The 144,179-nt window shown below is 43.7% G+C and overlaps 1 protein-coding gene and 2 pseudogenes across 1 annotated transcript; 2 read left to right on the top strand and 1 right to left on the bottom strand.

The window, feature by feature from the left end:
* Positions 1-8,875: 8,875 nt before the first annotated feature.
* Positions 8,876-84,099, bottom strand: LOC126484746 (probable cytochrome P450 6a14). Its single transcript, XM_050108340.1, has 7 exons — positions 83,883-84,099; positions 59,980-60,218; positions 43,509-43,771; positions 37,893-38,062; positions 30,223-30,441; positions 24,698-24,967; positions 8,876-9,060 (listed from the first exon to the last, which is right to left on the bottom strand). The coding sequence occupies exons 1-7, from the start codon at positions 84,097-84,099 to the stop codon at positions 8,876-8,878; spliced, it is 1,563 nt and encodes a 520-aa protein (XP_049964297.1).
* LOC126485831 (5S ribosomal RNA) lies at positions 34,900-35,017 on the top strand (annotated as a pseudogene).
* LOC126485378 (5S ribosomal RNA) lies at positions 54,433-54,550 on the top strand (annotated as a pseudogene).
* Positions 84,100-144,179: the final 60,080 nt, after the last annotated feature.

Raw genomic sequence — 144,179 nt, forward strand, 5'->3', positions numbered from 1 at the left:
ATCGGCTGGTTGGCGCATGACATTCTGTGTGGTCACGAGAGTTATCTGGCACTGGCTGAGAGTTCTCGCCCTGTAGGCTGTGTTGTCAGATACCAAACAGGACTCTTGATTGGTTCAAATGTCAAATGGCTCTGAGCACTATGGGACTTAACATCTGAGCTCATCAGTCCCCTAGAGCTTAGAACTACTTAAACCTAACCAACCTAAGGACATCACAAACATCCGTGCCCGAGGCAGGATTCGAACCTGCGACCGTAGCAGTCGCCCGGTTCCGAAATGAGCGCCTAGAACTTCTAGACCACCGCGGCCGTCTCAACGATCGCAGATCGGCTGGTTGGGACATGACATTCTGTGTGGTCACGAGAGTTATCAGGCACAGGCTGAGAGTTCTCGCCCTGTAGGCTGTGTTGTCAGATACCAAACAGGACTCCTGATTGGTTCAAATGTTTAAATGGCTCTGAGCACTATGGGACTTAACATCTGCGGTCATCAGTCCCCTAGAACGCAGAACTACTTAAACCTAACCAACCTAAGGACATCACAAACATCCATGCCCGAGGCAGGATTCGAACCTGCGACTGTAGCAGTCGAGCGGTTCTCGATTGAGCGCCTAGGACAGCTAGACCACCGCGGCCACCTCAACGATCGCAGATCGGCTGGTTGGCACATGACATTCTGTGTGGTCACGAGAGTTATCTGGCACTGGCTGAGAGTTCTCGCCCCGTCGGCTGTGTTGTCAGATACCAAACAGGACTCCTGATTAGTTCAAACGTTTAAATGGCTCTGAGCACTATGGGCTTAACATCTGAGCTCATCAGTCGCCTAGAACTTAGAACTACTCAAACCTAACCAACCTAAGGACATCACAAACATCCATGCCCGATGCAGGATTTGAACCTGCGACCGTAGCAGTCGCCCGGTTCTGAACTGAGCGCCTAGAACCGCTAGGCCACCGCGGCCGCCTCAACGATCGCAGATCGGCTGGTTGGCACATGACATTCTGTGTGGTCACGAGAGTTATCTGGCACAGGCTGAGAGTTCTCGCCCTGTCGGCTGTGTTGTCAGATACCAAACAGGACTCCTGATTGGTTCAAATGTTCAAATGGCTCTGAGCACTATGGGACTTAACATCTGAGGTCATCAGTCCCCTAAAACTTAGAACTACTTAAACCTAACTAATCTAAGGACATCACAAACATCCATGCCCGAGGCAGGATTCGAACCTGCGACCGTAGCAGTCGCCCGGTTCCGAACTGAGCGCCTAGAACCGCTAGACCACCACGGCTGCCTCAACGATCGCAGATCGGCTGGTTGGCGCATGACATTCTGTGTGGTCACGAGAGTTATGTGGCACTGACTGAGAGTTCTCGCCCTGTAGGCTGTGTTGTCAGATACCAAACATGACTCCTGATTGGTTCAAATGTTCAAATGGATCTAAGCACTATGGGACTTAACATCTAAGGTCATCAGTCCCCTAGAACTTAGAACTACTTAAACCTAACTAATCTAAGGACATCACAAACATCCATGCCCGAGGCAGGATTGGAACCTGCGAACGTAGGAGTCGCGCGGTTCTGGAGTGAGCGCCTAGCACCGCTAGACCACCGCGGCCGCCTCAACGATCGCAGATCGGCTGGTTGGCGCATGACATTCTGTGTGGTCACGAGAGTTATCTGGCACTGGCTGAGAGTTCTCGCCCTGTACGCTGTGTTGTCAGATACCAAACAGGACTCCTGATTGGTTCAAATGTTCAAATGGATCTGAGCACTATGGGACTTAACATCTGCGGTCATCAGTCCCCTAAAACTTAGAACTACTTAAACCTAACTAATCTAAGGACATCACAAACATCCATGCCCGAGGCAGGATTCGAACCTGCGACCGTAGCAGTCGCCCGGTTCCGAACTGAGCGCCTAGAACCGCTAGACCACCACGGCTGCCTCAACGATCGCAGATCGGCTGGTTGGCGCATGACATTCTGTGTGGTCACGAGAGTTATGTGGCACTGACTGAGAGTTCTCGCCCTGTAGGCTGTGTTGTCAGATACCAAACATGACTCCTGATTGGTTCAAATGTTCAAATGGATCTAAGCACTATGGGACTTAACATCTAAGGTCATCAGTCCCCTAGAACTTAGAACTACTTAAACCTAACTAATCTAAGGACATCACAAACATCCATGCCCGAGGCAGGATTGGAACCTGCGAACGTAGGAGTCGCGCGGTTCTGGAGTGAGCGCCTAGCACCGCTAGACCACCGCGGCCGCCTCAACGATCGCAGATCGGCTGGTTGGCGCATGACATTCTGTGTGGTCACGAGAGTTATCTGGCACTGGCTGAGAGTTCTCGCCCTGTACGCTGTGTTGTCAGATACCAAACAGGACTCCTGATTGGTTCAAATGTTCAAATGGATCTGAGCACTATGGGACTTAACATCTGCGGTCATCAGTCCCCTAGAACCCAGAACTACTTAAACCTAACTAACCTAAGGACATCACAAACATCCATACCTGAGGCAGGTTTCGAGCCTGCAACCGTAGCAGTCACGCGGTTCCGAACTGAGCGCCTAGAACCGCTAGACCACCGCAGCCGGCTGAACGATCGCAGATCGGCTGGTTGGCACATGACATTCTGTGTGGTCACGAGAGTTATCTGGCACTGGCTGAGAGTTGTCGCCCTGTACGCTGTGTTGTCAGATACCAAACAGGAGTCCTGATTGGTTCAAATGTTCAAATGGATCTGAGCACTATGGGACTTAACACCTGCGGTCATCTGTCCCCTAGAACCCAGAACTACTTAAACCTTACTAACCTAAGGACATCACAAACATCCATGCCCGAGGCAGGATTCGAACCTGCGACCATAGCAGTCGCGCGGTTCCGGACTGAGCGCCTAGAACCGCTAGACCACCGCGGCCGCCTCAACGATCGCAGATCGGCTGGTTGGCACATGACACTCTGTGTGGTCACGAGAGTTATCTGGCACAGGCTGAGAGTTCTCGCCCTGTCGGCTGTGTTGTCAGATACCAAACAGGACTCCTGATTGGTTCAAATGTTTAAATGGCTCTGAGCACTATGGGACTTAGCATCTGAGCTCATCAGTCCCCTAAAACTTAGAACTACTTAAACCTAACTAATCTAAGGACATCACAAACATCCATGCCCGAGGCAGGATTCGAACCTGCGACCGTAGCAGTCGCGCGGTTCTGGACTGAGCGCCTAGAACCGCTAGACCACCGCGGCCGCCTCAACGATCGCAGATCGGCTGGTTGGCGCATGACATTCTGTGTGGTCACGAGAGTTATCTGGCACTGGCTGAGAGTTCTCGCCCTGTAGGCTGTGTTGTCAGATACCAAACAGGACTCCTGATTGGTTCAAATGTTCAAATGGATCTGAGCACTATGGGACTTAACATCTGCGGTCATCAGTCCCCTAGAACCCAGAACTACTTAAACCTAACTAACCTAAGGACATCACAAACATCCATACCTGAGGCAGGATTCGAGCCTGCAACCGTAGCAGTCACGCGGTTCCGGACTGAGCGCCTAGAACCGCTAGACCACCGCAGCCGGCTGAACGATCGCAGATCGGCTGGTTGGCACATGACATTCTGTGTGGTCACGAGAGTTATCTGACACTGGCTGAGAGTTGTCGCCCTGTACGCTGTGTTGTCAGATACCAAACAGGAGTCGTGATTGGTTCAAATGTTCAAATGGATCTGAGCACTATGGGACTTAACACCTGCGGTCATCTGTCCCCTAGAACCCAGAACTACTTAAACCTTACTAACCTAAGGACATCACAAACATCCATGCCCGAGGCAGGATTCGAACCTGCGACCATAGCAGGCGCGCGGTTCCGGACTGAGCGCCTAGAACCGCTAGACCACCGCGGCCGCCTCAACGATCGCAGATCGGCTGGTTGGCACATGACATTCTGTGTGGTCACGAGAGTTATCTGGCACAGGCTGAGAGTTCTCGCCCTGTCGGCTGTGTTGTCAGATACCAAACAGGACTCCTGATTGGTTCAAATGTTTAAATGGCTCTGAGCACTATGGGACTTAGCATCTGAGGTCATCAGTCCCCTAGAACTTAGAACTACTTAAACCTATCTAATCTAAGGACATCACAAACATCCATGCCCGAGGCAGGATTCGAACCTGTGACCGTAGCAGTCACGCGGTTCCGGACTGAGCGCCTAGAACCGCTAGACCACCGCGGCCGCCTGAACGATCGCAGATCGGCTGGTTGGCACATGACATTCTGTGTGGTCACGAGAGTTATCTGGCACAGGCTGAGAGTTCTCGCCCTGTAGGCTGTGTTGTCAGATACCAAACAGGACTCCTGATTGGTTCAAATGTTTAAATGGATCTGAGCACTATGGGACTTAACATCTGCGGTCATCAGTCCCCTAGAACCCAGAACTACTTAAACCTAACTAACCTAAGGACATCACAAACATCCATACCTGAGGCAGGATTCGAGTCTGCAACCGTAGCAGTCACGCGGTTCCAGACTGAGCGCCTAGAACCGCTAGACCACCGCAGCCGGCTGAATGATCGCAGATCGGCTGGTTGGCACATGACATTCTGTGTGGTCACGAGAGTTATCTGGGACAGGCTGAGAGTTCTCGCCCTGTAGGCTGTGTTGTCAGATACCAAACAGGATTCCTGATTGGTTCAAATGTTCAAATGGCTCTGAGCACTATGGGACTTAACATCTGAGGTCATCAGTCCCCTAGAACTTAGAACTACTTAAACCTAACTATCCTAAGTACATCACAAGCAGCCATTCCCGAGGCAGGATTCGAACCTGCGACCGTAGCAGTCGTGCGGTTCCGGACGGAAGCGCCTAGAACTGCTCTGTCACCGCGGCCGGCTTGGACTCCTGATGGTCACCACACAAAACATTCAAGGAACCTTACGGGGCCTGGTAACGGAAATAGCACTCTGGATCTATCATGAAAAACATGCACATCACCCAGCTAGCACAAGACAGAACCTGCATGGAAGCTGTCACGTGAACCAGCAAGTAAGCATACAGCGAATTTTACTCCATGTGAGACAGGGACGAGCTGCAGGTCACTACCTGCAGTTCCTTGAATCGGCGATCCTGCTATCCCAGTTGGGCACACACATGCAGATTTCATGTTCACAATGTCCGTCAGTTTTCTTGTGGTTTTCATGCGGCAACAAGTTTTGGCAGCTACAAGTGAAGTGAAATGGTGGACCAACGACGACATCGAGAAACGTACACCACTGGGTCGTAAAATACCTTGTTCGTAAAAATTCATACATGAACATACACAAACAAGAATATAAATAATAGGGCGTGTAAAGACATGGTTAAAACATTTCTAGATGGTATTCCAACTGTAAAAATCTAAGCTACAAAATTTGAAATAAAGCTTCAGAAAAGAAATTCTTTAATGGTGTGGCCATATTGTCTGTGGTAGTTTGGTAATTACTGATGGTATTTCAAATCTGTCTTCGCAAGTACAGCTCATGAAACAACAGCGAGTACACGGACTACCACGAAAACAAGCAAGCTGACAATGTTTCCTGATGCGAGCGAAAATCGAATATAAAATATCTTAAGTGAAATTAACGTGTTTTGTAACGAAGTGTTTTTAAATCTAGCAAGCAAACCAGATAGTAAATTTGTTTCATTACAGACCACTGATGATGTTTTATTTCGATAAAACTAAACGCATTTGGTGACAAAAGATCACACTTTCCTGTAGCTGCAAATCCGTTCAATAAATTCAGAAAAAGAGCTCAGACAGGTGTAGGCCTCTTGAGAGAAACATAAAAGGGAGTGGGGATGAGTTATGTAAACCAACACTGTGGTGAGCGCCAATAAAAAGTTTCTTATACTATGTTCATAATTTTATTACTTATAATAGCGTTATGTCCATTATTTTAAAGTTTTTACGAATTACTGTGCTTTACAGAGTATCGAGAATGCTCTCTTATTAGCATATCGAACTTTCACGATTATCAGAGGCACTCCCACGATTCTGAGTCATATACCTTAGAACTACTTAAACCTAACTAATCTAAGGACATCACAAACAGGAGTCCTGATTGGTTCAAATGTTCAAATGGATCTGAGCACTATGGGACTTAACATCTGCGGTCATGAGTCCCCTAGAACCCAGAACTACTTAAACCTATATCTGGGATTTTGTCTTCGAGAAGTACAATCGTACAATTCACTGGCCACTGCTACGATTTTGTTCCTACCACATAGCCCAAAATAATTTTTTCTCGACAATATAAAGGAGTTTCAAAATTCTAAGATGTACTGTAATCAAATAATGTCTTAAAGGTGCTGTACTGTACAACGTTCATTCGGAGAGACCCAGTGGCAGCTCCTGAAGTCCGCTGCTGTGGCCTCAGACCTCTCGACTACGCGCGGCAGTCCTTGGACTAGGATAAATCACGAAGATCCTCAGACTTACGCCACACACGAAGGGATCTGGCCTCTGGGCAGATCTGAGAGACTGGTTCCGACTGTTGGGGGACTGCACGCTGGTGGCAAACAAAGGGTCTGAGATCGGTGGACCTGATCCGTCAAAAATACCCGCGGAACTGGCCCGCGGTGCTGCCCCATCGCAGAAATCTGCTCACGTGTGGCCAACTATTGTCGGAGAGGAGTGGGGGAACCTAGAGAGGTGTCAAGTGAACTAGTCTGGGGCGAAAAGCCTTAGAAATGCTGCCTAATGTGTTGTTTTAATTTAGTCGGATTACACTAACATTTTTTATGGTCAAACTCTAAGAAGGATACATTTAAGTACGACGAAGTTCATTAAATACAGGATGATTCTAAAGTCACTATACGTTTCAGTGATATAGTAATTCACTATACATTTCAGTGATATAATAAGTCACTGCACATTTCAGTGATACAGTAACGGAATATTTGTTTCTTGTAGGTTCTACAACAGAACGCTAACCAAAGAAGAGCGAATCGCTGTTGTTTCTGCTCGTCTTCGTGGAATGACGTATGAAGAGGTGCGGGCAGACTTTGGCCGTCGATTCCAGAAAACAGGCCCCACCAGGCTTGCTATCAAGACCCTAGTCAATAAATTCCAGTGTACTGGTAGTGTTTCAGATGAAGAACGGCCAGGGAGGCCGACCATAACGCCAGATACCGTGCAAAGTGTGCAGGATGCGATCACACGTAGCCCTTCTGCATCTACCAGGAGACTTAGTACGGAGCTTGGTATTCCTCAAACCACTGTATGGAGAGTTCTTCGTTACAAGCTGCACAGACGTGCGTACCATATCTAGGCCGTACATAAGCTTGAAGCGGAGGACTAGGCAGCCAGACAAGCTACGTGTCATGACCTGCTACAAGCTGTGGAAAAATAATAATTTGATGCAGAATGTCTTGTTCAGTAATGAAGCTACATTTCATACCTGTGGACATGTGAACATACACAACTGCAGGATCTGGGCAGACGAACAACCAAATGTGCAGCAGGAGTGGCAATGGGACACAGCAAAAGTGAATGTGTGGTTAGGGATAACGGGGTCAACAGTGTACGGGCCCTTCTTCTTTGGAGAACAAACCGTGACTGGAACCACATACCTAGATATGTTGGAACAGTTTTTGGAGCCCCAGTTGATATTGATGGGATTATGGATACTGTTGTTTTTCAACAGGGTGGTGCACCACCCGCTCTTGCCCTCGTTGTTTGAGATTATTTGAATCAAGCATTTCCCAGCAGATGAATTGGTCCAGCCTCTCCGTGGCTGTGGGCAGCCCACTCTCCTGACTTGACACCCTTAGACGTTTTTGCATGGGGGTTTATTAAGTCTAAGGTATACCAGGTGAACACTTAACACAGCGGATTCGAGCCCCAGCTGCTGAGATTACACCAGGAATGCTTGGGCAGGTTTTTCGGTCTACAGTGGAGCGCCGGGGGGGGGGGGGGGGGGGGGGGGGTTGTGTGCCTAGACATGCAAGGTGGTCACATTGAAATATACTGAAATTATGTCCTACTGTAACATAAGTTGCAATGCCATTACGTTCTACCGCTTGCGCCTTGTCCTGCGGTTACGCAGGGTCGGCCATGGTTAACCGGATTTGGCATGTTAATGTTAAGGGGTGACCGTATGTCCTCCCTGCCGCCACCCTGTACCCCCCAGGATGGAATTAGTGTAGCCCAGCTGTCTGCATCGAGTGTAAATCGTGAAATAGTGTGAATGTGTTTCAAATGTCTGTGAGTCGTGTAACTGAGGCTGGACATGGGGACCAGCCCGGTATTCACCTACGAGGATGTGGAAAACCGCCTAAAGACCACATCGAGGCTGGCCGGCACACCGGCCGTCGTCGTTAATCCGCTGGGCGGATTCGATCCGGGGCCGGTGCTCCTACCCAAGTCCTACCAGGCTATCCTGGCGGGTTTGCAATGCCGTTACATATGGGTTAATAAAACTGTTTAAGTACAAAATGTATAGTGACTTTAGAATCACTCTGTACGTTGTAATACATAAATGATTGAGAAGGGGACCTTAAAGAGTGTACTTGTAAGATTTGAGGATTAGTCGGACGTTAGTTTCCTTCGGCAGCACGACGCAATTCTCAAAAAAGCTGAAAAAATGCCTTTGAAGGTTAGATTTCCGAGTACAGCCTTTCTTTAGGTTTTGATCTCGTATAAAATCAAACACTTAGGGTACTTTGAAATGAAAATTTTTATTTGTTATGTCGTGTAAGGCTAGTGTAAATATTACGCTACTTCATTAAACACAAAATTAATGTATAAAAATATAATTCACATAAAAAGATTACGTTATATATAAATAAATATATAGGTTTCAGTTGGAAATGTAGATCGAAAGTTTGTAAGTCCGCTGACAGATTCGCGGCCTCACTGCACTGTTCGTGGAGGTTTGCGCTTGGAGATGCACAGGCGGATCCCGTTCTGCGCGGACAGCACGGGTGTATATGGGTCCAAGACCAGCGGGATGTCCGTTTCGCTGCTCACGTCCACCGTGTAGTTAGACAGCAGGTGCACCAGGCCCAGCTTCGCCTGGAGCAGCCCCAGTCGCATGCCTGAAACATATTTCGTCGTGTTGTTGGCAAGTGGTAAACGCAAAGAAACGGTTGCAAATGACAAGAATTCTCCGTTGGGGACTGTTAAATGGGTAAATCTATACCATTTCAAGTCTCTAGACATTACAACTACAACACATCCCCCCCCCCCCCCCCCCGGTAGCTTCGTGGTCAGCGCGATAGTGTGTCAGTCCTATGAGCCCGGGTTCGATTCCCGGCTGGGTCGGAGATTTTCTCTGCCCTGGGTTTGGGTGTTGTGTTGTCCTAATCATCATCATTTCATCCCCATCGACGCGCAAGTCGCCGAAGTGGCGTCACATCGAAAGACTTGCACCCGGCGAACGGTCTACCCGACGGGAGGCCCTCGTCACACGACAACTCCAACTCCAGAAAAGATCGGAAGTATGAACTTTTACTTATTGTGCATTTACAGTATGTTGTTGTTGTGGTCTTCAGTCCTGAGACTGGTTTGATGCAGCTCTCCATGCTACTCTATCCTGTGCAAGCTTTTTCATCTCCCAGTACCTATTGCAACCTACATCCTTCTGAATCTGCTTAGTGTATTCATCTCTTGGTCTCCCTCTACGATTTTTACCCTCCACGCTGCCCTCCAACACTAAATTGGTGATCCCTTGATGCCTCAGAACATGTCCTACCAACCGATCCCTTCTTCTGGTCAAGTTGTGCCACAAACTTCTCTTCTCCCCAATCCTATTCAATACTTCCTCATTAGTTATGTGATCTACCCATCTAATCTTCAGCATTCTTCTGTAGCACCACATTTCGAAAGCTTCTATTCTCTTCTTGTCCAAACTATTTATCGTCCATGTTTCACTTCCATACATGGCTACACTCCATACAAATACTTTCAGAAATGACTTCCTGACACTTAAATCAATACTGGATGTTAACAAATTTCTCTTCTTCAGAAACGCCTTCCTTGCCACTGCCAGCCTACACTTTACATCCTCTCTACTTCGACCATCATCAGTTATTTTGCTCCCCAAATAGCAAAACTCCTTTACTACTTTAAGTGCCTCATTTCCTAATCTAATTCCCTCAGCATCACCCGACTTAATTAGACTACATTCCATTATCCTTGTTTTGCTTTTGTTGATGTTCATCTTATATCCTCCTTTCAAGACACTGTCCATTCCATTCAACTGCTCTTCCAAGTCCTTTGCTGTCTCTGACAGAATTACAATGTCATCGGCGAACCTCAAAGTTTTTATTTCTTCTCCATGAATTTTAATACCTACCCCGAATTTTTCTTTTGTTTCCTTTACTGCTTGCTCAATATACAGATTGAACAACATCGGGGAGAGGCTACAACCCTGTCTTACTCCCTTCCCAACCACTGCTTCCCTTTCATGTCCCTCGACTCTTATAACTGCCATCTGGTTTCTGTACAAATTGTAAATAGCCTTTCGCTCCCTGTATTTTACCCCTGCCACCTTCAGAATTTGAAAGAGAGTATTCTAGTCAACATTGTCAAAAGCTTTCTCTAAGTCTACAAATGCTAGAAACGTAGGTTTGCCTTTCCTTAATCTTTCTTCTAAGATAAGTCGTAAGGTCAGTATTGCCTCACGTGTTCCAGTGTTTCTACGGAATCCAAACTGATCTTCCCCGAGGTTGGCTTCTACTAGTTTTTCCATTCGTCTGTAAAGAATTCGTGTTAGTATTTTGCAGCTGTGGCTTATTAAACTGATTGTTCGGTAATTTTCACATCTGTCAACACCTGCTTTCTTTGGGATTGGAATTATTATATTCTTCTTGAAGTCTGAGGGTATTTCGCCTGTTTCATACATCTTGCTCACCAGATGGTAGAGTTTTGTCAGGACTGGCTCTCCCACGGCTGTCAGTAGTTCCAATGGAATATTGTCTACTCCGGGGGCCTTGTTTCGACTCAGGTCTTTCAGTGCTCTGTCAAACTCTTCACGCAGTATCGTATCTCCCATTTCATCTTCATCTACATCCTCTTCCATTTCCATAATATTGTCCTCAAGTACATCGCCCTTGTATAGACCCTCTATATACTCCTTCCACCTTTCTGCTTTCCCTTCTTTGCTTAGAACTGGGTTTCCATCTGAGCTCTTGATATTCATACAAGTCGTTCTCTTATCTCCAAAGGTCTCTTTCATTTTCCTGTAGGCGGTATCTATCTTACCCCTAGTGAGATAGGCCTCTACATCCTTACATTTGTCCTCCCTCTAGCCATCCCTGTTTAGCCATTTTGCACTTCCTGTCGATCTCGTTTTTGAGACGTTTGTATTCCTTTTTGCCTGTTTCACTTACCGCATTTTTATATTTTCTCCTTTCATCAATTAAATTCAATATTTCTTCTGTTACCCAAGGATTTCTACTAGCCCTCGTCTTTTTACCTACTTGATCCTCTGCTGCCTTCACTACTTCATCCCTCAAAGCTACCCATTCTTCTTCTACTGTATTTATTTCCCCTATTCCTGTCAATTGCTTCCTTATGCTCTCCTTGAATCTCTGTACAACCTCTGGTTCTTTCAGTTTATCCAGGTCCCATCTCCTTAAATTCCCACCTTTTTGCAGTTTCTTCAGTTTTAATCTACAGGTCATAACCAATAGATTGTGGTCAGAGTCCACATCTGCCCCTGGAAATGTCTTACAATTTAAAACCTGGTTCCTAAATCTCTGTCTTACCATTATATAATCTATCTGATACCTTTTAGTATCTCCAGGGTTCTTCCATGTATACAACCTTCTTTCATGATTCTTAAACCAAGTGTTAGTTATGATTATGTTGTGCTCTGTGCAAAATTCTACCAGGCGGCTTCCTCTTTCATTTCTGTCCCCCAATCCATATTCACCTACTATGTTTCCTTCTCTCCCTTTTCCTACACTCGAATTCCAGTCACCCATGACTATTAAATTTTCGTCTCCCTTCACAATCTGAATAATTTCTTTTATTTCATCATACATTTCTTCAATTTCTTCGTCATCTGCAGAGCTAGTTGGCATATAAACTTGTACTACTGTAGTAGGTGTGGGCTTCGTATCTATCTTGGCCACAATAATGCGTTCACTATGCTGTTTGTAGTAGCTTACCCGCATTCCTATTTTCCTATTCATTATTAAACCTACTCCTGCATTACCCCTATTTGATTTTGTGTTTATAACCCTGTAGTCACCTGACCAGAAGTCTTGTTCCTCCTGCCACCTCTCGTGGTCGTGCGGTAGCGTTCTCGCTTCCCACGCCCGGGTTCCCGGGTTCGATTCCCGGCGGGGTCAGGGATTTTCTCTGCCTCGTGATGGCTGGGTGTTGTGTGCTGTCCTTAGGTTAGTTAGGTTTAAGTAGTTCTAAGTTCTAGGGGACTTATGACCACAGCAGTTGAGTCCCATAGTGCTCAGAGCCATTTGAACCATTTGAACCTCCTGCCACCGAACTTCACATAATGGAAGAAATACACGATGAAATTTATGATTTGGTGGTATGCGTGGTGCACGAAGCATCGATTGGAATTGAGCTTGAATGACTGATACAGAAATCTCGTTCTGTGCTGCTTCACTTCTATGTTAAGAGTTGATCCGAGGTAGTGGTTGGCGAGTGGTGGGGCGACATTCTGTCGGTAATAGTGTTTAGTGTATCTGGGATTGTAAAACAGGAAGGCATCTGGCCCAGACGGTATCCCCTTAAGATTTTCTTAGGTTGTTCGCAGATGATACTGTAATTTACCGTCTAGTAAGGTCATCCGAAGACCAGTATCAGTTGCAAAGCGATTTAGAAAAGATTTCCGTATGGTGTGGCAGGTGGCAGTTGACGCTAAATAACGAAAAGTGAGAGGTGGTCCACATGAGTTCCAAAAGAAATCCGTTGGAATTCGATTACTCGATAAATAGTACAATTCTCAAGGCTGTCAATTCAACTAAGTACCTGGGTGTAAAAATTACGAACAACTTCAGTTGGAAAGACCACATAGAAAATATTGTGGGGAAGGCGAGCCAAAGGTTGCGTTTCTTTGGCAGGTCACTTAGAAGATGCAACAAGTCCACTAAATAGACAGCTTACACTACACTCGTTCGTCCTCTGTTAGAATATTGCTGCGCGTTGTGGGATCCTTACCAGGTGGGATTGACGGAGGACATCGAAAAGGTGCAAAAAAGGGCAGCTCGTTTTGTATTATCACGTAATAGGGGAGAGAGTGTGGCAGATATGATACGCGAGATCTATTTACGAAATTTCAGTCACCAACTTTCTCTTCCGAATGCGAAAATATTTTGTTGAGCCCAGCCTTCATACGTAGGAATGATCATCAAAATAAAATTAGAGAAATCAGAGCTCGAACAGAAAGGTTTAGGTGTTCGATTTTCCCGCGTGCTGTTCGGGAGTGGAATGGTAGGGAGATAGTACGATTGTGGTTCGATGAACCCTCTGCCAAGCACTTCAATGTGAATTGCGGAGTAATCATGTAGATGTAGATGTAGACTATGCTACGAATATAGCACCATTCTTATCCATCATCTATCAGAGATCGTTGGAACAGCGGGAAGCTCCACGGGACTGGAAGAAGGCCCGGGTCATAGCAATCTATAAAAAGGGTAGAAAATCGGATGCGCACAATTACCGGCCAATTTCAATGACATCGATTTGTTGTCGAATCGTGGAACATATTTTGTGTTCAAACATATTGACCTTTCTAGACTCTGAGAAGCTCATCTGCAGAAACCAGCACGGTTTTAGGAAACAGCGGTCATGCGAGACACAGCTGGCCCTCTTTGTGCATGATATACAACAGGCTCTAGATACCGGCTACCAGGTTGATGCCATATTTCTCGACTTTCGAAAGGCGTTCGACTCAGTTCCGCACTGTCGCATGCTACATAAAGTGCGCGCTTACGGTCTATCCGATGACATATGCGGTTGGATGGAAAGTTTTTTAACAGGCAGGGAGCAGTATGTCGTCCTGAACGGGGTGGCTTCAAAAGAATCAAGCGTAACTTCAGTTGTGCCCTAGGGCAGCGTAATAGGTCCACTGCTTTTTACGATTTACATAAACGATCTGGTTGATGGTATTGACAGCGGCCTTAGACTGTTTGCCGATGGTGTTGTAGTCTACAGGAAAGTAGTATCACACGAAAGTTGTGAACAAATCAATGAGCATTTGCAGAAAATAAATGCGTGGTGTAATGACTGGCAGTTATCTTTCAATATTGGTAAGTGTAACCTACTGCGTATAACAAGGCGAAAATCCCCATTACTGTACGAGTACAAAATAAATGCCCAGGCCGGCCGAAGTGGCCGAGCGGTTCTAGGCGCTACAGTCTGGAGCCGCGCGATCGCTGCGGTAGCAGGTTAGAATCCTGCCTCGGTCATGGGTGTGTGTGATGTCCTTAGGTTGGTTAGGTTTAAGTAGTTCTAAGTTCTAGGGGACTGATGACCTCAGAAGTTAAGTCCCATAGTGCTCAGAGCCATTTGACCCATTAAGTGCCCAGTTTTTGGAAGCGGTAACATCCGTCAAGTATCTGGATGTGACTATTCGAAATGATCTCAAATGGAATGATATATTACACAAGTAACGGGTAAGGCGAACTCTAGATTGCGGTTTAGTGGTAGAATCCTGAAGCGATGCAGTCCTTCAACAAAGGAAATAGCTTACAATACGTTAGTTCGTCCAGTCTTGAAGTATTGTTCGTCTGTATGGAACCCTTACTAGTTGGGTCTGATTCAAGAGATTGAGAAGGTTCAAAGTTGAGCGGCAAGATTCGCGACTGGTACATTTAGCCATCGCGAGAGCGTAACAAATCTCATACTTTGAAATGGGACAGACTTGTAGATAGACGGCGCACTAAACAGAAGGGGCTGCTCACTACATTCCGAAATCCGGTCTTCACCGAGGATGTAGAGCATATATTTTTACCACCAACCTTAAATTTGCGCAATGGTCACCATTCAAAGATAAGGGAAATAAGAGCTCGTACTGAGGTGTTCAGACAGTCGTTTTCCCTCGCGCTATCCGCGAGTGGAACGGAAAGGGGGGGGGGGGAATACGACTTTGGCGCGAATTGTGTCCTCCGCCGCACATCACTTGGTGGCCAGTGGAGTATATATGTAGATGTAGATGTAATCCAATACAGGTGTTTTAAATTGGTGAGATATCTGGAGAACACGCTTGCCAGGAAAACAGTCTGTTTTTTAGGCTTGTCACGACAACTGGCGATCTTCTGTCATCTTGTTGTAATTTGTCGCAGGGACGTCGAAGGTAGGGAAAAGTTGTTGGCCTTAACGTGTCAGAGTTGTAACGGTTGCTGTCTAGCTTACAGGGTACGTGATCGTGTTGTGTATCTAGTGGCACCCCACAACATCATGCTAGGATTGAACCCGTAAGATGATGACGAATGCAATGCGGCAACGTACATGCCTACACGCATGTATATGACCACTGTAATGCGGCATGCTGTAACGGGACTCGTCCGAAAAGACGACGGGTTCCCATTTCCGCGGCCAGTACCGTCGTAGTGTGCGTCATCGTCGATACGCCACTCTCTCTACTGCCCCAATTGAGACCGCGACAACTATCGCCGTCATGGCAGTTCATAACTCCCCAGACGTCGCAGTATCCCTGTGGATACCTGTCTTTTGGGAAATAGCTGCACCGCACTACTGATGGCGTTCAGTATGGCCCTTCTGAACCATTCGAGTCCATACTCGTATGACTGTTGTGAGATCCCTACCTACTCAAACAGAAGGATTGCAGAACGGTAAACCACTGTCTCGATAGTCAGGACCTTGTCGAATTTTGACACATCTCCTTCCTAAATAAGGCACAACACGATCTTCCCACAGACAGACAACATTAAGATGGGATATCTGCATGAGAAACTCTATACATTACTTATGTGTAGACTGAAGACAGTGTTACACCTGCTAACGACAGGTGTTCAGTAAGTAAAACAACATTTTTTCTCGGCAAATTTCGGTTCAAAAAATTCGGTTTCTTTGTGGGACATCATGGAATATTCCTGTTCAGCCCCTATACTTTCATGATGTTCCATAGGTGGCGACGCTGTATGTAGCCTTGAAAATGGCGTCTGTAACGGAGGTGCGTTCCAAGTAGAGAGCTGTCATTGAGTTTCTTTTGGCGCAAAATAAGAGCATCACAGACAGTCATAGGCGCACCCTGAGTCGTTGGACGAGGTGTCTGTCATCATCACAACAAGGTCTTACAAACCTGTACGATCTCCCACGTGTCTGCCGGCCGCACACAACTTTGACTCCTGCAATGTTGGACCGTGCAGACACTCATTGGAGGTCGGATCAATCAAACACCTTCCTGTACAACTGGACGCCTCTGTTGGTAGTGCTGATACTCTCATCCACCGTTTGGGGCACTCAAAGAAGTGTGCCCGCTGCGCTCCTTGCTGCCGAACACAAGACCACGAAGAGCAACGAAGGACCATCTGTGCGGAACTTCTTACGCGTTTAGACTCTGCTGGTGGAAATATTTTGTCACAGACAATGAGACGTGGGTTTTGTTGATGTCCCCCTTCATGGCCCAACAATCATGTCTGGAGTGTATTGCGCTACCTTCAGGAAATTGAAGAAACGATTAGGATGTGTTCGTCGCCACAAACATGCAAACTCGGGAGAAGCTCGCAAAACTACACTGGACTGTTCTTATCCATCCTTACTACAGCCCGGATCTCGAACCTTCCGACTTCCATCTGTTTGTACGTGGGAGGATATCACTGATGCAGCAACAAGACTTTGGCTCCGACATCAACTAGTAGAGTGGCATCACGAGGGCATACTGACCCTCTCAGTAAGGTGGCGTATGGCCGTAGCATTGAACAGATAGTATGTTGAAAAATAGGGTTTTTTAGACGAGTGGGAAATAATATGATGTTTTGTACTTCGTATGGTTTTGCAGAGATACTAATCATTTGCGTATCCAAGTATGTAGTACACTTTATGCCAGTTTGACATTTGTTTCCTGTCACTCTCGGGATGTAGCAATCTTTATGATCAGAAGTGTACAGTGTTGTCTCAGCAAGTTCCTAGGAAGAGACGAAGTGAAGCCTGGTGCCAGCACATATCCCCTGGCGTAAGCAGTTGCTCTTTGCTACCAGGAACCAAAACGTACACCACATGAAGGTGTGTGCTGGTATGCAGTAGGGGGCGCAGAGGAAGCATTAGGGTTGCACTGTAGCCTGGGGTCCCCAGCTAGCTGGTGCAGAGTCCCTGTATTAACGCAAAATAACCATAAATCGGGGTTACGACTTCGAAATCATCGGTTTTGGATCATGGCGCCCAGGTGTCGCCGGAGGCTGGCTCTGATGCTTAGCGCTGAGGCACCTGTGCTACATCCACCCGTACAAGACGATGGGGAAGGACTGTTCCTTGTCTGTTTTGGAACTGGTTGGCCTTGAGCCGATAGAGGCTAGGGCCCAGTGCGCTCTTAGGTTGGTTGGGTGCTCAGGTTCTTTCCTACACCCAGGACATGTTCCCTCTAGGGAGTTCATCTGAATCGGACACATGTGAATAGGCTTGATTAATAGTGCATCCCTGTCATTTAACCCCACACTGACCAAAAACCTGGAGTACCTAGGGATCAACAGTAAGATGGTCTGGCCAATACGCGCTCTGCATCCATACAAATTGTACCACTGCTTCGGTGACATTGGCCTACCGGTTGTTTGAAAATGTTAATCAGCGGCTAAAAGCTCCAGTCTGAAAGATTCGTATGACTTTATGTATAAAATAAAGGGCGTTATGTTAAGGATATTGCACTTAAACAATGTCACTTAGCCTTACTCTATCTTACTCAGCAGAGATGTTAGGGGTTTAAGACATGACACTGATAGACAAGTCAGTGATCCTAAGCTATAGTTCTCCATTTCTTCTCCTGTTATCAGCCAAATGCTGAATATATTGGACACCAGAAATCGAACCCGTTACTTCCGAGTTTCCCTCCACGACAGTACTATACATTGTCGACTATGTCTATGAGGCAGTATAGGTTTTCGTGGTTGTTCGTACCATGAATCAGTTGTATTGCGTAAGGTGACGCAGTTGTGAAATCACCATCCATTATTCTTGATTGAGATTTTCTGTGGTTTTCGTAAAAAGAAATTAGGTGAACGATGTCGTGACCGATTTTCCTTCACATACACGTCCTAATTGACATTCGATGTATAATGAGCACCATGTCGACGGGACTTTGACTGTAAGCTTTCCTTCCTTCTCCTCCTCCTCAGATTTATATATCTACTGCAGTTTCAAACGTAGTCCGCCAGTGATATCTTCGATAAAAAAACTCTCACACCTTGCTAGCTCGTTTCATTATTTACGAACACGAATTCAACAGAATGAGTCCAGGAAGTTTCTGACCAACTAGTATCAGCTACTCTGACAAAGCAGGGTATAAATTTTCGACTTGCTACTTCTCCTGCTGAGAAGCTACTCATTACAATAAGGTAAGTTGGTACAAGGGTTTGAGTGACGTTAAAAATGCCACTATGAAAAGTTTATTTTTCGGTAATACCACCTAGTATGGTATTTTATTCAACGTGGTACACACGCAAATAGTGGTTACAAATCAATAAAGCTAGGAGAGTATATCTACGAGGGGCGTTTGGAAAGTCTGTGCAAAAATAAAAACTACTTGCGTGTTTGGGATAAACCTTTCTTATTTTTCGACTTAGTCTCCTTTTACACTTATATACTTCGGCCAACACTGTTCTAATTTGTTGATCCCTTCCGAATTATAGGAACTGTCCAAGACCGCAAAATAGCTAGTAGTTGCTGCAATGACCTCCTCGTTTGAAAAACATTTTTGTCCCGCCAGCCATTTCTTCAAATTGGGTGGAACAAATGGTAGTCCGAGGGAGCCAAGTCTGGAGAATCTGGGGGATGTAAAACGAGTTGGAATCCTATTTTCATTAATTTTGTGACCAGAACTGCTGAGGTGTGTGCTGGTCCATTGTCGCCATGGAAAAGGACTTTTTTGCGGTCCAATCGCCGGCGTTTTTCTTGCAGCTCGGTTTTCAAACGGTCCAATAACGATTAATAATATGCACCTGTAATAATTTTATCCTTTTCCAGATAGTCGATGAGGATTACCCTTTGCGAATCCCAAAAGACAGTCGCCATAACCTTTCCGGCCTAAGGAATGGTCTTCACCTTTTTTGGTGCAGATTCTCCCTTGGCAACTCATTGTTTAGGTTGTTGTTTGGTCACAGGAGTATAATGATGTATCAATGTTTCATCCACAGTGACGAAACCTCAGGAGTATAGTGATGTATCCATGTTTCATCCACAGTGACGAAACGACGCTTAAAGTCCTGCAGATTCTTTCTGAACAGCTGCAAACCATCCTTGCAACACTTCACACGAGTCAGTTATTGGTCAAAACCGTGAGCAAACGCACAACCCATCTTGGGGATAGCTTTCTCATGTCCAAATGTTTACACAAAATATTATGTACCCGTTCATTCGAGATGCCCACAGCGCTAGCAATCTCACGCGCCGTAACTCTTCTGTCATCCATCACCATACCATGGATTTTATCAATGATTTCTGGAGTCGTAACCTCCACAGGGCGTCCAGAACGTTCAGCATCACTTGTGCCCATATGGCCACTCCGAAAATTTTGAAACCACTAATAAACTGTTCTAATCGAAGGTGCAGAGTCACCGTAATGTTTATCAAGCTTCTCTTTAGTCTCCTGAGGCGTTTTTCCTTTCATAACGTAATGTTTAATCACCACACGAAATTTTTTTTCGTACATATTTTGACAATCGCTCGACCTCCTTGATTCACACGAATGCCAAACACAAAGAACTAGACCAATATGGCTGAAACTTGGTGTGCATTCTTTCCAAAGATGCTACTAACTAACATGACCTCGATAGGCGTCGGTGGTGCCATCTCTCGGACTTTGCACGGACTTTTCAAACGCCCCTCGTATATCTGTCCAGTTTCGCAAAGTGGTGTATGATCAGTTTGAGGGGTATTCAGAAGAAATGTTGGTGTAGGCTGTTGAACTCTGCGTGGGGATGGACAACGTGTTTGAAGAAATGGAAGAAGGCCATGATGATAAGGGAAACACCGACGTGCTCTGCTGGAGTTGGTCCTCATCATCAGCTGATGAGTCCCGGCATCTATTCGTTTTAGCAAGTTTTTTTCGTATCCAGCTTCGGGTTGCATCGGCAGTATGAAAACAAAGCCAAACAAAATGCGGCAGCTCCACGCTCTGCTTAGCAGGTCATAGCAGGTGGCAATAGCATCTTGTGTGGCACCTACCTGCCAATATTGTCGCGATCAACCTCCATAAATCTCAAATATTTTATCGAGAATGAAGAAAGGTATGGCTCTCCTTCCCCCGTTAAAAGCAGTGTCGATATGTTAGTTACATTTCGTACACAGCAATGTATGCCATAAAATGCATCAAACGTAAGCTGGTCAGCGACTACATTTTTCACCGTAAACTTTTCAAAATACATGCGATGTTTTACTTTACTTCGAAGTATCACAAGCAACTATGGGCAACAGCGAAAGGAAAATCAGTTCATTTGCAAGCTGTGATGTCAGATTATAAGATGCGAAAAAATAATTTTTTTATTTTATTTTATATTTTTTTACTGAATAGTTTCCTCAAAATCAAATGAGAAAGACTGCGTAGCAGAGAACATACCTGAATCCCACGACAATGGTTTTTAACTTTTTACTCGAAAAGTAAAGGTTTTACTGAGAAAGTAGCTGCAGAGATGGATACAACTTTGCTTCAGCTACATAAAACTATATAATTTCTGAGAGATACTTGAAATTTCTCCTCCCATATCTCGTACGATACAAGTTGCGTGGAGCAACCAGCGTCCGGTGTTGTGTCTGGCGATACGACATACATAGACGTCAGTGTTGCATTGCTAATGTGCCTGTGTGGTGAACCAGTTAAGCCGCTTCCACTATGTTCCTATGTGCTCCGCTGATATGGGTAGCTCCTGCATGGTAGCGTGAGTGACACAGCGTGTCGAATCACATATCGTATGACCTTAGTGTGAACCCCGTCTTGTAGTAAAAAGTACGGATGTCTCAATGTACACAGTAAATCTACAGATGTGGTATTTCCCGCCCAGATAGAGGGGGGCATGACGCTTGGAGCATTCCATTTCCGACGCCTGGTGGACCATTGCGTCAAGGCTGTAGCTTGAGTACGTCTCAGATTTCAGTTGGAGACGAATGTCACTGCGTATCATGTAGTGACTGCGTAGGTCCTATGAGTCCATTCCGAGTATTGCTCCATTTACGCGCTCTTTTACAACTAACATAAATGTAAACGTACACACTGTCTGCAGATACAAAATATTCATTTCTCCCCTTGTAGTAATTCTAAATGTACTAGTTCATATTTCCTTATCAAACTCGGAGGTGTACTTGCGAGAAAAAGTAATGCAGAAAACTAGCCTGCAAACCACTTATAGTGTAAATTTGAACCACCAACTTTCTCCTCCGAATCCGGAAACCCGAAGGGCATTCAGTAAGTAATGGAACACTTTTTTTTTCTCGGCCAGTTTCGCTTGAAAAAATGCGGTATTTGCTGTAGTTTCATGAAGTTTCGATAGGTGGCAGCACTATATTTAGCCTTCAAAATGGCGTCTGTAACGTAGGTGCACTCCAAGCAGATAGCTGTGATTGAGTTACTTTTGGCGAAAAACCAGAGCATCGCAGATATACATAGGCACTTGGAGAATGGCCACGGAGACCTGGCAGTGAACAAAAGCACGGTGAGTTGTTGGGCGAGCCGTCTGTCATCATCGCTAAGAGGGCGTGCAAACCCTTCCGATCTCCCGCGTGCCGGCCGGTTGCACTCAGCCATAACTCCTGCAATGTTGGAAGGTGCAGACACTATTTCGAGGTGACCGACAGTTCACAATCAGACACCTCGCTGCACAACTGTACATCTCTGTTGAGGGTGCTGATACACTCGTCCACCAGTTGGTATAGTCAAATATGTGTGCCCGCTGGCATCGACTATACAGACCGGATCTCGCACCTTCCGATTTCCATCTTCGCCCTGCCAGTAAGGTGGCGTAAGGTCGTCGCATTGAACGGAAATTATTTTGAAACGCAATGTTTTGAAGCCCAAAGGTGGGGAATAGTATGGTATATTGGACTCCTAGATAAAATCACCCTGCTTTCAGAAAAAATAGTATTGCATTACTTATTGAACGCCCTCGTATTCTGTTGACCCCCACTTACAAAGGGTGAACTGATCAAGGCAATAAAATAAGAAAAACCAGAAATCACTCTAAAGATTTAGGTGTTTATTTTTCCTGTGGACTATTCGAGGCTGGAATGGTCGAGAAATAGTCTGAATATTGGTCTATGAACCCTCTGGCAAGCACTTAGGAGTGAAACACAGAGTGATAATGTAGGTGAATATTGATGAGCCAAAACATTACAACCACATGCTCAACAGGTTGTTTTCCCGTCTTTGCAATGAAATACATCACTGATTCTGTGTATCGTGGATCCGACAATTTGTGGATAGGTTTGTGGAGATGTGTGGTATCAGATGTCGTCTACACACAGTCATGTAATTCGCGTCAATAACGTCGCTGATATGCGTACACCGTGATTGCCCGATAGCGACCCAGATGGGTTTCATAGGAAGCGCAGGAGAATGTCTCCCCCGGCATAATACCGCTGTCACCAGCCTACGCATGTGATGCATGCCATCTTCTGAACCGCCGTTCACCTCAGTGAAGGCCTTTGTGGAGACGACTATCCACCTAGTGTAATAAAAATGTGATTCACCCAAAGAGTCAACACGTTTCCATTGATCGACGGTCGAATCCCGATTGTCCTGTAATCACTGCAGTCATAATCGACGATGTCGTTGGATCAACATGTGAACACTTAGGAGTGCTCTGCTGCAGAGCTCCAAGTTCAATAATGTACGATGAATGGTGTGACCCGAAACACTTGTGCATGCACCACTCATTCGGCAGAGATGCCATAGACTACCATCTACACCACTTTACAGACAGACAAGCCTCCGAACCCCATGTCCTGTGAAGGACTGGGGATGTCCAACGATTCAGAGCCTAGTGGTAGTTTCACTGTCCTTCTTACCTCTTTCTGTAGATGCCCACGACAGTAGCACATGAACATTTGACCAGCTTCGCCATTTTCCCAATACTCGTTCACAGGTTCTGCGTAAAAATAATTTTTCTTTTGTCAAAGCCGCTTATCTCAATGGATTTCCCCATTTGCAGCTCACACACTATGTGATCAAAAGTATCCGGACACCCACAAAAACATACGTTTTTCATATAATGTGCATTGTGTTACCACCTACTGCCAGGTACTCCATATCAGCGACCTCAATAGTCATTAGACATCGTGAGAGAGCAGAATGGGGCGATCCGCGGAACTCACGGACTTTGAACTTCTTCAGGTGGTTGGGTGTCACTTGCGTCATACGTTTGTAGGCGAGATTTTCACACTCCTAAACATCCCTAGGTCCACTGTTTCCGATGTGAAAGTGAAGTGGAAACGTGAAGGGACATGTACAGCACTAAAGCGTACCGGCCAACCTCGTCTGTTGATTGACAGAGACTGCTGGCAGCAGAAGACATTGGTAATGTGTAATAGGCAGACATCTATCCAGACAATCACACAGGAATTCCAAACTGCATCAGGATCCACTGCGAGTACTATGACAGTTGGGTGAGAGATGAGTAAACTTGGATTTCATGGCCGAGCGGCTGCTCATAATCCACACATGAAGCCGCTAAATGCCAAACTACGCCTCGCTTGGTGTAAGGAGCGTAAACATTCGACGATTTACATCGAAAAACATTGTGTGTAGCGACGAATAACGGTACACAATGTGGCGATCCAATGTCAGGGTGTGGGTATGGCGAATGTCTGGTGAACATCATCTGTCAGCGCGTGTAGCGCCAACAGTAAAATTCGGAGGCGGTGGTGTTATGGTGTGGTCCTGTTTTTCATGGAGGGAGCTTGCACCCCTTGTTGCTTTTCATGGCACTATCACAGCACAGGCCTACATTGATGTTTTAAGCACTTTCTTGCTTCCCACTGTTGAAGAGCAACTCGGGGATCGCGATTGCACCTTTCAACACGATCGAGCACCTGTTCATAATGCACGGCCTGTGGCGGAGTGGTTACACGACAATAACATCCCTGTAATGGACTGGCCTGCACAGAGTCCTGACCTGAATCCTATAGAACACCTTTGGGATGTTTTGGAACGCCGACTTCGTGCCAGGCCTCACCGACCGACATAGATACCTCTCCTTAGTGCAGCAGTCCGCGAAGAATGGGCTGCCATACCCCAAGAAACCTTCCAACACCTGATTGAACGTATGCCTGCGAGAGTGGAAGCTGTCATCAAGGCTAAGGGTGGGCCAACACCATATGGAATTCCAGCATTTCCGATGGAGGGTGACACGAACTTGTAAGTCATTTGGATCACATAGTGTATCTTCGATAGGGTGATCCCCTGTCCGTGTCTGCTCCGCTTGCATACTTTGTCACCACTTCAGTGCCCGTAACGCCACCTGGCGGCAGCCAAGGTCGCTGTGAGCAGTGGTCATAATGTTTTGGTTTTCCAGTGTACATATGTTGTAGGGTTGAACTCACCTATGCAGAAACGTGGTCCCTCGCCGAACGGCAGGTAGACGAAGGGATGTCGTGAAGCTTTGGCCTCGTCTGAGAAGCGTTCGGGATCGAACCGCTCGGGGTTGGGATAGTGGACAGGGTCGTGGTGTATGCTGTGCACAGGGATGACGACGATGATGCCGCGGTCTAGGATCACAGCGGTGTCGCCGCTGCCGTCTGCGCTGGGCAGCCGGTACGGCCGCAGGGTCTCCCGGTTGATAGTAGCCAGTGGTGGGTACTTCCTCAGCGTCTCTGCAACATTGCGATGCTCCGTTAGTTGTTGGGAGTAACTGTCTTCAGACAGGACTGGATGTAGATGAACTGATGAGAAGTAAGCGGATGTAAAGATCCTGGGTAAAATCTTAAGTTGGTGCACAAGTTCGTAGCGTTTTTGTTTTGCATGTTGGTATTCTGAATTTATCTATTAGTAGTCTTTTTTATTTGTAGTTCACTGCTGCTGTTTGAGTTTACGTATTGTCATTTTGTCATCTGGAGATAGTGGGTGCAGCTGTGGAAAATCGAGTGCCGACTGGAGAAATCGGAACAATCACGACTAATTATTCCGCTTGAGTTCAATAGAGGGATGAGAGCAGCGGAGGCAGCCAGAAACATTTGCGCCGTCTGTGGGGATAATACTATTGGACAGAGCACGGAAAATTTTTTCGTTTTAAGGAGGATCGTTTGACATTAGTGACTCTCAACGCCCAGAAATTCCTTCAGGGTTTGATAAAGATCGTGTAAATGCATGAATCCACACTTACCCACATCAATGTACTCGAGAACTCGTACACGTGAGGTGATCGCTCCACCATCGGGCGACAATTGCATGAAATGGGGAAGATTTAAAAATCGGGTGTATGAGTCCGCACGCTCTAAGGCAAGAGCACAAAAATCAGCAGGTGGTCATACACTACTGGCCATTAAAGTTGCTACACCAAGGAGAAATGCACATGATAAACGGGTATTCATTGGACAAATATATTATACTAGAACTGACATGTGATTACATTTTCACGCCATTTGGCTGAATAGATCTTGAGAAATCAGTACCCAGAACAACAACCTCTGGCCGTAATAACGGCCTTGATATGCCTGGGCATTGAGTCAAACAGAGCCTGGATGGCGCGTACAGGTACAGCTGCCCATGCAGATTCAACACGATACCACAGCTCATCAACAGTTGTGACTGGTGTATTGTGACGAGCCAGTTGCTCGGCCACAATTGACCAGACGTTTTCAATTGGTGAGAGATCTGGAGAATGTGCTGGCCAGGGCAGCAGTCGAACATTTTCTGTATCCAGAAAGGCCCGTACAGGACCTGCAACATGCCGTCGTACATTATCCTGCTGAAATGTAGGGTTTCGCAGGGATCGAATGAAGGGTAGAGCCATGGGTCGTAACACATCTGAAATTTAACGTCCACTGTTCAAAGTGCCGTGAATGCGAACAAGAGGTGACCGAGACGTATAACCGATGGCCCCCATACCATCACTCCAGATGACGAATACACTCTTCCAATGTGCGTTCACCGCCGATGTAGCAAAACACGGATGCGACAATCATGATGCTGTAAACAGAACCTGGATTCATCCGAAAAAATGACGTTTTGCCATTCGTGCACCCAGGTTCGTCGTTGAGTACACCATCGCAGGCGCTCCTGTCTGTGATGCAGCGTCAAGGGTAACCGCAGCCATGGTCTCCGAGCTGATAGTCCATGCTGCAAACATCGTCGAACTGTTCGTGCAGATGGTTGTTGTCTTGCAAACGTCCCCATCTATTGACGCAGGGATCGAGACGTGGCTGCACGATCCGTTACAGCCATGCGGATAAGATGCTTGTCATCTCGACTGCTGGTGATACGAGGCCATTGGGATCCAGCACTGCGTTCCGTGTTACCCTCCTGAACCCACCGATTCCATATTCTGCTAGCAGTCATTGGATCTCGACCAACGCGTGCAGCAATGTCGCGATACGATAAACCGCAATCGCGATAGGCTACCATCCGACTTTTATCAAAGTCGGAAACGTGATGGTACGCATTTCTCCTCCTTACACGAGGCATCACAACAACGTTTCACCAGGCAACGCCGGTCAACTGCTGTTTACGTATGAGAAATCGGTTGGAAACTTCCTCATTTAAGCACGTTGTAGGTGTCGCCACCGGCGTCAACCTTGTGTGAATGCTCTGAAAAGCTAATCATTTGCATATCACAGCATCTTGTTCCTGTCGGTTAAATTTCGCGTCTGTAGCACGTGATCTTCGTGGTGTAGCAATTTTAATGACCAGTAGTGTATGTTTATCTCTGCTTGATCATCAATTGGCTCGTGAACAGCCCCGACCATTCCTTCCTGTACCATTACTGGCGACGAGAAATGGTGTTTTTATGCTAACATAAGGGAAAGGAAAACATGGTTGAGCCCAAACAAAGCAGCAACTCCGCGTACAACGGCCTGCGCGCATCCACAAAAGATAATGTTGTGCATCTGGTGGAACAGTGACGATGTGGTGTACTGCGAACTGCTTCCGCGACGTGTAACCATCACTGCTAACATTTATTGTCAATAACTGAGACGCCTTGATGACGAAATCCAAGAACAACGACCAGGAAGACTCTGTGAAGTGATGCTACTGCACGATAATGCCCGCGCACATTCTGCGAGACCGACAAAAAACACTATACAGGAATTGGATTAAGAAACAAATCCGCAACCACCTTATTCACATGGCTTATGTCCTCAGATTTCCAGCTTTTCCTGTCTCCATCGAACAACATCAAGGAACTTCCCTACCGGTTGAAAATGCGCTCCCTACATGGCTCGACGAGTTCTTGGCCTAAAAACTACGTTATTTCTACAGTCGGGAATCGAAAAGTTACCCAAGCGTTGCTAGACTGTTGTAAATAGTGACGAAGGAAACACTGTTGATGAGTAAAGTCTCTGTTATGTCTGCCTGTTTACTGAACTTACGGTAAACGCTACGATCTTATCCACCAACCCAACAAGAATATCCATCTGTACGATCTAAGGATAGCTTTGTCATCCAAAACAAAGAATCGATACGTACATATACTAAACGGATTTTAGGGGCTTTACGGTGTTCCTCGCAAAGAAAATGTTCCAGTCATGGGTTATTAAACGTTTCTTCACTGTTTCAGCAGTATAGTCCACAAAAGACGTGTTAAAGGATAGGAAAAGCTGCTTATTTAATCGTCCTGTTGATCGAACCATTCTTGAGAATCATTTTATTCGTCTGCACTTCAGCCGGCCGGGGTGGCCGAGCGGTTCTAGGCTCTACAGTCTGGAACCGCGTGACCGCTACGGTCGCAGGTTTGAATCCTGCCTCGGGCATGGATGTGTGTGATGTCCTTAGGTTAGTTAGGTTTAAGTAGTTCTAAGTTCTAGGGGACTAATGACCTCAGAAGTTAAGTCCCATAGTGCTCAGAGCCATTTGAACCATTGAACCTCTGCACTTTGATTTCAGTACTCTACAAGGGGAGTCACGGTAGCGAGTAAAATCGACCTTCAAACTAAAAGAGCACACAATTTACAACGTATGTAGTAATTCGGATTGTCACAATCGTCTTACACGTTTTATTTTTTGTGTAGTGAACTAAATTGTGTACCGTTGCTTGGATATCGGTTTTACCTGCTACCAGGCCACCCCCTTATAGAGTATTGAAATATAAGTACAAAGGGAAACAACGACGTGATTTGCTTTTATGTTGTATTTATTTCTGCACACTGTAAATACTCCGTAAAAATTTATACTTTCCCAAAATTTATTTGCTCCTAAAAATGTTGCAGAATGGATGTTTTTCGGTAAATTTGGTAATGTAGGTGATATTTAATGACGTGGACGTCATCAGAGTGGTTGTTATAGAATAACTTTGGAGCGAGCCAGTTGCAGTGGGTAATGGAAAGGTGGACAGGTCTATGTTGTATTGTACTGTATGCATTGTATGTTAACTGGGGACCTAGAAACGACGGAGAGGCTTCGTCCCCGCCGCAGCCGCAGTGGTCCACAACCCCACGACGACTACCGCAGTCCACCCCTCCGCCGCCCCACACCGAACCCATGGTTGTTGTGAGGTTCGGCCCCCGGTGCCCCCCCCCCCCCCCCTCTGTAGCTGTTGTCTGTATGTGCCTAAGTTATGAAATGTAGAAAAATGTAAGCCAGCTTGACACAGTCACGTCGTTTAAATACTTGATATAACGTTGCAAAGCGATATTTATAACGGAACGAACATATGAGAATTGTGGTAGGGTAGGCGAACGGTCAGCTTCAGTTTATTGGAAGAATTTTAGGACAATGTGGTTCATCTGTAAAGGAGACCGCACATATAGGAGGCTAGAGCAACCTATTGTTGAATACTGCTCGAGTGTTTGGGATCCGCACCACCCAGGTCGGATCAAACGAAGACATAGAAGGAATTCAGAGGCGGGCTGATAGATTTGTTATCGTACTCTCAAATGCTGTAGTGTCTGCTTATTACTTAAAGTATTTCCATGCTATCCATCTCCTATTAATGGCAACAGAAGTAACGGTGTTTTTATAGTTTTCATACAGCTACCAGGGACCGACTGCATGTCGGCAAACGTCGTAGTTAAGGCAGAAGGCGCATTGCCATTTACCTTGTTTGTGATTTAAATCAAATTTCTTTTAATGTGTGGTGTAGTATAGCAAAGAAAATTTTCATCTCTGTCTGGTCCCTTAGATTTCTCTGTTCGTAGTTGCTATGTCTCATATCAGGTCGTGATCGAACATGATCACGACACAAATAAATCAAGGCGGAATGCGAATTCTGTTCTTAATCTTGAGAACGCTACGTCTTCTGCAAACGATTTCAGGTGACACATAAACTATCACATACAGTACTTGAGTTTTTGAAAAGTCTTTGCTCTTCCCGCCAAGAAGTGGTGCGAAACTCACAACTGATTTCTGAATCTTCACAAGAGAATAGTAATTTAATGAAAATATAAATATTTTTTTAAAAGAAAAAACACCACAAACACTTTTGAGAAAATTTGGAGAACCGACATTTGAAGCTGACTCAACATTTCGCGTAAGGACCTCGAAGATAAGATACGAAAAATTAGGGCTCATCCGAAGACATACTTACTTCGCAGTCCGCTTGATAATGGAAATAGGCCGGAAGAGATCTGTCGTGTAAAATACTAGAGAAACATTATCGCAGCTGGTTTCGAGCATTCATTTCCATAATGTCTTATACTGATGTATACTATGCTGCGGGCCCAACAGAAGTAAAATATTGACAAGAGCGTCATACGAAGTAATGGCGAATATTCTGCGATTTCTACGCTTAAAGATTAAATTTTGCCGTCGTTCTATCTGCTAGTGGGACAGGATAGGAAATCACTAGTAGCGGTACGGTGTACCCTCCATCACACACCGTAAGATGGCTTGCGGAGTATGTATGTAGACGTATATTATGAACCTCTTGATTGCGGTGCTACAGTGAGACAGCTACAAAGGACTGAGAGCGTACCTGCCAAGACTTTGTCCAGGTACTTCATGTTGCTGAGAGCGTCGTACGTGACGGCCCCACTCTCGGCGAGTACGGAGTCTATCTCGTTCTGCGCCTGCTCCTGGATGTCCGGGTTGACTGCCAGCTCGTAAGTGGCGAAGCTCATCGTTGTCGACGACGTCTCGAAGCCGGCGGTGTAGAACAGGAAGGCCTGCGCTGCCACTTCGTCCTCCGTCAGTTCTACAAAATTTCGTAAATCGAAGTTATTCGTAGTTAATATCTAAAAGAGTAAGCTCTACCGTTGCTGCTTAGCAACAGCTTTAGGAATGTCCTAGAAAGAATAAATATAATACAGAATCAAATTTTCTTAGCTTAGAATGGATTTGATTTTGTTAGGTTTTAATTCATACCAGTGTCCATTTCAGGACATGGAGACAAGGGTAGAGGTAGGATGAGGGAGTTAGAAAGAATCCTTGTTGGTGAGATTCATCTGAAGTGATGTAGCAGAACCATAAGAAATGTCAGCCTTAATGGCCAGACGGTTATTTGAAGTCGAATCCTAGATCAAAGCGGTTGAAAGAGCTACAGAATTTAATTACTTTTGAAAGGCAGTGATCAATGTCTTACAAATATTTACTATTAAAAGCAGTCTTGATCACGATTTATTTATCAATGTGACCGGTTTCGACCACTACTGTGGTCATCTTCAGACCATTGAGTAGGAACCTCTTTCTGTTGAAGAATCACCAACAGAAAGAGGTTCCTACTCAATGGTCTGAAGATGACCACGGTAGTGGTCGAAACCGGTCACATTGATAAATAAATCGTGATCAAGACTGCTTTTAATAGTAAATACAGAATTTCAGTCCAAATTATACCCAGGTAGCTCCACAGCTTGTGCCAAACTGGCATAGCTAGATACTCTGTATCTAATAATTATTGTCATGGAAAACGACATATTTCTTTGGCTGTCAAAGACTGCCCACACTATTAGAAGAAACCGTTAAATGCATACACATTATAAAAATTTGTGTGTGTGTGTGTGTGTGTGGCTTCCTAAATCACTGGAACGATTTCGGCCAGATTTGGTACACATATTCTTTGCTGTCGGGAAACAATCGCCATAAGCATCTACCTAATAGAGTTTAGAAGATATGACGCCATAAACACTGAGATGCATGAAAAACTGCCGCATCATGCTTGACGTTTAAATTTATTACTCATTTGCTACTATTACTATTCGCAACATGTTTCACAGACCGCTGAATGTGGCTACAAGAACACATAGTTCGAGAGATATGACGTCATAAAAACTGAGATGCGTGAAAAGTTGCCCTATCATGCATGAAGTTTTAATGAATTTATTCTTTACTTGTAAGGCACTCTACAGTCGAGTCAAATTAAAGAAATCCCTGACACCTGACAGCGCTTTTGACAGCTTTCAACCACGAAGCACAAACGGCTGGGGGCGAAAACGGTAGCAGCCTATAGAGCCAAGAGGCGCCGCCACTGAGACGTTTACAAAATCGCGTTGTAGCTACGCGAAGCATCTGTGCTCAGCGAACAGCAACTGTCCGGAGTCGTGTTCCTTAAATTGGATACTGTAGTTATACATTTGTTAAATTTCTACAATACGCATATTTCTTTTTACGACTGTCTCATAATTTCAAAAATGTTTACGTGATACGTAGAAATGAAGTATTTTCGATACTTCACTACAAACACATTTCATTTTTTTGTTGTCGTTCCTGAAAAAAGCGCCAAAATGAATAACGAAGGACTGCCGCGTTTTTTCAGCTAGTGTTCAAAAACAGGAAAATGAAAATAATGTGAATTTGACAAAAGAAGCATTGAGCCTTAACAACCCCTCTCCCCCTCTGATAGAAAAAGAGAGAAAGAAACTGCTTTTGCAGTGATTTTTTGTGCCGAGCAAGCTTTCCGTAATATTTTGACAGCCAACAATAGCCAAGAAATGAGTGGGTTAGCGGGTGAACTCTAGTTAAGCGTGCATTTCCAACTTTTTTTTTTTTTTTTGGCGAATTTAACCAAATCCACGTGGAAGTAACTAAATATGAGGAATAATCAATCTGTTTTCTATCCACGGTGACGTGATCTTCCGTTTCGGTAACTTTAGTATAAGTGATCGTCTCCGCTTGTATGATACGAAAAGTGGGAACCAGCCTAGCATATGTCTAAACGAGCGTGAGAAACCGCTCAAAAGCCACGGTACGGCTGGACAGTACAGCGCTTGTTGATGGCCCAGCATTGAAATCTGCAGCAATTTGCGGAAGGATTGCACTTCTGTCACAATGAACGATTCTCTTCAGTCGTCGTTGGTCTCGTTCTTGCAAGATCTTTTTCCGGTCACAGTGATGTCGGAGTTCTGATGTTTTACCAGATTCCTGATATTTACTGTACACTCGTGAAATGGTCGCACGGGAATTGCTACGTCGGAGTGCTGTGTCCCATCGCTCGTGCGCCGACTATAACACCATATTCAATCTTAAATTTTAGCAACCCGCCATTGTAGCAGCAGTAACCGATCTAACAACAGTTGGTAACCTACCATTGTAGCAGCAGTAACCGATCTAACTACCGCGCTAGACAATTGTCTTATATAGGCGTTAACGACCGCAGCGCCGTAATCTGCCTGTTTACATATCTCTGTATTTGAATACGCATGCCTGTACTAGTTTCCTTGGGGCTTCAGTGTAAAACTCCTTATTGTTAAATTTTACGAAGGGAAAAAGAGAGCAAAAAACAAAATTAGAGCGTCCGGAATGGATTGCGGACCTCGCATTTTTCATGGACTTGACTGCACGCTGCTCACAGTAATAAATTGCGAGATATGGAGCAATCTATTTCTCATTTGATGGTGGCGCATTTAAAAATAAAATCGCCTGACAAAACGCACCACCCATTTCCCTAATCGCACTGTTCTTAACGAATATGCGAGTTTTGAAGAATTCAGTATGGCCTTGAAAGAATTATAAGTTTAGTCTTCTAAACGTTTTGAGGGGAAGGCCAATCTTACATCTGTTTTGAGGTGTTTACGAGACCGCTTGTCGGTTCATTTGAAATTGCACCTGTGTTGTGTACATAGTTCCGCGTAGTCAGCTCGTACACAACTTTCCCACTAGAGGGCGCCCCGCTAAGCACAACAGTGCAGGCGCTGTGCTCGTCCGTTTCCGCACTACGAGATGGCGCTGCCTTAGAGACGGACCAAATTCTGCTTCCGCCGATCCGCGGATTAATATGTAACGCAGGCAATGAGATTGCTGCTAACATAGAACCATTTCTCCTTGCAGATCACACTAGCGCAGTGATACCTGAACGCGCGAGGTATTATAATGAGTGTACAGACTTCCGATTAGTCAGTCTGCATTTGTCTGCACTAGTCTACACCGGTCTGCATTTATCTGCACCAGTCTGTACCAGTCTCCATTTGTCTATGCCAGTCTATAGTCAAGTTTCAGTCTGCACCTAATAAGATTAACATATTCCTGTACATAGCCATGAAGATAAATGTATAGACACTTTGTCAAGTATCAGAGATATGTGAGAATAAGATTAACGTACCAAGACCAAAGGAACTTCAGATTGTCAGTTGTAAATAGCATCCAGAATCAAGTTAAGTAAGGTTTATGCTTGTTATTATTTTAATAAATGTGTGTGAAAATTAATCAAGTTCTGTTTAAAGTTGGTCACCGTCAATCTGCTACTCTAAGTGTGCAAGTGGCATTTCTATCGTCTGACCTAACGGCCGAAGATAAACACGCAACGATAAGATCATGAGACATATTGCTGACACTCGCCTACCTCGTTAGAGTGACAAGTCAACTAATCTGATGGTGTGTGTACCGAAGGTCTTACAGTACGCACACCACAACCTGTGTGTGTGTGCCAATGGAAACGATTGATCTGCAATGTAGTTCCCGTTTAAAAGGCAACTTCTTCTAGGTTAAAACTGTCCAGCACCTCTACATTGCTTCCATCAGGAAGACTAACGAGGTTGGAAACTTGATAGAATATTTCGATCTGCTTATGTGTGTCAAAAACATTTTTCTATTATGAAGCTAAATAAGTCACAATAACGTGGCAACCTGAGTGCAAAAATCAATGAAACTGACTGCGTTTGTCCGTATGCCGACAGTTTGTACCACATAAAAATTTTATGTCTTCAGCGCGCCAATAATAATTAAATAATATTTAAAATTTGATCTGTGTTGTTGATAAATGTGAAATATAAAATCAAATCGTATGCACTGCGACTACACTGCCATTTAAATGCTCTCGAGCCTAATTCCTGACCGCCCCTTCCGTACAGGACCGCAATTTCACTACATGCCAACGTGTACAACAATTGCCTTAACTACAGGAAGTGCATGAGTCCATTCGCTGAAGGACAGACTGATGCATTGCCATGGATGGACGTCACTTTGAGCTCCTCCTATGAACAAGCGTTCAGATATCAGAAAGTTTCCAGACCCAGTTCTAATGAGCTAGTTATTCTTGTTTTGATGACTAGTACCACGTCTCAAAATATGCAGCACTTTTTTAAACATATGTAATACGTATGTAAAAAGTTTCCTAAATGTCGATATCTGCATTTAAAACTGTTTTGTGAAACATCTGGAAAACTACAAATCTGATTTTAAAAAGAAGTTGGAATAAAAGCAGTTCGTCTCGAACTGAGAGGGCAACTGCCTTGCCTTAATGGATACACCGGTTCCCGTCAGATCACCGAAGTTAAGCGCTGTTGGGCGTGGCCGGCAGTTGGATGGGTGACCATCCGGGGCGCCGTGCGCTGTTGCCATTTTTCGGGGTGCATTCAGCCTCGTGATGCAAATTGAGGAGCTACTCGACTGAATAGTAGCGACTCCAGTCAAAGAGAACCATCATAACGACGTGCTGAGCACACGCCCCTCCTATCCGCATCTTCAGCTGAGGATGATACGGCGGTCGGATGGTCCTGATGTCCCACTTGTGGCCTGATGAAGGGTACGAGATTTATGATGAGACGGAGTGCTCTCTTAGGGAGACATACAGTGACATCAAATTCTCCTCCCCCCGCTACCCCACCCTCAGGAGACTAGAGGGAAGTCTTAGATAGGAACCCCCATTTTTTTTTATAGCGGATTCGGTTTCTCCGCGAAAAAATACGTAACTTTTGTAGATAATATTTTCTCGTTGGGTGATGGACCGCGCTATAGCAGATAAAAATCTAAATGGGTTACAAGCGCTGAAAAATGATAATACCCCAAGAAATACGCGTCAGTTTAGGAACCCAGGAGATCAGAAAGGCCGTTATTCTAAAAAATTTAATGAGAAATCGGTTCTTATAGCAAAAAAACTTGATTCTCCAGAATATAATGTATTACTTTGTCCATATTACTGGTGTAATTTATTTCACAGTTCCTGGGTAATTCTGAAAGTAGTTTCTAATTCATTGAATAAACCAGCAAATTGGTCCAACTGCTTTCCATCTTAGTAACAAATGCGACAGACAGTACACCAGACTAAGTAAGGTATTATATTCTGGAGAATCAAATTTGATTGCTATTAAAACAGGTTTTTCATTAAAGATTTTAGAATAACCGCTTTCATAACATATTGGGATCCTTATCTGATGTACTGGGTGATCAAAAAGTCAGTATAAATTTGAAAATTGAATAAATCACGGAATAATGTAAACAGAGAGGTACAAATTGACACACATGCTTGGAATGACATGGGGTTCTATTAGAACAAAAAAAAAACTATAGTTCAAAAAATGTCCGACAGATGGCACTTCATCTGATCAGAATAGCAATAATTAGCATAACAAAGTAAGACAAAGCAAAGATGATGTTCTTTACAGGAAATACTCAATATGTCCACCATCATTCCTCAAAAATAGCTGTAGTCGAGGAATAATATTGTTAACAGCACTGTATAGGATGTCCGGAGTTATGGTGAGGCATTGGCGTCCGATATTGTCTTTCAGCGTCCCTAAAGATGCCGGTCGATCACGATACACTTGCGACGTCAGGTAACCCCAAAGCCAATAATCGCACGGACTGAGATCTGGGGACATGGGAGGCCAAGCATGACGAAAGTGGCGGCTGAGCACACGATCATCACCAAACGACGAGCGCAAGAGATCTTTCACGCGTCTAGCAATATGGGGTGGAGCGCCATCCTGCATAAACATCGTACGTTCCAGCAGGTGTTTATCAGCCAGGCTGGGGATGATGCGATTCTGTAACATATCGGCGTACCTCTCACGCGTCACGGTAGCAGTTACAAAACCAGAATCACGCATTTCCTGTAAGAAAAAAGGCCCGATAACGGTAGATGTGGTAAATCTAACCTAATCCGTGACTTTCTCGTCGTGCAATGGAGTTTCCACGACAGTTCTAGGATTTTCGGTAGCCCAAATTCTGCAGTTGTGGGCGTTGACAGACCCTCGGAGCGTGAAATGAGCTTCATCGGTCCACAACACGTTACTCAACCAATCGTCATCTTCCGTGATCTTTTGAAACGCACACACCGCAAATGCCCTCCGCTTCACTAAATCGTCAGGTAACAGTTCAAGATGCCGATGGATTTTGTACGGATAGCGTAGGAGGGTACGCCTCAGTGCCAACCAAACAGTAGTGTATGGAATGCCGGTGCGACGAGCGACTGCACGAGCGCTGACTTTCCCGTGCATAGACGAACCCGCTACAGTCTCCTTCCTGAACTGTCTCTGCAGCATTACGCCTTGTGCTTGGTCGGCCACTGCGGGGTCTATCGTCTAAACAACCCGTGGCTTCGAACTGCGAAATCATTCTCGCCACAGCTGCATTTGTCAACGGACCTTTACCCGTTCGAATCCCGTTCCTATGGCGATAGGATCGTAACGCTGAACTAGCACAGTCCCCATTCTGATAACACAGCTTCACTTAAAGCGCCTTTTCAGGTACCGTCAACACGCTGCTACTGCTGGCGCATCTGATTCTCTATCTCATTACAGCTCCTTTTATACACGATTGTCATGAGCAGTTACTGACGTTTTGCTGTCCAGTGCCATCTGTCGGACATTTTTTTTTTTTTTTTTTTTTTGTTCTCATAAAACCCCATGTCATTCCAAGTATGTGTGTCAATTTTTACCTCTCTATCTACATTATTCCGTGGTTTATTAAGTTTTCAAATTTATACTGACTTTTTGATCACCCGGGATATTTCTTAAGATATTATAATTTTTTATTGGTTTTTAGTCCATTTTGATTTTTGTCGATTACAGTACCATCTGTCACGCAACGAAAAAAATGTTAAATTCAAAAGTCAAAAGTTACGTAAATTTCCCGGAGAATCCGAACCCGCAAAAATAATGCGGGTTCCTATTTAAGATTTCAAAGTTAACGCCCCTCCGGCTCCCTGGGTGTCGGGCAGGAGTGTCGAGTTCAGCGTCATTGGATGTCCCCTTAGAGACGAATAACTTTTATTTCAACTTTTTGTAGTTCCGATTTGTAGTTTTCTAGATATTTCCAAAAACCAGTGCCCCACCTCGTTGTGATGAAATCTAAATATTCTTTGCAGGACGTAAACAGTAACGATTTGTATCACATTGGTTTAAGAAATCTTACTAAGCTTACGTAAATTATGAAATGGGGACAACATCTTTTAAGTAGCAACAGCACATTTGCAAACAGACAATCAGTACTCACTCCATCCCTCGCCTTCATTCTTCTCCCCATCGACGGAGCCCTTGGTGTGTAGTTGAGTGAACAGGTCCATGAAGTCGTTTCTTTTTGTACCACTCTTCAGGCGCTGCTGTAGCGTTTCCTTTGCCATGTCATCGAAGAATTTGAAAATGTCCCTCCTACCTGCTTTGTATCTGAAAAATAAATGAAAATATGCTGAAACTAGTTTTGAAACCGGTACCGTGAAGAATGTGACAAGAGTGAAGAATGTGAAAAGAAAATCCCTTCCTAGACTGATACATCGTCTAAACTGAAAATAGTGATATTTCTATGGGGTGATTTTGAACAATAGAAACAGACTATTCTTAATCTGTCTTACTCCCCAGACTTAGGATTAGGCTATAACAGTGCAGTAACACTATTGTTTTCTGACGCAATTGCACTGTATCGTGTGATATAAGAAGGCACTCAGTGAATTGTATGCCAGGATTTGTACAAACGATAGAAGTCGAATGATATCGAGTAGTATTAGCTAATTTCTAGTTGTTGCCAGTTTTATATAACAAACAGTAATATGGTTTTTTTGAAATGATCTGGATATTCAGCCAGGCGGCGTCGTCCAAATGGTGCGGTATTTCGGAAAAGTGCCTGGTTGCCATCTTCAGGCGGCCCTGATGACTGACTGTCTTCTGGTCGCTTATCTGTCGAGCATACCTTGCTCGGCTTGTGCGCAGGTTAAACATTAGCATGTTATTTCTGCTACACCTCACGTTGTGATATCATGATTACCTGACTTGCCGGATGGTGAGTTGCTTGTCCTCAGTTTCTGCGGACAAAACTACTCTCGCACAAGGAGTGGCGTCTGGTGATGCGGAAGTGAATTGTCTTCAGGCAGCTACAGAGAAAATTATTCTCTCAGCAGGTCTGGCCAACGTGTTGTCGGTATGTGATGTTGTTGGCTACCCAGTTCCAGGAGGAGCCGACTGGAGGATGACTCGACTTCTCACATGGAAGGCCCTTCCAGTGAGGTAGGACCAAAGAAAGACCCAATGTGACGTCAGTATCCCGAGTTCAAAGAGCTTGCACACAAAGCCGTCGTGCCATATGGAGCCAAATGCCCTGGATGCGTCGAGAAGCACATCTCCAAGGTACTTAGGTACTCACTTGTTTCCAGCGCCATTATCGCCGGTTCCATCAGCAGCAGCAGCTGGTGAGAGGTGGAGTGGTCACTCCGAAATCTAAACTGTTTGTCTGGTATGATACCCTCTTGATTGATGTGCTGTATGCGCCTCTTCATGTACAGACTCTCGAGCACATTCTTGATGGGCAGGAGGAAGCTGATGAGACTGTAGCTGGCTGCCTGATGTTTTCCTTGTAGGTTTTTGAGATAACCACTACTTCCACATGCTTCTATGTGGATGTATCTTACTGAAGATATCGGTTAATGGCTGATGGATCCCTGGTGAACGGTTCTTCAGTAGGTGGTTTTTGTCCCCACCACTGTCTCCTCCTGGAGTTCCAGTGGCCAGAGTCGCAGAGCTACTTCTTCGTCTGCGTTCAGTTGAATGATGTCTGTCTCTGCCCTGGATGCCAAAAATGCGGGCAGGCGCCCTTCCACTCGACGGAGGTGATTCTCCTTCACTGGCTTGAAGTTGGCCACAAATGTGTCGACCAGCACGCTGGCCTTGGCATCTGGCTCGCAGATGAAATCTTGGCAGACCTGCAGTGGTGGGATGCGCTGCTGGTGACACAAAAAACTTTTGATAACTCGCCATGTGCTGCTGTCATTAGGATTGTCTGTGCACACAAGATCTGACCAGTTTCAGTCCCTGTGCTCTTCAACGGCCACTTGCACCTCCTGCTACACGCGGCTGAGGCAGCGTTTCGTGTCTGATTGGTGGGTGGGCTGCCAGTCAGGGAACAGCCGGTCCTTCTCGGTGAACGCCGCCAGCATGTGGGGCGGGAGTTGGCTTGAGAAGTCTCGCGACTCTTGTGCTGCTCAGTGTTCTGCAGTTGAGAGAGGCTAGTAATGCGTCGGCCCCGACTTTATCAGGAGTGAGGTAAGTCGAGCGCTCGCCGTCCATGTTTCGGTAGTTTGGACAGCTAGCTGACAGCTTTGCACCGATGACGTCCACGTCGAAATTGAAAGGGGCGTGATTCAATGACAGGACGTTTTGCGTCATGGCAGATTTGAATTGCCCTACAACCCACTGGAGGACAATGTAGAGCATCAAGTTACCTTCCATTAGGAATGTGGGTGCAGTTAACGACTGTGATATGACTTTCAAATTATAGAGGCCAGCAAACAGCCATCCTTTTCTTTCAGGCAAATCTAGATTTTGGCTAGTGCCTAGCCTTTATCAGTGCACTATTTCATGATTTCAATGCATGTCCTAGTACGTCAGTCCCCTGTTGTCTGGGGTCATTTCATTCAAGAGTAGTGTGTAACAGAAGCCCGAACAACAGGGGATGGACGTACTGTGACATGCATTGATACTACGAATGAGTAGTCTTGAACGAACTGTGGCAGAAGCCCACACAACAGGGGACTGATGTACTAGGACATGCATTGATACAATGAATTAGTGCATTGATAATGGCTAGGAACCAGCCGAAAACTAGATTTCCTTAATAAAACCTGAAAGAAAAGGACGACTGATTGCTGTGCTCTATCATTTGCAAGCAATGTAGAGCATGTCTGGCAGGCCTCTGCTGAGATAGCTGGTGGGGTCGAATGATCCCAGGGTGACAGCGCCGTTTCGTTGTACAGCGCGAGAAAAACGACGGCCACTGGCGAGAATTCCATTCCGTGCTCTTTGTGTTGAAATCGACCGCAATAAAAAGTCCCCACCCCCTCCCCCAACACCACGGCGAGCAGGGGGTCGAAGTCTGCCTCTTGGAGCAGTCCTCATGTGGCCGGTGTCCACGACAAAGACTATATTCCGGCAGTGGTGTTGACAGCCACCCCTTTGGTTGGTGTGACTAACTCCGGCAGATGGATTTGGTGATGCCGTAGTGATGTCTTGACATAGGTAACAGTACCACCTCCTGCCTGTATGGTAGCACCTGTAGTTGACTGTCTGCACATTGACGCTGGGTTTGAAGAAATTTTCCTGTCTTCTGCTGGACGTGGTGATATATATCCCCAACCCTCCCTCCTGCTGTTGATCAAAAATGGTTCAAATGCCTCTGAGCACTATGGGACTTAACAGCTGAGATCATCAGTCCCCTAGAACTTAGAACTACTTAAACCTAACTAAGCTAAGGACATCACACACATCCATGCCTGAGGCAGGATTTGAACCTGCGACCGTAGCGGTCGCGCGGTTCCAGACTGAAGCGCCTAGAATCGCTCGGCCACAGCGGCCGGCTGCTGTTGATCATGAGTCTGCCATGACCAGGCACTGCTTTGCTGCCGAGGTGGTGGGCGAAGTGCGCAGGTCGGGGTAAGAACGCCACTACCTCACATACCTAACTGCCATACTGTGAAATGATGCTGGGGTAGCAAGATGCAACTTTCAGGGTTTACTTAACGCTAGTGCTGTGGTTGTAGATTTGGTAGACACAGGAGATCCAGTGTTATCGTCAGAATTTGGCAGAGCTTTGGAAGACTTGCAAGCAAGCAAGGCAGGAGGCATAAATAACATTCCTTCGGTGTTTTTGAAATCTGTGGCTGAAGTGGGAACCAAACGACTATTTAGCTTAGTGTCCGAAACTTGTGGCAGAGTATGATCCTCACAATTCTGAAGATGACAACGGCAGAGGAATATAAGACTATCACATAATCAGCTTAATAGTATATGTATCCAGGCTGCTGGTAAAAGTAGTTTAGAGAAGAAGAGAAAAGAAAATTAAGGATTTGTCAGATGATGTAGTTCCAGCATTGTATGGAAATAAATCATGGACTGTGGGAAAAATGGAAAGAAAAGCAAATTGAGTTGGGGTTGAAACGTGCCGGGCTGAATCCTTGTATTAGTGCCACTTAAAGTTCATGTCACCCAGTAGATAGTGCGTAGTGTTCCCGACCTACCTTTCTTTGCTTATTCAATATTGTCTTCTCGGTATCTGCGTCCGTCTCACCTAAATCACACTGCAATTAAGAAGCCGGGATCCTAGATTACGTTTTCCAAAACCAAAAGTCTAGACCGTATTCATTGTTGAACACTTATGACAACCACAGTGCGATTTATTTGTTATCACTCACATACACAATATTCATGTGACCAGGCCTCTTAAACTTAATAATAGTCACATTAGGTAGGTCAAAAACTTCCAGTCTTTAAAAATGTTCACAATACGCGTTAAATGCTCAAAGCCGAATACAATTGCACGTTTTTGGTACCGACCGGAAAAGTTAAGCTTCTGTTTCAAGTATTATCACATCACATTCCGGCTCCGACTTGCCGCACTTTTGCTCCATGAGAGTCTGACCGAGAACTAACTGAGAACTGCACCAGCTCGGACCTTATATAGACGAGTGCTTGAATATTTGACTATTTCTGTTAATTATTATAGTTTATAAATTCCCAGGGTTAAAATGATCCTTTGTAATTGGTTTTGAAGGTAACTATTGGGTTTTATTATTTAAATAACATGAGTGAGCTGTATCAATTTAAATACGTAGAACTAACTTATGCATCTGCAGTGGGAATTCCCGACTTATAACCATGGCAGCCCTCTTGAACAATAATTTTTACTTATTCAAATTTACTTAATTCTTAATTAATGCACTTACAAAGTTGAGACTGGAGTCATTTTACGTAGAAAAATATAGTTGGCAAAAGTATCAAAACAGATCTCGGAATTATTCAGTAGTTTGGCCACAATTGGCACTGAAAGTCATACAGGCTACAGATTTCAAGTCTTAATATCTATTTAACTAATAGATTTCAGGTTAATTTAAACACTTTGCTGGAATCAGTAAAATTTAGGCTTTCTTTTGGATGCAGTCTTATAGCTAAATTCGATCTATTAACTCATTCGAATTTTACTTAATATGTATTGCACAATATGTCACTGTTCATAACTTTTAATAGGATGCATTTCCAATAAAACTAATTAGCTCATTACTTTCAGAATAGACATTACGATGTACTGAAATAATAGCTTTTACTAGGGGAATTTTATTTAAACTATTTCTGAATTCTGTGCTGTGAGGCTGAAGGCCGCAGAATCTGTACTCAGAATCTGAGTAGTGAAAATGAAAAAAAAAGTTAATTGCATAACTAAGTTACTAAAGGAGTGTAAAACCAAAACAGGATAGCAGTGGGCAGCCTTGCTTCGTTACAGGGTGTTATAGAGCGATAATGAAATTAATTGGACTTATAAGACAAGAAATGGTTCTCTGTAGAAGCGCCAAAGAAAGGAATTTGTGGCAAACGCTGACTGGAAGCTGGCTGGAAGAAGACATAGGATGGTAGGGCACGTGTTAAGGCACAACGCAATTACTTGCATGGTACTAGAAGGGAGTTGCAAAGGGTAAAACCGGTAGGGCAACGAATTGCGTTCCGTGTAAGAGCTGCAATGAGATGAAGAGTTGGATGCAAGAGAGGAAGTCATGGCAGATTGCATCAAGCCTGTTGGAAAACTAACAACGCAAAAATGTAAAAAGCGCCGCCGTCGTGCACGTGCGTGGCTTACGTGAGGAGTTTCCAGATGTGCGGGGCAAACGTTTCCATAAGGACTCGCTCGATCTGGGGTGGCTGTGGGCGGAAGAGCGCCCTCGCCCAGCGCCGGAAGTCGCAGTCGGGGTTCCGCTGGCAGTTCAGCTTGACGCCGAAGGCCAGCGAGCCGATCACCTCGGTCGTGTAGAGCGCGCACGCCTCTCGGAACTCGATGACGCTGCACTGCTGCGCCGCTTCGGACAGCACCTCCACCATCTCGGTGCCGCACTCGTTCAGCGTCTGCGAACAAACGGGGCTTCAGCTGAGGCTCCCTGGACGAGACGACTGCGTCGCTCGTCTCTGTGACGCACGCCTCAGCAGCTCTGACACGCCTTACACTGCCACGCAATGACTAGATGGCAAAACGCAATCACACAAATGAATTTTTCTTGTCCTTCAATGAGGACACCTCAAGTCGTGTGTAAATTTACTGTCACGACTTTTACGCTGATGAGCCAAAATACACTACTGGCCATTAAAATTGTTACACCAAGAAGAAATGCACATGATAAACGGGTATTCATCGGACAAATATATTATACTAGAACTGACGTGTCATTACATTTTCACGCAGTTTAGGTGCATAGATCCAGGGGAATCAGTACCCAGAACAACCACCTCTGGCCGCAATAACGGCCTTGACACGCCTGGGCATTGAGTCAGAGCTTGCATGGCCTGTACAGGTACAGCTGCCCATGCAGCTTCAACACGATACCACAGTTCATCAAGAGTAGCGACTGGCGTATTGTGACGAGCCAGTTGCTCGCCCACCATTGACCAGACGTTTTCAATTGGTGAGAGATCTGGAGAATGTGCTGGCCAGGGCAGCAGTCGAACATTTTCTGTATCCAGAAAACCCCGTACAAGACCTGCAACACGCGGTCGTGCATTGCCCTGCTGAAATGTAGGGTTTCGAAGGGATCGAATGAAGGGTAGAGCTACGGGTCGTAACACATCTGAAATGTAACGTCCACTGTTCAAAATGCCGTCAATGCGAACAAGAGGTGACCGAGACGTGTAACCAATGGCACCCCATACCATCACGCCGGGTGATACGCCAGTATGACGATGACGAATACACGCTTCCAATGTGCGTTTACCGCAATGTCGTCAAACACGGATGCGACCATCATGATGCTCTAAACAGAACCTGGATTCATCCTAAAAAATGACATTTTGCCATTCGTGCACCCAGGTTCGTCGTTGAGTACACCATCGCGCTCCTGTCTCTGATGCAGCGTCAAGGGTAACCTCAGCCATGGACTCGGAGCTGATAGTCCATGCTGCTGCAAACGTCGTCGAACTGTTCGTGCAGATGGTTGTTGTCTTGTAAACGTCCCCATCTGTTGACTCAGGGATCGAGACGTGGCTGCACGATCCGTTACAGCCATGCGGATAAGATTCCTGTCATCTCGACTGCAAGTGATACGAGGCCGTTGGGATCAAGCACGGCGTTCCGTATTACCCTCCTGAACCCACCGATTCCATATTCTGCTAACAGTTATTGGATCTCGACCAACGCGAGCAGCAATGTCGCGATACGATAAACCGCAATCGCGATACGCTACAATCCGACTTTTATCAAAGTCGGAAACGTGATGGTACGCGTTTCTCCTCCTTACACGAGGCATCACAATAACGTTTCACCAGGCAACGCCGGTAGACTGCTGTTTGTGTATGAGAAATCGGTTGGAAACTTTCCTCATGTCAGCACGTTGTAGGTGTCGCCACCGCCGCCAACATTGTGTGAATGCTCTGAAAAGCTAATCATTTGCATATCACAGCATCTTCTTCCTGTTGGTTAAATTTCGCGTCTGTAGCACGTCGTCTTCGTGGTGTAGCAATTTTAATGGCCAGTAGTGTATTATGACCACCTACTTAAAAGTGTGTTGGTCCACTTCTGGAACGCAATTCGGCAGAGTATCTGTGTGGCACAGATTCGAGGAGTACTTGATTCCAGAGGTTTGTGGCACCAGATGCATTCGCACAAGTCACACACTTCCCGTAAATCACGGCAGTGGGTTTGTGGGTACGGGGCTGGCCTCCGATAGCGTCCCACTTGGGCCAAAACATTGGGCCAAAACATCCACGTGGGTTCACTGTCATGCTCCTCAAAACCATTGCAGCAGGATTTTCGAACGATTCGCCAGTTTTAAGTACACTGACGTGGGTCGTCGTAGAGTAATGCGTTTAAATGATCTACATCATACCTCGAAGGTCTTTTCCTGAACGTGGAGAGTAACTAGTATCAAAATGATCCTGCTTCAAACGAGAAAACCATTTTCTCGTCGTGCCCTGTCCAACGCCATTAATCTCATACTTCTGGCTGCCTCCGTAGCTGTCACCCCTCTATTGAACTTTAAAACAAGAATATGTCGGAAATATTCCTGTTTCTCCACTTGGCATATCTTTAGCGCCCTGAGCTTCACTCACTATCCAAAGATGACAATATGTAAACTGAAATAGCAACAGTGAACTACAAATAAAAATTGGAATCGATAAATAAACCCATAGCAACCGGAATACCAACATGCAAAGCAAAAACCCTACGAACTTATGCGCCGAACTAATACACTGGACTTAATTTGAGGCCGGCCGGGGTGGCCGAGCGGTTCTAGGCGCTACAGTCTGGAACCGCGCGACCGCTACGGTCGCAGGTTCGAATCCTGCCTCGGGCATGAATGTGTGTGATGTCGTTAGGTTAGTTAGGTTTAAGTAGTTCTAAGTTCTAGGGGACTGATGACCTCAGAAGTTAAGTCCTATAGTGCTCAGAGCTATTTGAACCATTTTTAACTGATCCCTACTATATCTAGATTGAGCCTTTGCATTTCCCTTTTCAGATTTTCTAGTTTCTCTACCACGTTCAAGATTCTGACATTCCACGCCCCGACTCGTAGAACGTTATCCTTCCGTTGATTAGTCAATCTTTCTTTCATGGTAACCTCCCCCTTAGCAGTCCCCTCCCAGAGATCAGAATGGGGGACTATTCCGGAATCTTTTGCCAATGGAGAGATCATCATGACACTTCTTCAATTGCAGGTCACATGTTCTGTGGATACACGTTACTTGTCTGTAATGCAGTGGTTTCCATTGCCTTCTGCATCCTCACGCCGTTGATCTATGCTGATTCTTCCGCCTTTAGGGGCAGTTTCCCACCCCTAGTAAAAGAAAGTGCCCTGTACCTCTGTCCGCTCCTCAGCCCTCTTTGACAAGACATTTGCCAGAATGAGTGTGACTTTTTATGCAGGAAGTCTTCGGCCGCCAATGCTGATTATTAATCAAAATTGAAGCAGCGGCGGGATTCGAAACCGAGACGAAGACATTTTGATTAAGAATCTAAGACGCTCACCTTTCTGAAACTTGGTGAGTTACTCCTCAGGCATGTCCTCAAGTAGTAATAGGCCTACTTTTTTATTTTAATTTATTCATTAGTTGTTGCAGAATACAGACCAAAAACATACTTCAGTACCACATCTTTGTTTCAGGCGTCTGCCGTTTTTCATTTTATCATATTTCAGAAAACTGTGGTACTACCTCCTGCACAATAGCCTAAAAATTAAGAAAATTGTTAGTTTTCTTATTTCAAATAAGATTTGCAGACTGCAGGACTTCCGTCATGGACACACTTCAGATGGACAGGGCAACTTTAACTCCTCCGATGGGGGGGGGGGGGGGGGGGGTTTCATGATGCCTGAATTTCTTCTTAAAAAATTAGAAAATGTTGTCCAAGAGTCAATAGACAATGTACAAAAAGATCTACGTTGATTTATTTATTAGTTTTGCCAAAAAATTCGTAAAAAGTCTTACACTATAGGCTGAGTGAGGAAAATGGACCCTAAGTCCAGTATTTGCTTAATGACCAATTGCCTGGTTAGTGGAGAAGTTGAGTCAGCCCTGTGAATGCTCACCCCATTCTCAGTGCCACACAGAATTTGATTTTTACCTTGGGAATTAACCAAAGAGTTACACTGCAGGTAAATATGTTATGTCAGTCACGCTGGATTGGGTTTGACAAAAATTCGTACCCAGGTCTGTCATATGTAGAATTCCAACAGAAATCACTTTGGTCCTTAAAACACAATGAAGTGAAAATCTAAACTATTGTGAGGCAACATTTTACGGCGTGAGTTGTTCTTCTTCTGGTAAAGATTACTGAGTTTCAGTTGTAATGTGCATGTATTTTTCCATCAGAGTAACAGATATCTTGTCAGTGCACAAGAGACATTATAGCTTAAATTAAATGTTTTATTTTATAACATAGGTAGGAATGACGGGAGTGGAGTTTAATTATTGATTTTTTGTTCTTATATATCAAAATAGCTGCTGTTGAACACTCTAGAGAAAGAGACGATCCGAGAAAACAATGAGAATACCATCTGGCTGTGAGCAATAAAAACTTGAGAGACAGAGAGAGAGAAGAGAATTAGCTACAGTTTAATTACGTCTCACTGGCCACGTTCTAAAAATGTATAATGTTCTTTAGTTTAGAGGTATAACAATGATATACAATTACTGCGATTGTAAAAGTGAGATGGGCATTCAAAACGTTGTTCGAGATTGTAAAGATGTATCGTGTAATTTGTTCTAGATGCAATACGGGGCACATTACTGAAAGGAGCTATTATTCATTGTTCAGATTGCTGGCTGTTATTTAAAAAAATCCGTTTATAGAGAAATGAATATAGGCTTTTGGATTTTCCGTAAGGTGTATCTCTACAGCTACATCTACGTGATTACTCTGCTATTATCAATAAAGTCCCTGGCAGAGGGTTCAATGAACCACTTTCAAGCTGTCTCTCGACCGTTCCACTCTCGAACGGCACGCAGGAAAAACGAGCACTTCAATTTTTCTGTGCGAGCCCTGATTTCTCTTATTTTAACGTGATGATCATTTCTCCCTGCGTAGGTGGGTGGTAACAGAATGTTTTCGCAATCGGAGGAGAAAACTGGTGATTGGAATTTCATGAGAAGATCCCGTCGCAACGAAAAACGCCTTTGCTTTAATGATTGCCACTCCAATTCACGTGTCTCGCCTATTTCGTGATAATATAAAACGAGCTGCCCTTCTTTGTACTTTTTCGATGTCATCCGTCAGTCCCACCTGATGCGGATCCCACACCGCACAGCAATACTCCAGAATAAGGCGGACAAGCGTGGTGTAAGCAGTCTCTTTAGTAGACCTGTTGCACCTTCTAAGTAATCTGCCAATGAATCGCAGTCTGTGGTTTGCTCTACCCACAATATTATGTATGCGATCGTTCTAATTTAGGTTATTTGTAATTGTAATCCCTAAGTATTTAGTTGAATTTATAGCCTTCGGATTAGTGTGACTTATCGTGTAATCGAAATTTAGCTGATTTCTTTTAGTACTCATGTGAATAACTTAACACTTTTCCTTACACAGGGTCAATTGCCACTTTTCGCACTATACAGATATCTAAATCATTTTGCAAGTCGTTATCATCATCTGATGACTTTACAAGACACTCAATGACAGCATCATCTGCAAACAATCTAAGACGGCTACTGAGATTGTCTCCTATGTCGTTAATATAGATCAGGAACAATAGAGGGCCTATAATACTTCATTGGGGAACGCCGGATATTACTTTTGCTTTAGTCGATGACTTTACGTCTATTACTATAAACTGTGGCCTTTCTGACAGGAAATGACGAACCCAGTCGCACAACTGAGGCGATAGTCCGTAGGCACCCAGTTTGGTTAGAAGAAGCGTGTGAGGAACGGTGTCGAATGCCTTCTCGAAATCTAAAAATATGGAGTCAATTTGACATCCCTTGTCGATAGCACTTATTACTTAATGAGTATAAAGAGCTGGTTGTGTTTCACAAGAACGATATTTTCTGAAACCATGCTGACTATGTGTCAATGAATCGTTTTCTTCGAGGTACTTCATAATGTTCGAACACAGTATATGTTCCAAAACCCTGCTGAAAATCGACGTTAGTGATATAAGCCTGTAATTCAGCGGATTACGTCTACTTCCCTTTTTGGGTATTGGTGTGACTTGAGCAATTTTCCAGTCTTTAGGTACGGATCTTTCTGTGAGCGAGTGGTTGCATATAACTGCTAAATATGGAGCTATTTTATTAGCATACTCTGAGAGGAACCTGACTGGTATACAATCTGGACCGGAGGCCTTGCCTTTATTAAGTGATTGAAGCTGCTTCGTTACACCGAGGATATCTACTTCTATGTTTCTCAACTTGGCAGTTGTTCTTGATTGGAATTCAGGAATATTTACTTCGTCTTCTTTGGTGAAGGAGTTTTGGAAAACGGTGTTTAACAACTCTGCTTTAGTGGCACTGTCATCGGTGACTTCACCGTTGTTATCGCGCAGTGAAGGTGTTGATTGCGTCTTGCCACTGGTGCCCTTTATACAGGGTGGTCCATTGATCGTGACCGGACCAAATATCTCACGAAATAAGCGTCAAACGAAAAAACTACAAAGAACGTAAGTTGTCTTGCTTGAAGGGGGAAACCAGATGACGCTATGGTTGGCCCACTATATGGCGCTGCCATAGGTCAAACTGATATTAACTGCGTTTTTTAAAATAGGAACCCCCATTTTTTATTACATATTCGTGTATTACGTAAAGAAATATGAATGTTTTAGTTGGACACCTTTTTTCGCTTTGTGATAGATGGCGCTGTAATAGTCACAAATATGTGGCCCACAATTTTAGACGAACAATTGGTAACAGGTAGGCTTTTTTAAATTAAAATACAGAACGAAGGTACGTTTAAACATTTTATTTCGGTTGTTCCAATGTGATACATGTACCTTTGTGAACTTACCATTTCTGAGAACGCATGCTGTCACAGCGTGATTACCTGTAAATACCACATTAATCCAATAAAAGCTCAAAATGATGTCCGTCAACCTCAATGCTTTTGGCAATACGTGTAACGTCATTCCTCTCAACAGCGAGTAGTTCGCCTTCCGTAAAGTTCGCACATGTGTAAGGTGTCAGGAAAATCCAACACCTTCCATGAAAACCCTGACATGATAAGCAAATCCAGTAGTATGTCACATAGCTCCGAATAAATCGTGACATTAAATTAACCAAAGTAATACGAGTAACGAGTGAGCAAATGGAATACCACAGACTAATACAAGAATGCCTAAATGCATGTCATACCTTCCCACCGTGAGACAGACGCAGTTCCGAGGGGAGAAACGAGAACAGAATCCGAGAGCAGAACCGTGTTAAGCTAGAAGGCCCTACGATAAGGGACGGACACCCACGTCGCCAGCTAACCAAGAGGACCACCCCCCAGCCCACGTTAAAAGCTAGAGCCCTCCAGAAGAACAGTATAGATCTTACGATAACACTAAAAGGGCCACACCAGCCGCAAGTTTTAGCATGAGACTTTTTTGCGTCTCTGTTACGTTGCAAACTTTAAAAACATTGCCCCACCACTAAAAGTAACCGACAGGACCACCCCCCAGCCCATGTTAAAAGATAGAGCCCTCCAGAAGAACAGTATAGATCTTACGATAACACTAAAAGGGCCACGCCAGCTGCAAGTTTTAGCGTCAGACTTTTTCGCGTCTCTGTTACGTTGCAAACTTTAAAAACATTGCCCCACCACGAAAATTATAACGTTTCTCATTGGATAGACAGAACTTTTGTAGGCGGAACTTAAGGTTAACATTGAGACCCTGATTGGTCAGATGAAAACACAGCCAGATAGTTTTTTTTTTTAAACCAACTTCGGTAAATTGTAGTAACGAGAAGATAGGGGGGAGTTGCTTCCGAGACGGCGAAGGTGGAGCTGCGCCGCCCGCTGCCCCTGAAGCTGCCTAACCAACGACAAGGTAATGAACGCACGAGATGCCGCATAACAGCGCATAAAGCTTCACTCAGAACTGCAGAAGTCTCATCTGTTATATCCCAGTTTTGCGTAATACTAGTGTCGATCGTCAATTAAAGCTCATGGTATTCACATTTGCTACTTACGTTAAAATCTGAAACGCGATGATTTTTCTGTTATATAATTATTGAAAAGCCACATCAGCCACTGTAATTTACGACAAGTTAGATAAGTAATTAAAGATAATTGAGGGTCACTGTAGACCATTTTGATAGTTTTCTCTCTTGTGAAACTTATTTTAAACCTAGGTTATAGATGTGATATGGCATAGGTCAACCTTCGATAGATTGTAGAACTTGGAAACCCATTCAGGGAATATTCGTTCACATTCTTGTTGAACGCAGTTGGTTTTTATCATCCTGTATTAAAATATTTCCTTTTATCAATAGTGAAATTTATAAACAATGTTTTGTGAGTAGAATAAAATTTCCAATGGTAAACTTAACTGCTTTTTCGACGTTATTTTACCAGCTAACTAAAAATAGGAAAGCCTTGAACCCCTTCCACTAAATTTAGTTAGTATTGAGATTATTTTACAGGGAGTGCAGTGGAGCTGACGCTGAAATCATTAAGTATTTGGTTATATCTTCGCTAGTCTCACTGAACTCTTCTGAACTCTACATGTCATGTGTGGTCTGGCGTCTCCTTACCAGCAACAGGTCCCAGGTTCAAACTAGTCAATTCCCTAAAAAACACACTCAGAGCGTTGTTGCGCGAAAGTGGTAGGGAGACACGATATAGAACAAACAGACACCACGCAGAATGTTAGACATGCATTGACAATTCGCTGACGCATGTAGTCAGGCGTTGTCGGTGGATCACGATAGCAAATATCCTTCAACTTTACCCACAGAAAGAAATCCGGGGACGTCAGATCCGGTGAACGTGCGGGGCATGGTATGGTGCTTCGACGACCAATCCACCTGTCATGAAATATGCTATTCAGTACCGTTTCAACCGCACACGAGCTATGTGCCAGACATCCACCATGTTGGAACTACATCGCCATTCTGTCATGCAGTGAAACATCTTGTAGTAACATCGGTAGAACATTACGTAGGAAATCAGCATACATTGCACCATTTAGATTGCCATCGATCAAATGGAGGCCAATTATCCTTCCTCCCATAACGCCGCACCATACATTAACCCGCCAAGGTCGCTGATGTTCCACTTGTCGCAGCCATCGTGGATTTTCCGTTGTCCAATAGTACATATTATGCCGGTTTACGTTACCGCTGTTGGTGAATGACGCTTCGTCGCTAAATAGAACGCGTGCAAAAATCTGTCATCGTCCCGTAATTTCTCTTGTGCCCAGTGGCAGAACTGTACACGACGTTCAAAGTCGTCGCCATGCAATTCCTGGTGCATATAAATATGGTACGGGTGCAATCGATGTTGATGTAGCATTCTCAAAAGCGACGTTTTTGAGGTTCCCGATTCTCGCGCAATTTGTCTGCTACTGATGTGCGGATTAGCTGCGACAGCAGCTAAATCAACTACTTGGGCATCATCATTTGTTGCAGGTCGTGGTTGACGTTTCACATGTGGCTGAACATTTCCTGTTTCCTTAAATAACGTAACTATCCGTCCAACGGTCCGGACACTTGGATGATGTCGTCCAGGATACCGAGCAGCATGCATAGCACACGCCCGTTGGGCATTTTGATCACAATAGCCGTACATCAACACGATATCGACCTTTTCCGCAATTGGTAAACGGTCCATTTCAACACGGGTAATGTATCACGAAGCAAATACCGTCCGCACTGGCGGAATGTTACGTGATACTACGTACTTATACGTTTGTGACTATTACAGCGCCATCTGTCACAAAAGCGAAAAAAGTGGTCCAACTAATACATTCATATTTCCTTAAGTACTACACGAATATGTAATAAAAATGGGGGTTCCTATTTTAGAAAACGCAGTTGATATCAGTTTGACCTATGGCAGCGCCGTCTAACGGGCCAACTATAGCGCCATCTGGTTTCCCCCTTCAAGGTAGACGAGTTTCGTACTTTGTAGTTTTTTAGTTTGATGCTTATTTCGTGAGATATTTGGTCCGGTCACTATCAATGGACCACCCTGTATACCACATAAATTGGTCAGTGATGGTACTGATCCCCTATGGTACACAAAACGGATCAGATCGCTGCTGCAGAAGCAGCGAAAAAAGCATGCCAAATTTGAAAGAACGCAAAATCCCCAAGATTGGCTTAGTTTTGCAGAAGTTAGAAATATAGCGAGTGCTTCAATGCGAGATGATTTTAATAATTTCTACAACGAAACTCTGTCTCAGAATCTGGCAGAAAACCCAAAGAGATAGTGGTCATACATAAACCACACCTGTGGCAAGACGCAATCAATACCTTCACTGCGCCATAACAACGGTGAAGTCACCGATGAAATGGTTCTAATAGCTGTGAGCACTATGGGACTTAACAGCTGAGGTCATCAGTCCCCTAGAAGTTAGAACTACTTAAAACTAACTAACCTAAGGACATCACACACATCCATGCCCGAGGCAGGATTCGAACCTGCGACCGTAGCAGTCGCGCGTTCCAGACTGAAGCGCCTAGAACCGCTCGGCCACTCCGGCCGGCAGTCACTGATGACAGTGTCACTAAAGCAGAGTTTTCCGAAACTCCTTCACCAAAGAAGACGAAGTAAATATTCCTGAATTCCAATCAAGAGCAATTGCCAAGATGAGAAACGTAGAAGTAGATACCCTCGGCGTAGTAAAGCAGCTTAAATCACTTATTAAAGGCAAGGGATCCGGTCCAGATTGTATAACAGTCAGGTTCCTTTCAGAGTACGCTGATAGAATAGCTCTATATTTAGCAATTATATACAATCGTTCGTTCACAGAAAGCTCCGTACCTAAGGTCTGGAAAATTGCTCAAGTCTCACAAATACCCACAAAGGGAAATAGGAGTAATCCGCTGAATTATAGGCCCACATCACTAACGTCGATTAGTAGTTGGGTTTTGGAACGTATAATGCCAACGGCCCTGCCGCAGTGATAACACCTGTTCCCGTCAGATCGCCGAAGTTAAGCGCTGTCGGGCTTGGCTAGCACTTGGATGGGTCACCGTCCGGTATGCCGAGCGCTGTTGGCAAGCGGGGTGCACTCAGCCCTTGTGAAGCCAATTGAGGAGCTATCTGACTAAGAAGTAGCGGCTCCGGTCTCGAACATTGAAAACGGCTGGGAGAGCGGTGTGCCGACCACATGCCCCTCGATATCCGCATCCAATGACGCCTGTAGTCTGATGATGACACGGCGGTCGGTCAGTACCGTTAGGGTCTTCCGTGATCTGTTAGGACGGACTTAAGTTTAGTTTTAGTTTGGAGCACATAATGTGTTCGAACATTATGAATTACCTAGAAGAAAACGATTTATTGACACATTGCACGTATTCAGAAAACATCGTTCTTGTGAAACACAACTATGTAGCGCTCTATACTCATGAAGTAATGAGTGCTATCGACAGGGGATGTCAATTGATTCCATATTTTTAGATTTCCGGAAGGCTTTCGACACCGTTCCTCACAAGCGTCAACCAAACTGCGTGCCTGTGGAACATCGCCTCAGTTGTGCGTCTGGATTCGTGATTTCCTGTCAGAAAGGTAACAGTTCATAGCAAGAGACGGAAAGTCACCGAGTAAAACAGAAGTAATATCCGGCGTTCCCTAAGGAAGTGTTATAGGCCCTCTGTTGTTCCTGATCCATATTAACGACAGAGGAGACAATGTGAGTAGCCGTCTTAGATTGTTTGCAGATGATGCTGTCATTGACTGTCTTGTAAAGCCATCAGATGACCAAAACGAATTGCAAAATGATTTAGATAAGATATCTGTGTCGTGCGAAAAGTGGCAATTGACCCTGAATGAAGAAAAGTGTGAAGTTATTCACATGAGTACTAAGAGAAATCGGCTAAATTTCGATTACGCGATAAGTCACACAAATCTTAAGACGAAATTCAACTAAATACTTAGGCATTACAGTTACAGATACCCTAAATTGGAACGATCACATAGATAACGTTGTGGGTAGAGCAAACCAAAGGCTGCGATTCATTGGCAGGATACTTAGAAGGTGCAAAATGAAATTCGTAACACTAAAGTAAATTTCGAACGTAAAATCGATCGTTAGAAGACAAAGGTTATGTTTGTCGACTACAGCGCCGTCTACCACGAATGAGAACTATGGTTTGAGGAAACAGTACGTACTTTTTGACATAGAATCCGAATATGCAATAAAAATGGGTGTTTCTAACTAGGAAATACAAAGTTGACCTTGTCCAAGCGGGCAGGTTGGTTAGTAGGCGGCTAAGTGCAGTACAGACAAATGTCCCCTTTACTAATATCAACTTTTCACGTAGAACATTCTTTTTCGTATGATGCATCACTTTCGGAATTCTTAGTTGTCTCAAGTTAAAACAAACACCCTGTGTTTTAGGATAGTTTCATCTATTGTTCATTTTTTGACTGAAGAGTGTATTAATGACACGATTGAATTATTTGGCTTGTGCATTTGTAGATCGCCTAGCGATGTGAGCACAGGACTTTGTAACGACTGTGGTTTTCTTATTCCGACCCGGCCGCTGTGGCCGAGCGGTTCTAGGCGCTTCATTCCGGAACCGCGCTGCTGCTACGGTCGCAGGTTCGAATCCTGCCTCGGGCATGGATGTGTGTGATGTCCTTAGGTTAGTTAGGTTTAAGCAGTTATAAGTTCAGCTTAACAGCTCATGCATCGAAGCTGCTTACAAGAATAATATACTGGAGAATGGAAAAGAAAATTGAGAATGCACTAGGTGACGATCAGTTTGGCTTTAGGAAAAGTAAAGGGACGAGAGAGGCAATTCTGACGTTACGGCTAATAATGGAAGCAAGGCTAAAGAAAAATCAAGACACTTTCATAGGATTTGTCGACCTGGAAAAAGCGTTCGACAGTATAAAATGGTGCAAGCTGTTCGAGATTCTGAAAAAAGTAGGGGTAAGCTATAGGGAGAGACGGGTCATATACAATATGTACAACAACCAAGAGGGAATAATAAGAGTGGACGATCAAGAGCGAAGTGCTCGTATTAAGAAGGGTGTAAGACAAGGCTGTAGCCTTTCGCCCCTATTCTTCAATCTGTACATCGAGGAAGCAATGATGGAAATAAAAGAAAGGTTCAGGAGTGGAATTAAAATACAAGGTGAAAGAATATCAATGATACGATTCGCTGATGACATTGCTATCCTGAGTGAAAGTGAAGAAGAATTAAATGATCTGCTGAAGGGAATGAACAGTCTAATGAGTACACAGTATGGTTTGAGAGTAAATCGAAGAAAGACGAAGGTAATGAGAAGTAGTAGAAATGAGAACAGCGAGAAACTTAACATCAGGATTGATGGTCACGAAGTCAATGAAGTTAAGGAATTCTGCTACCTAGGCAGTAAAATAACCAATGACGGACGGAACAAGGAGGACATCAAAAGCAGACTCGCTGTGGCAAAAAAGGCATTTCTGGCCAAGAGAAGTCTACTAATATCAAATACCGGCCTTAATTTGAGGAAGAAATTTCTGAGGATGTACGTATGGAATACAGCATTGTATGGTAGTGAAACATGGGCTGTGGGAAAACCGGAACAGAAGAGCATCGAAGCATTTGAGATGTGGTGCTATAGACGAATGTTGAAAATTAGGTGGACTGATAAGGTAAGGAATGAGGAGGTTCTACGCAGAATCGGAGAGGAAAGGAATATGTGGAAAACACTGATAAGGAGAAGGGACAGGATGATAGGACGTCTGCTAAGACATGAGGGAATGACTTCCATGGTACTAGAGGGAGCTGTAGAGGGCAAAAACTGTAGAGGAAGACAGAGATTGGAATACGTCAAGCAAATAATTGAGGACGTAGGTTGCAAGTGCTACTCTGAGATGAGGAGGTTAGCACAGGAAAGGAATTCGTGGCGGGTCGCATCAAACCAGTCTGTAGACTGATGACAAAAAAAAACAAGTTCTAGGGGACTGATGCCCTATGATGTTAAGTTCCATAGTGCTCAGAGGCATTTGAACCATTTGAATCTTTTTCCGAACAACGTTAACGTAGTTAGTAAAGTAACTGACATCACTCGTGAAATTTCAACTACTTCGCTTGATCTTGAAGAAAATATATACCAACAGCTGTAATTTTATTTAGCTACTAGTTTCGGTGCCTCATTCACACCATCCTTAGGCCCCTACACACGTAGTTAGATAAGTCATCTAATCGTTGGCACTATTATAGGGACTACTATGTCCAGCTGGATTCCGCAGACCTTCTCGGCGGACGTGGACCCTTCACAAGCTACAATAGAACATACGATTAGATGACTTAGTAGTAGTTGCGTCTCTAGGGGCCTGAGGATAGTGCCAGTGAAACTGGTAGCTAAATGGAAATTAGCGTATGGCATCGTTGGCTGGGAGGCCCCATTCGGGGAAGTTCGGCCGCCTAGTGCAATTCTTATTTCATTCGACGCCACATTGGACGACTTGGGGGCCGGCGATGAGGATGAAATGATGGTGAGGACAACACAGCACCCAGTCCACGAGCGGAGAAAATCTCCAACCCGGCCAGGATTCGAACCCGGGCCCGCTTGCACGGGAGGCAAGCACGTTGCCACCCAGCTAAGCAGGTGGACTGGTAGCTAAATAAAATTGTTAAATAAAATTACGGCTGTCGGTATCTATTTTCTTCAAGTCTTCGACCAGCCGCAGTCCAATTCCATCTACAGAAGATGGAGTTACAGAAAACTTTGCTTCATATTCTGCCTGATCTTGGATAGCCGAGTCACGTATAGTAGCACCTTATTTCAGTCAACAGGACCTGATCAAAATTCTGATTCCTCGTCTTTCACGGTGCTGAGACAGTTACTTACAAGGGAACCTCCCCATCGCACCCCCCCTCAGATTTAGTTATAAGTTGGCACAGTGGATAGGCCTTGAAAAACTGAGCACAGATCGATCGAGAAAACAGGAAGAAGTTGTGTGGAACTATGAAAAAAAAATAAGCAAAATATACAAACTGGGTCGTCTATGTGTAATATAGGCAATAATAAGGGTAATGTGAGACGAGGAGCGACGTGGTCCCGTGGTTAGCGTGAACAGCGGCGGAACGAAAGGTCTTTAGTTCAAATCTTCCGTCGACCGAGAATTTTAACTTTTTATTTTCAGTTTATGTGACAAACTCTTATGTTTTCATCACTTTTTTTGGAGTGATTATTACATCCACAAGAAAACCTAAATCGGGCAAGGTAGAAGAATCTTTTTACCCATTCGCCAAGTGTACTAGTTAGGTGGGTCGACAACATATTCCTGTCATGTGACGCACATGCTGTCACCAGTGTCGTATAGAATATATCAGACGTGTTTTCGTGTGGAGGAATAGGTTGACCTATGACCTTGCGATCAAATGTTTTCGGTTCACATTAGAGAGGCACGTCCTTTCGTCAACTAATCGCACGGTTTTGGGGTGCGGTCGCAAAACACAGACACTAAACTTATTACAGTGAACAGAGACGTCAATGAACGAACGGACAGATCATAACTTTGCGAAAATAAAGAAAGCAAAATTTTCAGTCGAGGGCAGATTTGAACTAAATACCTCCCGTTCCGTAGCTGTTCACGCTAACCACGGGACCACGGCGCCCCTCGCCTCACATTCCCCTTAATATTGCCTATCTTACGCATGGACGACCCAGTTTGTATATTTTGTTTATTTTTTCATAGTTCCACACAACTTCTTCCTGTTTTCTCGATTGATCTGTGTTCAGTTTTTCAAGGCCTATCCACTGTGCCAACTTATAACTAAATCTGAGGGGGGTGCGATGGGGAGGTTCCCTTGTTAGACTGATGACGCCAGGTCACTACAATTTACAGAACTTTGAAATCTTTTCTGTTACGTTCAGATCCATGGACAGAAGTTTCATTGGAAAAGAGGTCACTACAGTGGACACAGTGTTAACATTTGTAGGGGGAAGATTATACACTGAATAACGGATGTTAAAACCATTTGCAACGTGATTCAATTGCTGAGGTGTGTCAGCTTTCATATAAGTGTACAACAGCTTGTCCACTGTAAAGGAAGAAGTGTGGAGCCTGATGCTTCTCTTAATTGACTTGCAGAAAATGCTATAGAGCTCATTAGGCACCTCACAGCTCAGCTTTTGTATACGCCAACGAAAAGTAAAACACAGTGAAATTAACCTGATCACAAATGCATGAAATAAAACTGGAAAAACTCTCAATGTGAGCTATCGGCGCATGAAGGAGTACTGGTTAATTCCTCGGTTTCAGCAGAACCATTTTGCAATGTACTATTTGCCCATGACACAACAGTTTTTGGCTTCGGTACTTCAATAACTTAATACCTACTACTTCTCTCCAGAGAATGCCAAATGCTACTCTTTTCCAGTTTACAGTTTGGTGAACACAAGGCTGTAATGAGCATCGTCGATAGCAAAGTTCCCGTAACTATTCTCCTAGACCATAAGTAACTTCATCTTTGCAATAAACACTTACCTGAAACATATTCTTCAGCTTCCCACTGGTGAATAAGGGGCTGAGTTTGTTGCGCAAATGCCGCCATCTTTCGCCCTTCATGAAGAACAGTTGATTCTCCAGTACCGGTTCCTTGAAGGGGAGACGTTCTCGGTCCATGAAGAAATCAAAGTCTTTGACGAATACTTGACGAATGAGTTCTGGATCGATGACTAGCAAGCTGGGAGTCCGTTTGCGATAAATCCCTACGTAACGCTTATCTGAAACAAATATTGACATCTGTTTTGTGAGTCAAATAAACAAATGTGTACTCATTGTGGACTTCACATTCAAAAAGCTGATCACAACTGGGAAAATTATAAACGGGAAGAGAAAAGATGATTAATCACTGTAAATGAACATCAAAATTTTTCACAACCTGACTTGCACTCTGTAAGTAGAAAACTTGTAGTAATCTACTTCGAAAAGACACTTGAATCATCGTAATGAATAACAGTACATTAGATCCAATATATAGAGCATGTCAGAGTGTTTACATATGTAGTGGTGAAACTAAGAAGCGATATGAAATGGTACTGGAAGAGAAAAGGAGAATGAAAAACTTACATGTAATGAAAGGATTTTAGGAAGTTCACTTAATCTCTGAATGAAATGACACATAAGGTAACAGCGTGACAAGATCTAGAATATTGCCCCAGCGTTTAGAGTTCTATCAAGTAACCACGACGGAAAACATCTAAAGAAATCAGAGGCGCGCTGCTAGGATCGTAAAAGGGCAGCTTAGCCCCGGCGATAGTGCAACAGATATACTCGATATACTCGGGAAGCTTAAATGGGAGCACTTGGGAGCTTGACATTCTCGCAAAACCCCGTTGACTAAATTTAGGGGATTATTTTTCGAGGAAGACCATGGGAAAATTCTGCTTTCGCAGTCGCATATCTCTGGTAGGGATCGTGGGAACTACGTAAGAGAGCTTAGGGTGCTTGCAGAGATAAGTTGACGATCATTTCTCTTCCGCTCATAACGCCAACTGAGTACAACAAAGTCGCTGATATTGACAGATAGACTACTTATGGTACTCTAGAGAAGACCAGAGAACTAATCTGCCTGTATCTTGCAAGTTCAACATCAAAAGTAAAATTTCTTAGGAAAAAGTAAAATTCCTTCGTAAAGTCTCTGGGCCTTCAGACATATGTACTAATTTTCGACAATGAGACAGTCTTTCCCCCATTCGCCTCCCCCCCCCCCACCCCCAGTCTCCCTCCCCCTCTTCCTGCTGTTGTTTGACTAAATTCTGGACGGAAATTACGAACGCAAAATCAGTGTTAACTGCTTATCCTTCGCTGATGACCTAGAAACTAATATTAAGGCTAAGACTGAAATTAAATATGTCAGAGAAAAACTCAGCAAGGTAGCGACACTGAGAAAACCCATTACTTTGAAATCTGCGTCAAAACTTCGTTTATATTTACCCCGTTATTGGTTGCGAACATCGGTAAAGACATTACATCTCACTGTAAAGTTTATTTCAGTCAATACTTACGGGATTATTTTTGGTTATACCGGTTTAGATTGTATGCTGTGAGTCAGTATTTCATTGAGGCTATTACTAGAAGAGCATTGACCGACATAAACTTTGTACTACATCAAAGCAGCACGGAAGTTCCATTGAAGATAAAATAGCGGATTGCTTTACAAGCATCCTTCTTCGGATTCCTTGGAGAAGTCATCAGAATTAGAAAATAGCACAAATTTAGAAACAGCCACCAAACTTCGAAAGACATTGAGAATAGCGTGAAACCACTTCAACAAAAAAAGTAATTCTGTCCAAACAAAAACTGCAGTATAAGGAAACAGTTCTTTAGCAGGAAGCAGTAAATCCATAAAAGGTAACAAAATATAATGCCCTGCGAGAGAGAATTGAATTCGGATGAAGCGGAGAAGTTCACGCAAGTGATGTTTGAAATTCTATGGCAATATTTATAGGGTGGTCAATAATAGACTCCCAAAAGATGACTCAACGTTATGAATTCAAAGAGGCGCAAAATCAGTTAGGGGCGATTTTCATGCCATAAATATCGCAGAGGAAAGGCGTAGTAAACTGTCTAGCCTTTGGAATACTGGTTACAAACCACAGATTCATGGAGAAGCTTAAGAAGAGAATTGTATAGTTGTGGGCAGAAAAATGAAACAAAAAATAAATAATAGTGAATACGTGAAAATATTTTGGTAGGATAATAGGCAGAAACCGTCAAGCCAGTTACCAAATTTAAAGGCGCTCTGTACGCGGACAAAACGAAAAATGAAGAAGGTACGAAGTATACTCTATCAAGCAGTATATAGCGCCTTCCGGAGTATACACAGGTAAATATTTCAGTCACATTTGCAATATCTTAGTGAGCATGGCGCATTATCTTAGTGAAGTTAAAATCTTAATGGCACAAAGAGGCCACTTAGATTTTGATTCGCATGGGAGAGTCCGTCCATTGTATGTAATCTCTCCAAATAAACTTTTAAAGTAACAGCGCCTTCCACACATTTAATGTAAAACAGAGTATATGAGTTTGTCTGTCAAAGTGCAATGCCTGAGGCTTTCAGTGACTACTGTAGCAGTATCTTATGGAAAAACCTCTCACAAAATGCAAAGAAATTCAGAACATAATGTGGCACCAAAGTTAGTGTCCAGACGTTCATGAAGACGCAGAAACTGAAACTGGGATTAGCAAAGCACAAGCAGAAATGCTAAAATCTGTTTTCAAATTTTTCTTCGCAAAAAGAAGATACAAGACGACTCTTCCAGATCAGTTCTTGCACCACTGCAAAGATGGGTGATATAGATATTAGTGTCAGATATTAGAAGCAACTGAAGTCGCAAATACTGAACAAAGATCCAGAGCCCAGAGGAATCTCTATAAGGTTCTGTACAGAATCTGCACTGAGTTAACACCTCCTTTAACCATAAAATCCTCACACCTAGAAGAAAGCAAAGGTCACACTCATCTACAAGACGGGTAGTAAACGTGATTCATAAAACAACTGCCAATTGACATTCATCTGTTGTAGAATCTTTGAGCATATTCCGAGGTGCAAAGCAATTCCGTATCTCGAGCAGGATGGCCTTCTCTGTGCCACCCAGCATGGATTCCGAAAACATCCATCATGCGAAACCCAACTCGTACTTTTCTGACATGACATCCTGAAAGCCGTGGTTTAAGGCAATGAGATAAATGCTTTATTTCATGAGTTCCGAAAAGCATTTGACTCAACACCACTCTAACTGCCGGCCGGGGTGGCCGAGCGGTTCTGGGCGCTACAGTCTGGAACCGCGCGACCGCTACGGTCGCAGGTTCGGATCCTGCCTCGGGCATGGATGTGTGTGATGTCCTTAGGTTAATTAGGCTTAAGTAGTTCTAATTTCTAGGGGACTGATGACCTCAGAAGTTGAGTCCCATAGTGCTCAGAGCCATTTGAACATTTTGAACCACTCTAAGTCTTGTTAACGAAAGTACGATCGTATAGGGTATCAAGTAAATTTGCGACCGGATTAAGGATTTCTTGGTGGGAAAGACGTAGGAGAGTCACTGGCTTATTCCCGGCGGGGCCAGGGATTTTCTCTGCCTCGTGATGGCTGGGTGTTGTGTGCTGTCTTTAGGTTAGTTAGGTTTAAGTAGTTCTAAGTTCTAGGGGATTGATGACCATAGATGTTAAGTCCCATAGTGCTCAGAGCCATTTGAGCCATTTGAGTCACTGGCAGATGTAGAAGTAACTTCAGGAGTGCCCCAGGGAAGTGTGTTAGGATCACTGCCGTTCATATTGCATATTAATTGCGTGGCAGACAAGTTTATAGTAGCTTCAGATCTTTTGCAAATGACGCTGTTATCTATAGTGAAGTATTATCTGAGTAAGGCTCCACAAATATTTTGTCTGGCTCTGATGGTATTTGAAAGTGGTGCAAATTTTGGTAGTTTGCTTTAAATGGTGAAAATGTAAAATTCCGCGATAACTTAGTATCCTATGACTACAATATCTGTTTGAAAGTGGTGCAAATTTTGGCAACTTGTTTTAAATGTTCAGAAACGTACAAGTGTGCACTTCATAAAACGCAAAAATATCAGTGAGTAACAACTGGGATCACTCACCTTCTACAAATACCTGGACTCAACACTTTGTAGGCGCGTGTAATGAAGTGATTATATACGTTCAGTAGTAGATGAAGCAGGTGAGAGACATATTTTCATTGGCACGATACAGGGAAAATGTGATGAATCTATAAATGAGACTGCTTCCAAAAAAACCTGTGCTACTGATCCTCGAATATTGTTCGAGTGTGTGGGACCTATACGAAGTACACTCTCCAATCACGTTAATGCGACCACCTGTCAAAAACCTGTGTAACCAGTTTTTGAAGCGCGGACCGCTGCGAGACGAGCAGGAAGACTGACAGTGAGGTCCTGGAAGATACCGACTGGTATGTGGATTCATGCCAACACCATTTCCGTAGCCAGCTGCGCCAGGTTTCTCGTTTCCGTGGCGCGAACATCCTGAACGACGTGGTCCCACGGATTCTCGATTGGGTTTCAATCCGCGGAGTTTGGTGATCAGGGGTGTACGGTTTACTCACCTTGGTGCTCTTCGAACCACGCACGTACTTGCCTAAGTGTGTGGCACATTACATTGCTCCGCTAGTAGATGCCCTCGTCCTGAGCAAAAACAATCTGCATGTAGGGGTGGAGATCGACCCCAAGTATAGATGCTTACTTGTGTTGATCCATTGTGTCTTTCAAAATGACGAGATGACACCAAAACATTCCCCAGACTACAACGCTCTCTCCCTCGTCAATAATTTCTCACAAGAACTATTTTTGTTGTGCTTTGTACGATTAGGGTCGTGATAGGAGCTCTGAAATTCACACCAACGCATTGGCTGTCAGTACTCGTCAATACTGCCCCTCTAAATCTCCGAGGACAACAAGCAGTAACATATGAATGGATTAAACTCAAAAGATCCAGACGCCTACCTATTCATGAAACATTAAACAACTTACCAATCACTCGATTAAAATCTAGAGAACCAGTCTAGATAAACGCTGGCCAACTCGTCCTAGAAAGCTATAATCTAAGAGATGAATGGCGAAATCAGTGGACGGCCTTCCATAGTCATAAGAAATTAGGCGACATATGTCCGACCTTCCAACTGCCTGAAATGAAACAGCCAGGAAAAATACGGATCTTCCTCAACCGTATGAGAACTCGCCACTCCGTGAGCAAAGCAAAGCTACACAAGTGGGGACTTACCGATGATGATTAGTGCGACTGCGGAACATCGGAACAAGAACACATTTTGCACGAACGCCCAAGAAGAAAATTGCGGGTACCTGCAGAGACTTTGCAGAAGCAACTCCCGCAGCAATTAACTGGTTAAAGTCCTTGGTTATCGAGCTAAGATGAAAAATGGATCGTTCAACTTCTTCTGTCTACTGCCGGTTCTCCAGCTTCGTTTACTTCCTGTGCATACATATTTTCTGCATATATATTACATTATATCAACTCAATTGTATGTACTTTTAAAATACTTTTAATTCTGTAAGCCACTCGCTAAATAAATAAATAAACTCTACCTCCTCTGGCCTGGACCCCTTTGGTTTATGCTGCCCTGTGGGGTCCGCTGTTTTTCCAAGATTTAGCAATGTTTGTGTTAAGTTGGTGGCGGGGATGCCCCTTCTATCGCCACAGTCGTCGGTTAACCTAAGAGCGTCTGTGAATAATGTAAACTTTGTTCTATGTGTTACCCTATTTTAACTGTTTACATATCGTATTTTCTGAGGCCGAGATTGAGGAACACCCCAGAATTTCCCTCAATGTGCTTGGAAAATCGCCAAAAAATTACACTCAGGCTGGCCAGTATGCCAGACCGACGATTGTTAATCCGCTGCGTATATCCCATCCGGTTCTAGTTCACCTCCCTGTCTCGTAAGCTAGTGTACAACGTACTATTACAACCTAACGCGCAATGCGTTAGGTTATAATACTGGGTCTACTATAGTTCAATTCTTTCATCTTGGCGGCTCGCGCATGCCCGCCCAGGCGCGGGAGATTGCTGCGTTGCCAGTTGCACACGACGCACGCGCCAAATAGAAGCAGCGCCATAGTATAGCATAGTTCGCAAGCTTACGTTTAGGGGGGAGCGCGCAGTTCATGAAGTAAAGCCACCACGGCCACATTAACTCTTTCGCTGCCAGAAAGACGTGCTCTCTACATTCCGCGCTGTGCGCGATTTTGTCACTGCACTGCTCGCCTGTGAAGACACATCGTGTTCCGACTGCTTTGACACTCTTACCATTCGATTCCACAAAAACTATTTGGCCCAAAAATTAGATTTTTACACATCTTCTTGACTGATACCTTCCCCCCATAAATGACTTAATTTTGTTTCGATGTTCAACTCAGTTATTATGCAGCATCAAATATAGTAAACCATTGCACGAAATTTTGAAGAGTTTGCAGAGGTAAAAGTCCATAGAGTATACTTTCCGTATGGTCGATTTTAATTGCCACAATGTTGAGAATGAAATGTGGACAAGATACCTAAATTTCATATAAAATGTACTGTATAACAATATCTCATTTAAGTACCACATAGGTGTCGTATGCAATATTGAGAAATATTCCATCTTTCGCGACTGTAACAAAAGTTTTATTTACACTGAGCACGTTTGGCTTTATTTTAAAGCAATTCAATCAATCAAAAGGAAGTAGACAAAACACATTAAACAAAACTGTGGACTTACAAAAACATTAGGACTTGAATATACCGTCTATCAGTGAAGTACTCTGAGCGATGTCAAATATAATTTTTGTGTGTGGCACACACAAACATCGTTTATTTGCTAAACCACTGATCAGCCAACACAAACGTTGACTATTGTGTTACCGCAGCACAAAACTACGAAAGGTGATTTGGCAATGGAGGAGACAAAATACTGTCCACTGAAGATGCTTCAAAAGAGAGAAACGCGTCTGGTCTAAATAAGTCGCTTATTACAGTTGCAGAAGAGGAATGCATTTCAGTACCATCGGTAAAACTGCGACTGTGGAACAAAAACAAGAAAGAGAACATGAGTACCATTGTGTATGTGCCATACCTTTCCTTGATTGAAGTGCTTTAAAATAAAGCCAAACGCGTCCGGTGTACATAAATCTTTTATTACAGTCGGGAAAGACGGAATATTTCTCAGTATTACATACGACACCTATGTCCTACTTAAATTAAATGAGATATTGTTATACAGTAAATTTTATATGAAATTTAGGTATCTTGTCCACATTTCATTCTCAACATTGTGGCAACTAAAATCGACCATATGGAAAGTATACGCTATGGATTTCTACCTCTGCAAACTCTTCAAAATTTCTTGCAATGGTTTACGACATTTAATGCTGCATAATAACTGCGTTGAACATCGAAACAAAATTAAGTCATTTATGGGGGGGAGTATCAGTCAAGAAGACGTGTAAAAATCAAATTTTTTGGCCAAATAGTTTTTGTGAAATCGAATGATAAGTGTGTCAAAGCAGTGGGAACACCATGTGTCTGCACAGGCGAGCAGTGCAATGATGACAAAATCGCGCACAGCGCGGAATGCGGGGAGCACGTGTCTGCAGCAGCGAAAGGGTTAATGAAGAGACAAAGCACTAGAAATTTCAAAAAATTGCATTCAAACGAATATAATTCGTGATGTAAGGCACTTCGATATTGTTTTTAAATAATGAAAATATTAAACACCGGTTTTTTTTTTTTTTTTTTTTTGGTCGTTGTGTTCGGTCGTCGCAAGACATCCTGTTCAAGTTCGGTGGTTGATCCTTTCACTCAGTTTTTTTATTACAGAGGCCAACCGGCTCTCTGGCCGAACACGCTGAGCTACCGTGCCGGCAAATAGTAGCCAAACACCTTCACCGTTACGCTAACGCACCTCGTGTGACTACATAACGCCATGAGGAGTATAACGCGTCACGCAAAATACTGACATAACACTGTTGGTATGACTATGAATTACTCCCGCTTCGTCGAAGTACAATAGGAAATAAACAATTACCGCTGTTATTTATTGCGAAAAAGCGGTTCGTGAGATTGATACAAACACCTTTCCTTGCTATCACCTGAATTAGGAGTCTTATTGCTTGTTTGGTTTAATTAATTAATAGAATATGAAGCAATTGGTATAAAGAATGCTTTTTCCAAACTTTCTATAAAAGAAAGTCTGCTATCAAGACAATGCTTTTGTTCTATTACTTTATTTATGACTGAACGTTTCTAAAACTGAAGACACTCGTCCATGCTCTGCACTGCAGTCGAGATCTGGCAACGTCGTTCTCTGTTCATTGGCTGACTGTGTTTTGTGACGTCAGATGCGCAGAACGAACCTAAACTCGGCCGCCAACATAAATGACGCGCACTTTAGTAGCGTAAAAATTCGTAATAATTTTAAACGAATTGAAAAGACATATACAGTCAAAAAAAACTACACTTCTATTAAGTATCTGGATATTGTGAAAATTTTCTTCCCTGTTAGTCCATATGGAAATTTCTGTCTGTTGCTTGAACTCGATTACATAACACCACAAGAAATTACTGTACGATAAGAATGGTCGCTTGGGCGATCTAGTTCACTCAGCGTCGTTGTACCCTACGGATATACTACACTTAAGAGCCAAAGAAACTGGTACACCTGGCTAATATCGTGTAGGGCTCCCGTGAGCACATAGAAGTGCCGCAACACGACGTGGCATGGACTCGAGTAATGTCTGAAGTAGTGGTGGAGGTAATTGAAACCATGAATCCTGCAGGGCTGTCCATAAATCCTTATGAGTACGAGGGGGAGGAGATGTCTTCTGAACAGACCGTTGCAAGGCATCCCAGATATGCTCAATTATGTTCACGTCTGGAGAGGCTGATGGCAACGGAAGTGTTTAAACTCCGAAGAGTGTTACTGGAACCACTCTGTAACAATTCTCGACGTCTGTGGTGTTGCATTGTCCTGCTGTAATTACCCAAGTCATGCACAATGGACATGAGTGGATGCAGGTGGTCAGACAGGATGCTTACGTACGTGTTATCTTTCAGAGTCGTATCTAGACTATCAGGGGTCCCATATCACTCCAACTGCACACGCTCCGCATCATTACAGTGCCTTCACCAGTTTGAACAGTCCCCTGCTGACATGCAGCGACTATGGATTCATGAGGTTGTCTCCATACCCGTACACGTCCATGCGCTCGGTACACTTTGACACGAGACTCGTCCGACCAAGCAATATGCTTCCAGTCATCACCAGTCCAACGTCGCTGTTGACGGGCCCAAGCGAGGCGTAAAGCCTTGTGTCTTGCAGTCATCAAGGGTACACGAGCGGACCTTCTACATCTACATCTACATTTATACTCCGCAAGCCACCTAACGGTGTGCGGCGGAGGGCACTTTACGTGCCACTGTCATTACTTCCCTTTCCTGTTCCAGTCGCGTATGGTTCGCGGGAAGAACGACTGTCTGAAAGCCTCCGTGCGCGCTCTAATCTCTCTAATTTTACATTCGTGATCTCCTCGGGAGGTACAAGTAGGAGGAAGCAATATATTCGATACCTCATCCAGAAACGCACCCTCTCGAAACCTGGCGACCAAGCTACACCGCGATGCAGAGCGCCTCTCTTGCAGAGTCTGCCACTTGAGTTTATTAAACATCTCCGTAACGCTATCACGGTTACCAAATAACCCTGTGACGAAACGCGCCGCTCTTCTTTGGATCTTCTCTATCTACTCCGTCAAACCGATCTGGTACGGATCCCACACTGATGAGCAATACTCAAGTATAGGTCGAACGAGTGTTTTGTAAGCCACCTCCTTTGTTGATGGACTACATTTTCTAAGCACTCTCCCAATGAATCTCAACCTGGTACCCGCCTTACCAACAATTAATTTTATATGATCATTGCACTTCAAATCGTTCCGCACGCATACTCCCAGATATTTTACAGAAGTAACTGCTACCAGAGTTTGTTCCGCTATCATATAATCATACAATAAAGGATCCTTCTTTCTATGTATTCGCAATACATTACATTTGTCTATGTTAAGGGACAGTTGCCACTCCCTGCACCAAGTGCCTATCCGCTGCAGATCTTCCTGCATTTCGCTACAATTTTCTAATGCTGCAACTTCTCTGTATACTACAGCATCATCCGCGAAAAGCCGCATGGAACTTCTTACACTATCTACTAGGTCATTTATAAATATTGTGAAAAGCAATGGTCCCATAACACTCCCCTGTGGCACGCCAGAGGTTGCTTTAACGTCTGTAGACGTCTCTCCATTTCGATCATGTTTCGTTGAATGGTTCGCACTCTGACACTTGTTGATGGCCCAGCATTGGAATCTGCAGCAGCGGTCAGGTTGCACATCTGTCACGTCGAATGATCGTCTTCAGTCGTCGTTGGTCCCGTTCTTGCAGGATCTTTTCCGGCAGCAGCGATGTCGGATATTTGATGTTTTACCGGGTTCCTGATATTCACGGTACACTCATGAAATAGTCGTACGGGAAAATCCCCACTTCATCGCTACCTCGGAGTGCTGTGTCCCATCGCTCGTGCGCCAACGTTCAAAACTCACTTAAATCTTGATAACCTGCCACTGTAGCAGCAGTAACCGATCTAACAACTGCGCCGGACACTTGTCTTATACAGGCGTTGCCGACCGCAACGCCGTGTTCTACCTGTTTACATACCTCTGTATTCGAATGCGCATGCCTATACCAGTTTCTTTGGCGCTGCCCGTAATCGCGATGTGATTGACACGCGTAATCACACTTCCATACTTATCAAGAGGTCCGAAACGAATAATACGGTCTGCTGCCATCCTGCATTAACGTCGTACGTTCCAGCAGGTATTTATCCCATAGGCTAGGGGTGATGCGGTTCTGTAACATATCTGTGTACCGCAACGTTAGTCACAAAGTTAACTTCGCTTATCGTTAATCCGTTACTAAAAAGGTAATGCCGTTCAACGTTAAAACTTTACTTTACTGTAGATCTAGCGCAAGTGACAGTTAATCATTCACTCGTAATAGTAAAATTCATGTTGATGGTTTTAGTGAAACGAGCAAGTGGACTAAAACTTTTACCGTTGTTTCGGACCTCTTGATAAGTGTGGAGGTGTGATTACACATGTCAATCACATCGCGATTACGGGCAGCATGGGGTTCACGCCTAAGCCTCAGGACGTGCGCTAGCAGCGCATGTCGGGTGTTTCAAGCGTCAACTTCGCGTCTCAATATCTCGGGACGTAATGGGAATATTGCAGTGCAATCAGCGCCATTGTGTATGTGCTTTGTCATGCTATGGATTGCTGAAGAAAAAATATAGGAGGTGCATTTAAAAAAAAACATAAGTTTGTGTTAAAAACACATATGCTTTCGTTTTAGAATGTTTCCAAATATGTACATTCATGGGCCCCAGCCCTACATTGATACCCGTGAAAGTCGTTTTCCAATAGCTGTTATTGTTCCAGAGATATTTTGGGTGGACACGATAGCTGGGACACCCTGTATATTGAAGAAAGAGGAGCGTTGTTCTGGTCTGAATAGTTTTCTTACTACCTCTATCAGGCTACGGCGCATTGTACTTCATCACAAAAAAAAAAAAGGTTCAAATGTGTGTGAAATCTTAAGGGATTTAACTGCTGTCATCAGTCCCTAAGCTTACACACTACTTAACCTACATTATCCTAAGGACAAACACACACACACCCATGCCCGAGGGAGGACTCGAACCTCCGCCGGGACCAGCCGCGTACTTCATTACGTCACGCGCGTATCTCATAAACGATGGTAAATGATCTTCTGTAACTGAAATATCCTCAAAATTTGTCTGTACTGCCTTGAAACATCCTATACAGTAATGTCGTACAGTCATTCGTTTAATTGATAAACCCACGCAGAACAGCGCTGAAGCCACTGGCTATGAGAAATGCATACGCTAGGAGGTGTTCTTCAAAAGTGAGGTGGCTTACTGGTGAATAGCGCAGTCTGCCACTGTTCGCGGGGGAGCGTAGGCGGCGTAACTCGTAAGCCGGGTCGTATATCACTGAGACAAGCTAGTCAGCACACAGCTTTCACACCGACCCGGTACAGTACTTCTCTGTTCATCACTCGTTTTAACCTATCTCAACTGTATACATTTAACCCTTGAGTGCGACCTGAGAGATTAAGTGCAAAGCCTGTTACTGTGAGGAAATATTTGTGTTGTATTGCTACCGCACAGATAACATTCATGTTACATTTTAATTAGGAACATGGCGATCCGTTTCGGGAGTATTTCCCCGATCCTCTCAAATGTGATGCCTGAACCTCAACCACTGTGGAATCTAGCTCGATTAAACGATAGACAACGTACTCAGAGACTTTATATTTTACTAGCTGCAGTGTTCGGCATTGCCCGTGATGCTTAATAATTGCCACACAAAGAAATTAGACCTGCGCTTTATTGACACTCATACTAAAAACAAGCCGCATTGGAAATATCCGTCGCTTTAAACCGAAGGACATTTTTTGGATGACTGGATGTCAACGGAATGCGACGAATGAGTTCGTCTTCATCCGTTTGAAAAGACGATTAGTTGCGCTACCTGTTGTTACATTTTGCGATAAGTATCTCATTGTGTTTTTCGAGAATACATCTTCCACTGTTTCAGCTCTGTTTTCACTTTTTCAGATATGTCTGTGATTACGTCACTGTTTGAGAATTCTTCGGTTCTCTTCGATCTTTTGGTCGGCCGCCGACCTACCGATCTAGTGATTTTATTGGAAATGTATCCACCACCTGCATTATGGCACTGTGGATTTTAATAATAAAAATAACTGTGTAACGCGGCCTAAAGTATCTTCTACGGTATATGCCATATGTAATAACGGCAACTAATCAATGGTTCAAATGGCTCTGAGCACTATGGGACTTAACATCTGAGGTCATCAGTCCCCTAAAACTTAGAACTACTTAAACCTAACTAACCTAAGGACATCATACACGTCACTGCCCGAGGAAGATTCGAACCAGCGACCGTAGCGCGGTTCCAGACTGAAGCGCCTAGAACCGCTCGACCACAGCGGCCGGCAACTAATCAATAAATATGAGTTTGCAGTCATGTCAAATTATTTTTTTCTAATATATATATATATATATATATATATATATATATATATATATATATATCGGCCAAGAGTTTTTTTGGTAACAACCTTTTCCATTTATATATTGCATACATATACACTCCTGGAAATTGAAATAAGAACACCGTGAATTCATTGTCCCAGGAAGGGGAAACTTTATTGACACATTCCTGGGGTCAGATACATCACATGATCACACTGACAGAACCACAGGCACATAGACACAGGCAACAGAGCATGCACAATGTCGGCACTAGTACAGTGTATATCCACCTTTCGCAGCAATGCAGGCTGCTATTCTCCCATGGAGACGATCGTAGAGATGCTGGATGTAGTCCTGTGGAACGGCTTGCCATGCCATTTCCACGTGGCGCCTCAGTTGGACCAGCGTTCGTGCTGGACGTGCAGACCGCGTGAGACGACGCTTCATCCAGCCCCAAACATGCTCAATGGGGGACAGATCCGGAGATCTTGCTGGCCAGGGTAGTTGACTTACACCTTCTAGAGCACGTTGGGTGGCACGGGATACATGCGGACGTGCATTGTCCTGTTGGAACAGCAAGTTCCCTTGCCGGTCTAGGAATGGTAGAACGATGGGTTCGATGACGGTTTGGATGTACCGCGCACTATTCAGTGTCCCCTCGACGATCACCAGTGGTGTACGGCCAGTGTAGGAGATCGCTCCCCACACCATGATGCCGGGTGTTGGCCCTGTGTGCCTCGGTCGTATGCAGTCCTGATTGTGGCGCTCACCTGCACGGCGCCAAACACGCATACGACCATCATTGGCACCAAGGCAGAAGCGACTCTCATCGCTGAAGACGACACATCTCCATTCGTCCCTCCATTCACGTCTATCGCGACACCACTGGAGGCGGGCTGCACGATGTTGGGGCGTGAGCGGAAGACGGCCTAACGGTGTGCGGGACCGTAGCCCAGCTTCATGGAGACGGTTGCGAATGGTCCTCGCCGATACCCCAGGAGCAACAGTGTCGCTAATTTGCTGGGAAGTGGCGGTGCGGTCCCCTACGGCACTGCGTAGGATCCTACGGTCTTGGCGTGCATCCGTGCGTCGCTGCGGTCCGGTCCCAGGTCGACGGGCACGTGCACCTTCCGCCGACCACTGGCGACAACATCGATGTACTGTGGAGACCTCACGCCCCACATGTTGAGCAATTCGGTGGTACGTCCACCCGGCCTCCCGCATGCCCACTATACGCCCTCGCTCAAAGTCCGTCAACTGCACATACGGTTCACGTCCACGCTGTCGCGGCATGCTACCAGTGTTAAAGACTGCGATGGAGCTCCGTATGCCACGGCAAACTGGCTGACACTGACGGCGGCGGTGCACAAATGCTGCGCAGCTAGCGCCATTCGACGGCAACACCGCGGTTCCTGGTGTGTCCGCTGTGCCGTGCGTGTGATCATTGCTTGTACAGCCCTCTCGCAGTGTCCGGAGCAAGTATGGTGGGTCTGACACACCGGTGTCAATGTGTTCTTTTTTCCATTTCCAGGAGTGTATGTTTCAAATCAGGTTACGATATCTTGTGTAGGCAATGATTTTTTCTTGTCCTGAAGGCAAAGCGTGCAGAATAAAACTGTAGATTTGTATGAATTACAAACAAACAAACAGACAGTCTTCTTTGTATATAAAGATAATTAATGTTCAAATGTGTGTGAAATCTTATGGGACTTAACTGCTAAGGTCATCAGTCCCGAAGCTTACACACTACTTAAACTAAATTATCCTAAGGACAAACACACACACACACACCCATGCCCGAGGGAGGACTTGAACCTCCGCCGGGACCAGCCGCACAGTCCATGACTGCAGCGCCCTTAGACCGCTCGGCTAATCCCGCGCCGCGATAATTCATGCTAAAGGCAGAAACTGAAGTTTCAAACTTAAGTAATGGGTAAGAAAATGTTGCGTATCAACGTGGCACGTGGTGGTGGTGTCTTTAGACCTGGCAATCTTAGTCGCATTTCTCCTGAAGACGGTCAAGATACGTCAGACCTGCTTATCAGAACGTGACTAGTTGTATGGGACTCTCCATCTCTCAGAGCAAGCAGGCATTGTGAAAACGTGTACTCTGGTAAAACTGCTGCTGCCGAGGTCCACTGCTTTCCTGCAGTCAACAAAGTACGGATAACAGGGCTCACAGTCAACTAGCTGGCACTGTCACAGTGGATGCACTATCCACAGTACGACATTTCAGAAATGGCCAACAACGTATGAGCTGCATACAACCTATAACCATCTTGAAACTTCCTGGCGGATTAAAACTGTGTGCCGGACCGAGACTCGGCAGAGCACTTGCCCGCGAAAGGCAAAGGTCCCGAGTTCGAGTCTCGGTCCGGCACACAGTTTTAATCTGCCAGGAAGTTTCATATCAGCGCACACTCCGCTGCAGAGTGAAAATTTCATTCTGGATACAACCATCTTACTAATCGGGCACATTATCCAAAGATCTGTACGAGTAAACCTGAAACTGCAGCTCACTGGGCATACAGAGATTAGCGTGGGTGCAGGAACATCAGCATTTTCCCCTCGGAACACAGGGAAAGACCGTCTGGACTGAAAAGTCGCGGCACACGTTGGTACACGCCAAAAGAATGATTCTAGTACGTCGTACAGCATACGGTATGAGGTTTCCCTCTAGTCACCAAGATACAAACTAAGCCGATGGTGGTCTGTGTATATGAATTTTCTATAGTGAACAGATCTGATGTAGATGTTTATTAGGTATCCCATCCTCACAAAGTGTTCGTGCAGCGTATGGCGAACACTCCATGGAGCTGGCAGTAGTTGCAATGTTTGACTGACTTCACAGCTGTTACGTACATTTGTCTTTCTGTCGATAGATGTGTAAATATGTTAAGTCCTGCTCTGACTGCTCACCGTGAAGTTTACTCCACAGTCAAGATTGAGTGTGGGCCGCAAATGCTCCCATTTTTAATAGAGACCATCCCACAACAAATCATAAGGGGCAGTAACTCCCTTTCGAAAGCAATCTTTCAATTGAACTTCTCATTAGTGATCGACACTAAAATACGCGATACGCTACGATTTACCAGTAGCTCACAGAATTCCATGTGTAATGCATTGTGACTATGATAGTGGGAAATGAGTCGTGCGCTCCTGTCGTGTTATCTTCTGAGAACTTGATACGGGTTTGTTTGCAATAGAATTTAACCTGACAACAACCTCTGAACTGTAGAGAACAAGCGCCACAGATGCACGTATGCGTTCGCTACTTGTTTGCTACATTCACAGTGAGAGGCAAGAATCGACTACAGAAGGTGAAAAACAAAACCCGAGCTCGCTTTCAAAACTAATGTAGTGCAGTTATTGATCACTTGAAAGTGGTAATTGGGACCGAAATCAGCTGACTGTGCAAGATGTGTAACACGGTCTACTGGCCCTGTCGGGCCATAGAGTTCCGACCGACCGCCGTGTTATCCGCTGCCAATGGCGTCATTTGGATGCGATTTGGAGGGGCACTGGATCATCAAACTACACTCCCAGCCACTGCCAGCTTCCCAGGACTTACGAGGAGAACAATGCAAGTGCCATAACTCGATTTCGCAGAAACTTCGGTCAGTGGAAGTAAAGACAAAATAAGCGACCACGTTTCTCGTCTTTTCCGTAGTCGACCTTCTCTGAGGAATCGGCCATCGAAGTTTTCGAAGTACCTCAGATGCCTTGTAGCGCACGATAAGCTCAGCACAACTGGGGGCTAGCGTCGTGGCCTCTGACTTTCGTGTCCCGTGTTCGAAATCTGATTACTGTTTTTATTTATTTCATTTTTTCATTTATCTACTCATGTACGCAGGAGGTTACTACACGAATGTTTCTTATCAAGTTGGAGTATATAAAGACGTTATATTAACTGTAATAACAACTGGGTTACGCTACATGTGTCATACATTTATTTCTTGATGTATGAGTATATGCTATTTTCTGGATTTACAATCTTTTTAAATTATCATGTTCTTATACTCCATTGTTATATCAATTCTTTTGTTAACTCTTGTAATTTATTCTTGTTTATTCTTTAGGAAGATGTGGTGCATTTCCTTGGGGGATACCGATCATAAAAATATATGAAACATAGTAATTCCAAACACCAGGAACATCGCGCAAAGGCTTTGCCACAGCGACATTTCTTGATATGAATCTCGCTCGGGAAAGAAACGTCGTTAACATTGCTGAAGACTTCACGCGTTGGCAATAATTTCGCGGCAAAGCACTTATAAAGGATCACTTTTCCAAAAAGTGGCAACTGATTGAATGAATCAAGTTACGGTACAGGAATTTCACCGAAAAGAATTTCAAATTATTTCCATGCAGTTATTGTGTACTGTTTTTCATTCACTATACATACAATTAGTAGGTGAATAAGGTCAACGTTATTACAATATACGCGGGAAAACATTCGTGCAGTAATCTTTTACGGACACGGGTTGATAAAATAAAAACAAAAATAAAATTAAAAATAATAATCAAGTTTCGAACACGGGAGGATAAAGTGTTAAGCCGTGACACTGGCCACTGTGCCAGCGCTGTGGTTGAACTACACCACTGGCCATTAAAATTGCTACACCACGAAGATGACGTGCTACAGACGCGAAATTTAACCGACAGGAGGAAGATGCTGTGATATGCAAATGATTAGCTTTTCAGAGCATTCACACAAGGTTGGCGCCGGTGGCGACACCTACAACGTGCTGACATGATTAGATTAGATTAGATTAGATTAATACTAGTTCCATGGATCATGAATACGATATTTCGTAATGATGTGGAACGAGTCGAATTTTCCAATACATGACATAATTAGGTTAATTTAACAACATACTTAAGTTAATATAACAACTTTATTTTTTTGTTTTTCTTTATTTTTTATTTTTATTTTTTTAATATTTTTGGTTTTTTTCTTAATTTATATCTAAAAATTCCTCTATGGAGTAGAAGGAGTTGTCATTCAGAAATTCTTTTAATTTCTTCTTAAATACTTGTTGGTTATCTGTCAGACTTTTGATGCTATTTGGTAAGTGACCAAAGACTTTAGTGGCAGTATAATTCACCCCTTTCTGTGCCAAAGTTAGATTTAATCTTGAATAGTGAAGATCATCCTTTCTCCTAGTATTGTAGTTATGCACACAGCTATTACTTTTGAATTGGGTTTGGTTGTTAATAACAAATTTCATAAGAGAGTATATATACTGAGAAGCTACTGTGAATATCCCTAGATCCTTAAATAAATGTCTGCAGGATGATCTTGGGTGGACTCCAGCTATTATTCTGATTACACGCTTTTGTGCAATAAATACTTTATTCCTCAGTGATGAATTACCCCAAATATGATGCCATATGAAAGCAATGAGTGAAAATAGACGTAGTAAGCTAATTTACTAAGATGTTTATCACCAAAATTTGCAATGACCCTTATTGCATAAGTAGCTGAACTCAAACGTTTCAGCAGATCATCAATGCGTTTCTTCCAATTTAATCTCTCATCAATGGACATACCCAAAAATTTGGAATATTCTACCTTAGCTATATGCTTCTGATTAAGGTCTATATTTATTAATGGCGTCATACCATTCACTGTACAGAACTGTATGTACTGTGTCTTATCAAAATTCAGTGAGAGTCCGTTTACAAGGAACCACTTAGTAATTTTCTGAAAGACAGTATTGACAATTTCATCAGTTAATTCTTGTTTCTCAGGTGTGATTACTATACTTGTATCATCAGCAAAGAGAACTAACTTTGCCTCTTCATGAATATAGAATGGTAAGTCATTAATATATAATAAGAACAACAAAGGACCCAAGACTGACCCTTGTGGAACCCCATTCTTGATAGTTCCCCAGTTTGAGGAATGTGCTGATCTTTGCATGTTACGAGAACTACTTATTTCAACTTTCTGCACTCTTCCAGATAGGTACGAATTAAACCATTTGTGCACTGTCCCACTCATGCCACAATATTTGAGCTTGTCTAGCAGAATTTCATGATTTACACAATCAAAAGCCTTTGAGAGATCACAAAAAATCCCAATGGGTGGTGTTCGGTTATTCAGATCATTCAAAATTTAACTGGTGAAAGCATATATGGCATTTTCTGTTGAAAAACCTTTCTGGAAACCAAACTGACATTTTGTTAGTACTTCATTTTTACAGATATGTGAAGCTACTCTTGAATACATTACTTTCTCAAAAATTTTGGATAAAGCTGTTAGAAGGGAGATTGGACGGTAATTGTTGACATCAGATCTATCCCCCTTTTTATGCAAAGGTATAACGATAGCATATTTCAGTCTATCAGGGAAAATGCCCTGTTCCAGAGAGCTATTACACAGGAGGCTGAGAATCTTACTTATCTGTTGAGAACAAGCTTTTAGTATTTTGCTGGAAATGCCATCAATTCCATGTGAGTTTTTGCTTTTAAGCAAGTTTATTATTATCCTAATTTCAGAGGGAGAAGTGGGTGAGATTTCAATTGTATCAAATTGCATAGGTATGGCCTCTTCCATTAACAGCCTAGCATCTTCTAATGAACACCTGGATCCTACTATATCCACAACATTTAGAAAATGATTATTAAAAATATTTTCAACTTCTCACTTTTTGTTCGTAAAGTTTTCATTCAATTTGATGGTAATACTGTCTTCCTGTGCTCTTGGTTGACCTGTTTCTCTTTTAATAATATTCCAAATTGTTTTAATTTTATTATCAGAGTTGCTGATTTCAGACATGATACACATACTCCTGGATTTTTTAATAACTTTTCTTAATATAACACAGTAGTTTTTATAATTTTTGATAGTTTCTGGGTCACTACTCTTTCTTGCTGTCAGATACATTTCCCTTTTCCGGTTACAAGATATTTTTATACCCTTAGTAAGCCATGGTTTGTTACAAGGTTTCTTACGAGTATATTTAACTATTTTCTTGGGGAAGCAGTTTTCAAATGCATTTACAAAAATGTCATGAAATAAATTATATTTTAAATTGGCATCAGGTTCACGGTACACCTCATCCCAGTCTAACTGCTGTAGGCTTTCCCTGAAATTTGCAATTGTTAAATCGTTGACTGAATGTACTACTTTGGAGGACTGTTTAGTATTGCTGAATGGAGCTATGTCATATATTGTAACCAGCTGTGCACCATGATCAGAAAGACCATTCTCAACAGGCTGAGCATTTATCTGGTTAAACTTATCTTGGTCTATAAAGAAGTTATCTATCAGTGAGCTGCTATCCTTTACCACCCGAGTAAGAAAATCAATAACGGGTGTCAAATTGAAAGAACCGAGTAATACTTCAAGGTCATTTTTCCTATTACCCTCTTTCAGACAATCTACATTGAAGTCCCCACAAATAATAATTTGCTTCCCCCTGTCTGACAGATAGCACAACAAGGAGTCCAAATTTTTCGGAAATAGATGAAAATTTCCTGATGGGGACCTATATACAGTTACAATTATAAATGTGCCTTTATTTAATTTAAGCTCACAGGCACATGCTTCTATATGTTTCTCTACACAAAACTTTTTTGTTTCTATACTTTTTGCACAATGATAACTTTTGACATATATGGCAACTCCTCCTTTCTCCATATTTTCTCTCATTACATGTGCAGAGAGCTTATAACCACTTACATTTACCTTACCCATATCAGTAACAATGTGATGCTCAGACAGGCATAGTATATCTATTTCATTCTCAGCTTCTAAATCTTCTAAACAAACCAGAAGCTCATCTACTTTATTCTTTAAACTCCCAATATTTTGATGAATATACTTACATTATTTTTAATTATTCTTTTATGAGAACCTTTCCTTATTCTAACATTTGCAGTACTCTCCTGTCTGAGTTTCTCATTGTGCTTAGGCCTAGTTCCTATACCAGTGGTCACATGGTGTTCAGAGAGGCAGATTATGTCAACTGGGTTGGGTGACTTTAATTCATCAATGCAATTACCTAGGACTGAGATACTACTTGGTGGAGATAAAATTTCTGGTGATTGGTGAAAATTTATAATTGATAGCTGTGATTGGTGATCCAATGTGCTAGAATTGTGCTGTTTAATTTCTTTCCTAAACTGAAGATTTGTTTCAATCCTGACCTCTCGTAGAACTTGACATCTTTCTGTCTTACCTATCCTAAAAAAGGTGCTGCTCCAACACCTGTAACCACTGGTATTTTACCATTCATGGCAGTGCCTCCCCCCCTTAAATTTCCTGCTATTACCCCAGCCAGTTTCCCCTTCCCTTTCCTGTTGAGATGTAGGCCGTGCCTGGTATAGTCCCACCTACTGAGATAATCAACAGGAACCACACCAATATGAGCCCCCGCACCCGACCCAAGCAGCTGTTCCAACTCCAAATTAACTCTCCCAACAGAAGAGTTCAAATGAGGCTGGTCATGGCGTCTCAGGACAGATACAAATTCAACATTGGTGTGTCTCGATGCCTGACCCTCCCACAATAACCACGGTGTCTTCCCTGGTAAATTCTTTACAGAGTGAACCTAAATCCTCTGTCACCTGATCCAGACTAGCACTTGGTTTGAAAAAATTTGTGACCTGGTATTCTGGTCCTAATTCCTCCTGCAGAAGTTGGCCTACACCTCTGGCATGAGAATTGCCTAACAACAAAACTTTCTTCCTTTTCGATGACTTTCCTACATTCTTTTTCAATTTCCTATTGAAAGTTTGTTGTGTCCTGTCTACACCTACCTCTGCTTGAGGCTCACCAGTTTCTAACTGAAGCAACAGGTCAAACTTATTTTTGACATTCACCACAAAACTGTCAGACTTAGTTCTAGGCCTGTTCCTTCTGTTACCTGTTGCCACTTCCCACCTCTCTTTGCCCTTCTCCCTCCTTAACCTGTCCAGATCTTCCCTAGCCTGATCTAGCTCATCCTGAAGGGCAGCAATTTTCCCCTCCTGTTCCACTATCTTCCTATCTCTGCTGCAAATCCTACATAACCACTGATGAGCCTGATGAGGAAAGTTTCCAACAGATTTTTCATACACAAACAGCAGTTGACTGGCGTTGCCTGCTGAAGCGTTGTTGTGAAGCCCCTTGTAAGGAGGAGAAATGCGTACCATCACGTTTCCGACTTTGATAAAGGTCGGATTGTAGCCTATCGCGATTGCGGTTTATCATATCGCGACATTGCTGCTCGCGTTGGTCGAGATCCAATGACTGTCAGCAGAATATGGAATCAGTGGGTTCAGGAGGGTAATACGGAACGCCGTGCTGGATCCCAACGGCCTCGTATCACTAGCAGTCGAGATGACAGGAATCTTATCCGCATGGCTGTAACGGATCGTGCAGCCACGTCTCTATCCCTGAGTCAACAGATGGGGACGTTTACAAGACAACAACCATCTGCACGAACAGTTCGACGACGTTTGCAGCAGCATGGACTATCAGCTCGGAGACCATGGCTGCGGTTACCCTTGAAGCTGCATCACAGACAGGAGTGCATGCGTTGGTGTACCCAACGACGGACCTGGGTGCACGAATGGCAAAACGTCATTTTTTCGGATGAATCCAGGTTCTGTTTACAGCATCATGATGGTCGCATCCGTGTTTGGCGACATCGCGGTGAACGCACATTGGAAGCGTGTATTCGTCATCGCCATACTGGCGTATCACCCGGCGTGATGGTATGGGGTGCCATTGGTTACACGTCTCGGTCACCTCTTGTTCGCATTGACGCCAATTTGAACAGTGGACGTTACATTTCAGATGTGTTACGACCCGTGGCTCTACCCTTCATTCGATCCCTGCGAAACCCTACATTTCAGTAGGATAATGCACGGCCGCATGTTGCAGGTGTACGGGCCCTTCTGGATACAGAAAATGTTCGACTGCTGCCCTGGCCAGCACATTCTCCAGATCTCTCACCAATTGAAAGCGTCTGGTCAATTGTGGCCGAGCAACTGGCTCGTCACAATACACGAGTCACTACTGTTGATGAACTGTGTTATAGTGTTGAATCTGCATGGGCAGCTGTACCTGTACACGCCATCCAAGCTCTGTTTGTCTCAATGCCCAGGCATATAAAGGCCGTTATTACGGCCAGAGGTTGTTGTTCTGGGTACTGATTTCTCAAGATCTATACACTCCAATTGCGTGAAAATGTAATCACATGTCAGTTTTAGTATAATTATTTTGTGCAATGAATACCCGTTTATCATCTGCATCTCTTCTTGGTGTAGCAATTTTAATGGCCAGTAATGTACTCACTCGCTAAGAGGCACAAAGTGTGCTCAGTAAAAGATATAGTACCCACACCTAAACAGAAACGCGTGTTCGCTCATTTTGAGCACTCTTCCACTCAATGAAGCTTCTGGGAAATCGGGTTATGGCACTTGCCGTGTTCTCCTCGTTAGAACCGCTACATTGCGCTCATATAGCACCTTAACTGGCATCAGGAGGCTGAGTGCACTTGCCTCCAATCCTTCCACCAGGGAAAAATCTCTGGCAGTACCGGAAATTGAGTTATGGTCGTCCACATAGCTGTCAGACATACTGACCATTTAGCTAAGGGGGCGGGGAAGGTGCGTAGAACTGGTCTCATTAGTACAGACAAATAGGGGAACAAGGGCTTCAGCTACGACATTAAAACCGCGAAAGGCCCCTTCTGCTGTCAATGCTCTTACGTCCATTTGGAGCGTGTTCTCACCTCTAAACCGTTGGTACATCTCGTCGAGGTCATCGGCCAAACTCTGGGTGCCGAGAATGCTCTTGCGGGTGTTCCCAAACGGCGTCCAGGGCCAGAGCTGCGGCACGTCCCTGGTGCTCCAGTAGATGTAGTGCCTGTAGTAGCACACCCACAACAGCACCAGCACCGCCAGCGCCGACAGCACCAGCTCTCTCGGGCACCACTCCACACCCTCCATCAAGTCGAGCCTCTGCTGCGGTCAGCGGATGTCGGGACTATGCAGATTCTGAAAAGAATGAGCACCAGATGCATATAACCAAGAACCTGCGAATGAACCATTTAAAGCTTCGTTCTAGACGCAGTCACTTTCTTAGGAAGATGTAAACGTCAGCTCCTCCTGTGGTTTTCCTCAGTCACTTCACTTGAATGCCGAGATGGTTCCCTCAACAGCTCTACACAATATGGTCAAAACTCTACGGTTGCTTCACTGAAGGCTTTCTGTGGAACACCAGGTTACTCGTCCAAGTCTGTCACAATACCCCCTTTTAGTCCGTGAACGACTCAAAATATCGAAACGAGGTTGTCGGCAAATGGCAGCACTCAGAGTGTCGTGTAACTCTATTGTACGGTTAATACTCATAAATCTCGTATCGACTGATACAGTGAAGCAAGCATATTTCTTGGAATGGAATGATACACGAAGGGCGTTCAATAAGTAATACAACACATTTTTCTCTCGGCCAATTTCGGCTGAAAAAAAATGCGGAATCTGTTGTGAGTAATCGTGGAACATTCCCGTTTCATAAACTGCCGACTGGTGGCGGTTCTACACGTAGCCTAAAAAATGACGTCAGTAAGGGAGGCGCGTTCCAAGCAGAGAGCTGTCATTGAGTTCCTTTTGGTGGAAAACCAGAGCATCACAGACATCGATAGGTGCGTGCTGAAAGTCTGCGAGACCTGGAAGTGAACGAAAGCACGGCAAGTCGTTGAGCGAGACGTCTGTCATCATCGCAACAAGTTGCGCAAACCTGTCTGATCTCCCGCGTGCCGTCCGGCCGCACACAACTGTGACTTCTGTAATGTTGGAACATGCGGGCAGGTCACAAGTAAACACCTCGCTGCTCAACGGATCGTCGATGTTGGTAGTGCTGACACACTCGTCCACTAGTCGGGGTCCTCAAAGGTATGTACCAGCTCGGTTCATCGCCGCCTAACAGAAGAACATAAACAATGAAGGTGCAATCTGTAGGAAGCAGTACGTGGAAGATCGGTAAGTTATTGATGCAGCACGGCGTTGGCTTCGACGTCGACCAGCAGGGTGGTACCATACGGGTATAAAGGGCCCTCCCAGTAAGGTGCCGTAAGGTTGTCGCATTGATCGGAGATTATGTTAAAAAAATAAGGTTTTTGTAGCCGAAAGAGGGGGAATAATTGGAAATCCCCTCGTACATTTTAATGACAGTCGGAGTCTCTTGAAAAAGCTAATACTGTGATACAATGCTTGCTAATGTTGCTTTGAAACATTTCGTTAAGGTATTCGAGAAATCTGCTAAAACTTAATGGCTATTGTTACGTAAACACCGTCAAGTTCTGATGCCAAACTCCTTCGTTATATGCAACAAGAAGATAGGCCTATGCTGCTAATATAAAACGTGTTTCCTTTTAGCGCTACTGCTACTACAGTACTTGCTGATAGATTTGTTATCGGTGAGTTCGATCAACGCGCGAGTGTTACGGAGATGCTTCCAGCGCTCGAACGGGAATCCCTGCAGGGATGACGATGTCCTCTCTGTGGAACACTACCGAGAAAATATAGAGAACCGGGATTTTCGGCTGACTGCAGAACGATTCTACTGCCGTCAACGTACATTTGTTTTTTTCGTGATGACCGCGAAGACAAGACAAGAGTAATTAGAGCTCGCACGGAGTCATAAGACAGTCGCTTTCCCTACCTGCATTTGCGCATGGAACGGTAAAGGAATGTCTAGCAGTGGTGCAAGATAACGTTTGTCACGCACAGCACGGTGGCATGGATAGTGTGGCCGGCCGTGGTGGCCGAGCGGTTCTAGGCGCTACAGTCTGGAACCGCGAGACCGCTACGGTTGCAGGTTAGATTCCTGCTTCGGGCATGGATGTGTGTGATGTCCATAGGTTAGTTGCGTTTAAGTAGTTCTAAGTTCTAGGGGACTGATGGCCTCAGAAGTTAAGTCCCTTAGTGCTCAGAACCTTTTGAAAACAAGTAAACAGTCTAAAGGCTTGATACACCGCTAGCGAATGGCACGAGAGCCGCACTTCACGATGTTTACAACAGAATGTCTGATTCAGGCTCCTTGTTTGTCAACATTTATCGGGTTCAAAATGGCTCTGAGCACTATGGGACTTAACTTCTGAGGTCATCAGTCCCCTAGAACTTAGAACTATTTAAACCTAACTAACCTAAGGACATCACTCACATCCTTGCCCGAGGCAGGATTCGAACTTGCGACCGTAGCGGTCGCGCGGTTTCAGACTGTAGCGCCTAGAACCGCTCGGCCACTCCAGTTGGCCATTTATCGGGTATTTTTGCTAAAAGTTTCGACTTCAGCATTAAGAAGCTTTGCATCACTGTACTACATCTACATCTGTATGGATACTCTGCAAATCACATTTAAGTGATGGTTCATCGAACAACCTCCACAATTATCTATTTTTCCAATCTCGTATAGCGCACGGAAACAAGGAACACCTATATCTTTCCGTACGAGCTCTGATTTCCTTTTTTTTTATAGTGGCGATCGTTCCTCCCTATGAAGGTCGGTGTCAACAAAATATTTCCGCATTCGGAGGAGGAAGTTGGTGACTGGAATTTCGTGAGAAGATTCCGTCGCAACGAAAAACGCATTTCTTTTAACGATGTCCAGCCCAAAACCTATATCATTTATGTGACTCTCTCCCAGTCCTATCTGGTAAGTATCCCACACCGCGCAGCACTATTCTAAAAGAGGACGGAGAAGCGTAGTATAGGCAGTCTCCTTGGTGGATCTGTTACATTTTATAAGTGTCCTGCCAATAAAACGCAGTCTTTGGTTAGCCTTCCCCACAACATTTTCTATGTGTTCCTTCCAATTGTAATACCTAGGTATTTAGTTGAGTTTACGGCTTTTAGATTAGACTGATTTATAGTGCAACCGAAGTTTAACGAGTACCTTTTAGCACTCATGTGGATGACCTCACACTTTTCGTTATTTAGGGTCAACTGCCACTTTTCGCACCATTCAGATATTTTTTCTAAGTCGTTTTGCAGTTTGTTTTGATCTTCTGATGACTTTATTAGTCGATAAACGACAGCGCCATCTGCAAACAACCATAGACGGCTGCTTAGATTGTCTCCCAAATCATTTATATAGACAAGGAACACCATAGGGCCTGTAGCACTACCTTGGGCAACGCCAGCAATCACTTCTGTTTTACTCGATGACTTTCCGTCAACTACTTCAAACTGTGACCTCTCTGACAGTAAATCACAAAACCAGTCACATAAGTGAGACGATATTGCATAAGCACGCAATTTCACTAAGATCCGCTTGTGTGGTACAGTGTCAAAAGCCCTCCGGAAATCTAGAAATACGGAACGGATCTGAAATCCCTTGTCAATAGCACTCAACACCTCTTGTGAATAAAGCGCCAGTTGTGTTTCACAGGAACGATGTTTTCTAAACCCCTGTTGACTGTGTTTCAATAGACAGTTTTCTTCGAGGTAATTCATAATGTTCGAACACAATGTATGTTCTAAAATCCTGCTACATATCGACGTTAACGATATTTAATGGATTATACCTTTCTTGAATATTGGTGTGACCTGTGAAACTTTCCAGCCTTTGGGTACGGATCTTTCGTGTAGCGAACGGTTGTATATGATTGTTAAGTGTGGAGCTAATGCATCAGCATACTCCGAAAGGAAACTAATTGGTATACAGTCTGGACCAGAAGACTTGCTTCTATTAAGTTATTTAAGTTGCTTCACTAATGCGAGGATATATACTTCTACGTTACTCATGTTGGCAGCTGTTCTCGATTCGAATTCTGGAATATTTACATGGTCTTCTTTTGTGAAGGCATTTCGGAAGGCTGTGTTTAGTAACTCTGCTTTGGCAGCTTTGTCTTCGATTGTATCTCCATTGCTATCGCGCAGAGAAGGCATTGATTGTTTCTTGTCGCTAACGTTCTTCACATACGACCAGAATCTCTTTTGATTTTTTGCCAAGTTTCGAGACAACGTTTCGTTGTGGAAACTGTTACAGACATCTCGCACTGAAGTCCGCGCTAAATTTCGAGTTTCTCTAAAAGATCGCCAATCTTGGGGATTTTGCGTCTGTTTAAATTTGGCATGTTTGTTTCGTTGTATCTGCAACAGTGTTCTAACCAGTTTTGTGTGCCAAGGAGGATCAGCTCCGTCGTTTGTTAATTTATTTGGTATAATCTCTCTACTGCTGCCGATACTATTTCTTTGAATTTAAGCCACATCTGATCTGCACTCATATTATTAATTTGGAATGAGTGAAGATTGTCTCTCAGGAAGGAGTCAAGTGAATTTTTATCTGCTTTTGTGAATAGGTATACTTTTCGCTTATTTTTCGGGTATTTGAGATTACAATATTCAATCTCACTACGACAACCCCGTGTTCACTAATCCCTGAATAATTTTTGATGCTCGTTAGTAACTCAGGATTCAAAAGCTTTCAAAAATGCCTTTAAAGAGATAGTTCCACTTTAAAAATCATACTTCCGTAAGTATGTCTGTTTGATACAAGTTTCAAGAGTGTACACACAACATATTACGTGCCTGTGTGCGTAGAACCATTGGCCGAAAACCTTGTGGCGATTACTTTGAACCGTTCACGAAATAGAAGAGCTGTTATGTATTACGATATTCGCCTTGTTCAGCTGTAAGTGCACTATGTCAACATCACACCCTGTTTTCTCTCAGAATGAGCCAGCGGAGAGAACAGAGTGAACTCATACGGAGTGTGGCTGTAGGAAACCATAAGATTTTACAGTCCATTTGAGGGATGCGGCAGGATTTGCGTGTACCCAGATCATCTTTTAGTTGTCTTGGTGCGAACTTAAACGTCAGGGACGCAACCTATCGCTAGAACAGACATAATGGAGCCGACCAGTTCTGAAGTGTGCTTTGCAAATCAATCATCAAAGATTGGCGTTAACGTCCCGTCGACAGTGAGGTCATTAGAGACGGAACGGAAACTCGGACTTGAAAGGAAATCGGCCTTGTGCTTTTCGAAAAGATTAGGGAAACCACGCCAATCGCAAATCTGGACGACCGGAAGGGAATCTGAAGACCAGTGTCTTACCACTGCTTTACCTCGCTCAGTACCAGTTGTCCGACATGCGCCTCAGCTAATCATAGAGTATCAGAAGCCGAAATCGGAGAAGGTAGCTATGTTGGACGCTGCGTTCTGCAGTAAAGTCGACTTTCTAACTCATCCCAAAGGTGTTCCACTGGATTCAGATCGGGTTTCTCGGCAGGCCAGTCAATTTCACGAATGTTGTTGTCCACAAACCACTGCCTCAGTAATTCTGCTTTATGACAGGGTGCATTGCCATGCTGATACAGTCACCGTCTTCGAACTGCTCCTCTCCTGTAAGCTGTACACAATGCTGTAATGTTCTTCATATCCTTTCTCATTTAACATTTTCTTAAGCGCAATGAGTGGACCACGACAAAAAAGATACCCATACCGTAACACCACCTCACCCGTACTTCACACGGTGGCAAGTAATGGTCTTCAGGTATACAGAAAACCCAAACCCTTCCATCAGATTATCACAGGATATAGTGTGATTCATCACTCCACGTCAATTGTTTCCAGTCATCCACCATTCACTGACGTCACTCTTTATTACACCTCCACGGTCACTTAACACTGACTATCGAAACGTGTGGCTTATGAGAAGCTGCTGGGTCATTGTGCCCCATTCTTTTTAACTCACTACCCAGATTCATTGTGCTAGCTGAACGGCTGGTCGCAGTCTGGAACTGAAGAGTGATTCCTTTCGCTGATTCTATGAGATTTTTCGCAACAACGCTCTGCAGTGTTCGCCGGTCCTGTTTGTCCGTATTTACGGTCTACCTTGTCTTGGTTTAGCTGAGTATGTTCCTTCGCATTTCCATTTCACAGTCACCAACACTCGACTTGGGCAGATTTAGAAAATTTGAAATCTGTCTGATAGAGTTTGTTACTGATAAGACATCGAAAGAGCAGTGCACGTTCGAAATCTCGAGCTCTCATGACCAATCCATTCCGCTATTATGGCTTCTCTGCTGATTTTTTTCTTTTGTTTTTTTCTTTTATTGTTATTTCAGTTCTGCACAACGGGGGAGGGCTGACAGCGGACAAAAGCCGCTCTTCAGCCAAAGGCTACAAAAACGGTATTCAAAAATACTTGAAACATATAAAAGATGACAATTGCAGATGATTTTGTAAAAAATGCTTAAAAGTGACGATTTTTACATAAAAACAAGTGACAATAAACGAGGATTTGTAAAATACACATAGATGAAAACACTGATGGTTTTTATAACTCACCTAACTATTTTATAACACAGTTAATATAGTCACTCTTGAACGTGAATGATCCAATGGTGTAATGCTGATGCTAGGTGACACACTAAAAAATTGTCATGATGAAGGTGCAGTGATGAATATGAGACCCTGTAGAGCCGCAGACAGCGACTAGAAGTCAGCAAGGTGGATGAAGGGGAAGGAGAAAATTGGAGGATGGCGTGAGGTGGAGGGTTGGAAAGAGGGGTATATGTCGAGACGGATTTCATCGTTTGGGAGTAGGACGTGCTTAAAATTCTGGCGAGAGAGGATGGATGAGGAAAGGAGGTGCATGGAAGCTGGAATATGGATGTAGTGGCGCAGCAGGGTACCAGGATTGTTGGTTAGTCGGTGGGAAACTGGGTGCTGGGACCAGGTTTTGCGAATTATGCATCGGGTCGGAATGTGCTCCAGGAAGAGAAGATGATGTGGGAAATGGGTGAATTGGTACAGGATTGCGAATTGTAGAAGGTAGGCGGATGCGGAAAGCATATCTTTCCAGGATTTCAAAGGACTTGTAGAATTTAGACGAGGGACGGTAGGATACTACCCGCCTACTTTTATACTACCGAGTGCACCTCTTGTGACATCTAGTGGTCAGTCGCCTATTATGTAGGGTGTCCGGATACCTTAAATCAGATAGTGTACGTCTATAAATTTTGGGAATGGTTTTCTTACAGAAAAACAAGAAAAAGTCCGGATAAGCGTACTTGAAGTGCAAGTACCCAGGGGTCAGTGGACTTCACCGAGCAAGTTGAAAACAGCTGATTGCTGTCACGTGACGGGAATGAGCGCTGAAATCTTGCTTAGTGCTGTAGAATGTCTCGCGCCCCTTCTGGCTGCTATTAAGAGGGCTGATGGCCCTCGCGGAACATATGTAATCGCAGCGGGTTTGGTGTTCGTACTACGCCATTACACAAACAAACTAATAAAAAAGAGAAAAAAAATCAATAATGGCAAAATGTGGGGAGATGCAGTTTTCAAAGAATGTACAGAAAAACGTGGAAATTTTTTATACCTCATTGAAACTACTGTCAGAGTAGTTTCCTTTCCACCGACTGGTGAGACCGCTTCTCCGTCACACTTCGGATATGTGATTATACTGACTGTAACTTAAATTGATTACAAAAAATTTCCACGTTTTCCGTACAGACTTTGAAAACAGCTTCTTACTGCTCCCCATATTTTGCGATTATTGATTTTTCGCTTTATACGTTTCGTTTGGACTCCCTGATATGAGAGTATTTAGACGCGAAGCCATACTATCTCTGTTTTCTATCATACAAAGAACTAATTGCTGTTATCTGGTAGCGATAAGGTGGATCTTTGCGTCACACTGGGAATCAAGGAGGCCCTTCTGAGCGCGTGATACGGTGCTATAGTCAAGGATCTAGCCTCCGTCTCTAATTCTGAAGATTACTTGAAAAAGTTCGATTACTTAGTCGTTTCCTGACAGAGTTTGTGCTTCATCTTCGACTTCATCGCTGTCCATGGGACGTCAAAACACAAAAAAGTGAAACATTTAGTATTACACAACAGTGATTCTCAATAATACTGTACGACGCCCAAGTAAAAGGCGTGAGATGTTCTTTAGTTATTTTTTGTAGACTACACTCGAATAAGAACGCGTCCGATGACGAAGAAATGCGAGTGGACGCGCAATGTTTTATATAGGTATTAGGTTATTTTTTAGGCACTTACCTATCAGCCCAGGTCTACAGGTTTTTGACTTTCGGCACGGCAAGGGCGCGACTTCACTTTGCAAATATCTTCGTGGACTGTGCTCCTTGCGAGCGACGGAGATTGTATATAAGAACGGCGCAGAGACAGGTGCGCCTGATAACGCGATAAGGGCGCATGACTCCACAGGAAACAGGAAGCAGCTTCTTAGGTACCGACAATGACTACGAACGTCTCGACTACTTGAGACAGAGGCAACATCTACACTACGTGCGAGAAATCGCCGTATCACTCTTGGCTTTGCACAATTGGGAAAATGAGTAGACGTCTTATTGGTGTTCCTACATTGAAGCTGACTAAAAATTTAGTTCTCAGTATTGAAGTTTTGTTCTCAGTGTTATTTCAGATGAGAAGCCATGGCTGATAAAAGGGTACACAGGCGGACGTTTGAGGAACAATTAGTGTTGTGTATGTGGATGCATGAAAGTCCAGAGGCAGGATAAGAAATGACAGAATTTGTTTTGGGAACGCTGCCCCTCGTAAAGAAACCCTGCTTCATTCAGAGAAACTTGCTTTTGTTTCAGACAGTATCAGGGACAGGCCGTGTAGCAACGCGAGAAAAGACGAGAGGAAACGCGTGCGACCATCGCCCAATCGACTGAGCGGTGTCCAATGAAATCTGTTAGCAAAAGAGCAACTGACCTTCAAGTAGCGATTCTAACGCTCTATAACTACTTTAAAAATTATTTGAAAATGAATGGATTTAGACAGATTTTTGTTAATGAATTGTCTGAGAACGACATAGAGCACCGATTTTCACACTGCTATGCTTTGTTGGTACAATTTACAAATGCACTGCGGACGCGTCATTGAGGGAGCAGGCTCAGCAAGAGTGGCATGTGTGTTTAATGTCGATCACGCGCGCCATCAGCGGGGATTCGTCCAAAGTTTTGGTATTTCAGTCGGATCAGGTTGACCTCTTGTTCCGCTGGCAACCGTCCAGCCATCTTTAGGTGAGTGTCCGCCACTGAAGACTGCTAGTTTTTTTTTTTAATCTTATGGGACTTAAATGCTAAGGTCATCAGTCCCTAAGCTTTTTTTTTTGTCGTCAGTCTACTGACTGGTTTGATGCGGCCCGCCACGAATTCCTTTCCTGTGCTAACCTCTTCATCTCAGAGTAGCACTTGCAACCTACGTCCTCAATTATTTGCTTGACGTATTCCAATCTCTGTCTTCCTCTACAGTTTTTGCCCTCTACAGCTCCCTCTAGTACCATGGAAGTCATTCCCTCATGTCATACCAGATGTCCTATCATCCTGTCCCTTCTCCTTATCAGTGTTTTCCACATATTCCTTACCTCTCCGATTCTGCGTAGAACCTCCACATTCCTTACCTTATCAGTCCATCTAATTTTCAACATTCGTCTACAGCACCACATCTCAAATGCTTCGATTCTCTTCTGTTCTGGTTTTCCCACAGTCCATGTTTCACTACCATACAATGCTGTACCCCAGACGTACATCCTCAGAAATTTCTTCCTCAAATTAAGGCCGGTATTTGATATTAGTAGACTTCTCTTGGCCAGAAATGCCTTTTTTGCCATAGCGAGTCTGCTTTTGATGTCCTCCTTGCTCCGTCCGTCATTGGTTATTTTACTGCCTAGGTAGCAGAGTTCCTTAACTTCATTGACTTCGTGACCATCAATCCTGATGTTAAGTTTCTCGCTGTTCTCATTTCTACTACTTCTCATTACCTTCGTCTTTCTCCCTAAGCTTACACACTACTTAACCTAAATTATCCTAAGCACAAACACACACACCCATGCCCGAGGGAGGACTCGAGCCTCCGCCGGGACCAGCCCCACAGTCCATGACTGCAGCGCCCTAGAGTGCTCGGCTAATCCCGCGCGGCCCTGCTAGTCCCCCCCCCCCCTTTTTCATTGTGACTTCATTCCCTTGCCCCATATGGGCAGGGGAGAAACTGGCACTGTCACAAACCGCCGTTCTTCACCCGGGTGATACATTTAGTTAAAAGATGATACATACAAAAAGCGATAAAAAGGGGGAATAAGAACATGTCCGCAGCTCGTGGTCGTGCGGTAGCGTTCTCGCTTCCCACGCCCGGGTTCGATTCCCGGCGGGGTCAGGGATTTTCTCTGCCTCGTGATGACTGGGTGTTGTGTGCTGTCCTTAGGTTAGTTAGGTTTAAGTAGTTCTAAGTTCTAGGGGACTGATGACCATAGTGCTCAGAGCCATTTGAACCATTTTTGAACGTAAGAACATAATAAGGGGAGACAGTGGGGGCTAAAATATACACTTACACGATGACGTTCATTGTGGAACAGTGGAAAAAAGTTAAAAAACATAGGTGGCGAGTCGTGGAGTACGGAAGATACACCGAAGCCACATGTACAAGTTAAAAAGTGGCCACAGTATTAAAACATCCCAAAACGAACTCACTTTGAAGCCACTGCATGAGATAGGGCCACCCGACGAAGAATAAAAACTGCTGGGAGGAACTTGCCGAGAGAGGGGAGACCTGACAGCAGGGAGAAAGAGGGCAGCGTGCGATGCCACTATCCGAATGTACTGTAATACTTTTAGACCATGCGGCATCGGGCGTCTGGAAAGCGGCTATTGCGTGTAATAAGCCTGAATAGCTTTGCTATGTAGTTCAGACTACTACACGGAATTACTGAATAAATATTGGCGATGGCGTACAAGAAATCTCTTTGAAGTGACTGAACAGAATGAACTAACTGGTGTACGTTAATCACGCCTAGCAGGCGAACAACATTTACGTGACACAATATACACACACATATGATAAACACTTGAACTTGCTGTAAGTTAGATTGATCTACACCAACTGTCAGGAATGATTTTAATGTTACTGAATTTGCATTGTACTGAAGGTACAATGAGTACTGTGGTGGCAATAAATTCTTTAATTGAATAATCAATGAACACTATAGGACTGATGGTTAGTTAAAAACATTGCTTTAGAATCATTTTGTTGTAATGAAACTGAATGAGTTTTTACGTTGATAATGTACTGAAAAGCCACCACATCGAGTTGAACTGTAATTAATGTGGCACAGTACCTGGCGTCTTCTGTCAGTTGTATAATCCGGCGTTTGTTGGAAATTTTCGGTGTTTACTCCGATTATATCCTCTTGTTGCATTAATGCGCCGATACTCACGTAATATAGCCTTTTTACTGGTATTGCTGCACACACAGTGATGGATTTGGGATTATAATGAACTAGTTTCTGTAGTTAATTGATGACACTCGTGGAATGCACTTTGAATCAAAACTTATTATTTCACTCAGATATTACACAGTAGAGAACTTGACTCGATAAATACGTAAACTGGTTCGCTACGGATAAATGTACTTGTTATGGCGGCGGTATAAAATGCACTGTTCATAAAAACACTGTCGTACGATAACTACTAGTTCGTTGCTTGTGCTGGCGTGAGCTCATCAATGGATCTCATATGGTAGTGAAACACGTATGTAACGTAGCAGCGATGGTGAAGCATGATAAAATCTTTGACCAGAGAGCCATTTATCGTAGTTAGTCAAGGCTTGACCGCGCGAGTGTTGCGAGCAGTACGCTAGTAGTCGTCGTGTAGTACAGTTGCGAGCAGTCTGTCAGTGGGCAGTCTGTGAGTAGTGCAGTCGGTCAGTAGTAGCAGCCCAGTGCAGTTGTGTGATGTAGTCTGTCGGCAGTAGTGGTCTAGTCCTGTCACGGTCGCGAGCGGGACGCAGTCGGCGAGCGTCGACATGGCATTCTGGTCAAGATGCTGAATGAGGTATATTGTTAATTAAGGTAATCATCAGATAATGTAAAGTTTATTTATTGTAATTAATTTTCAACAAGTGCCCCAATAATAATTTTGATTTCAAAGCAATATTTTTAACAAAAGAAGCATTTAATTGAACCAACGATTTCCTTCCATTTCCCTTAAAGAAAAGTTTCAGTTAAATTTCAAAAAAAAAAAAAAATTATTTGCAATGCAGTTCCTCCAAGCCGTGGCCAACAATAAGAGCAGAAATTTGACAAGCAGTTTCAATGAGGTAAGAAATTAATTCTGATTTTTTTTTTTGCACAGGGCCAAAGACCGATATTTCGGTTTAATTGAATTTTCATTGTCACTGAAGTTTCATTAGCACTGAATTGTTTTTCATCATTTTTCGTGACAGCTTACACTTTGAGTCAGATTGCGATTCTCACTTTTATTGTCATTAAATTTAACTGCTAGGGAGGTTACGCTTGGCTCCATTTCTATTAAATGTTGTCATTTTTAAATTTTTGTGGGGAGGTTACACTTGGCGACCCTGCCAGGATCGTATTTCGTTGAGAGTCTTTTGAAAAACAGTCAGATATCTGCTCTTATTTGCTTAAGTATAATTAGGATTTGGCGCTACGCTTTTACTAATCTTGTGACTTTCTTTCTACAGGCCAATGGCAATTCGTTGCTCTATTGTATTTGTGTGTTGCTTTTGCATTTGTGCTTATTGTTTTGTGAATAATTGTGACTACTGTAAAAATGCCGCGAAAGACTGTGAATAGTGTATCGCGAGGTATTATGAGTGAATTTACCGACTTAAACAACGTGACCGATAGTAATTGTGACACGCAGTGTAATGATAACAATCCTGCGTTCACTGACAGTCAATGCGTTCCAACCACTAATGATGACTTTTATCTTAATGATGAACAAACGAACTCAATTGTCTCTTCTGTTAATTTGACGACAATTGATGACGCGGGACGCTCCATTGTAATGAGCGCTACCCAGCTTAACACAACCGGTTTGGAAAATTCAAGAAACATACAAACAAATTTTTCGAATGAAAATGGTCAGTGTAGTGAAAGCACGACGGATTTATTTAATTCCGAAATAGGGACTGACAGTGTATGTTTAACTGGCAAACCTTTTTGTAAATTACAGAATGACCAAATGGTCACGCAAAACGAGACAATTCCAGATCGACCATTGAATAGCACAGAGAATAGAAATGCTAATTTTGAATCGGATCCAATTATGGCATTTTTGCGGCAAAATTTCAAACAGTTTAATGAAAAATTTAATAAAATTAATGAAAAACTAGACTATAATAATGTAAATTCCAAACAACTTAGTGAACAGGTCAAACAACAGAACAAACAGCTAAATGAAAAATTAGACGACAATTCCAGACAGCTAAATGAAAAATTAGACGACAATTCCAGACAGCTAAATGAAAAATTAGACGACAATTCCAGACAGCTAAATGAAAAATTAGACGACAATTCCAGACAGTTAAATGAAAAATTAGACGACAATTCCAGACAGTTAAACGAAAAATTAGAAGACAATTCCAGACAGCTTAGTGAACAAATTAGAGCTGTTGCCGCGCAGTGTCATGACACTAAGGAACAGTTGCGCGCGGAAATTGAGGCTTGTTCAAGAAAAAATAGCGAAGAAATTAAGTCTGTTGCGCAGGAATTAAGGGAAATGCAAACAGCCGCAACAGACACACTCAGAGACGAAATTAGCGGAGTCGCTAAACAATGCTCTGAAAAAGCTACACAATTACGGGAAGAGTTTAAAGCAATGACGGTAGAACTTTCGCGCACAATGGACGCAAAGATAGACGCGAAATCCGAACAACAGAACTCTCAAATTAACGAACGTCTTAATCACCATATACAAAACAGTGATACGCGTTTCCGCAAATTTATTCAGGATCAAAACAAAGTGAAACGACAAGTAATGGAAACAATCACAGCACAGAGACAGGAAGACAAACGTAAAATGTTTGCGAAGGCAAAAACGTATGTAGACAATAATATTACTACAGTGTCCGACAAAATTAATACCATAGAACAGTTGAACGCGGAATTACGTGATGAAATTTCTGATCTTAAATCAAAAACAGATACACACACAGCAAATATTCAAACAGTGACAGACAGATTCGAACAATTAGAACTAACACAGGATTGCGATGTCATCAAAGCTGATGTTAAAAAACTGAGCGAAACTACACGTAAGTTGCAAAAACAGATTAATGCATCCGATTCTAAAACCGATGATCAGGCAAAAATACTGACTGAAAAATATGATGAATTAGCCAGTCGTATTGACGCTATTGAAAGTAATAATGATAATAAATCAGACGATACTGCACCGGTTTCATTTAACCAAACACCTGAATTTCAAAATTTACAGCAGACAATTAATGAGATCGATTCGTCTAATAACACGTTGCGTAGAAAGTTATCGAGTTTACAACAAGAAGTAACAGAGATGAAAGGTATTTCAGTTAATAACACATCACAGCAGACGCCACTTTGCGAACATCTATCAGACTCACGCTGCGCGTATAATTTGGGTAATCTACAGAGAGTACGGGACTTAGATTCCGAACAACCACAGTTCAATAGATTCTCTTACAATCCTGAACCTGTTCTATCACACAGAGACGATAATTTTGATTACAAACATTTTCTGTCAGTGGGAAAGTTTAAAGTGTTTAAAAACGACAGAACACAGATTCACCCACTGGATTGGATACAACAGTTTAGCTTTGCTTTTCCACCGACTTGGCCTGTTACGCATAAACTTGAATTTATTTGCAGCTTTTTGGAAGGCGAACCGGCAACTCGTATGAGACCGATCGCGAGACAGTGCTATTCGGTAGAAGAGTTTCAGAATGCTTTTCTATCAGCGTACTGGTCGAAGACGACACAGCGCGGAATTAAAGATCAGTTAATTAGTTTGCCGAATTACGAGAACTCAAATTTTCGCAGTGTGACGCAAATTTTTGAGCACATGGTACAACAAAACCAATACCTGAGTGAACCGTACAGTGAATCTGCTGTCTTGTGACAGCCAGAGCGAGAGCACCAGCAGCAGCGAGTACTGTTTGTATAAAGCGTTTATTTTGCATTTTGTTTACGACCTTCCACTAAGGAAGGGATTCTATTTGTGTTTATCTGCTCTGCATAGTAACTAACAGTTCTTGATAAAACTTTACGTAGTTTTCGTGTTAGATTTCTTAGTGTTTTCTTGATCGTTTAGAACAGAAAGCGCCCTAAAACCGTCTTTTGTTTGTTTCGCGGCCGTTAGCCACTAGTCACTTGAATCAGCAGTCGTCTTGTGACAGCCAGAGCGAGAGCACCAGCAGCAGCGAGTACTGTTTGTATAAAGCGTTTTTGTACTTATTTGCTGCGCTTAGCTTTTAAATAGTTTTTCTGGGAAAACCTAGCGTAGTTTTCGCGTCTCGTATTTCAGTGAGTGTTTCTTGATTATCAGAGTAGCTCATCAGAAGATTATCTTGGGAATTTGTCACCGTATAGAGTAGGGTAAACATAGTCATGTGTAGGGACTGTGGTTGTTGTGAGCGGACGCAAGGAGAATTGGCCACTCTTCGGGGGCAGGTGGAGGCTTTGTCTGTTAGGCTCATCGAGCTCGAGGCGCAGGCGTCGGCTCGTAGTGGCGTTGGGGCAACTGTGGTGAGACCTATGCCTACTTCGGTGGCCTTGGAATCACATGGAACCCCTGATGTCGCTGCGTCTTCCGGCAGTGAGCATCTTACCGGTCAGCCATCACTCCAGGGTGAATGGCGGACAGTGGTGGGCTCGCGCGTGCCTGGCCGAAAGGCGAAGGTGGGATCTGGCCGCGTGGCAGCTGCCTTACCCCTTTCCAACAGGTACGGGGTGCTTCCTAGTGGTGATGACATCGTTTCCGAGCCACCACAGGATGCCTCGCCTGTTGGGCCAGTGGCCGATTCTCCGGCAAGGTCCCGACAGTCACAGAGGGCGGGCCTATTAGTTATAGGGAGCTCCAACGTTAGGCGGGTTATGGAGCCCCTTAGGAAAATAGCGGGTAGGTCGGGGAAGAATGCCAGTGTGCACTCGGTGTGCTTGCCGGGGGGTCTCGTCCGTAATGTGGAGGAGGCCCTTCCGGCAGCTATTGAACACACTGGGTGTGACCGGCTGCAGATAGTAGCACATGTCGGAACGAATGACGCCTGCCGCTTGGGTTCTGAGGCCATCCTTGGTTCCTTCCGGCGGCTGGCTGATTTGGTGAAGACAACCAGCATCGCACGCGGAGTGCAAGCTGAGCTTAATATCTGCAGCATAGTGCCCAGAGTCGATCGCGGTCCTCTGGTTTGGAGCCGTGTGGAGGGTCTAAACCAGAGGCTCAGACGACTCTGCGACTATAATGGTTGCAAATTCATCGACCTCCGTTATTGGGTGGAGAACTGTAGGGCCCCCCTAGACAGGTCAGGCGTGCACTACACACCGGAAGCAGCTACTAGGGTAGCAGAGTACGTGTGGCGTGCACACGGGGGTTTTTTAGGTTAGAGGGACCCCCCCTTGGGCGAAACGATAAAATACCTGACGGCTTACCAGAGAGGACATTATCATCGTTGATAAAGAACGTCCGTCCTCAGAGACCAAAAACAGGAAAAGTTAACGTAATATTGGTAAACTGCAGGAGTATCCAGGGCAAGGTTCCTGAATTAGTATCTCTTATTGAAGGAAATAGTGCGCATATAGTATTAGGAACGGAAAGTTGGTTAAAACCGGAAGTGAACAGTAACGAAATCCTAGACACAGAATGGAATATATACCGCAAGGATAGGATAAACGCCAATGGTGGAGGAGTATTTATAGCAGTAAAGAATTCAATAATATCCAGTGAAGTTATTAGCGAATGCGAATGTGAAATAATCTGGGTTAAGTTAAGTATCAAAGGTGGGTCAGATATGATAGTCGGATGCTTCTATAGACCACCTGCATCAGCAACCGTAGTAGTTGAGCGCCTCAGAGAGAACCTGCAGAACGTCGTGAAGAAGTTTCGTGATCATACTATTGTAATAGGGGGAGACTTCAATCTACCAGGTACAGAATGGGATAGTCACACAATCAGAACTGGAGCCAGGGACAGAGACTCTTGTGACATTATCCTGACTGCCTTGTCCGAGAATTACTTCGAGCAGATAGTTAGAGAACCAACTCGTGAAGCTAACGTTTTAGACCTCATAGCAACAAATAGACCGGAACTTTTCGACTCCGTGAATGTAGAAGAGGGTATCAGTGATCATAAGTCAGTGGTTGCATCAATGACTACAAGTGTAATAAGAAATGCCAAGAAAGGAAGGAAAATATATTTGCTTAACAAGAGTGATAGGACACAAATCGCAGAATATCTGAGTGACCACCATCAAACGTTCATTTCTGAGGAAGAGGATGTGGAACAAAAATGGAAAAAATTCAGAAACATCGTCCAGTACGCCTTAGATAAGTTCGTACCGACTAAGGTCCAAAGCGAGGGGAAAGATCCACCGTGGTATAACAATCATGTACGAAAGGTACTACGGAAACAAAGAAAGCTTCATCATAGGTTTAAGAGTAGTCGAATCATAGCTGATAAGGAAAAGCTGAACGAAGCGAAAAAGAGCGTAAAGAGAGCAATGAGAGAAGCATTCAACGAATTCGAACATAAAACATTGGCAAACAATCTAAACAAGAACCCTAAAAAGTTTTGGTCATATGTAAAATCGGTAAGCGGATCTAAATCCCCTATTCAGTCACTCGTTGACCACGATGGCACCGAAACAGAGGACGACCGAAGAAAGGCAGAAATACTGAATTCAGTGTTCCGAAACTGTTTCACTGCGGAAAATCGTAACACGGTCCCTGACTTCAGCCGTCGCACGGACGCCAAAATGGAAAATATTGAAATAAACGATATCGGAATTGAAAAACAACTGCTATCACTTAGTAGCGGAAAAGCATCCGGACCAGACGAGATACCCTTAAGATTCTACAGTGATTATGCTAAAGAACTTGCCCCCTTTCTATCAGCAATTTATCGTAGATCGCTGGAAGAACGTAAAGTACCTAGCGACTGGAAGAAAGCGCAGGTCGTTCCCATTTTCAAGAAGGGTCATAAATCAGATGTGAATAATTATAGGCCTATTTCGCTTACGTCAATCTGTTGTAGAATAATGGAACATGTTTTGTGTTCTCGTATTATGACGTTCTTAGATAATACAAATCTCCTTCATCATAACCAACATGGATTCCGCAAACAGAGATCATGTGAAACTCAGCTCGCCCTATTTGCCCAAGAAATTCACAGTGCCGTAGACACTGGCGAGCAGATTGATGCCGTATTCCTGGACTTCAGGAAGGCATTTGATACGGTTCCGCACTTACGTTTAGTGAAAAAAATACGAGCTTACGGAATATCGGACCAGGTTTGTGATTGGATTCAGGATTTCCTAGAAGAAAGAACACAACATGTCATTCTTAACGGTTCAAAATCTGCAGATGTAGAGGTAATTTCGGGAGTACCGCAGGGAAGCGTGATAGGACCTTTATTGTTTACAATATACATAAATGACTTAGTTGACAACATCGGTAGCTCCGTGAGGCTATTTGCAGATGACACGGTTGTCTACAAGAAAGTAGCAACATCAGAAGACTCGTACGTACTCCAGCAGGACCTGCAGAGGATTAATGCATGGTGCGACAGCTGGCAGCTTTCCCTAAACGTAGATAAATGTAATATAATGCGCATACATAGGGGCAGAAATCCATTCCAGTACGATTATGCCATAGGTGGTAAATCATTGGAAGCGGTAACGACCGTAAAATACTTAGGAGTTACTATCCGGAGCGATCTGAAGTGGAATGATCACATAAAACAAATAGTGGGAAAAGCAGGCGCCAGGTTGAGATTCATAGGAAGAATTCTAAGAAAATGTGACTCATCGACGAAAGAAGTAGCTTACAAAACGCTTGTTCGTCCGATTCTTGAGTATTGCTCATCTGTATGGGACCCTTACCAGGTTGGATTAATAGAAGAGATAGACATGATCCAGCGAAAAGCAGCGCGATTCGTCATGGGGACATTTAGTCAGCGCGAGAGCGTTACGGAGATGCTGAACAAGCTCCAGTGGCGGACACTTCAAGAAAGGCGTTACGCAATACGGAGAGGTTTATTATCGAAATTACGAGAGAGCACATTCCGGGAAGAGATGGGCAACATATTACTACCGCCCACATATATCTCGCGTAATGATCACAACGAAAAGATCCGAGAAATTAGAGCAAATACGGAGACTTACAAGCAGTCGTTCTTCCCACGCACAATTCGTGAATGGAACAGGGAAGGGGGGATCAGATAGTGGTACAATAAGTACCCTCCGCCACACACCGTAAGGTGGCTCGCGGAGTATAGATGTAGATGTTATACAATTATGCATTTCCAAATTACCTCGGTCATTACGAGTGTCACTTCTAACGGGCCAGCAAAAAGAAAACATTTCAGCATTCAGGGATCTGTTGCAGCTTTTAGAAGTACAGCAATCTGATTATTCATTTATAAACAAAAACTTTTCGTATAATAACCAAGGTCAACAAACTTACAGGAATTATGATCAGGGACGTAACTTCAATAGGAAAAGTAACAGACGCTTTAGGAACGACAACTACCAGAACTTAAATCACAGACAAAATTCAGATTATCGATATCGTCAAAATTTTCAGCAACAGGAAGCACATTTTGGTAACAATAGAAGTTTTCCACCGCAACAGCATGAAAGTCAACCGGTTAGTATACGTAACCAACAATGTAATGCACAAGGTCAACCAGGCTTTAATGTTCCGCCGCGTGCACGTATAGTCACAGATCCAACAAATAGTAACGCACGACAGCAAGGAAACAACTACGTACAAAGAAGACAATATTTCAATTCCTATCGCAATGCACCGTACAGGAATGACTATCACGACAGACGTAAAAACGATGAGCACAATTATCAGCGTACATATAATAACAGTCGGTCTTACCAGCAACAAAGTAATCAAAAAGAACATATTCTCATGAATGAACCCGACAGTAGGTACCATCCAGAACGTAATACGTCTGGAAGAAGTAATAGAACAGTTCAAATAGTAGAAATGCCACAACATCCAGCTGAAAATAGTAACACATCAGATAGAATCTGACTAGATACTGTACAGGTCGCATCTTCCAATAATACAAGTACTACTTTAGACACACAGAATGTTATTCATGAAAATGTAATTACTTTTGACGATATCAGAGACACTCTCTTGCAGGAAAGACCATTTGTTCACAAAACTATTTCACATCCTGTTATCGAAATTAAAATTGGTTCATCGAAATTTTCAGCAGTAATCGATTCCGGATCACCTATATCAGTAATAAATGAGGAGACTTTCAACGAGTGCAACAAAGAGAATACTTATCCCACATTACCTTTAGGCAAGACGAAAGTAAAAGGAGCAGTATCGAGTAAAGGAGTAGACGTTAAATTACAGACGCATTTATCATTTTGTATTGGAGGTCATACTTTCCACTCAAATTTTTGGATTGTTCCTTTATTGACAACAGACGTTATTTTAGGTACGAATTTTCTGGTACAACACGACGCAGTCATTGATTTTCAGAATTCTTATTTAATGTTAAAGCATGAAAACGTACAACTTACTTTAGAATTTCAGCACTCATTATCTGCGGAAGAACAAACAATTAACCGCACAGAGGTGCAACTACAGACGACGAACGAACGCACTTACACAAAATTCTTTTACAGCAAGCTCCAGTTTTTGACAATATTCCTGGTACTATGTCCGGTTTTATGTATGAATTTCAAGTGAAACAGCACGACACATTTAAAGCAAAGCATTATCCCATTCCATATATCCACAGAGAACAAGTTAAAAAAGAATTGCAGGATATGCTTGACCAAGGAATTATAGAACCGGCAGTTAGTCCGTACATAAACCCGCTACATATTGTTAAGAAAAAAGATGGCTCACTTCGCCTCGTACTTGATTCACGTCACATTAATGACATTATTATTAATGAAACAGATCGACCACAGACACTAGAGGAACTTTTACAGAAATTTCACGGTACAGCTATTTATTCTACACTAGATTTGAAATCGGGATTTTGGCAAATTCAACTTCATCCAAATTGCAGAAAATATACAGCTTTTCTCTGTTTCGGCGACTGTTATCAATTTTGCAAATTACCGTTCGGCTTAACTATTTCTTCGGCAGCCTTTATTCGCGGTTTGAACACAATACTTCCGACAGAACTTAAGGACAGAATTACGACGTATGTAGACGACATTCTTATCGCAGAAGCTAACTGGTCTGAACACAATCTGATTCTTGAACAACTGTTACAAACTTTCCATGCACAAGGACTCACAGTGGACCTCAGTAAATCGCACTTTGGCAAAACTTCTATAAAATTTCTTGGACACGTAATTTCAGCAGAAGGCATTGCGCCTGATCCGGAAAAACTTCAAGCTCTACGGGACATTACTATTCCCACGACGAAGAAACAACTACGCAGTTTTTTGGGCTTAATTAACTTTTTTCGTAAATTTATTCATCACTCTGCTTTAGACACACCCAGATTATGTCAATTAACAGGTAAAAACACTATTTGGTCTTGGGATAAGCAAGCATACTCTGAATTCATGAACCTGAAACATGCTCTGTTGAATGCACCACTTTTATCGCACCCAGATCTTACTAGAAATTTTTCCATTGCCACCGACGGTTCTAACACGGCTTTAGGCGTACACATTTTCCAGGAAATTGAAGAAGATGGCTCAATAGCAATTAAAAACATCGCATTTGCAAGTCGCATTCTGTCACCTGCTGAACGAAATTATTCTGTTACAGAACTTGAAACATTATGTGTTGTATGGGCTTTTACGAGATTTCGGCACTTTCTTTATGGCAGACACACCACCGTTTACACAGACCACAGAGCGATACAATTTTTACTTTCGGCGAAATTCACTCACGACAGATTAAGCAGATGGAAACTTTATTTACAGGAATTTAGTTTTACAATAGTTCACATTCCCGGCACACAAAATGTTATAGCAGACGCACTATCGGGTTCTCTCGGCAACAATCAGCAAGACGTAGCAACCAACTTCTGCAAAACAAATTTCAGTGTCATGTACATTCAGCAACTTGCATTTGAAAACTTTATTTCATCGTCATTACAGGACATAGCACAAGAACAAAATAAAGACAACGTGTGGAAAGAAATTAAACACCTTTGGCAAGATAGAAATAATGTTACGATTAGAAACCATTACACTGTACGCAATGACATTCTGTTTCGCCGCTCTCATCCTGACAGCAACAATTGGTTATTATGCATTCCTGACGAACTGGTTAACAAATTAATCTGGTACACTCATTTAAGTTACGCACATTACGGCGCAAGAAAATGTTTTCTTATACTGAGACAGAACTGTTATTTTACTAACATGGAGAAACGTATACGACGAGTTTTAGCGTCATGTAAAATTTGCCAGAAAGCTAAATCAGACACCACTTCACATATTCCTCCTTTATATCCCATTGTACCTGTTAAATTAAGACACATGACCGCTGTAGATATTTTTGGTCCGATTCCGAGAACTAACAGAGGTTTTTGCTACATCTTTGTCGCTGTTGAGCTCACTTCAAAATTTGTTACTTTCACTCCATTACGCAAAGCTACTGCTAAAACTGTTTCGAAAGCATTTGTAAAACATTTTCTATTTCATGTAGGGCATGTGATAAGAGTAATTTCTGACAATGGATCTCAATTTCGTTCTGGCGTATGGACACGCATGTTACGAGTTAGAAACATTTCTCCGATTTATATATCCAAGTACCATGCTTCTTCGAACCCTTGTGAACGGTTAATGAAAGAAATTGGTAAGCTGTGCCGAATATACCGCCACAAAAGACATATTGATTGGGATACACACATACTCTCATTCCAAGATGTAATTAATTCCATTCCAAATGAATCCACTATGCTATCTCCGTCTGTTATATTGAAAAACGTTGAACCACCAAACAAAATTAAAGAATTAGTAAACTTCCCTAAATGTCGTCGACTAAGACACCACGAAATAATTGACATTGCGCTGAACAACATCAAACGTGCCGCAGAGCGCCGGAGAAGACAGCAAAAACAGGTTTGTACACGCCGCGACTTTCACGTTGGACAGAAAATATTAGTACGTACACACTATTTATCCAGTAAATTAAAAGGTAAGTGCAGTAAATTTGAACTTCTATACGCAGGTCCATATCGGATTCGCAGCATCCCTCACCCCAATGTTGTACACGTCGAAACTTTGAGAACCAGAAAATCGAAAGGCAACCACCATTGGTCAAATATTAAACCCTTTATTGAATGAAGACACTGTATGATTCAACACACTATGATGCCATTTACTAATGCAATTATATTCACCTGACTAATTGCTGATGATTATCGTATTTTTTCTTGGCAAGTGCCCGGCAAGGTAAGGTTAGCAGGTGGCTTTTCTTGTCGTTACACATCAGACCGTGCACATTTTCCACTTTTTTTGTGTGTATGATTGTATTCCAGTTTTGTTTGTATGCACTGTGAAATAGTTAAGATATAACACACACCAGTTGACTTTGACATTTGTTGCCCTATGATATCTCAACATCGTGACTGTTTTACATTTTTATTTTGCTGCTGCATTGTGATATTCTCTGTACATTTTGCATCTGAACACTGTCAATGTCTTTGACATATTACGTTTTCTGTCATGTTATGCTGTATGGTTAATTATGTTACCATAAACCAGTCATTATCTAGTGGGTATATGATTTAAATGCAAGACATTAATCTTTGTTCATCAATTTCAGAAAGAAATGATGCGTGTAAGAAATAAATTCAACAGAAATGGGAATTTCACCTACGGAATAAACGAAAGAAGATGCAATAACTTTATGAGGAAGAGTAAATGGATCTGGATTAACAAGCATTAACAAGAATATACTATACTCATCGTAGAATAGCAGTCTTAACTAATTTTTTCTTTCAGAATACAAGGTGATTGATGCAGGCTGTCAGACAGAACTACACATCTTAGTTTTAGTGATGAAATATGCTAGAGATAAGGAATAGTTGTGTAATGAGTAATGAAGTGATTTTTTGCAGATGATAATGAATGCTGATGAATAATGAAGAAGAATATGCTACTATGAATAATGAAGTTTTTCTTTACAGGTGATGATAATAATGAAGTTATGATAATATGGATAATGAAGTGATTGATAATGAAGTTTTTTCTTTACAGATTAGGATAATGTTGAAGTTATATTTAGGCTATGTAGTTATTTAAGTATTTGTTGCAGTTTGTTTTGACAGCAGGTGTTATATTGCATAGTAGGATGACTGAAAGTTTTGGAAAGGACAGCTATGGAACACATTTTTATACACATTTCACTACCTGTTAATTCGAAGTTCACTACTTTTCAGCATAGTGTGCGTTTCTTCTTTCAGGTCAATAATCCATTTTGTATTTTTTCTCCAGGAGAAGTTTTTCATGATACTTACTAAACCTGTTACTTATTATACCTGTTCTAGTACTTGCATTTTAATTTTTTTTTTTACCCATTTGTGTTTATCATTTATAAATGTGATCACATATACTGCCTTGTTACATAATCTTGCTACAGCTGACTCATGACGAATGACGTTACCTATCCTCATTTGCAGCAATAGGTCAAAAGCAAATAGTGTTATGCCTCAGCAATTAATTATCGATCCCAACGCAATGCATTGCTAACAAAAAAATGTATTAACAGTCCCAAATAGTGATACCAGTTCGAGAAAGTTCTGAGTAATGCTGAACAGCAATGAATAATATGTCACTTGGAAAATGATTAATTAATTATGCTATGCTTTGTAACTGGAAAAGATTGCGATTGTTTCATAATGCTTTGTAATTAGGAGAAGGCTAATGATTATTACTATATTGGAATGACACATAATTAATTAACTATGCTATACTTTGTAACTGGAAAAGAATGTGATTGTTTCATAATGCTTTGTAATTAGGAGAAGGCTAATAATTCTTACTATATTCAAATGACAAATGATTAATTACGCTTTGTAACTGGAAAAGAATGCGATTGTTTAATAATACTTTGTAATTAGGAGAAGGCTAATGATTCTTACTGTATTGGAATGACAAATGATTAATTAACTATGCCATACTTTGTAACTGGAAAAGAATGCGATTGTTTAATAATGCTTTGTAATTAGGAGAAGGCTAATGATTAATACTATATTGGAATGACAAATGATTAATTAACTATGCTATACTTTGTAACTGGAAAAGAATGTGATTGTTTGATAATGCTTTGTAATTAGAAAAAAGCTAATGATTCTTACTACATTGAAATGACAAGTGATTAATTATGCTTTGTAACTGGACAAGAATGAGATTACTGTTGGAATGACAAATGATTAATTATCTATGCTATACTTTGTAACTGGAAAAGAACGCGATTATTTAATAATGCTTTGTAGCTAGGAAAAGAAGGTTACTGATTCTATGTAAAACAATTATTGAACATTTTATTGTAATACTACATACATGGTACAGAAATGTTCAATAACTGGGCTATGAATGCCGCAAACTACTAATGAAGAATGGTATGTGACTTAATGTCCTTCACCTTATGAGCTAACTACCCTGAATTACTGCAATGTCCATTTGTCCTGTCTATCCTAGTGATCATGGAGCACTATCTTTGGTTTTGCACTAATTCTACGTTGGTGTGCCTTGTAAGAGCGTGGTGTTGACACGACATGCTGTCCACCACCGTGAGCGATGAAGACGTTATTATGGTCCCACTGTTTGGTGTACCTAATGTACTGCCAAAATGAAAACATGGAACATTACTACGACAGTTCAGTGTCTTGGCTACGCTGATAAATTCTGATGGGAAAAGAACTTCAAATTGTGTCACTTGATGTTGTACTTCTGTGGAAAGATATGGACTTTCAGAGCAGCTATGTGCGATCTAAAGTGCTACAACCATGATGCAATCCTTCCGTTTCCTATCCTAATAATGAAAATCATTTTTTGCTAACATCATTTATGTTCATGGCTCTACATTTTTTTTCGATTCGCTGAACTCCAGTGCGGGTACATTTATGTCACTTGTCGATATGATTTTTTTGCCATTATGTTTATTTGTTGCGAAAATGCTAAAGACATTTTTTCGATTTGTTCTGAAGTACAGTATATGTGCACTCTTGTCTTTTATATTGTATATACATTTTTTATTTTTTTATTTTTTGATGATATGTTCTGAACTACAGTGCATGTGCACTTGTATTAGGTGTTAATATGTTTTCTACTGAACTTCAGTGCCTGTGCACTTTTCTCATTTTTCAATATGATTTGTACTCATTCTGTATATTCAATACTTCAGTGTGTATGCACTTATGTCATTTGTTACTCATTGTATATACATTTCGTCATTTGCTGATATGTTCTCAACTCCAGTGCGAGTACACTCATGTCACTTATCAACATGATTTTTTGCCATTCTGTTTATTTGTTCTGAAAATGCTAAAGACTTTTTTAGTGCGTGTGCACGTTATTATCCATCAAATAATTTGTATGTACATTTTTCTGATCTGCGAATATGTTTTGTACTCATATCTTGTCTTTGTCTGAAAGGTTTTGTACTCGGTGCATGTGCCCAACATTTAATTCATGTATCTAAATATTCTGCAAATTGTACAAGTTGATTAATTAAAGAAAAAAATTTGCCGCGCTTGGCAAGTCCAAATGACTCACCATCGCTGCCAAATTTTTGCCCCCCCAGTGGAGGGTTATGAAACACGTATGTAACGTAGCAGCGATGGTGAAGCATGATAAAATCTTTGACCAGAGAGCCATTTATCGTAGTTAGTCTGCGCTTGACCGCGCGAGTGTTGCGAGCAGTACGCTAGTAGTCGTCGTGTAGTACAGTTGCGAGCAGTCTGTCAGTGGGCAGTCTGTGAGCAGTGCAGTCGGTCAGTAGTAGCAGCCCAGTGCAGTTGTGTGATGTAGTCTGTCGGCAGTAGTGGTCTAGTCCCGTCACGGTCGCGAGCGGGACGCAGTCGGCGAGCGTCGACATGGCATTCTGGTCAAGATGCTGAATGAAGTATATTGTTAATTAAGGTAATCATCAGATAATGTAAAGTTTATTTATTGTAATTAATTTTCAACAAGTGCCCCAATAATAATTTTGATTTCAAAGCAATATTTTTAACAAAAGAAGCATTTAATTGAACCAACGATTTCCTTCCATTTCCCTTAAAGAAAAGCCGGCCGAAGTGGCCGTGCGGTTAAAGGCGCTGCAGTCTGGAACCGCAAGACCGCTACGGTCGCAGGTTCGAATCCTGCCTCGGGCATGGATGTGTGTGATGTCCTTAGGTTAGTTAGGTTTAACTAGTTCTAAGTTCTAGGGGACTAATGACCTCAGCAGTTGAGTCCCATAGTGCTGAGAGCCATTTGAACCATTTGAACCTTAAAGAAAAGTTTCAGTTAAATTTCAAAAAAAAAAAAAATTATTTGGAATGCAGTTCCTCCAAGCCGTGGCCAACAATAAGAGCAGAAATTTGACAAGCAGTTTCAATGAGGTAAGAAATTAATTCTGATTTTTTTTTTGCACAGGGCCAAAGACCGATATTTCGGTTTAATTGAATTTTCATTGTCACTGAAGTTTCATTAGCACTGAATTGTTTTTCATCATTTTTCGTGACAGCTTACACTTTGAGTCAGATTGCGATTCTCACTTTTATTGTCATTAAATTTAATTGCTAGGGAGGTTACGCTTGGCTCCATTTCTATTAAATGTTGTCATTTTTAAATTTTTGTGGGGAGGTTACAGTAGTAAGGTCACATTGCAACGTTAGCTGCAGACACTGGTCACTTCATACCTTGCTGCTGGTCGCTGCAGTCCGTCGTAAATTACGCAGACTTCCACAAGGCGTGCCATGTGCTTTTTGAGCGGGAACAGCAACTTTATCGCTCACAAGCCGTCTCTGTCGAAATGTTGCATCCTACAAGCCTTATTGTCCATTTGACTTGCTGACACACCATAAATCCAGTTCGTGTTTGTTGTAAGCTCCCTTTTAACTGTCTATAAGCAGCGTTACCGTACCGTACTAAAACCGTCACTTTTGCGGCGCGTAATCTCTGTTCTGCATCTGAACAGTTCCAGAACACATCTCTCTCTACTACCAAATTCACGCGCCAACCTGCATTTTCCGAGTTCTCAGGGATTTCCCTCACATTTAAACATTAATTTACACTATGCAAGTTCTCTATTTACAAATGGACATACCATAACATTGCCATATTCAATTACAGTCATTTTATATATATATAAAACTAATATTAAATTAATATCTTTACTATACATGATAATATTATCCTAGTTTAACGCTTCTTTATTTTGTCGTCCGAGCGCAGCACTATTCAGATACTGTCTTACTCGTAGCGCTATTTCATTTGACTGCCGCCAGGAGGAAGCAACTGTGCTTTTGTTTGCACAACTATCCAACAAATGGCATGAGCGTTCACTTATTCAACTGCTGCGCCTTGGCTATGCTTCGTTGTGGCATTACAAGTGGAAGGGGTAGAGGGGAGGGGGATGGATAGGGTGGGATGAAAAGATAGGGAGGTCGGGGGTCGCACCAAGTGGAAAGGAATGGGCAGGGTGACAGATGGAGAGGGAAGGCAAGTCAGGAGGGAGCACAGAGACAAAGAAGGGGTGCACTGGAAAGGGAGGGGACAGAGGGGGGAGGAAGAAACCGCTCAGGGGAAGGGAAGATGAGGGGAGAGGGTGCCTTGAGGAGAGAGAGGTGGGAAGGTGGTAGGAGGGATAGGTATCAGGGCGAAGTTCATCATCCGGGAGAGGTAGCTGCTGGAAGTTGCGTTGGGAAAGGAGGTGGAGGGTGTGGAGATGGAGAGAGGGCGGGACAACAATGGTAAAGGCGCGGCAAAGATCTGCAGCAGAGAGGATAGAAGACATTAGGGAGTGGGGGGGGGGGGGTCGAGTCTGCAAATGATTTACAGGGTGTGGATGTGTTCAAGGAAATGGAGAAGATGTGGGAAAGGGATGAGGTCGTAGAGGATCTGTGTGGGGGATGGGACGCACATATGGGAGGCGAGGTGGAGTGCACGGCGTTCAAGGATTTGAGACTGCTAGATTAGGGTGTCAGCTTTATAGCAAAAATTGGCACGAAAACGCATGCACATCGGCGGCTGTCACAGGAGCGTCCTCTGACGAAATCCACTCCCTCTGCAAATACTGTTCCATCTGTGGTGCAAGGCGCCTGCATAAAGGTGAAACTACGTGTCCACACTCTGTCGGAACACGCGCCCGCGGCTATAGAAACAAAGGTCAGACGCTGCCAGACGTATCATTATGAATAAAACGTTTTCTCTATGAACAAATTAAAGAGATCGTCGTGTCCCAGGTGTTGTCCAGTTGAAATCCGACGTCACGATTTATAAGATCTTGCGCTTGCCGTATTTCCGCTGATTCTTTATTTTCTGATTCCCAAAAGGATCTCTCTGGACACAAGGTTTTTGTGGCAGAATAATCCATAGGGTGTCCTGTGGTAATGCAATATTAGCTATGACCCACTTACTTGGGTGCGAACGGCGACTGTAGTGCTCATTTTCAACACACCTTTTGTGTACTGTGTGTATTTTGTAAATATCGGCCTTCCGCAGTCCCTGATCGTCCTTTGCCGAACCGAAAAGAGCACTAACCTTCAACGGTGGCCAGAAGATAACTTTAATTTGATGTTTGCTTAGGATCCTGCCTACTTTTGACAAAATGTTGCCGACGTGTGGAAGGAATGCTCTGGACTTTAATAGCTCCTTATTTCTTGATGTTATGAGTGGTCCCGTTTCTTCCTCCTTAGCGCAGTACTAACCTGATGTGAAGAGTTGGCATTATCTTCGAAAACCGACTGTAGATGTTCTAGCTTCTTTGTAAGCCTGTCTTCATGAAAAAAAAAAAAACATGTGCCCTGTGCACCAATGTTCTAAGGACACAGGTGGTTTGTGAAGGGTGCTGGCAGCTCCACATTTGCAGATAGAGGTTCGTATGTGCGGCCTTACGTTAGTAATTTGCAGCTTTTCATCCAGGGCAAAGCAAACAGTTTCATGGTGAACGAGTTTCGAGTTGGAGCTAACAGGGAGGCAAGGCAGAGCATCTGCGTTGGCTTGTTAGGCGGTGGGATGAAAATGGATGTCGTGGTAGTACCCGCCTAAAAATAATGCGCAGCACTGCAGACTTTGCACCGTCTGATCCGGGAGCTTAGACTTATGCACGAACAAGGGAATCAAAGGTTTGTGGACAGCCAACAGGTGAAATTAGCTGCCATGCAAATATTCGAGAAACGTTTTTACCCATAAGTAATAGCTAAAGCTTTCTCAACGTGGGAGTAGTTGAGCTTGCCAGAGTTCAACGTTTTGGAGGATAAGGCAATTGGGGGCATCGAACCATGTGTCAACTTGGGCCACAAAACCACCGCAATGCCGTACTGCGACGCATCCATCTACAACGTTAACGACAGACCCGATATATATGACATGGGACATGGAGCTACCGTAAGATGGCCCTTCAGGCACTGAAAAACCTGTTGACAGGCCGGCGACCACACACATTTGACACCTTCCTTGCGCAGCTGATTTAGAGGGTGCGCGATTTGTGCGACCTGGGGAATGGACTTGGTGTAGTACATGATTTTACGCAGAAACGCTTGAAGTTGTTTACGGTTAGTGGAGCCGCTTAAAGAGGGATTCAGGATTCTTGAAATGTTCTGCATGAGCTGACCCCGTAACGATAACATCGTCCAAATAATTTACACAATGCGAAATACCCTGGATCAGTACCTTCTCTGGTAGGACTGACAGAAGAGATAGAGAAGTTCCAACGAAGAGTGGTGCGTTTCATCACAGGATCATTTGGTCGGCGCCTTACAGACGCTCAGAAAACTCTGGTGGCAGACGCTACAAGAGAGGGTTTGTGCTTCAGCGAGAGGCCTACTATTCGAATATCGATAGAGTATTTTCCGGGAAGTGGCTGACAACATATTACTTCATCCCACATACACCTCACGAAGCGACCAATACGAGAAAATTCGAGAAATTTGAGCTAAAACGGAGGCTTTCGACAATCAATTCTTCCCAGGCGCCCCTCGCAAGTGGAACAGGGAAGAAGGAATTAGTTAGTGGTACCAGAAGTATCCTTCGCGACACACCGTCAGGTGGCTTGCAGAGTACTGATGTAGATGTAGTACTTCTAAATACTTTTGGGAAAATACACTGACGGAAAAAAGTCGCAACACCAATAAGGAGTTGCGCGATATAAACGAAAGTTGGTAAGTGTGTTTTTACATCTGAAAGATGATGTCTATTAAAATTTCGGACCAGTCACATAAGAGTGGCGCCAGTAGCGCCACTATGAGGATGCGGTCACGTTTGCTTTAAATATATGCTGTAAAGTTCGTGAGCGTTAGTTACTTTTGAGACTGGATGTGGTGACTTGATGTTAGTCAAGAATGACACTATGATCAGCCCCTAATTGAGTTTGAAAGAGGTCGTCCAACAGGGCCACGAGAAGCTACATGCGATATTGTACACTACTTGTGGTGTCACCGCCAGACACCACACTTGCTAGGTGGTAGCTTAAATCGGCCGCGGTCCATTTTGTACATGTCGGACCCGCGTGTCGCCACTGTGAGATCGCAGACCGAGCGCCACCACAAGGCAGGTCTCGAGATACGGAATAGCACTCGCCCCAGTTGTACGACGACTTTGCTAGCGACTACACCGACGAAGCCTTTCTCTCATTTGCCGAGAGACAGTTAGAATAGCCTTCAGCTAAGTCCATGGCTACGACCTAGCAAGGCGCCATTAACCGTATCTGAAGATAGTCTTATTTGTATTATCAAGAGCGATGTACCACAAGGATCGAATAAAGTTAAGTATTCGATGAGCTGCATACTTTTCTTATTAGAATTCACTACTTATCCTGTTCCAGAAGTCACGCCCGTCTGCGTTAGATAGCGTGCATTTAGGTCGCCTCCATCTACAAGGTGTTGGCACATTTGCCAACACATCATTGGCGACGAGGGAAAGGGTCTTGTTCTTTCTAATTGCTTACATTTACTTGTGTCATGGCTTCGCCACAATCTCCAGATGTACTGTCCGAATTTTATCGCTTGCAGAATCAGCAGACGCAGGCGTAATTGGATGCCCTTGGACAGCTCGTCCAGGGTCAACGTGCCATTCAAACCGATGCGGCGGCCGCCGCTTCACCGTTCCCGCAGCCACAACGTGCAGTTGCACTGCAGTTTCGCAATTTTGATGCACATCACGAGACCTGGACTGAGTGGTCACGCCAATTTGGATTCCATCTCGCCGCCTACAGAATTCAAGGTAATGAGCGGCAGCCGTTTTTGCTTTCGTGTGTAGGTGTGTCCACCTACCGTGTGATAGTGAAATTATTTCCCCGCCGCGACGTAGCAACTCTGTCCTACGAGGAAATTTTGTCAGCATTGGACGCCTATTTCAAAGAAACAGTTAATGTAGTTGCAAAAAGGTATATGTTCTTTCGTACAAAACGTACGGCCGGTCAAACTAATCGGGAGTGGGTTGCAACTTTGCAAGGCCTTACTAGGGATTGTGCCTTTGAATGTGACTGTGGCCTTCCTTATTCAGATACAATGGTGCGTGATGCAATTGCACAGAACGTTTCTGATGTTCGCATACGGGAGCAAATTTTGAAACTAGTTAATCCCTCCCTTCAGCAAGTGATAGATATATTGGATAGGCAAGACACACTTGACTTTGCTCAGGACTCATTTGCAACTTCGCCGGCCGTGTGTAACGTTAACCGGCCCGCCGGGCGCGCTGCGCAGCCCGGTACACTGCCCTCGCGCACGTCTGCACAGCTTCCGCCACGCGCCGCCACGCTCTAAACCAGGTGTGCCGCGCCAGCACACAAATGCTGTGAAATCATGCCCGCGGTGTGCAACTAGACATTCGCGTGACAATTGCCCGTCCCGCCAAGCTATTTGCTTTTTCTGTAATAAGAAAGGACATGTTCAAAGTGTTTGCCGGAAAAAGCTCAGATCAGACACTCTTAATCATTCCAGGCCCTTTGCTTCGCGCCGGAATCGAACCAAGGACACTCAGACTCGTGGACCTTCACCCATGGACATTCATGTAGTTAATTCCACTCCGTCCAGTGCCACTTTCTCTAACAGTGCCTATGTTCGTCCCTCAAAAAGTGTGCGTCGACGTCGCCGGAAATCGCGTCAATTAGTAAGTGATTCTGTACACGTGTCTGTTCAAATTGCACAAAACAGTCGCTCTTGTCGTCAGCAGGACAATAAACTTTTTGTAGATTTGGACTTTAATGGCAAGGTCATACCATTCCAGCTCGATACCGGAGCTGCAGTTTCATTGCTCAATCATGACACGTACAAACAACTGGGCAAACCTCCGTTGCGTGCCGCAAATGTTAAGGTAACTACATATTCGGGACAGAAAATTCCTGTGTTAGGCCAGTGCAGCCTTCTTGCAACATACAAGGGACAAACAAAACTTGTGTCATTTTACGTTCTTCGTTCGTCTACTGCAGTGAACTTGTTTGGCTTATATTTATTTCAATTGTTTAACATGTCTATAGTAAATCAGGTCCTATCAGTGAATCAGACTGTGCTTTCAGACAGTGTTTCTCATTTATGTGAAGAATTTGCAGACATTTTTGAACCGGGCTTAGGTTGCGCTAAAACTATGAAGCATATTTGGAACTGAAAGTAAACGCGCAACCGAAATTTTTCCGAGCGCGCAATGTTCCCCACGCATTGCGTGATGAGGTCGCAAGAACATTAAACGATTTAGAATCACAAGGTGTAATTGAACGTGTGCAAGCTTCTCTCTGGGCCTCACCCTTAGTCATTTTGCCAAAACCTTCCGGAAAACTGAGACTTTGTGTGGACTTCAAGGCAACAGTGAATCCACAACTCGTGATTGCAACTTTTCCCTTACCCCGCCCGGAAGATCTTTTTGATAAACTGTGCCCGGGTAAATACTTTTCCAAGTTGGACCTAGCAGATGCGTACTTGCAAATCCCAGTGGACGCCGAATCCCAGCGCGTCTTGGTGGTTAACACGCATCTTGGTTTGTACCGCTTCAAAAGACTGCCATTCGGGTGTGCATCCGCCCCTGCATTGTTTCAGCAATATTTACAAACTATTTGTGCGTCGGTCCCTACTGCTGCGAACTATCTGGACGATATTGTGATCTCCGGAAAGACGGCAGACGAGCATTTAGCACACCTACGCACATTATTTCAGGTATTGCGACAAAATGGTCTTCGCTTGCGGAAGGACAAATGTGTGTTTTTTGCTCGTCACTTACCATACCTGGGCCATGTCATCAATGCCCAAGGCATACATCCGAGTCCAAAGCACCTCCGTGCCATACAAGATTTGCCTTCGCCACACAATGTGAAGCAGCTACAGAGTGTGTTGGGTAAAATTAACTATTATCATCGCTTTCTGCGCAATGCCTCTTCCATTTCAGCTCCGCTTCATCGCTTACGCCGTAAGGGTGTTCCGTTCCTCTGGACGACGGAATGCGAACGCGCCTTTCGCCAGTTGAAATCGGCGTTGCTTTCTAATACTTGCCTTACGCCATTCGATCCCCAGAAACCCCTTTTGTTGATGGTAGATGCATCGGATTTCGGGATCGGTGCTGTGCTTGCGCACAAAGTTGGCTCGCATGATCGCCCTATTGCCTTTGCGTCCAAATTGCTCTCGTCTGCGCAAAGAAATTACTCACAGATAGAGAAAGAAGCTTTGGCTCTCGTGTTTGGTGTTACTAAGTTCCATGATTTCTTGTATGGTCGTCACTTTACCATAATCACAGACCACAAACCTTTGACGTCGCTTTTTCATCCGAACAAGCCTGTACCTCCGCGTACAGCGCAGAAATTCATTCGCTGGTCGATTTTCCTCTCGCAGTACCGCTACGATATCTTGTATCGGTCCACTGCTAAGCACGGAAACGCCAATGCGTTGTCCCGTTTGCCTGTTGCTGAGGATAAAGCATTAGATTCTTCTGAACTTGCTTGCATGTTCATTGATTCGGAAACCGATGAAGTGGTCGAATCGTTTCCGATTGATTTTCGTCGTGTAGCTACAGCCACAGCTGCTGACCCTGTCCTTGCTACCGTTTTGCGTTTTGTTGCTACGCAATGGCCTTTGTCAAAGTCTCGGATCGAGGATCCGATGGTTCGCCGATTTTTTGCTCACAAGGAGAGACTTTTTGTTCGACGTGGTGTTTTGTTGTTGCGTTCTGATAATGATCAGTCCAGAGTCGAGGTCCCACGTTCGTTACAGTCCTCTGTCTTACGGCTTCTTCACCAAGGACATTGGGGTATAGTGCGGACGAAACAAATTGCTCGTCAGCACTGTACTTGGTTCGGAATCGATGCTGCGATTACGAATATGTGTTCTTCTTGCATGGCGTGTGCCGAACAACAATCCGCACCGCCGCGGAAAGTCTTTGCATGGCCAAAAGCCACGTCCCCTTGGCGACGCTTGCACATAGATTTTGCTGGTCCATTCTGGAATGCTCGATGGTTGGTTCTGGTAGATGCCTTCAGTAATTTTCCTTTTGTTGTCCGGATGTCTTCCACGACGTCAACTGCCACCATCCAAGCGTTGTCTGCTATCTTTTGCATTGAAGGTCTTCTGCAGACTATTGTTTCCGACAATGGCCCACAATTCATGTCCGCAGAATTTCAGTCCTTCTGCCAGGCCAATGGTATTCAACATCTGACATCCGCGCCGTTTTCGCCGCAGTCAAACGGTGCCGCTGAACGACTGGTCCGGACTTTCACGTCACAGATGTTGAAGTTGAAAGAGTCGCATTCTCGGGAGGACGCGTTGTTGCTCTTTTTGTCATCGTATCGCTCTCAGCCCCGAGATGGTCGCTCGCCGGCTGAGTTGCTCCACGGTCGTCCTCATCGAACCTTGATGTCTTTGCTGCATTCGCCGCATCAGGTTCCTGTGCAGCGGCAGACTCCTGCTTTTGCTCCAGGCGACGTTGTATTCTATCGCAACTATCGAGGTTCACGGCGTTGGCTCGCAGGGCGCATTCTTCGCTGCCTCGGCCGCGCGATGTATTTGGTTTTGGGGGCCTCTGGTGAGGTGCGTCGGCATCTCAGTCAGCTGCGCCTCTGTCGTCGCACGGGTTCTGCCGCTCCCCGTCTGCTTTCAGCGACGGTGCCGTCCGGTCAGCGCCCTGGGGACCCATCTACTGGCTCGCCTCATCCCCAGGTGTTACCGACGATGCCTTCCATTTTGCCCCATGGCGACGCGCCGCCGCAGCCGCCGCCGCCGCCGCCTGTTCTCCCGCCGTCGCCGCCCGCATTCGACGCTTCGCTGCAGCCGCCAAGCGCCTCCCTGGGTCACGCGCCGCCGATCGCTTCCCGGGACCAGCTGTCCTCCGCCATGGACCTCTTGCCCGCTTCGGACCACATGACGTCATCGCGCGTCGGATACCCCGACGCAATGGAGGTCGACCCTTCGGCCCCTCCTGACTTTTTACGGGCGCGTACACCGCATGTTGACGTGCACCCTGGACTAGGTTTTCAGGCGTTTCCTAGCTCCCCTCGGACCGAATGGCCGGGTGCGGGTGGCACAGCCTCGCCTGTTGTTCGGCTCCCCACCTCATCGCATACGTCAACTTGGTGTCCTCCCCACGGCGGGCGGAAGCCTTATCACACGACCGTTCGCCGATTTGCGGGGGAGGAATGTGGTGTCACCGCCAGACACCACACTTGCTAGGTGGTAGCTTAAATCGGCCGCGGTCCATTTTGTACATGTCGGACCCGCGTGTCGCCACTGTGAGATCGCAGACCGAGCGCCACCACAAGGCAGGTCTCGAGATACGGAACAGCACTCGCCCCAGTTGTACGACGACTTTGCTAGCGACTACACTGACGAAGCCTTTCTCTCATTTGCCGAGAGACAGTTAGAATAGCCTTCAGCTAAGTCCATGGCTACGACCTAGCAAGGCGCCATTAACCGTATCTGAAGATAGTCTTATTTGTATTATCAAGAGCGATGTACCACAAGGATCGAATAAAGTTAAGTATTCGAGGAGCTGCATACTTTTCTTATTAGAATTCACTACTTATCCTGTTCCAGAAGTCACGCCCGTCTGCGTTAGATAGCGTGCATTTAGGCCTCCTCCATCTACAAGGTGTTGGCACATTTACCAACACATCACTACTGACCATTAAAATTGATATACCACGAAGATGACGTGCTACAGACGCGAAATTTAACCAACAGGAAGAAGATGCTGTGATATGCAAATAATTAGCTTTTCAGAGCATTCACACAAGGTTGGCGCCGGTGGCGACATCTACAACGTGCTGACATGGGGAAAGTTTTCAACTGATTTCTCATACACAAACAGCAGTTGGCCGGCGTTGCCTGGTGAAACGTTGTGATGCCTCGTGTAAGGAGGAGAAATACGTACCATCACGTTTCTGACTTTGATAAAGGTCGGATTGTAGCCTATCGCGATTGCGGTTTATCGTATCGTGACATTGCTGCTCGCGTTGGTCGAGATCCAATGACTGTTAGCAGAATATGAAATCGGTGGGTTCAGGAGAGTAATACGGAACGCCGTGCTGGATCCCAACGGCCTCGTATCACTAGCAATCGAGATGAGAGACATCTTATCCGCATGGCTATAACGGATCGTGCAGCCACGTCTCGATCCCTGAGTCAATAGATGGGGATGTTTGCAAGACAACAACCATCTGCACGAACAGTTCGACGACGTTTGTAGCAGCATGGACTGTCAGGTCGGAGACCATGGCTGCGGTTACCCTTGACGCTGCATCACAGACAGGAGCGCCTGCGACGGTGTACTCAACGACGAACCTGGGTGCACGAATGGCAAAAAGTCATTTTTTCGGACGAATCAAGGTTCTGTTTACAGCATCATGATGGTCGCATCCGTGTTTGGAGACATCGCGGTGAACGCACATTGGAAGCGTGTATTCGTCATCGCCATACTGGCGTATCACCCGGCACGATGGTATGGGGTGCCATTGGTTACACGTCTCGTTGACCTCTTGTGCGCATTGACGGCACTTTGAAAAGTGGACGTTACATTTCAGGTGTGTTACGACCCGTGGCTCTACCCTTCATTCGATCCCTGCAGGATAATGCACGACCGCATGTTGCAGGTCCTGAACGGGCCTTTCTGGATACAGAAAATGTTCGACTGCTGCCCTGGCCAGCACATTCTCCAAATCTCTCACCAATTGAAAACGTCTTGTCAATGGTGGCCGAGCAACTGGCTCGTCACAATACGCCAGTCACTACTCTTGATGAACTGTGGTGTCGTGTTGAAGCTGCTTGGGCAACTGTACCTGTACAGGCCATGCAAGCTCTGACTCAATGCCCAGGCGTGTCAAGGCCGTTATTGCGGCCAGAGGTGGTTGGTCTGTGTACTGATTCCTCTGGCTCTATGCACCTAAACTGCATGAAAATGTAATGACATGTCAGTTCTAGTATAATATATTTGTCCAATGAATACCCATTTATCATCTGCATTTCGTCTTGGTGTAGCTATTTTAATGGCCATTGTGTAGAAGGACTTGGCAGGAACGTAGTGACTGTACATGATTTATGGTAGCGGAGGTCATGGGAATGTACGGTCGCAACAATATCGGACTCCGGACGACGACGTGGCACTACCAAAAGGGAGAACCGTCGTGTTCGGCGTATGACTGTGCTCATCGTACTGCGTCTGCAGCAGCAATTTGAGCAACAGTTGGCACCACAGTGACGCAACGAACTGTCACAAATCTGTTACTTCCAAGTCAGCTCCGAGTCAGACGCCTTGTAGCGTCCATTCCGCTGACCCCAAACCACAGCCATTTGCGATTTCAGTGGGGTCAAGCGAGAGTTCATTGAAGGGCAGGGTCGAGATCTTTGTTTTTTTTCCGATGAAAGGTGGTTCTGCCTGAATACCAGTGCTGGCCGTGTGTTGGTTAGAAGTATGGCAGCTGAGAACCTGCATCCAATCTTTCTACATGCTAGACACACTGGACATTCACTTGGAGCTATGGTCTGGGATGCGATTTCGAATGACAGCAGGAGCACTGATACTAAAATGTAAACTTTCACGGCCGGATATATCATGTCCATTATAATTATCCGGGCTGTTATGCCGTGGTCGGTTGATGAGTTCTGTGGTGTTTCCCAACGTTTCGTCTCCGACTGCGGGAGACATCTTCAAGGGGGTCCGTAGCTTGATGGAAGGTCCAACACACGCACTGGCTCGCTACTGACTGCCAGTGTGTGTGTTGGACCTTCCATCAAGCTACGGACCACCTTGAAGATGTCTCCCGCAGTCGGAGACGAAACGTTGGGAATCACCACAGAATTCATCAACCGACCACGGCATAACAGCCCGGATAATTATAATGGACAGCAGGAGCACTCTCATGGCTATCCCACGCACACTGATTGCCAATTTTTATGTCAGTCTGGTGATTAGATCTGTCGAGCTGCCATTTATAAACAGCATCCCAAAAGGATAACGCTCGCCCACAAACTGCTGTTGTAACCCAACATGCTCGTAAAGTGTCGACACATTGCGTTGGCCTGCTTCATCGCCTGGTCTGTCTCCGAAGTGCACATATCGGCATCATTGAACGACAACTCCAAGGTCATCCACAAACAACATTAACCATACCTGCATTGACTAACCAAGAACAGCAGGCATGGAACTCCCACAAACTGACATTCGGCACATCTACAACACAATTCATGCACATTTACACTCTTGAATTCAACATTGTTGTAGTTACAACAGTTATTAAGGCACCAGCATTTCACTTTTCCAGTGGCCTGTTTCACACTTACATTGACCTATGATCTAGCAATTTTAACCACTTAAATACACTGAAGCGCCAAAGAAACTGGTATACACATGCGTATTCAAATACAGAGATATATAAACAGACAGAATACGGCGCTACGGTCGGCAACGCCTACATAAGACGACAAGCGCTTGGCGCACTTGTTAGATTGGTTACTGCTGCTATAATGGCAGGTTATCAAGATTTAAGTGAGTTTTAACGTGGTGTTGTAGTCGGCGCACGTGTAATGGGACACAGCATCTCCGAGCTAGTGATGAAGTGGGGATTTTCCCGTACGACCATTTCACGAGTGTACCGTGAATATTAGATATCCGGTAAAACATCAAATCTCCGACATCGCTGCGGCCGGAAAAAGGTCCTGCAAGAACGGGACCAACAACGAGTGAAGAGAATCGTTCAAAGTGACAGAAGTGGTACCCTTCCAGAAATTGCTGCAGATTTCAATGCTGGGCCATAAACAAGTGTGAGCGTGCGAATCATTCAACGAAACATCATCGATATTGGTTTTCGGAGCCGAAGGCCCACTCGCGTACCCTTGATGACTGCACGACACAAAGCTTTACGCCTCGCCTGGGTCCGTCAGCACTGACGTTGGACTGCTGATGACTGGAGACATGTAGCCTGGGCGGACAAGCGTCGTATCGAGCGGATGGACGCGTACAGGTGTGGAGACAACCTCATGAATTCATGGACCCTGCATGTCAGCAGGGGACTGTTGAAGCTGGTGGAGGTTGCTAATGGCGTGGGGTGTGTTCAGCTGGAGTGATATGGGACCTTTGATAGTCTGGTTAGGACTCTGACAGGTGACACATATCTAAGCATCCCTTCTGATCATCTGCATCCATTCATGTTCATTGTGCATTCCTACTGACTCTGGCAATTCCAGTAGGACAATGCGACACCCCACACGTCCATAATTGCTAGAGAGTGGTTCCAGGAACACTCTTCTGAGTTCCGCTGGCCACAAAATTCCCCAGACATGAACATTAATGAGCATATGTGGGGTGCCTTGCAATGTGGTATTCTGAAGAGATGTCCACCCCCTCGTTCCCTTACGGATTTATGGACAGCCCTGCTGGATTCATGGTGTCAGTACTACTTCAGACATTAGTCGAGTCCATGCCACGTTGTGGTGCGGCACTTCTACGTGCTCGCGGGGGCCCTACACGATATTTGGTAGGTCTACCAGTTTCTTTGACCATTCAGTGTATGTTACCTAGACAAGTATGTTCTAGAAATTTCATTACTCTACATTACTGTTTGGTGTTGCGAGTAGTGTATAAACAGACGCAAAAATACGATTGCTGTGCGGCCTTGATGCAAGACGAAAATGTTAGAAGTAGAAAGAGAGGACAGCTTTAGAAAGCTTAGTACGCGTTCAACATTTTGTACCTAGTCGCCAGTGACAACTCGTCGAGAAGAAGAATGTCCTGCTGCAGCAGAGGCTAACCAAGTCGGCAATATGTGTCGTCGCTGATTAAAGACACAGCAGCGCCGTTGTCCAGCTGGAATTCTACGGCCTGGCTGAGGAGTGTCAAGATCAGCGTGAGCTTCTGCAGCAGCAGGGTATGTGCCAGCGCCGAAGCCGTGACGAAGTGTTGTCCCCATGCACCAGGCCGCCCTTGCCGCAAGACACAAGCTGACCACTCTGCCGCATCTGGTACGTCCCCTGGCGCACTCAGGCCAACAATAGTTTCTTCAAAGTGCGTGATCGACGACGCGACGCCAAGGAGGGAGGGCGTTCCTGACCCGCCCAGTTAACGTTAGGAATAAGAGCACCTGACACTGATGGGGAAATAGAATGAGAACGCCCGTGAACCCGGGTGAGAGTGATAGAATCAGAGGACGATGAGCAAGAGTCATCAGACGACTGCCGCTTACGACGGCGACTAACGATCTGAGAAATTTGGAAGTCATTCGCAAAAACATGCTGAGCTGCCGAGGCAACGTTGAAAGATTTAGCAATTTTTAACCACTTCAATGAGACGAGGATCAGATTTGTCTAAAGCTTTAGCTGTGATCTTTCTGCCAGGGACAAGGCACACAATCACATCTCGAATCATTGATTCCGCGTACGAAACCTTACAATTCTGGCACATAAAATTTCACCTGGGCCCTGCAAGTGGGCCTCGCAAGCGGCGTACGATTTTTCATATTGTCTATGACGCTGCTTAAACTGGAGCCGAGCGGCAACGCTGTGCGTCTGCTGAGCGTCATGTTCGGTTAACAGAGCACAGAGATCACTGAAAGACAACTCACTGGAGTCTGAGAGCGGCTGTAATTTCCGCTCCACTTCCTATGAATGACTATTAGAAGGCAAGAGTAAATCACGTTTCCGCTCACTGGAAATTTGTACACACGACAATACCAGTAAAACCGGTGGAGGTAGACGTTCCAGGTCTCTGAAGCCTCGTCGAAGGGAGCCAAGCGGGGGGGGGGGGGGGGGGGCGCAGGTATGGCCCCTGACGAAAGTGGTTGTTGTTGCTGCGACTCAGCCCGCATCTTGTGGTCGTGCGGTAGCGTTCTCGCTCCCCACGCCCGGGTTCCCGGGTTCGATTCCCGGCGGGGTCAGGGATTTTTTCTGCCTCGTGATGGCTGGGTGTTGTGTGCTGTCCTTAGGTTAGTTAGGTTTAAGTAGTTCTAAGTTCTAGGGGACTTATGACCACAGCAGTTGAGTCCCATAGTGCTCAGAGCCATTTGAACCATTGTTTTTTGCTGCGACTCAAGCTGCAGGTGGGCAGACTGCTGTTACTGCTGAGCAGCAAACTGCTGCCGTTGGGGCTACTACTGCTGCTGCAGTGACAAATTTTGCTGCCAAAGTTCCATAAACTTGGAATCCTTTTCACAGGAACCAAATGCTGACGAAAGTTTGCACCCTCATATGGAGAGAGGTGGGAAGACGTTTAGCAGGTGCATTGTCGAACATGATCGTCTAGGACTCTAGGTGATTCATGTGTTATGTTATGGGGAAGCATAATGTTGCATGTGCGTACTGACCTCCGAACCTTTGAACACGTTACACTCACCGGTCAACGTTATTATGACACTATATTCCTTTCCAATGTGTGTCTATTCAGCGGTCCTTTCCGCCATGACTTTGTTGTAAGCACGACAGTTCGTGTTGCGGGGTTGCTGCTAACGAAAACAAGGGCGGACCGACGGGAGCGGCCCGCAAACAAACAAGACGGACGAACGGGAATGGAAGGACAAACACGACGACAGACAACCAAGCAAAACACCAAGATCAACAACAAAGTATTAAGAAATGGGGTCACAAGAGTCAGACTCACGAAACCAAACCAACATCCACTCGTAAACGGGAAGTAAGCACACGCAATGTAAACACGATGTCTGTAAGCAAGATGTCAACTGAAACAACATGAATAGCAGACTGCTTCGCTGAGTTTTTTTCCCCTATTGTGATTTCATTCCCCTGCCCCATATGGGCAGGGGAGCGCTGTCAGCGGCACAATCCGCCGCTCTTCAGCCGAGTGACACGACAACTAAAACAAGAATAAAATGACACATACATAAGGAGATAAAAAAGGGGAACATAAAACAGAGTAAGGGGAGATGATGGAGGTAAAAACAGACTGACATGGAGACGTTCATGGGGGACAGTTAAAAGAGTTACCAGAAGGTTAACACTTACAGCACGGTGCCCGTGCGCCATACGGGCGCGGCCGCCCTGACGTTGGCGACGGCGCCCGTATACCGTACGGGCCAGCCTTTATTTGGCTCCGTAAGCGCGTTTAGCGCGTCTCTGAAGCAGTTTCGTCAACTAATGTGAAGGTATCTCATTCTTCTTGCGCAAGAGGCAAGCACTTATCCGCTAACTCATCCTGCGAGCGGCTGTGATCACTGGAAAGACGAAGTTACCTGCCGTTCATTCACAGGTGTTTACGATTGTGAAAAATATTGCGCAGCGAGTTAACGGAGGCAGAGATCTTAGATATTCTTTATGGAGATGCAGGATCTGAAATCGACGATTCTGACAAAGAGGATTCGTACTCTCCAGGCGAGAGTGCAAGTGATGATTCAGGTATGTATATGTCTCAATTGTTCATAAAGTGAAGAATTCATTGCCGGCCGGAGTGGCCGTGCGGTTCTGGGCGCTACAGTCTGGAACCGAGCGACCGCTACGGTCGCAGGTTCGAATCCTGCCTTGGGCATGGATGTGTGTAATGTCCTTAGGTTAGTTAAGTTTAAGTAGTTATAAGTTCTAGGCGACTGATGACCTCAGAAGTTAAGTCGCATAGTGCTCAGAGCCATTTGAACCATTTTGAAGAGTTCATTACCGCATTTTGTATTCTGAGTAATGTTCATTACTTCACTTGCATTTAGTACCTTTTAGTACCAATCTTAGCATTATTTTTTTTATGCAGACAATGGTACAGACCATCAGTCACCATCTGTGGTACCTGGTCGTGTGTGGCTCACTGAGCACAAAGAGCAAGATTGGTCGGAACCAGACGATCAGCCAGCACTGCCGGATTTCCAGGAGGTGGTCGGCGGAGCATCGCATTTTTCAGATGCCAATGAGGAGCTTCAATATTTTAATTATTTCTTTGATGACGACCTTATTCAGATCATTAAAAGTGAAACGAATCTGTACGCTGGTAACGTTATTACGACAATGAAACGCAAAGGTAGCCTGACAATAAACTCTGTTCGGCATAAGTGGTCAGCAGTAAAATTGCAAGAGATTTACTGGTCCTTAAGTATTATTTTGCATATGTGCGTCGTCAAATTGCCGAAAATCAGTGATTATTGGTCAACAAACCCGTTTCCACAGACTGGATTTGCGAGTATATTGTTGAGTCGCGATCGATTTTGCGTTACATTGTTGATGTGACACTTAAATGACAATGCCACGTTCATTAGCAGAGGCGAAGAAAAGGACGAGCCACTTAACAAAGTCAGGCCTTTGTTTGATTTGTTTGTGAATAAATCAAAATTAGTTTTCGTCCAGTCATGAATCTGACAATAGATGAGGCAATGTGTCCCTTTCGTGGTAGAACAAGCTTCAGGGTATACATGAAAACAAACCCAATAAATATGGAATAAAATTGTATACTCTCTGCGATTCATCAACTGGTTATATGCTAAACTGTGATGTATATACAGGTTCTGCCGGCAGTGTTGACAATAGTATCCAGGGCCTTGTAAAATGGTTGTGTTCACAGTAGTTTGGCAAAGGACATTGCATTTATATGGACAGGTACTACACCAGTCCATCTCTTTTGGACATGTTGTGATACTCTCTTTCAAATTCTAAAGGTGGCAGGGGTAAAATACAGGGAGCGAAAGGCTATTTACAATTTGTACAGAAACCAGATGGCAGTTATAAGAGTCGAGGGACATGAAAGGGAAGCAGTGGTTGGGAAGGGAGTAAGACAGGGTTGTAGCCTCTCCCCGATGTTGTTCAATCTGTATATTGAGCAAGCAGTAAAGGAAACAAAAGAAAAATTCGGAGTAGGTATTAAAATTCATGGAGAAGAAATAAAAACTTTGAGGTTCGCCGATGACATTGTAATTCTATCAGAGACAGCAAAGGACTTGGAAGAGCAGTTGAATGGAATGGACAGTGTCTTGAAAGGAGGATATAAGATGAACATCAACAAAAGCAAAACAAGGATAATGGAATGTAGTCTAATTAAGTCAGGTGATGCTGAGGGAATTAGATTAGGAAATGAGGCACTTAAAGTAGTAAAGGAGTTTTGCTATTTGGGGAGCAAAATAACTGATGATGGTCGAAGTAGAGAAGATATAAAATGTAGGCTGGCAATGGCAAGGAAAGCGTTTCTGAAGAAGAGAAATTTGTTAACATCCAGTATTGATTTAAGTGTCAGGAAGTCATTTCTGAAAGTATTCGTATGGAGTGTAGCCATGTATGGAAGTGAAACATGGACGATAAATAGTTTGGACAAGAAGAGAATAGAAGCTTTCGAAATGTGGTGCTACAGAAGAATGCTGAAGATTAGATGGGTAGATCACATAACTAATGAGGAAGTATTGATTAGGATTGGGGAGAAGAGAAGTTTGTGGCACAACTTGACTAGAAGAAGGGATCGGTTGGTAGGACATGTTCTGAGGCATCAAGGGATCACCAATTTAGTATTGGAGGGCAGCGTGGAGGGTAAAAATCGTAGAGGGAGACCAAGAGATGAATACACTAAGCAGATTCAGAAGGATGTAGGTTGCAGTAGGTATTGGGAGATGAAAAAGCTTGCACAGGATAGAGTAGCATGAAGAGCTGCATCAAACCAGTCTCAGGACTGAAGACCACAACAACAACAACGTGGGAAAATAAAGCTCTTGGAGTGGGAACTGTAATGAAAAACTGGAAAGGTTTGCGACGAATATTCAGAATATGAAAATTTAAAAAAAAAAGATAGTTTTTCAAAGGAAACTCCATCTCTTGGCAGTGAAGTGGAAGTCAAAACGAGATGTTTTTTGTCTTTCCACAAAGCATAAGTCTAACAGCACTAGTATTCAAGTGAGGGCCAAAGGTGGAATACCAGAAATTGTAAAGCCAGCCGTTATTATTGATTACAATAAGAATAAAGCTAGGGTTGACACAGCAGATCAGTTCTCCAGCTATTATCCGCTTGCCCGAAAAACTTTGAAGTGGTGGTAAAAGCTGTTTTCCACTTGTTCATCGTGTCAACTGTCAACAGTTTTATTTTATATAAGGAGAGCACTAGGAAGACTGTATCCCCAGTAGACTTTATTCACAGAGTGGGGAAGAAATTGGCCGAGAAGGGCGGAAATATTTTTCCGCAACAAGCCGCTTCATCCTCACAAATTGACAGGACATTTGCAAGACACTTTCCGGAGAAGGTTCCACCCACTGCAAACAAGGTGAATACTACTAGGTATTGCAAAGTATGTTCAGACAGGGGGAAGAAAGAGACTGGTAAGCGCATCAGGAAGGAAAGTAGATTGTGGTGCAAGGACTGTGGCGTTGGCCTTTGCGACCCACAGTGTTTCCAGGATTTTCACACAAAGGCTAACTTCATCTGAACTATTAAAATACTCTAGTTTACAGGTACCTGCAGTTAGACAGTCCAGTGATAATTTCTTTTAAATTGAGAGACAGTAATAATGGCATTACTCAAGAGAGAGATCATGTAAAACTTTTTTATCGACGATATTTTTGTGTTTTCTTCTTTAATTATTACAGCCATTTATATTTTATATTGTAAAATAAACTCACATTTATGCAGAACCCACGTCCAGCCGGACAGTAGCTTCAGGAGGCGGAGGCGGTTGTGAGCTTTGTTTTGGGTGGTAAGGAGATAGGGAGTCCAGGTGAGGTGGCGGTCGAGTGTGAGGCCAAGGTATTTGAGGGTAGGAGTGAGGTGGATAGGACGGCCATAAATGGTGAGATAGAAATCATGGAGGCGGAAGGAGTGGGTGGTGCGGCCTATGATGATCGCCTGGGATTGATACGGAGGAACCACTGGTTGCACCAAGCTGTGAATTGGTCAAGGTGGGTTTGGAGGGTACGTTGGGACCATTGAAGGGTAGGATAAAGGGCGAGGAAGGCGGTGTCATCAGCAAACTGGAGAAGATGAACAGGTGGGGGAGGTTTGGGCATATCAGCAGTGTACAGGAAATAGAGGAGAGGGGAAAGGACAGAACCTTGGGAGACACTGGCAGAGAAATAGAAAGTACGGGAGTTGGAATTGTGGATAGTCACATAGGAGGGATGATGGGAGAGGAAGGAAGCAACGAGACGGACGAAGTTAATGGGGAGAGCATAGGTCTGGAGTTTGAAGAGGAGCCCTGGATGCCAGACACGGTAATAGGCGTTCTGGAGATGAAGCAATCAAAGATAGCAGAGCGACGGGAGTTAAATGGTTCAAATGTCTCTGAGCACTATGGGACTCAACATCTGTGGTCATAAGTCCCCTAGAACTTAGAACTACTTAAACCTAACTAACCTAAAGACATCACAGGCATCCATGCCCGAGGCAGGATTCGAACCTGCGACCGTAGAGGTCACGCGGTTCCAGACTGAAGCGCCTTTAACCGCACGGCCACACCGGCCGGCGATGGGAGTTAAGTTGGGCGGAAAGAAAACTGGTGAGATTAAGGAGCTGATCCTCGCTGAGTGAGATGCAGCCGCCTAAATACACGACAGGGTATGTTGCTATTGGCCGCTGGGACCACGTGCTCTACTGTGGCGCCCTCACGTTAGGCTCGGGGCCAGGAGCGCATGCAGCCACGGCTTACGGCGCGACTGCTGCAGCGACCTCTAGTGTTCATTGGGTTCCATGCCGTCTGGTTCGGATTCGAAACCTGCGGCGCTCGGTACTTCATTATTATGCATGACAATGCTTGACCTCATCGAACAGCGCTGCTACAGGAGCTCTCGGAACAAGAGGATATTCGGCCAGCGGACTGGCCTGCCCGTTCTCCTGACTTAAATCCCATCGAGATCGTGTGGGATGCGTTGTGGAGACGTTGTGCTGAACGTCCACATGCACCAATGACCATACGGGAGTTCCCGACCGCGCTGATGGAGGAATGGAACGTCTCACCACAAGAACTCCTTGCCAACTTTTTGGGCAACATGGGAGCATTTTGGACAGCATGTACTGTCGTCTGTGGTGATCAGACACCTTACTAAGAACGACGTACCACCTTTTACAATGTCCTGGAGAGAATCACAAATCGCGATGTCTTCTGTCTGATTGTTGTCTTTGATTAACGGTTTCATTTCCGATCGTCTCATTGCGTATTTGTTTCAGTTACTTTTTGTACTATACTGTAGCAGTTGTTTCGACATGTGGTCCAAGTTTCATTGAGCTGTGTTTCCTTACAGTGACATATCATGCGAAAATTAGGAGTCGTGGTGGCATAAATTCTCTGACCATCAGTCTTTTCCCCACTGTCATGGATCAGTTCCAAGCCCCTCCGCAGTATCTCATGAAGTGAGCAAAGGAAATAAATACATCAGCTGCTATTGGGCACTGAAATTCATCAACGGGGAAAATTGAGAATTTTTGCCAGACCGGGACTCGATCCCAGATTTTACTGTTTCTCGCGAACGGTCACCTTGCCCCCTTTTTCTTTTTTAATTTTTATTTTTTTGTTATATCATTTAAGAAAGTAGAGCTGTCAGTTTCGGGTTGGTGGAAGCAGGTTGGACAGGGTTCGAAACCCTAGGCTTAGCCACAATGCTTTCCCCTTCCTACCCCTAAACCACTTCCTTCCTTTATTTATTTATTTTTTCTTGTGGAGTAGGAAGGTAGGATAGGCAAAAAAAATTATTAGTGCAATGATGCCCTTCAGGGGTAAGCAAAGTAACTAATAACATAAAAACCACCATTCCAGCGGAACCAACATTAGACCCTACACCCGCTGTTACCATTGATCAACACGTCCATGGATCCTACTAACCTGCCATTAGGGCTGGGCATTTCTTCACAAAGAGAGTATCCATATGGTTCTGTCGCCTGTTGCGGTCCATTTCGTAAAATTGACATGCACATAAGGTTACCTTCTCATACCCGGCACTCCCCAGTTGTGGTGGGGGTCCAAAAAGACACTATCCAGATAATTAGCAAACTACTGGCGGCAGCACAGGTGACATCGTAGACGACGGGATCGTTCCAGTAGGAAGGCCCAAAAATCGAGGTAGTGTTTGTCACCATCCAAGTGAAGATACAGTATGGTCAAACCACTGATCCATATCACTGCATCCATTTTAGTAAGTGGTTAAAACGTCATGTCTGGGATAAGAATGGATGACGGAGTCACTGCTGTAAGGGTCGCTGGCTGAATGAGGGACAACATCTTCATGACAGACCTACATTCCAAACGGTGTTTATCTGGGGACATAACAGAGAATATGCCTTACATGTGGAATGGAGTCTCTGGCAGTTCATGTATTTATGGTTGACCACCAAATACCAGGGCACTCTGGTGTCTGAATCGAGAAGAGTGCAATGGCAGACCACCGACCAAGTAACTGAGGGTAGTCGGCCTTCAATCGGATTTTGTGCATAGCCTCGCTTCATTTGGCATTAAACATCACGGACCCTCTGCAGCCGCACACTGGGCAGGTCAGCATTGACATAACTGTAGTCAACAAAAACTCGTTAAGGTGAGATGGAGTCGGCGAAATATGCGCCACTACAGTTGGTGGTTAATGAGTATCAGGGGCCAGAGTTCCCATGAAGCTGCTCTGGCTGTGAATCCACATTTTCATCACCTTGGTGGTATTTAAAGCAGCTGCTCTAACCCACACATTGATCATTCTGAGACTGCCTTCTGTGGTAGGGAGAGTTAACGTATTAGCCATTCTGTCATTGGTATCGTAACCTAAGACTGTCTGTAAACTGTATGCTGCCATCTTTGGCATCGGGAGGACCATAGCCAGACGAGGTATACTGTATGCAAGGTAGATGTTGGCATAAGCCAACCGCTGGACCATGCTCAAAGACTGCAGCAGATTACTACAGATATCTGTGTGTAGGCCTTGTAGGAGACGAGTAAAGATAAGATGCGCTGTCCATCGACTGTCACTCATAAAGATGACCCTCAAACATTTGATTGAAGCTCCCTTTCAAGGGCCGCTGACAATGACAGTCGCCCCAGAGTTCTCCAAGTTCACCAGGCTGCTGGCTATAGCACTGTATTGGGCAACCTAGTCCAGTGATCTTTGGACTTCTCCTAGGATATCCACGAAAAACACCAGATTCTCCACATATGCAAGGCAGATGAAAATATGCTCTCTCAGCATAAGTACCTGCTGATGGCGTCATAGCCCATGTGACAGTGTGTAGGGAAGCAGCCTACTCACGCTGTATAAAATTCACATCAGTCTTTCCATTGTGTGCCAGCCAGTCCACTGTAACTAGCTCTGACGTCATAAATGTTGCACAATACTTTAAAAATCAAGTAAATAACCTGAAACGTTTCTAGCATGTCAGGAGTAATACTAAATCAATATGTGTTGAATATCAGTTCAATAACTTTAACCATTTTCGAAAGTTGGACGTTTTTCTGTAAAAAACATTGGCGCAACAGAAAAGAGCTAGAAACTTAAAAATTTATATTTAGATTCATTTTTCATAATGATTTAGTAGAAACAGTATTCTGGGTCTCACAAATTAAAATTTTAGTTGAAATTCATGATTTTCTGTTTTTTGTCTTAGAAATTAAGAAAGCAAGATAGATTAAGTAGGCGAATAAATAAGGCTAGGATGTTTAAATTTAAGTAGAAGGGAGATCCGCTATAATCATAAAGATGTGAGAAGTTTCAACAGAACAACTATAAAACTATAGCGATAGCGTATCTCCAAAGAGCAAGTTCAGAGCTCGTCTACTGCGTGTAGTGTAATTAAATTAATTCTCTCGCCCAAAATATTTGACTTAGCCAGGTCAGACTTTTATTATGATTACTTACCTGTGTGCTGATTGCACATTTAAATTGAGAACTTCATTGGCCATCAGCAAGGGAAGCAATGATTTATTCAATAACTTAAAGTGGTGCATTACTAGCTCAGCCGTTACTCGGGAGAGCGGATTTGATCAGGCGTTCCCTTAGCCGTCCGCACTGCGGCTTTATATATAAGACCGCTGCACGAGAAAAAAGGCCCCAGTTCTCTCCAGACGCTGATTAGCGCACCACCTGTGCCGGGAGTTGCGTCGTGTCGGTATCATTGCTATAAGCAGCCTCGGATGCCGTAATAAGTTACTCGGGATACGTGTAACCATGAAATCATTTTTGAGTGAAGTGTTAATTCTGGGATGACTTTGGTGATCTATCTTCAGTTTGCGTATGTCATATTTTCACGTGCCGTCGCGGGACAGACATTCTACCATTATTAGCGTGGCGTTTGATGAACATTATCATCAAATTATGGCGAGTATTCACTTAAGCATTTAATTTTGAATAGTTATAGTTGCATCAGCGCATTAGACTCTGAACTGCTCCGTTAGCTGGATTGTGTAGATTCTTTTTTGGTCTGTGACTTTCAGAATATAGTGAACATTTTAGAGAGAATCGTTTTTGAATATGAATCCCAGACAATCTCCTAATTCCTCAGAGCTATAAGCTGTAGCTATAAGTGTATTTCTCAGATGAAGTGGGCACTAGGAATTCTAATTACAGGCTTCATGTTTTGCTAATCACTTTCTGGTTGCCAATATTGTAGTTAGAGAGCCAGTGTTGAGAACGGCAAACAACAGCATTAAATAAATAGTAGGAACATTAAATAACAATAAATCCACCCGCCACCCCTCATATGGTGCTAATTGGCCGGGAAAAACAAAACATTATATAAAACAACTATTTCCACCTGCCGCCCCACATATGGTGCATCGGCCGGGAATGCATCTTTTCTACATTACATTCTACATTAAATAACCAACTAATTCCACCCGCCTCCCCACATATGGTGCATCGGCCGGGAAACAAACTGAGTAAAAGTGAAAGTGATTTTTAAATATTCGGATTCGGGAGTGAAATGCGACATGCAACTGAGTAACAGAACAGTGATAGTGTTACGTGTGCATGTGAACGACGCAACTGGATTAACAACGCATCTGGATTGACGGAGCTGGCACTGAGTCTAGCGGCGATGCTAGCATCGCGAGAAGCCAGTTTCGCCTCACCACAGTCGTCCGACGGAGCAGCCAGAGCCGCGCCTGCAGTTGCGGGCCACGTAAACACACAGCAGCCGTCGAAGTGCCGTCTGTAGTTCAACGCGCTGCGTCGCATCAGTAATCCTGGTACACCGCGCCGGCAACGCCATACGTCGTGCAGAAAGAACTAAGTTAAGTGAAAAGCTGTTAAAAATTTTACGAACCTGCACTAAAAGACTGTCGGCGATGGAACCGCCAGAAGAAACTGAGGTTAAACTTAAGTCAGAACCTATGTCTGGTGAGGAAACTGTAAATCCAGACAACAGTTGAAGTGTAAATATGCATGAAAATAGTAATATTAAAGTGAAATATGAAGTCTTGTCTCCTGACAGTAGTGTGAAAACCGGCAATGATTCAATAATAGAGACCCCTGTAGTAAAGCAGAAATCAGAAATTGTTAATTTATTGGATGATAGTTTAACTGAGGAGTTAAAAACGAAACAGTCATCAGAGGTGGTAGAGTTTAAAAAGGAGAAGTTAGATATGACTGACCAATCAGAAGTTTCATTTAGTTTTGATGATTCTGGTGTTGGAGCTAGTTTTTCGTCACCTGAGTGTGATAAAAAGCCAGCTAGTGAGCAACCCAAAGATACTGGTGCTATTGATTTAAATGTAATATTGCAAGCAATAGCTGCCAGTAATGCAAAAATGTCAGCCAGTAATGCTAGAATGACAGCTGAGTTAAAATCTGATACAATTGAGGTAAATAACAGGATTGTGGCCAGCCAAACCAATTTTAATAAACGGTTTGAGGCAATGGACAATAAATCAGAATCCAATAAAGCTGAATTAGAAACTTACTTCAAGACTGGCTGCAATAAGTTGAAAGAGGATCTGGACAGTTTAAATTATAAAATTGATTGCAATCATGAGGATATTAAGAAAAAGGTTGCTCAACAATTTTCTGAAATGTATAAAACAGTAAAATCCGAAGGTCCTGAGGTTCACAAAGACTTCCAAATGGAAGATGCGAAGCTGGAGCACAAGTTAAAAGAAAAGATCGAGGCGGAATCTGAACTGTCCTCAGATAGGTTTAAAGATGTTAATATAAAAGTAAACATATGTCAAGCAGAGGTAGATGCAATCAAAACTGATACTACTCATATTGTGCAAAGAGTAGATAATGTTGAAATGAGAGTAGAAAATATTAGTACTAACATTGCTAACATTGAGAGTAAAGTAGCTTCAGTAACTTCTGGTAATGGTAGTATGCAACAAGTTGTAGCTGCAAACGCCGCTTTTATCGGGTGTCGGCAGTTCTTGCGGTTCGATCCAGATAAAAATATCCACCAGCTAAATTTCTGGAACGATTTTGAGGATGTGATTCCACCAACTTGGTCTGAACGAGAGAAAATCTCATTTATTAGAAGCCATTTAGCAGGTGACGCCAAGCGTTGGTCAGCTGATGTTATGTTGAAGTGTAAAACATTAGCGGAATTTAAAACAGCTTTCATTAATGAGTATTGGTCTAGCAATAAGCAAAATGAAATGTTGAGAGAATTTTGGAGTGGAAAACGCTCAATGCAGGCAAGGAATCTATTAAAGAGTTTGCTAGGTCATGGATCTCACGTTTGTCACATTTGGCCGAAAAGCTAAAACCTGAAATGATAATACTAGGTCTTGAAGCTAAACTGCCATGGTATTGGCAAACTAGAATTATATCTGCCCCTAGAGACAATCTGGATCGTTTCATTGAATATTTGGAACGTGTAGCGTGTGTGGCTGCCAATGAGGAGCAAGCACGTAATAACAGAAATGCTAATAACACTAGTAGTAATTTTAAGAACGAGCAGAATGGCAATGTAAACATCAGAACAGTAGGTGTTCGCCATCCTAAGAGAGGTAGGAATTGGAGAAATAATTATCAGCACCAACAATGGCATCCAAATGATAGTAATTTTGTTGCGAACAAAATTATGCAGGTAAACAACAGTGCAGAAAGCAATGCTGTGCCAGTTAACTATAATGGAAATAAAGGAAACAGTAGTAGGCCGAGGCAGGAAAACTAGGTCCCGTCTATGAGGACACTGGCGCTCATCAGGCGGTTATTTTTCCTAAGCCAGTTGTTACAGTAATTGGTAAGACAGATCAGAATACTCAGACTGAATATGTGGATGAGGGGTCGGTAGCATCTAAGGATACAGCAGAAATATTGGGTCACTCACAGTATTTGATAGACACCGTGTTAGAGACGCTTTCTAAGTGGGAAGAGAAAGAGAAGGCGCAGCAGTGTAACGGTAGGGAAGAGCTACAAAATACTGAATTGTCAGGTGAAGAAGCAGAAGAAATTCATGCTTATATTTACGATGAGCATGATGTGCTCTTATCTAAAGTGCCTGTGCAGGATGTTGATACTGTACTAATAGATTTAGGACAGGAGGTAAGTGAGAATGTAGAGGATAGCCTGTTGGGGGTCGATGAACCCAGTAGCTGTGACCAGTTGTCACTTGAGAAGGAACCCGACGATAATAGTGAAAGTGGTTTAGCTGTAACTTGTGTTATGCCCGGTCTGGAGGCGCAGAATCGCTCAGACTACAGTAATTTGGGTCATGTTCAGCAAACTAAATGTAATGAAGTCGTGCGGTGTTTCGATTTGAAATTAATAGACCGACTGGAAAAGGCAGCTGAAAATTTAATTCAGGAAACCCCTACACACTTTGACCTAAATGCAATGAAGACAGATGTCGATCACTTTAGTTGGAGACAAATCCAAAAGGAACTATTGGATGAGTTTGAGGAGCCACCTGTACAAACTAGAATAAGCCACCCTATAATAATAGTGAATATGTTGGGTATCAATGTACGTTGTCTCTTAGACAATGGAAGTGAGGTGAGAGCGATATCTCAGTCCTTCTTTGATGCATTACCTGGTAAAGACAAGCTTACAGTAATGAGGGTATCAGGACTAAGAATAATTGGTGCTACTGGCAAGATGTCACAAATGGTAAAGCAAAAAGCTTTGCTGCCCTTTAACATTAATGGTAATTTAATTGATCATCCATGCTCAATTGTAAACAATCTCAGTATTGAGGTTTTAATTGGCATAGATTTCTTGTCGAAATGTCAGAGTGTTGTTGACTTTGAAAGAAGCCAGTTAAAATTGGTCTTGCCGATAACCGGAGTAATTACGGTCCCTTTTATTGATAAACATGTAGTAACTAATGATGAAACTTGGGAGCTGCCTATACGAGTTCTGAAAAATAGGAGATATTGGGACGAAGGTGTTAATCTTAGTAAATACCAAGGACCTTTCAGGATCATAGGAAAACCACATGCCAATGCATATAGGCTAGAGTACCCTAAGGGTAAAAAGCTATTCGGTCTCAGGAACGTGATCGACCTAAAGAAGTTCATAGGTAGGTAATGAATTCTGTAGGGAGGATGTTGTTCTGTAACCTCTACACAGTATGGCAGCTGTGCAGTCCCAGTTGTGTGAGATCTTCTTTCCCATTTCAGACCTCACTCATTCTTCATCTTTTCTATCCACCTAAAATTTCGACCTCTTCTTTCCAACACATTAAATTTTCTGTTATGGTTATCAAGCCAATAATAAACTGTGTTCTGTAGGGAGGAGGTTGTTCTGTAACCTCTACACAGTGTGGCAGCTGTGCAGTCCCAGCTGTGTGAGATCTTCTTTCCCATTTCAGATCTCACTCTCTCTTCAGCTTTTCTATCCACCTAAAATTTCGACCTCTTCTTTCCAACAAAAATTTTCCGTCATGACTATCAAGCTATGAGTTATGTAACCATTCTATCCACCGATTAGTGAAGAAAATACCTAATGTGACAAACCTAACAGTGACATAAACAACAGAGAAGTATGATGTAATTTAGATACAAAGGTATTTGAGTAACAAGTAAGTATAGAACCCTGGTAATATTATAAGTACAAAGTTGTTGTTTTATTGGAAATGGTCCACCAACAGTAGTTTAAAAAGATATACAAATTCGTGTACAAGCAGGATCTGAAGTGGCAGTGAAACCTACTGTATGCATTAGAGCTAACTAATTAATAGTAAAAGAGATTGCTTAGTGTTATGAAAAATATGCAGATAAGTTGTAAGAATGAACTCACCTTGTGCAGCAGGGAATGGCAGTGTAATAGAATTGAACAGTGTTTGTGGTTGAGACGTGAAGGACACGTCCCTGAAGTATTTATAAGGTTGGAGCTGGCCATTATTTTGGTGTAGTGTGTGACAGGACACACCTACACGTATTGAGGTTATGAGTTGGAGGTGTGAATGCGACCATAGGTACCCTTATGTTAGATGAGACAGAGCAGCTCATGGTGTCCTACAGGTTTAAGGAATTTAGCATTACGCTCGTCCATAATTACTTAATGCACTTTAGTGATAGGTCGAGACTACATGTGGTTTCAGCGTGGAAATGGATTGCCACGCGAGCAAACTCATCAGCTGCAATACACTATAGACATGAAATAAATGTGCTATCCTATGATTTAAATGTTAATAGAGTGAGTGTTAAATAAGTACATGCACTAGCAACATAATTGAGTAACATAATGGCAGACATGAAACATTATTTATAGCTCAGCACAAATACACTTCGATGAAGTAAGTACATAATTGCAGATGTGGAACCGACACAGCAGCAGAGGACCAATAAGTGGATTTAGTAGTCAACTAAACGTAGTGTGTTTTGAACACTCAGAACTGTACTATTATCACAAGTCACTCACATGTACAAAGAAGCTGAGAAGACAACTACTAATCAAATATACTCATACTATCTCTAAGAATAAGGTAATTGAAGATGAGTCAGCTAAGTAAATAAAGTACAAATGTATCAGGAATTTACCGAGCATTGGTTCAGTGTTCCAGCCCAGAAATAATAAATTGAAATTAAGTAGGATTTATGATTGTATGCCTTGAGCATAAATTTTATCTAGTACGTGACTAACGGCGTTTTGAGCCATTTATTTACCGATTTAATGACAGTTAAGTAACCGCAAGAGTAAAATTGAAAAAGTTCTGTTAACTTTGTTCCAATAACATACTGAAAGTTAAAATGTATGTATCCCCATTTCATTGTGACCCATCCATAGATATTAAGTGAACAGAGTCTGAGGCACTCTTTTTGTTTGTTCTACAGGACAAACCAGATAATGGCAGCCTGGTAGCTGCTTGAAAGCATGGAGTGACTTGAACACAACTCACAGTGACCCCTCCCCTTTCCCCATGTAATTTAGAGTGAACATGAAGGACGCATACCATAGCAACTTACCCTCCTCTGCCCTTGTGAATGGAAGTGTAGAACGCCAGCCAAAGCGGCTACAACCATGTGTATAAAAATGAAATTGTCATGATTTGTGAAATTTTCTTTCAGGTTTAGAAAAGATTGCTAAGATATAATTATCTGTTTATGTATCCTGAATAACTGTGTTATTTTCTTTGAATTTGTGTATGTAAAAATGTATTTAATGGATTTAAGATTTTCATAATTTTACATATTTTATGTGTTTGTTGGTCTAAGGCAATATGTATGCCAAAGTGTTTCATTGATTTTGCTTAAATTTTGAGTGATAATGTTGCTTAAGAGGCAGTGAACATGCCAGCAATTTAAATAATTGAAGTAGGTAGTAAGTTTTCTTCTAATATTTCTATATGTTTACATTTAAATTTTAATTTTTCGTATGGAGTTAAGCTGTACTCTTGCTTCCCTTTTCGTGATTAATTTTTTTCCCATTTACATTCAAAAAAAATTAAGTAGAGGGTGATGCAGGGAAGCAGCCTACTCACGCCGTATAAAATTCACATCAGTCTTTCCATTGTGTGCCAGCCAGTCTGCTGTAACTAGCTCTGACGTCATAAATGTTGCGCAATACTTTAAAAATCATGTAAATAACCTGAAACGTTTCTAGCATGTCAGGAGTAATACTAAATCAATATGTGTTGAATATCAGTTCAATAACTTTAACCATTTTCGAAAGTTGGACGTTTTTCTGTAAAAACCATTAGCACAACAGAAAACGGCTAGAAACTTAAAAATTTATATTTAGATTCCTTTTTCATAATAATTTAGCAGAAACAGTATTCTGGATCTTACAAATTAAAATTTTAGTTGAAATTCATGATTTTCTGTTTTTTCTTAGAAATTAAGGGAGCAAGATAGATTAAGTAGGCGAATAAATAAGGCTAGGATGTTTAAATTTAAGTAGAAGGGAGATCCGCTATAATCATAAAGATGTGAGAAGTTTCAACAGAACAACTATAAAACTATAGCGATAGCGTACCTCCAAAGAGCAAGTTCAGAGCTCGTCTACTGCGTGTAGTGTAATTAAATTAATTCTCTCGCCCAAAATATTTGACTTAGCCAGGTCAGACTTTTATTATGATTACTTACCTGTGTGCTGATTGCACATTTAAATTGAGAACTTCATTGGCCATCAGCAAGGGAAGCAATGATTTATTCAATAACTTAAAGTGGTGCATTACTAGCTCAGCCGTTACTCGGGAGAGCGGATTTGATCAGGCGTTCCCTTAGCCGTCCGCACTGCGGCTTTATATATAAGACCGCTGCACGAGAAAAAAGGCCCCAGTTCTCTCCAGACGCTGATTAGCGCACCACCTGTGCCGGGAGTTGCGTCGTGTTGGTATCATTGCTATAAACAGCCTCGGATGCCGTAATAAGTTACTCGGGATACGTGTAACCATGAAATCATTTTCGAGTGAAGTGTTAATTCTGGGATGACTTTGATGATCTATCTTCAGTTCGCATATGTCATATTTTCACGTGCCGTCGCGAGACAGACATTCTACCATTATTAGCGTGGCGTTTGATGAACATTATCATCAAATTACGGCGAGTATTCACTTAAACATTTAATTTTGAACAGTTATAGTTGCATCAGCGCATTAGACTCTGAACTGCTCTGTTAGTTGGATTGTGTGGATTCTTTTTTGGTCTGTGACTTTCAGAATATAGTGAACATTTTAGAGAGAATCGTTTTTGATTATGAATCCCAGACAATCTCCTAATTCCTCAGAGCTATAAGCTGTAGCTATAAGTGTATTTCTCAGATGAAGTGGGCACTAGGAATTCTAATTACAGGCTTCACGTTTTGCCAATCACTTTCTGGTTGCCAATATTGTAGTTAGAGAGCCAGTGTTGAGAACGGCAAACAACAGCATTAAATAAATATTAGGAACATTTAATAACAATAAATCCACCCACCACCCCACATATGGTGCTAATTGGCTGGGAAAAACAAAACATTATAAAAACAATTATTTCCACCTGCTGCCCCACATATGGTGCATCGGCCGGGAATGCATCTTTTCTACATTACATTCTACATTTAAATAACAATTTATTCCACCCGCCGCCCCACAAGTGGCTTTATGGCAACGGCATACATAACCACCGACAGGGGGCAACCTTGCCTTATGAGCAGGTGATAGTGATCTTGCCACTGTACATCCATTGGCCTTAATCTGTGAAGTCGCGCCACACAGA

This window comes from Schistocerca serialis, chromosome 6 (genome assembly GCF_023864345.2).
Source record: "Schistocerca serialis cubense isolate TAMUIC-IGC-003099 chromosome 6, iqSchSeri2.2, whole genome shotgun sequence".
Taxonomy (NCBI): Eukaryota; Metazoa; Arthropoda; class Insecta; order Orthoptera; family Acrididae; genus Schistocerca; species Schistocerca serialis.

Excerpts from the sequence above, each read along its gene's own strand:
- LOC126484746 (XM_050108340.1), bottom strand. The coding sequence starts at position 84,099 with ATGGAGGGTGTGGAGTGGTGCCCGAGAGAGCTGGTGCTGTCGGCGCTG. Across the intron at positions 43,772-59,979 it reads AGCTGAAGAATATGTTTCAG|ACGCTGAACGAGTGCGGCAC; the intron begins GTAAGTGTTTAT and ends GTTTGTTCGCAG. Across the intron at positions 9,061-24,697 it reads GGGACCACGTTTCTGCATAG|GCATGCGACTGGGGCTGCTC; the intron begins GTGAGTTCAACC and ends AATATGTTTCAG.